Source organism: Schistocerca cancellata, chromosome 2, assembly GCF_023864275.1.
Source record: "Schistocerca cancellata isolate TAMUIC-IGC-003103 chromosome 2, iqSchCanc2.1, whole genome shotgun sequence".
Taxonomy (NCBI): Eukaryota; Metazoa; Arthropoda; class Insecta; order Orthoptera; family Acrididae; genus Schistocerca; species Schistocerca cancellata.
Genome location: NC_064627.1, coordinates 536,315,538 through 536,437,433, shown reverse-complemented (window position 1 = coordinate 536,437,433; position 121,896 = coordinate 536,315,538). Strand labels below are relative to the sequence as shown.

Here is a 121,896-nt window from a genome sequence, read left to right as displayed (position 1 = left end):
GGATCTTACTGTGTGTGATGGTGGCCTGCCATTTATTACCTGCAAGAAGTTCAGCTGACCTATCTTTCCCTTTCTTACTCATGTGTAGGCCTTGTGTAGTATATTCCCTTCTCCTAATGGTAGCAACTGGCACTGCACTCATGCGAGCTTTTGTTCTAGTCAGCGACAGCCTGTTCAACTCAATATTCACAGAGCTCACAGCAGTGTTAACCCAGGACTGATCATGGTGCTTCAGGACATCCACAAACCTCAATTTTTGTATGTAATTGCTACTTCTATTTCATCCAGGCCACCCCTAATGCTTTAATTACTGTTCTTAGCCAGTCTGTTCCCTGCTCTCCCAGTTGTAATAACCTGATCCTCTTTGCCAAAACCTTTGTACAAATTCCCTGCATCTTCCATCACCTAGCCAAGGCTAGCACTTTGCTTCACAATATTGTGACCTGTTACCCTGTCCTGTGCCATCTGGTTTACACCACTCCCAAGCAGCAAGACTCTTTTCTTCCTACTACATTGAGTTTCTTTGCTAGAAATCTTCTGCATCTTACTGTTACCTACAGCAGAATCAGGCTCTTTTCCCCCTACTTCAGGTAACAAGTCAAAATATTCAATACTGTTAGCTCAGATGTAGATGAAGTTGAAGAGCTGTTCTCCTTTCCCCCATTACTTGTTACCTTTACCCAGTTCCCAAGATATTTTTCCCCCTTCAAACTATCAAGTTCAAATTTCGCATGCTCTGATTCAGCCTGAAGGGCACAAATCTTTGCCTACTGCTCCGCGATTCTCTTGTCTTTTTTGCAAACCCAGCTCCGTGCAAGAGCCTCGTTGAGTTCCCCATTCAGTTCTCCACTACAGTCACCCAAAGACCCAGTGAATTTCGAGTGCACAATCTACTCATACCACTTCTTCTTGCTACCTTATGGCAACATCCGCACTTATCCCACATTGTAACACAGACTACACAGTTAAAAATAGAATTAAAGCAATTAACACACTTTACACACTCTTAGGTTACAATCAAGATTTGGCACTCTGTTGTGAAAGAAGTGAAAAATAACAGTAGAGCCCCATGCTTCATAATGCAGGGAAAAGTAAGGTTAGCTTATTTCATCATTATATTAGATGTAATAAAAAGAAGAAAAATAAATTGGATTGGGCATATATTAAGAAAGAATGACGGACTGATAAAAACAGTTTTAGAAGGTTATGTAGAAGGGAAAAGGAAGCGAGAAAGGAAGAGATTTCAGATACTGGATGACGTGATGGATGGTGCAACATACAGCAGCCTTAAGAAGGAAGTATCTGTTAGATTATCTTAATCTTTACTCTATGCAAACTGCATGTTTAATGTCAGTAAAATGTTTTCATTTAGTATAATTGGCCATGGCCAGTAATTTTACCTTATCATATAGAAAAAACTGTAATTATTTTATAGTTCTTCATTTATTTTTACTGCTTTTATGTCAAAATTAACAACCCTTACATCACTTTAAATCCAGTCACAATCTTCAAACCATTCTACATCCTAGTAGATTCATGCTCTTAAAAAACAAAATCACTCATATCCTATAATCATAAAGCCAATTTTATACGATTTGTATTATGAATTTGGATGTTTTACTGCCATGCTTTATAAAAAATAGCAGTAGAGTTTAGACAGTTTTACATTATACAGATGTCTTAGAGTACTTGTATGATAATGTCAACAAAAATGTGGTGGGATGATGTACCATTACTGCAGTGCTGTCATATTCACCTGATCTGACACCAACGGACTTCTTTCTTTGCAGTATAATTAAGAGATAAAAGGTGTGGAGCACAAAACCAAAACAGGTTGAACAACTGAAAGCAGGCATTGAGAAGACCTCTACTGACTTCAATATTATTCTTTGTCTGTGTATGTGTAACGGTTTCTAACAGACTAAACAGATGTATTAATGAAGAAGAACATATTATAAAAATGAGACGCATATTGTGTAAGAAAATAAAATGTTTTCCTAAAATGTCAAAGAGTGTATTTTCTGTTTTGTTACGTCTGTAGTGATTTTTGCACTACCTTAGATTCTTTTTCTCCTTATAATTTTCTGTTCCATATTTTGATACCAACTGCTTGTACTGTTTGTGGTAGCTTTACATCAAGCAACTGGCAACTGATTTTTTACCCTACGACTTTTCCCTTTGGGTAGCTTGAAAAGAACAGCCATCATGGGGCTGTATCGTATGAGTGCATTGGCAGGTAATGCTCAAGAAACATTTTACTCACAAATATCATTGAGTTTATAGAGGTAGCTGCAATAGTTTTGTCTTCTTGCAATCAATGTTAATAAGAAGCCATATATTTACAGTAAAAATATGAAGACGTAGAGCTAGTGATTTATATTCATGGAAATTCCAAAACTTCCTTCTTCAAAGAAATACTGCACACTTGCTGACGTCTCCACAATAAGCTCATCAGACTTGTAGATGTAACTGTGTCTCTCCCTGATCTCTGTATAAATACCCAAATGGTATGGGTGTGTTTTAGTTTTTATATTCTGTTGAGTGGTACTTAAGTAAATAAATTAGTGAAATCAAAGTGAAGTAGAAATTAGAATATAAATGAAAAACTTGGTTTAGTTTAGAGAGTTACATACTGGCATTCAGCGGACAGAACAGGAGAACAGAAGAGACAATGACCGTGAAGTCAGCAAGTTCACATAAGCGGGCGCTGTCGATTCAGCCGTCAGGGCATCGCCCGACCGGCTCACGTGTTTCTCAGTTGTCGCATGTGAGCAAAGGCCCTCGCCTACATCCCAAGAGCCAATGACCGACATTAAGAAGATTCTTCGAGAAGCTTTTCAACGTGACAGAAGAGGCAATGGCCGTGAAGTCGTTCACCTCCAGTAAACTGAAGTGAATAAATACGTGAGATGCAGTGGGCCCGAGAGATGAAGATGAAGACGAGAGGAAGACGAGACAGAGACGGAGACGAAGACGGAGACGAGCGATGAAGAAGACGAAGAAGTGAAGAAGCGTAGCAGTTGTTTTAAGTCAGTTTCGGTCATGCCAGAAGAGACTACATCATGCACAGACGCACCAAGTCCGCCGCTGTAATGGAATAGGAAGCAGCAGCCTCAGCGCCAGAAGACAGAAGTCAAAAGGTATTTGAAGTCTGATTTTTACATACCCGGGTGACTCGTGAGGACGGGAAGGAGACGGCCTCACATCAGCAGTCACCTGTGAGCTGGGATGAAGACCTGACAGCCGAAGACTGGCAAGCGGGAGTCCGTGGTTCGAGTCCGGGACACTGGCCTTCCCCCGCCGCGCTGCTCCGCTGGTCGACGCACAACACACGCGGCCGCTTAGAGAAGAGAAACACTGGGACGCCACATTCAAGGTATCACCATCCAATGCACGACGTCGCTCGCAATAATTAAACGGGCCACCTCGCGCTGCGCGTCTCCGGTCAGCTGGGCGAGACGGCGACACGAGATACACACCGCCACGCGAAATCAGACGCCGACGCCGACACCGCCGCTGCCGCAGCAGAAGGCTACGCAAACGACACGGCTGCCGCTCTCCGAACCAGAACGTCCCAGTAAGATACAGTTGTACGAAACTACCAATAAAAGTTATCTTATGTAAAAATGCTGTTTCATTCTACCTCATACCCGAGCCAAGGAAGAACCCACCCTGCCCACATGTTGTTAAGAGAGAAAAGTTTATTTATTTAATATTTTCACCCTGACAGAATGCTTGAGAATGCTCATCCTGACAATTGACAGCATCAAAAGAGAAAACCCAGTTACATTTAGTAGCAGAATTGTTACATTAAGTAACAGGAACTGTTACATCAGACTGCTGCCATCTTCAATGGAAGCTTAGTTTCTCAAAAAGCCCTTGGTTTACTTCATCACTTTTATTTCTATTTTATTAAGCATGAAAATTTAAATTCCTGATGTAAAATTGTCTTTATTGGTAGAAATGTTGAAGACTGTAGTACACTTCGTTTCATTTTGCCTGTATGTTCTCTGATGTCCCAGCAGTATCTTGAACATTTCTATTACACTTTCATATGGGCTACATCAGTCTGTTACAATCATATCAGTGTGTCTCTGAATTTCTATGACAACAAATACAAACACCCCTCGCCTCATGCTTTATCTAAAAAACAGAGTAGTGTCAATCACATCAATGCTTTCATAGCTCATGTATCAAAAGAAATGGAATTATGTTAAAAAATATGCTAATTCACACACCAACTATAGCATTCTAAGTTAGACTTTCTATTATTTTCATGTATGATCCCTAGTTGATTCATTTGCAGAGGAACACCAAGATCCTGTGCCCCTTCTGAGTCATAATATAAATCTGTGTTCTTACATATAGGTAAAATGATAGGTTTCATTACATAACATCAGAACTACCTCTATGATACTTTTACCTTTTCCAAATCCAAACTGATCGTTATCCAACAGATCCTTTCTTTTCGATTCTTCTGTATATTATTCGTGTCAGCAGCTTGGATGCATAAGCTAAACTGTGCAGTGCAGCTTATGGATACCAGACATGACTACATGCAGCGTGAAACTTGACCCTGCATAGCGTTATGCGCTCTTTCTTTCTTTTTTCTACGTATGTAACTAATGATGTTCCACAGCTTGTATAATGGTTTCCGACCTGCTAAGTAAAAATATATACATATTGCTATGTTTATTTAAGACTTTTATATTCGAAATTCATTCTCCGGTATATCCTGTGCTCCCCCAACCCGGAATACTCCTAGCTTAAATCTTCACTAATCTGTCACCACTGTCTTACTTTACCCGTTCTCTTCTCTCTTCTGCCCACACTACTCCTTCCCCATCCAGACTGTGCACTGCCTTCTGCCAACTCTCTTCCCCCCCCCCCACCACCACCTTTGGACACGCACGCACTATATCTCTCCCCCTCTCTCTCTCTCTCTCTCTCTCTCTCTCTCTCTCTCTCTCTCCTCCCCCCCCCCCAATCCCTCTCCCTCCCTTCTCTCTTCACCTGTACATCTCGCCCTCCTTTTCCACCCTCATCATTCCTCCCTTTCTCCCTCTTTATCACCACTTTCCTTTTCCTCCCTTCCCTTTCCCCCTCTCCCTCTTCCTGTATCTCCTTTTGCTTTACCCTCTGTACTCCTTTCATCTTGCAATTCTGCCATGGAGTCATCTGTCCAAAGAACTGCCTTTTTCTTGCTGCCGCCTCTTTGCATCCTTCCCTATCCCCTTCCCACTTTAATCAGCTCAGACAACTGCTTTCAATAATCAAGTAGCAACAATCTGTATGTGTGAATGTGTATACTTTTGCCGAAAAAAGAGCGAGAACTCCAAAGCTATGTTAATGATATTCCCTGCTACTTGTTTCTGTGCTCTATGCATTATTCCACTATAGGTGAGTGGTTGCCTTTCCCATATTTTACATATTTGAAACTTCCATTTATGTGGTATATTTACAGGTGCTTCCTGCAAGGAAAGAAACCTGTCCTAAAATGATAATTTGTCTGTGGGATAAATGTTGCTGTTCGGCTCGGTCTGACTAGAAAAGCTGGAAATATTGCAGGGAAATAGTTAGAGTCGCTAAATAAATTAGAATTCTGCAACCTTGTAGCAAAATTTCTTATGGCTTACATGAGAGTTTCAATTCATCTCACTTACATTCAACCTCAATGGGTAGTTTTTACTTCTTTTGGTCTCTTTGGCACCCAATTGTATGCCTAACCTTTCCTATCATTGTGCGGTTCATTGCCACTGGCCTCTCTGCCTTGAGAGCCACTGTTTTAGAGGGAAAAAACCACTGTTACATTAATGTGAGAATATCCAACACTTTGGAGTGGGGTTGGGGGTGGGTGGGAAAGGGGCTACAATTTTCAGTTAAAACTATTAGGACATTACTGATTTTTCACCGTATAATTCACAAAGTACAGTAGAAATAGTATGTTTGGTCACATGGGTACATAAAATATAATATTTATAAACAGTGGTTCTCTCTCCTCAATACACCATTGTAAAAAGTTAGAACAGAATCAACTTCATGGAAGAAATGTTTAGAAACAAAAGTGTAACTTATAAAGAAGTTTAATTCATATGGGCTAAGAAAATCAACTTCAAGGTTCTTATTCAATTTCTTCATACTTTCCAGCATTGTGTTTCATCAAAGTGCAACGAATTATTTAAAACACACTGTAAATGAGATAAAGGTCTTGCATTCAGTACAAGCCACCTTTGGTAGATTGTCAAAATAATAACAGCCTTATTTCACTGTCAAAAATGCTTTGTACCTTAGTCGTTAATTGTATGTTCTCAGGATTGAGATATGTCCAGAAATAAATTTGAATTTAAAGAATGTGCAGAGTTCCAGCTCAGCACTATTGCCCAGTTCTCATCTACATCTGCACTCTGCAAACCACCATGAGGTGCATTGCAGAGGGTACATCCCATTGTATCAATTATTAGGGTTTATTCCTGTTAAATTCACATATGGAGTGCAGGAAAGATTGTTTGAATGCCTCTGTGCATGCAGTAATTATTCTAATCTTATCATTTAAATCTGGTTCTTGAAACTCTGTTAATAGACCTTCTCAGGATAGTTTACATCTGTGTTCAAGAGTCTGCCATTTCAGTCCCTTCAGTATCTCTGTGACACATTCCCCTGGATTAAACAAACATGTGGCCATTTGTGCTGTCTTTGTATGTATTCAATATCCCCTCTGAGTCCTACCTGGTACAGGTCCCACGCACTTGAGCAATATTCTAGGATGGATCACACAAGTGATTTGTGAGCAATCTCTTTAGTGGAATGATTGCATTTCCCAGAATTCTAGCAATAAACCAAAGTCTAGCACTTGCTTTACCCATGACTGAATCTATGTGATAACTCCATTTCATAACTGTACAAAATGTTACATCCAGATACTTGTATGAGTTGGCTGAATTCCAAAAGTGACTCATTGATATTATAGTCACATAGGATATAATGTTTTTTAGTTTTGTGAAGTGTGCAATTTTACATTTCTGAACATTTAGGGCAAGTTGCCAATCTCTGCACCATGTTGAAATCTTATAGTACTTCATTATAGATAACTGCATCATCTGCAAAAAGCCTGATTTTACTATTAATATTATCTGCAAGGTCATTAATACACAACGTGAACAGCAAGGGTCGCAACAAACTTTACTGGGGCACACCCAAAGTTACTTCTACACCTGGCAAGGATTCTCCAGTTAAGATAACATGCTGTGTCCTCCCTACCAAAAAGTCCCCCATCCAGTCACAAATTTCACTTGATACCTCATATGACTGTACTTTTGACAATAAGCATAGGTGCAGTACTGAGTCAAACGCTTTTCAGAAATCAAGAAACACTGATCTACCTGGTTACCTTGATCCAAATATTTCAGTATGTCATGAGAGAAAAGTGCAAATTGGGTTTCACAAGATCGATGTTTTCCAAAATCATGCTGGTTGGAATTGAGGAGGTCATTGTGTTTAAGATATCTCATTATATTTGAGCTCAGAATATGTTCTAAGATTCTACAACAATTCGATGTCAAGGATACTGGATGGTAGTTTTGTGGATGACTTCTACTACCCTGCTTGTAGACAGGCGTCACTTGTGTCTTTTTCCAAGTACTGGGCACAGTTTCTTGGGATCAACAATATATTACAGTGAGACGAGGGGCTAACTCACGCACAGGGATTCCATCGGGCCCTGGAGCTTTGTTCAATTTTAATGATTTCAGCTGTTTCTCAACACCGCTAACACTAATACTTATTACATTACTCTTTTCATTGGTAGGTTTTCCTCTAGGTTTTCCATTGTAAATGAACATTTGAAAATAGAGTTAAGCTTTTCAGCTTTTGCTTTGCTACCCTCAATGTCAGTTCCTGTCCCATTCGCTATGGACTGGACACTAACTTTGATGCCAGTAACAGCCCTTACATACGATCAGAATTTCTTTGGATTTTATGACAGATCATTTGACAATATTCTGCTATGGTAGACAATGAAGGCATCACATACTGCTCTCTCCACAGCCAAATGCATTTCATTCAGCTTCTCTCTATCCATTGTGTTACACTTTATTTTACACCTATTACACAACAATCTCTATTTCTTCACAGTGAATGTACTCCATGGAGGTTCCCTCCCATAATGAACTGTTCTACCGGGTACATATCTACCCAGGGCGAGATCAACTATTCTTTTAAACTTGAGCCAGAGTTCCTCTACATGTTCCTGACCTGTGCTGATAGTTTCAAGTTCGTCATTGACATAAGACATTACTGAATTTTTATCTACAGGGTGGCGCACAAAATGTGTTACCATTTTGTTTTTGAATATAAACGTTATTGTCAATACAATCTGAAAGGAACATATACTACAATGAAGAGCCGTTTATGGAGATTTGTTCTAACTCAGCACATGCTCAATATGTCCAGCATTTTGTTTCCTAACTTCCTACAAATGAACACTGAAGTTAGTGATTACCCTACGGCACATGTCTTCCGTAATTTCACTGCAGGCTTGAAGAATAAGTCTACTGAGCTCCATTAAATCACGTGGACATTTCGGGAAAATTTTTCCTCTAGGTACCCCCAAAAGAAAAATGTCACATGGATTAAGGTCTGGGCTATTGGGGGGCCAATTTTGTCTGTCATTGAAGCGACCTGGAAACCTGAGTGAAATGATACGCATGTCAAAATGCTTGTGTAAAAACTCCAACACAGTGTTTGCAGTATGTGGCCTTGCTCCATCATGCATGAACCACTGCGTGTTGAAGGGCAAGGCAGTAGCAAGAAGCTGTGGAATGAAGCTATTGCGAAGCGTGTTCAAATAACGCTTGCTGTTCACAGTTACTTCAAAGAAAAGGGTCCAATAAGTCTGTGACCGGAAATTTCTGCCCACGCTGTAATCCTCGGAGCATAATGTTGTCGTTCATGAAGCACTTGTGGGTTTTCAGTGGCCCAAAAGAGTACATTTTGTTAGTTAACCACACCGTCTAAATGAAAATGCGCCTCGTCTGAAAACCAAACGTTGTTGAGAGCTTCTTTCTTATCCTCTGCCCACTGAACAAACAGTAGTCTCTGGTGCTTGTGTTATTCAGTGAGCTTCAGTGGACAGTTCATCTTGTATGGGTACATATGGAGGTCACTTTTAAAAATGCATTGAACGGAGCATCTGGATGTCCCAGTTGCACTGCTGCCTTTCTACACAATTTCCCAGGACTTCTCTGTACAGCAACTCGTACCGCTTCAATATTCTCCGGCGAACAAACAGGCTTAGACCGAAGTCGCTTCGCTTCCAATACTGTTCCTTCCTGTACACATTTATCGTACAACCTGTGGATGGTCTGCTTGCAAGGGACCCATTGTGTGTTAAACTGTTGTCGAAAACGCTTCTGAGTCACAACAAGGATTTTTGTTTCGTGAAAAAGTAACACAATTGCCTATCGTTGCTGTGTCGTCACTCTTCCGTTGTCAGCCATTGCTGCTTACTTGGCTCCTAGCGGCAGTACTGTGAATTACACGTCATTTCATAACTCATTTGTTTTTCCAAGCTCTGCTGGTACTGCTGTAGAGATCCCAGCAGGGTATCTAATGTGCGTCGTAAATTGTGAAAGAAACAATTGGTAACACATTTCGTGTGCCACCCTGTAGTTTACTGAACGTATATATCTTTCTGCTTGTTTTAGTTGTCCTTTGTACTTAGGTAATCATTTTTGCCACAACTGTGTCATGGTCACTGATACCAGTTTCGAATGGATGTCCTCAAAGAGATCAGGTCTATTTGTTGCCATTAGATTGAATATTTTTCCATCGTGAGTGGTGTTCTTAATATCTTTTGTAGGCATTTAGTGAAGTTTCACAGGATGTCTTATCATGGCCACTACTGACAAAATAGAATTTTCTCAGTTCATTGTTGGGTAATTGAAGTCTCGACCAACGATTACAGTACAATTGGGGATTTCACGTACAAGTGATCTGAGGTATTCTCTGAAGTATTCGGTTGCATCAAGAGAAGTCTGGTGGGCGATATAAGGATCCAATTATCATTTTATCCCCGTCCCTGATACTAAGTCTTGCAATCTCACATACAGCTTCAACTTCTATCTTGGTGGATTTGAGTTTTTGCCTACTGCAACAAATACACTACCTCCATTTCTCATTTGCTTATCCTTTTGATATAGACTTAAATTTTTCCACAAAATCTCACTGTTATCAATTTCAGGTTTCAATCAGCTTTCTGTACCTAGTATTATATGAGCTTCACTGCTTTTCCTGGGCGCTTCTAACTCTGGCACTTTGTTACAAATGCTTCAGCAGTTTACCATTAGGATTTTAATACTCTCTCCTGTGGGAGGCATATCTTTCGATCTTTCACTGATACTTCTGGGTTTCCTACAGCCATCGTTATCTGGACTGGATGAAGAGTCACCTCATTTAAAAAACTTTTGTGTACACCCCACACTCACAGTCAGCTACCTGAGTAGAAGCCTCTGATATGTAGTGCACACCTGACCTATTTAAGGGGCCCTACAGTTCTCAATCCTATGGCACAAGTCCAGGAAGTCGCAGCCTAGCTTGTCACAGAACATTCAAGTCTCTGGTTCAATACTTCCATTTTGACTCAGAATCAAAGGGCCACAGTCAGTTCTGGGGACAGTGCCACAAATTTCCAGCTTTGTTGAAACTCCATGCGCAAGGCTGGTCTTCTCAACCTTCTCTGCCAGTCGCTGGAATGATCCAAGAATGACTTTGGAGCCCAGACAACAGGCATCATTTGTTCCAAAGTGCGCCACAAACTGCAGTTGGTTGCACCCTGTTTCCTCAATAGCTGCTTGAATCCTTTTCTGTCTCTTGGTGTAATTCTACATCTACATCCATACTCTGCAAGCCACCTGACGGTGTGTGGCGGATGGTACCTTGAGTACCTCTATCGGTTCTCCCTTCTATTTCAGTCTCGTATTGTTCGTGGAAAGAAGGATTGTTGATATGCTTCTGTGTGGGCTCTAATCTCTCTGATTTTATCCTCATGGTCCCTTCACGAAATATACGTAGGAGGGAGCAATATACTGCTTGACTCCTCGGTGAAGGCATGTTCTCGAAACTTCAACAAAAGCCCATACCAAGCTACTGAGTGTCTCTCCTGCAGAGTCTTCCACTGGAGTTTATCTATCATCTCCGTAATGCTTTCGCGATTACTAAATGATCCTGTAACGGAGTGCACTGCTCTCCGTTGGATCTTCTCTATCTCTTCTATCAACCCTATCTGGTACGGATCCCACACTGCTGAGCAGTATTCAAGCAGTGGACGAACAAGTGTACTGTAACCTACTTCCTTTGTTTTCGGATTGCATTTCCTTAGGATTTTTCCAATGAATCTCAGTCTGGCATCTGGTTTACCAACGATCAACTTTATATGATCATTCCATTTTAAATCACTCCTAATGCGTACTCCCAGATAATTTATGGAATTAACTGCTTCCAGTTGCTGACCTGCTATATTGTAGCTAAATGATAAGGGATCTATCTTTCTATGTATTCGCAGCACATTACACTTGTCTACACTGAGATTCAATTGCCATTCCCTGCACCATGCGTCAATTCGTTGCAGATCCTCCTGCATTTCAGTACAATTTTCCATTGTTACAACCTCTCGATAAACTACAGCATCATCCGCAAAAAGCGTCAGTGAACTTCCGATGTTATCCACAAGGTCATTTATGTATATTGTGAATAGCAACGGTCCTACGACACTCCCCTGTGGCACACCTGAAATCACTCTTACTTCGGAAGACTTCTCTCCATTGAGAATGACATGCTGCATTCTGTTATCTAGGTACTCTTCGATCCAATCACACAATTGGTCTGATAGTCCATATGCTCTTACTTTGTTCATTAAACGACTGTGGGGAACTGTATCAAACGCCTTGCGGAAGTCAAGAAACACAGCATCTACCTGGGAAACCGTGTCTATGGCTCTCTGAGTCTCGTGGACGAACAGCGCTAGCTGGGTTTCACATGACCATCTTTTTCGAAACCCATGCTGATTCCTACAGAGTAGATTTTTAGTCTCCAGAAAAGTCATTATACTCAAACATAATACGTGTTCCAAAATTCTACAACTGATCGACGTCAGAGATATAGGTCTATAGTTCTGCACATCTGATCGACGTCCCTTCTTTAAAATGGGGATGACCTGTGCCCTTCTCCAATCCTTTGGAACGCTACGCTCTTCTAGAGACCTACGGTACACCGCTGCAAGAAGGGGGGCAAGTTCCTTCATGTACTCTGTGTAAAATCGAACTAGTATCCCATCAGGTCCAGTGGCCTTTCCTCTTTTGAGTGATTTTAATTGTTTTTCTATCCCTCTGTCATCTATTTCGATATCTACCATTTCATCATCTGTGCGACAATCTAGAGAAGGAACTACAGTGCAGTCTTCCTCTGTGAAACAGCTTTGGAAAAAGACATTTAGTATTTCGGTCTTTAGTCTGTCATCCTCTGTTTCAGTACCTGGACATTTTGTTTTGATCCACCTACCGCTTTGACATAAGACCAAAATTTCTTAGGATTTTCTGCCAAGTCAGTACATAGAACTTTACTTTCGAATTCATTGAACGCCTCTCGCATAGCCCTCCTCACACTACATTTCACTTCACGTAATTTTTGTTTGTCTGCAAGGCTTTAGCTATGTTTATGTTTGCTGTGAAGTTCCCTTTGCTTCCGCAGCAGTTTTCTAACTCGGTTGTTGTACCACGGTGGCTCTTTTCCATCTCTTATGATCTTGCTTGGCACATACTCATCTAACGCATATTGTATGATGGTTCTGAACTTTGTCCACTGATCCTCAACACTATCTGTACTTCAGACAAACCTTTTGCGTTGAGCCGTCAGGTACTCTGTAATCTGCTTTTTGTCACTTTCGTCAAACAGAAAAATCTTCCTACCTTTTTTAATACATCTATTTATGGCTGAAATCATCGATGCAGTAACCGCTTTATGATCGCTGATTCCCTGTTCTTTGTTAACTGTTTCAAATAGTTTGGGTCTGTTTGTCACCAGAAGGTCTAATATGTTATCGCCACGAGTCGGTTCTCTGTTTAACTGCTCAAGGTAGTTTTCAGATAAAGCATTTTAAAAAAATTTCACTGGATTCTTTGTCCCTGGCCACATGTTATGAACGTTTGAGTCTCCCAGTCTATATCCGGCAAATTAAAATCTCCCCCCAGAACTATAACATGGTGGGGAAATCTACTCAAAATATTTCCAAAATTATCCTTCAGGTGCTCAGCCACAACAGCTGCTGAGCCAGGGGGCCTATAGAGACATCCAATTACCATGTCTGAGCCTGTTTTAACCGTGACATTCACCCAAATTATTTCACATTTCGGATCTCCGTCAATTTCCTTCGATACCATTGCACTTCTTGTCACTATAAACACGCCTCCCCCTTCACTGTCCAGCCTGTCTCTGCGGTATACATTCCAATCTGAGTTTAGGATTTCATTACTGTTTACGTCTGGTTTCAGCCAACTTTCTATCCCTAGTACTATATGGGCATTCTGACCGTTTATTAATGAGAGCAGTTCTGAGACCTTTCTATAGACGCTCCTGCAGTTTACTATTAGCACATTAATATTGTTATTCCCTATTGCATTTTGCCTACTCCTACCTTGCCGCGTTTCAGGAGGCGTCTTGTCGGGCCTAGGGAGGGTATTCTCTAACCTAAAAAACCCACATGTGCAATCCACATGTACTCCGCTACCCTTGTAGCCACTTCCTGCATGTAGTGCACGCCTGACCTATTCAGGGGGACCCTACATTTCTCCACCTGATAGCGGAGGTCGAGAAATTTGTACCCCAGATCTCCGCAGAATTGTCTGAGTCTCTGGTTTAAGCCTTCTACTCAGCTCCAAACCAGAGGACCGCGATCGGCTCTGGGAACAATACTACAAATAGTTAGCTCAGATTCCACCCCGCGAGCGAGGCTTTCCGCCTTCACCGATTCTGCCAACCGTCTGTACGAACTGAGGATGACCTCTGCACCCAGACGGCAAGAGTCATTGGTGCCGACATGAGCAACAATTTGCAGTCGGGTGCACCCAGTGCTCTCTATCGCCGCCGGCAGGGCCGCCTCCACATCTCGGATGAGACCCCCCGGCAAGCAGATAGAGTGAACATTGGCCTTCTTCCCCGACCTTTCCGCTGTTTCCCTAAGGGGCTCCATCACCCGCCTAACGTTGGAGCTCCCAATAACTAATAAACCCCTCCCCCCGTGTGCCTGCTCGGACCTTGCTGAAGGAGCGGCCACATGTCCACTCACAGGCAGAGCGGGCGATGCCACACGGCCAGCTTCCACATTGACCCTTCACCTCGTGTGCCGCGAACGCCGCTAAACCCGCCACTCCCCTTGGGGAGAGGGTGGCCCAACCGTGCCTGGTACCTGCGAAGATGTCTCGACAGCAGGGACAGTGGGTGAAGCAGGTAATACCTGGGGTGTACCATGCGACACACCAGACTCCCCACTGCCGCGACACTCCAAGGCAGCAGTCTGAAGACGGGAAGTTCTGGGTGGAGATTTTAATTTGCCGGATATAGATCCATCCTAAGAAATCGATTTACAGTAGAGAGTTAATCAACTCAATTTCCCTAAGGAGTACCATCATTCACTGTATGTTTGAACTGCCAATGATTAATAGACACCTACCCTTTTGCATTTGCCTCCTCCTAAAACAAGACAAAACAGATTTTCCCAAAACAGGTGAAGTGAGTCCCACTGGCTCGTTTTCAATTTCAGTGAAAGACAGCACCTCAGACTTGTTGGTTAGGGGGATCGGTACAACACCCAGAGTCCTCCCTGGCTCCTGTACACTCTGTACAGGATGCCTAGATCTACCATTGACATGCCACTCACAGTCAAGTGGACGGGGAATGACACTGAGAACAGTAGCCAAGTAAATACACTATTAACCAAACCTGTGAGAGAGACAGTTGGGGAAGATTAAAAATGCTTATCAGAAGTTGAAGACGTAGCTTATACAGAAAATTATAACAGAACACAACTTATGAGGCTACTTGCACAGCTAACTGAAGGAAGTATCTGGTCTGAGCCCAGTCACTATCCATTTTATTTCATTGATTACCATTGTGTCCACTATACCTTTTATTTTTAGTGTAAATTCATCTGAAAGACAAAACTGCAGAATAATTGTAGATATAGTTGAAACAGCAACTATAGCCCAGTCAATGGAGACCAAATAAGGGCAATTAGAGGAGAAATTCGGAAAGCTGCAAATTTTTGTACAGCAGTAGGAGATTATGCCAAGAACAAATATTACAAATCCTGACCAGTATAGTCTGCACATAGAGGTGGGCAGAGAGAGAGAGAGAGAGAGAGAGTGTGTGTGTGTGTGTGTGTGTGTGTGTGTGTGTGTAGGTCACATTTTGTGTTTTTCATGAATAATGCAAAAACCACAACTTCTAGCAAAAATGTCCCCTGTATAAAACTAAATATATTGAATTTCCTACAAAAAAGTTTCTATTCATTTCTTTTTTTATCTAGGACTAACGGTTTCCAGATTGCAAGGAATGGAATAATAACAGGTTATTCAAAACCGTGTTTTAATGGTATTGATTCAATGTTTATTGTTAAATCAAGTTATTTAAGAACAAATATTAAATGTGTGCACTGCATGTAAGTGCAGAAGAGCTGTATTAAGGAGCAAGATGTGTTCTGTGGATGTAACAGGAGGGAAGTGTGAGGGAAGGTAGCACGGAAGACTCTGGTCATGCATTTCCTTCCTTCACAGGTCTGCAAACTGAATGGCGAGTGGGTGACTCCCTATTCTGTCTACTACACTATGTCACAAGAAAAAACTACAGTGTATTTCACACAGTTGTTGTGGGCCTTTCTCTGCTCCTCAGCTCATGAATCACTGGCGAAACAGTGTGCAGACATGTCTGAAGTGTTTTTAATTTCCACTGTGTTAACACTACGGGCAATACATATCTGAGTTACTTACAATACCAACCCAAGAAATGCATATGGGCAGGATCTATATAAATCTCTGCACTCTGTTGTACATAGCTGAATGAGAAATTGATTCACAGTTACCCTGTACGGCAGCTGCATTGTTCTTCTGGTAAAGATGACTTCCCCTGCAATGAGCGCTGCTTGCTATTCAGTTTTTAGACAGACTGTACCTCCCTACCATTCCCTATCAAGTCTCTTATGAAAGTAGAGAAAATAACTTTACTGAGCTCTTGTTTATATAGTGGAGTTACTTTCAGTTTACTGAGTACTTATTTCCAGTTGTCAAGCGAGGTTTTATGTAGAATATGTTCCCATAAACAATGATTGAGTAGTGCATAATTTAGAAGCGTGATGTTGTAAGTGATCTTTGTGGTGATGGGTGGGAAAGGGATTGGATTGGTAAATGTGGAACCTCGGTGTTGCGTGTCATTGACAGTATATTTTAAGGCCGTATAAGCATGCTGTAGTAACTTGCTGGTGAATTAATGAATCGTCAAAAAGTTGCTGCTCTTCTCTCACTGTTACTGTGACTGGTAGACCACATAAATCTCTTCCATTCAGGAATTCATTGAACTATTCCACTGGACTGCACCGAGTAGAGCCACTTAGCACAAATCTACATTACATCTTTCAATGTGGATGGAGGAGATTAGTGTTTAATGTCCCATTGACAACGAGGTCACTAGAGATGGAGAGCAGGCTCAGATTAGGGAAGGATGGAGAAGCAAAGCAGCCATGCCCTTTCAAAGAAACCTTTCTGGCATTTGCCTTAAGCGATTTATGAAAATCACGGAAAACTAAATCAGTATCGCCGGACGGCATTTGAACTGTCGTCCTCCCAAATGTGAGTCCAGTGTGCTAACCACTGTGCTACCCCGCTCAGTCTTTGAAGGCGGATGTGAATGTGTCTGATGGAATGGGACTGACCATGTTCGAATCTAGAACAGTAATCTGCTGTAATGCGCATTGCTTGACTGTGTTGAAATATCTGAAGTTCCATAACACCTAGGTGACCTACCTCTGTTGCAGAGGGAGCCAATTTAAGCCTCTGGGCCTGTTCTGGTGTTGGGAGACATGCGGCAAGGATAAAGCATTTTATAACCTCATCTTGTGAAAAGTATTCCAGCTATTGATAGTGGAGGCAATGAAATCAAAATTGTTGAATACATACTGGCAGCATGCTTCACTTGAGACAGGCACTTCAGTAGAGCAAACAGTTGACAGCCCCACTGTCAAGCATTTTTATGCAATAACTTATTTAACAACTGCAAATAAGAATTCATTTAAGAAACTGAAAATAACGAGCTATATAAACACAAGCTCAGTATAGTTATTTTCTCTATTCACATAAATGCTCATGAGTTATAGACTGTTTGTAAACTGAAAACAAGGCAGCATTTGTGTCGGGGGAGGTTGCCTTTCAGAGTGATGCCACAGCTTTCATACATGATGATGACTAAGAACCAATTTCACCTCAAGAAGCATAGAACAGTGTGCAGAGATTTACATAGATTCTGTCCATATGTGTTTCTTGAGTTAGTATTATAAGTAACTCATATCTGTATTCCTCATAGTGTTAACATGGTTAGAGGAAAACAAACTTGCTTCAGGCGGGTCTGTGCATTGTGTTGCTGGTGATTTATAAGCTTGAGTTACAATGTAAGGTCTGCTACAAGTTTTTCAAACACTTTGTAGTTGTATACTGTACTGTAGTGGGGTAGAAAGAATAGGGAATTACCTGCTTGCCCCTAGTCTGCAGACCTATGATGGAGGGAAATGCATGACCAGGGTCTAGCAACCATCCTTCCATCACCCTTGCAACCTCCACCTCCCTCCATTCTGTTACACAGCGTATCCCTTATAAAGCTCTAATGTACTTATGTGAGGTACACACATTTAATATTTGTTTTTAACCAACTGGATTTAACAATAAGCATTAAATTAATACCATTAAACCACTATTTTTAATAATCAGCTATTTTTCCATCCTCTGCAGTGTGGAAACTGTTAATCCTAAATAAAGTCACACAATGGAAAATCCAGGATGGAAACTAACAATATTATGAAAAGAATAGTTGCTACTCACCTGGGCATTTCGTAATGACAGATAAAAATGAATAGGAACTTTTTTGTAGGAAATTTTGTATGGGGAACATTTCCACTATAAGTTGTGGTTGTTGCATTATTCATGAAAAACACAAAACCTCACCTTTTATTGTCTCCCCTTCCCACCTCTTTGTTCATATCCTACTGGTCAAGATTTTTAATTTGTTGTTCCTGACACTTCATTTATCGCTCAACAAAAACTTATGACTACATTAATTTTTTTCCACAACTTTGGTAGATTTGGGGAAGGGGACCAAACAGCGAGGTCATCGGTCCCATTGGATTAGGAAAGGATGGGGAAGTAAGTCGGCCATGCCCATTCAAAGGAACCACCCTGGGCATTTGCCTGAAGCAATTCAGGGAAATCATGCAAGACCTAAATCAGGATGGCCGGACATGAGTTTTGAACTGTCATCCTCCCGAATGTGAGTCCAGTGTGCTAACCACTGCGCCATCTAGCTCAGTCCCCTAACTTTCCTTTGTTGTTTGGACTACTAGTACAGAATACGGGAGCTTGGACAAAGCCAAGGATCAGATAATGCATTTAATGTGTTCAATCAAACAGCACAAGCCTCACAAACAAACACAAACAATGTGAACGTCTCACATCCACCCAGGAAAATGAGGGGATTGATTGAATTTTCAGCAGATAGTCTATGTCGTGCATATCAGAAAATTTAACAGAATCACCTTCATCTATACAGTCTAACATAACGCTACACTGTTGACTTTCCATCAGATAGTTCTGACAGAGGGCCACCCTGAGTTGTTGATGTCCAGCATTAAACTATTCGCCACCGTATAATCACCAAAAGGATTGAAGGATGTAGTACAACAGCTACTGACAGCTTGTTTTTAGACGCAGCAACATGCAGTGATTTAGCAGTAGAGCTCTCAATGATTTATCTGACTATGATGGTCAAAAGTTAACAATAAAAATTACTTCTCAGTTGGTTATACATCATAGATGGGAAGTATCATATCACAAAATCATAAGCCATGACTTGATAACAGTGTCTGGAGAGAAATTATGCGAATACTGGGCAGAAATTTATGAATCAGTCAGTGTTGATGGAACAATTAACTTTCTCTTAAACTTATTCCTACAGCACTTCAAGTTTTCTTTTCTCATAAAACAAATCAGAGAAAGCAGGACATAAGCAAGAATAAGGGATGAGTAACTCCTGGGATTAATGTATCTTATGCTAGAAGAGATTGCTCTATGTAATTTGGGGAATGAGTGGTGATTAAGATTTGAAGGTACGTTACCACCACTGTTGTAAAATCCACCACTCTTTCATTAAAAAAGAAAACTCCTATGCCACGCTAAAAAATAAAACTCTCCAAAAACAAGGCAAAAAGGACTTGGAAATATTGTTAAAATTAAAACAAACATAGTTATCTAAGTGTGATTGAGCCCTTAGAAAATGACTCTGGCACAACTGATGAAACTTTCCAACCAAACTCCATGAAATATTCTTTGCTGTGCCTGCAACTACTGCAGCTGCTAATTAACAACAAAATGCAGATGCACCAGGTTTACTTGTGCAGACACTGCACATGCCACCAACATACATTAGTTTTTAAAATACTGCCCCTAAAGAGATTACAGAAGTCATCAGTCACTAAAAAGTTGTGAAAAGGCAATAATAATGCTAGTTATAATGTTGTTTCTAGTACAATATTAATATCTTATGCTGACTTGGTAGGATTACTACTAAGCTATCTTAGTCGGTCAACATTTGTGGTAGTATTTCCCAACAAATTTACATATGTTGACCTAACAACATGTCTGCAAAATTGAAGCTAAACAAACCAACTCTTATTACAAAACTATAGACCCTATCACTTCTTCCAGTCTTTTAAAAAGTGTTTGAAAAACTACTGTAAGGTAGAATACTGACTCATTTATAGTTGAGCAGAACTTGTTAATTGCCTCTCAGCTTCACTTTCATAAAGGATTCTTCACAGAAAATTATCAAGATGCTATGGTCTAAAAAAACACCTTTGATTGTCACAAAATTCACCTCAGTATGGGGGAATGCAACATATGGGGTGTCACAAGGATTGGTTCTTGGTCCAGTCTTATTTCTAACCAACATGTATGATGTTGCAATAACATTAAAGGGTAGTCAGAAAATGTAATGTTTGGTTATGACACAAGCAAAATAACTGAGGGTCTAAAATCAACCACAGAATAAACAGCAAAGATAGCTGTAGACATGTACAAGTGATTCACAGCTAGCAGTTTAAGCCATAAGCTCACAAAGGCTCACATCATGAAATTCCAAACAATGAGAAATGACCTGTTAGCAACAAAAGTAGACGTTAATCACCATATACTAAACAAAATACACTGCGTAAAATTTCTTAGCGAGTGCAACTGGTTACCATGTTAAAATGGATTCAACACACAGATAAGTCAATCAAGAAACTCAGTTCAATGTGTTATGACTCTAGAAGCATCTCTCATTGTGTGGTCTTGAAAACAAGTATGTTGGCTCATCTTCACTTCATTGTCCTATGTATTATCTTCAGGAAAGTGTATCTAAAATAGAGTTTATTCACCGGAAGTGATCAGTACAAATACTGTGTGAAGCATGTTTTGAATTCTTACACTTACTTCCCAATACAATTACTCCTCAATGGTTTTCACAGCATGAAGTAAAAACCAGTTCAAGTGAACTGTGAAGGCAGTCACAATGCAAGACAAAAATAATCATCTAAACCTGCCTCCTTTTCTAGAGCTTAGGATGGAGTTATGAACCTTGTTGGTCAGATATTCAATACTCTCCCACCTAACAACGTAAATAATGGGGAATACTTACCAATTCAATAGAAAACTAAATACATGCCTCATCTGCAACTCTTTCTACAGAATTATTTGAAAATCTGGATTCTGGCACTGAAAAGTTTGCTAGCTACAGAATGCAGCAGCTTTTTCAGAGCAGCAGGTTACCTACAAATTTACTCAATTAACTACAAATGGCAGAGATGTGAACAGCGTGATTGTTCATGCTGGATGCAGATTAAGTGTCAATGGCCCTGTCTCACGTTAATCCATACCTGGACTCATTCCACATCCCAGAAGGAAGCTTGAATGAATGCCTCTTTGTTGTTAGCTTTGAGAGACTCTATAAGGCTGGAGGGTATTCCGTGTACCTTGAAAGGATAGAGTGCGAGTGAGGGCTGGGGGAGGGGGTGGGGTGGGGTGGTGAAGAAAATTAAAATACGAGCATGTAATATCCGAATGGAATTGACATAATCATATGACACTGGATATCTGATGTTACATGTCTGCTACAGTTATGTAGTAAGGTGTCTCGACATTTAAATCTATAGTTTTGTGTGGTCACAGACACCTGAAATGAGTTTATTTTTTTTTCACAGTAGTTGCACTACGAAGTTACACGAATAACTATCAGTATACAAATGACATCCTAACTGTTGATTAACTGTGTTAGTTTCTTTGCTCCCTAATACTGGAACTAATATGGGACAGTTGCATATGACAAACTAAACTGATGTGACAGCGGCAAATCAACAGGTGACGACAAGAACGGAAGACATCGTAATTGCATGTATGGTATGCAGAGCTTTAGTACCGGAGTAAAACTAGTTTTTACAGTGACTGCTTTGTTGAAAAGGCGGAGGCATACAATTTGGTTGAGAACTGTGCTCATCAGTGGCACATAGACTTATAAAACTAAAAAAGGAATGATGGGACGTATTATAAGGGTTCGTCTTTACGTACTCGCACAAAGTTAGCAACCGATCCCTTTCAGAAGTAAATTGCATTTTTGAAATTAGTCATGTATTACAGAGGATAAAGATAACATCTTAACTATTATTTCCTTTATTATTCACTAATTCAGTATAGAATTAGCAGACATGGCGTAGGTGGTACAAATATAATAAACATCCACGACGCTTCGCGTATTAAAACAACAAGAGTACCACGAAGTTACATACTACAAGTACGTAACAAAAACAACAAGAGAACCCATGCACAACAGTAAACACAAAAAACGAGAACATGAGTAGCTGCACACACAAACAAACTGAGCAACAGGTTGTCTCAAACAAAAAGTAAACGTCTACTTCGGCAACTTCTGCAAGGAAATGTAACTGAACAGCACATTACAAACAAGGTTCGCGAAGACTGTGAACTTTGTGAGATTGAGAACTCGTGGAAAGCGTGCAAATGTACAGCATCAACAGTCTGTACTTCTAAGTTTCTTATTACGCCTACGTTTTGAAATCGTAAATGATAATTTGATATTCCCTCGTGAAGCTTCTTTGGTGTTTTTCTGCACGGTGTTGTGGTATGACATATCAGCACATGTCATAGGCGGGAAATTGTATTAAAGGAGACTCATATAAAAATTATACCAATACTTTAATGAAATTTATTAGCCTGTTTACGAAGTGTGCATAACGGTAATTTGTGTCCTGAACAGCAGTGTATATGCTGTGATTTGCGTTCGTTTCAGTAATGCGACTGCGAGACAGATGGCTCAGAAAATCCCTGCATTAGCATTTTAATCATCCGGTGTTATTGGCAGCGTCGCGTGAGTTACATAAGACAAATCCACTTCGATAAAAGTATTGTTGCAGCATTCTGGACGTCATACAGGGGTTATCAGCAGAACCCTTTGGCCTAGCAGATAGCTGTCAGGACTATCAGCGTGTCGAAAACATCCGCGGGGGGTGTAGTAGACGGCCGTAACTCTTGATTGGGGAGACTAGTTATTGCACGTAACGGGACGGCACAGGCGGAGCCACATTCAGTTGCCCGAGGTTAGTACTTGGTGCCTAATGGTTGTGTGGCAATGTAACACAGCACCCTGGCCAAAGCTTACTACTGATCGGTGTTTATTAATCTCTTAACTTGCAGAACTGGTAAGTCAGCAGTAGAGTGAAAGCCGCAGCAAACATGAGTGGCGACGCGTCGTTCATGAACCAGACCCTGGGGCAGGCAGACCCGGAGCTGTACGAGATCATTTGCAACGAGAAAGATCGGCAGCGGGCCGGCTTGGAGATGATCGCCTCCGAGAACTTCACTTCGGTGCCCGTGCTGCAGTGCCTCAGCTCGTGCCTGCACAACAAGTACTCGGAGGGCCTGCCCGGGCAGAGGTACCGTTTATGTGACGCCACACTTTATTCTGGCCTTGTGTTCTAAGAGTGGCATTTGGAAAAATACATAGCTCATCCAGTGTTCAGTTAGAGTTTGATATTGGAACTTCCTATACTTCTCACAAAATCTTTGTTGTAATGACAGACTGATCTGCAGTGTAGCCTGAGGTTTAGGTTACGTTGAAACATGACAGCTTGGCTGTATGTTGGTGAAGTCAATGAATAAAAAAAAAGGAAGATTGCCCAAATAGATTAACCTGTAGCGCAGCCTAATGTTTACATTAGCAACATGTTTAAATTTAGTATCTTCAATTTGCTATATTTTATGCACTTTTCACCATAAAAACTAATAAAATAGCAAGGCAAATGCAGAAAATGTATATTAGATAATGGGCAACACTGACGGGTATTTTGATACCAGTTATGTTCAACAGTATACAAAGTACTTAACTGTGAAAAATGCAGTGGGTATCCACTACATAACTCTTACCCTGTGTTATACTGTGAAAAATGCCATACCTCCTATTAATACACTACACAAATGTAAAAGCCATTAACAAGGTACAGAGTTCTTTCATTTTTTGATGTGCTTGTTGATGGAAAATATAAAATGGAAAACAACCCCGTAGTAGATCTTTGGGTACGGTTAGACTGAGTTACTTTTGCCATCAGAACCATTTGCAGATGTGGGACAAATAAATCATTCACCGATGACCTGCAGGATAATGTTCTGGGGTTACTTCTCACTTAGGTGTAAATTAATCATTGCACAGAAGAAAGGAATTAGAATTTGGTGTCGGGTTGATGTACACCCATACTTCTTACAGACATCTGTTAAGGCAATTGGAAATGGTAACCACAGTCTCAGAGTACATGTATTGACAGATGAAATTATTGTTGTCGGCAATAAGTTGCAGTTTGAGAGGAATAGAGATTCTTGTGAACACTACTAAGGGAGGAAACTGATCTGCACTTCTCACTAGTGAATAACTTTGGCACAGAAAGGAGTAAAATACATGATCTTTGATAATCTGCCCAAGGAAATAAAATGTCAGGTAGACAACAGAAGTGTTTTCAGCTTAGATTAAATCTCTCTTCTTACGAACTCATTCTGTATCATAGTGAAATTCTTGAATATATATACTGTAGGCTTAAGGAGGTGGAAGGTAGCCATTTAAAAATACAGTATATTTTTAAAAATTGCCTATGCAATCCTTTGTTAAATTGACACATTACATATAGTAATGTATATCATATGTGTGATGTACAGAACACGAAATCAATGAACTATGTAATAAATAAACTACTTAACTATATTTTAGGTGTACTTCCAGGTCACACTGATTTGTGAAGCATTTCCAATACTCCTTTTATTACAGTATGAGCACGGCATTAAGGTCCCATTTTCATATAGTAGCTCTCAGTTAATGACTTAGTAGCATCTGGTCTACTTTCTTGTGTAGATATATAAAACATTTATTTATTATTGCTTACAATTTCAATACCTGCTAACTGGAACCAAATGCAGGTTGTATTTTCACAAAGCCACAGAAAGTTGGATGTAACTATTATTAATATTCAATTCAATAACTCTGATTTAAGCATTTTTGATAATTAATGAAATTAAGCTTAAAGGAAATAGCAAATTTAGAAAATATTAAATGAATAGGAAAAACACACACAGCCCGTAAACCATAACGATTATTATTTGAACATCTGCACTACCATCACAGCAGATTACTTACTTTCAGTTCCTAATCTTAACCATTGGGAAACATCATGGTTAAGTAAGACATATTCTTTGGGATGCCCTTGTTGTGGAATTCTACATCTAAGACTCATGCGAATGAAGTCTCGAGTGTTAGGGACAGCATGCTAAATCTCTAGAAATGGAGTTCCAGGTGACCAGTACCATCCCAAACAACTGTGACCCCACCATGCATCAGCCTTGAGATGGCCTGAGAGTTGAGATGGTGTCATCGTCTGTAATCCCAGTAGAGCCAACTAATGGAGCCTAACATATTTACCACCCTGCAACCTGCTGTTGCTGGGAGGCCAAATTAAGCCACATATAATTTTCCATTCATTCCTTCAGTTCTGCCACAGCTGTCCCATTGTTGGTCAAATATTCACTGCTTTTGGTTGTCCTCTTGTGGAAATTAATTTCAGAGTCAGTGAATCCTCGATAATACTAATTCATTGACTCACTCGCAATACGCACTTCAACATTATCGTTTACATTTGGGTTTCTCCTACTCTAAATATTTTCTAAGTTCCCTCCCAGACATTTTATTTCCTGCCTCATTTATTAGATGCCATTCATCTTTGCCTCTAACACTGTTACTTAGTGTAGCAATGCCTGTCCACAAATCTCTTGTAGGTTAGTCACTCTAGTACAATATGGTCTGGTGTACCGATGTTGCCACACTCACACATATTTATTGGACATTTCTTTATCCCATATAAATATTCAAGGTGTGATTGGTGACCTGTCAGGCAGTGAAACAGGCCTCTAGACGCATTTACATAGCTCATAAAAATGCTCTTCTTGATGTCTAGAAGTACACCATATACCCTGCAACCTGTTGTGATAGCAACCGTGTCTCCTTGCCACTCACATGCTTCACATAATTTTAATTCTCGTTTGGTTATTATTTCCTGACCCATTATTTTTCACACCTTGGGAACATTCCCTTTGCAAAGCCAGTGGAGAGACCTTCCATATCTGACAGTAATATTCATTGTGTATGTGCCTAATATGACTAATAGTGCCTCCACCAGTGTTGTCCCATAGGCTCCAGTCAGCCTCAGCAGCACACTCCTGTGTGTGCACCTTAGGACTGACTTGTATGTTATATCACGGTTTGTGTCCAGATGCTGGCAGCAGATTGTATGGCAGTGGTGCAAATTGCACCATGATAGTATAAGCTGTTATAAAATGATCTTAGTCTTGTCAAATTATGCAAAACTTTGGTAGTTTTCTGACATACCCAAGATGTGTGTGTGAATATTACTCCTCTTGTGCATGTGTACACTCAGGTACTTATGTACCCCACTGCATAGTATAAGAGTTCCCCCAATAGTCAAAGTAGTATTTTGCGAGTCGGAGGAGCTGGCTTTTGAGCAGCAGGTAGGCAGTCTTATTAGCCACAATTTCTAATTTATTATGTGGGGACCACTTTTACATGTGAGCAAGCATTTCACACACTTTTCTTTCCAGCCAGGCTCTAGAGATCTCTGCCACGATAGCCAATATGTCATCAGCATAGGCTATTTCTTCTGACACCTAAGCATGGTCAGAATTGCTAGCAATGGCTTGGGAGTAAGGTCTCAGAAAACTGGTTCATGTATAGACCCCTGCGATCAATTCTTAATAATTCACTTCACTGATATTGCTTGAGGATGTGCCCCACTCCATGGTGCACCCTTCACAGTAATCTAGGAAGCTCTGGGACAAACATCTTGGGACATGTAATTGTCCTAGGTGGGCAAAAATTGTCGGCAGCCACAGGTTGTCAAATACATCCAAACTGTCAACCAGAATACCTACGATATACTTGCTGCTACAGTTGTCCATAACACTGATAGTGCAGTTAATTCCACCATCAACAGATCTGCCTATTCAGAAGCCAATTGATTCTGGTTGAGGCCACGCAGTTCCCTGTGGAACTAAAGTCCACTGCATAGTGAAAGCGTCTGTACTTTACTTAAGGTGCTCAGAAGACAGAGTGGTCTGTAGCTCTTGGGAACTATTAGATCTCTGTTCATACTCTTCTGGATTATTACTGCTTGTGCATACTTCTGAACAACAGGGTTCTTCATTGTCTTACTGATTGATTCAATAATTCTATAATGAAACAGTTTTTTTCTTTGTGACTTTTTGAAGATTGTCATCATTTTTGATGTTGTAAAGTTTTCAAGCCTTTGGTAACTTTGTGGATGATCCTGCCAATTGAATTGCAGTTGGTAGGTAAATGTACATGGTATAGTGAACAACAAGCATCATTATTGTAGTTTTTGATTTTCAGTATTGTATGTTTCATAGATGTAGTATTTGGTGCCTTTGTTTGTATGTTCTAGTTCTAGAGGTCATTCATCTCTTTCCTTAATTGTGTTTTGTTTAGGTCTTGTGGATGGTGACCTAGATCATCTTGTTTGTGGAAATGTCAATCCATTAACAAGGAAAGATGATTGCTTGGAACATGTTGTATACTGAAACCAAAGAATTTAGTTATCATCACACAGTATAAAGTCTAGATGGAGTAACAACAATGAGGACAGATTGTTACTCATCCCATAGTGGAGGCATTGGATCACATATGAACAATGAAAAAGGATGCTAAAATAGTAAGCTTTAGGACAAACCCCTTCTTTCGAAATAGAAAACACATTCACAACTCGCACACACGTGGCCACTGTTTCCATATGCTGGAGCCCAGTGGAGTGCTTGGAGACAGTAGCCATTTGTGTGTGTGTGTGTGTGTGTGTGTGTGTGTGTTTCTCTATTTCAGAAGGATTTTGTCTGAAAGCTTAATATTTTAGCATCTTCTTCATTGTGCTTATCTGCGACCAATGCCTCCACTATGGGATATTAAACCCAAATATTGGGTTTGCTGCTGTATCCAAAAATGAATATGACTATAATGTCCCAGTAGCATACCTGTCCTCTTTCAGATGACAACTGCAGAGCCTCACTGAACTTATTCATTGGTTGGTTCATTCCTGCATTCATTCGTTCATCCATCATGAATGTGTCATTAACACGAAAGTGCTCAAAAACTCAATGAATATTTCACTTCACTAGCTGAAGACCCCATCCTAGAAACTGTAAAGGATCAGTCCCAAGTTTCTCCAGCAAATTAGTGATCATAAATGCCTCTATGTATGTTAATGAAACAAATTCCAATGAAATTATAAGTAAAATGAAATCCTTAAGCAATAAAATGCCATGTGGCCTTGATGAAGTACCTGATTTCATATTAAAAGCATGTGCTCACCACATAGCAAAACCATTGGCAAAAATTTTCATCCTCTCTCTAGAAACTGGTGTCTTTCCAGATGTTCTCAAAATAGCAAAAGTTTCACCGCTGCTGGGAAAAAAAAAAGTTCTTATGATCAAATATCAAACTACCTAACTGTGTCACAGCAAAATTTCTTCTTCTTCTTTGTCTTCGCGGATGGATCACTTAGGACCACGCGTAATCAACATTTGTTGGCCTTCCTTTTCGCCCAGTATTCCTTCATAAACAACGAATGAGCTAGCTTTCGTTACGTAGACCATGTATGTCGGTTAGTTTTTCTCTCTTCTTCCTCAAAACCCCGTGTGTTTGTGATTTTTCTGATTTCATTTCTATCATGTAGATTTGGAGACCCTAATTCTCTCAGGTCTTTTTCCGTCTGTTTGTACCAGTTTGGTCTTGTAGTTTAGTTCTTTAAAAATGTATGGATTTTGTGCGTTAACCTGTTTGAGTCCATTCTTTCTAAGTGCCCCACGAATTGGATTCTTCTCATGCGCATTGTGTCTATTATTTTGGAGATATTTTTATATATTTCTGCATTGGGTTTTGGATAATGTACTCCATCTTTAGTTCTTGGTCCTAGGATTTTCCTCATTATCTTACGTTCTTTCACTTCTAATTCCTCTTTTAGTGTTCTGTGTTGAAGATTTAGCGTCTCAGATGCATAGAGAGCTTCGGGTCTAATTACTGTTGTGTAGTGTCGTATTTTGCAGTTCCACGAGAGACTCGTTTTGTTGTAAATGTTTTTTGTTAACTGAAATGCCGTCTCCATTTTCTGGACTCTTGATCTGACAGATTTCTTTTCATTACAATTTTCTGCAATCCATTCACCTAAATATTTAAATTCTTTTACTCGAGAGATGTAGTTATTACCAATTTTGAGATCAGAAGGTGCATCTTGGACGTCAGTCATAAATTTTGTTTTTTAAATGAAATTTGTAATCCTATTTTAGCTGCCTGTTCTTGTAATAATTCTAGCTGTTTCTGTGCATCGGTAATGTCTTGTGCGATCAGTGCCATGTCATCAGCAAATGCTAAACAGTGTAATTCTATGCCCTTATGTCTTGGTCCCAGTCTGTGTGCTGGTGCACCTGCTTTTTTCCATTCTCTAACAACTTTTTCAAGAGCACAATTGAAGAGCACTGGGGACAGTACATCCCCTTGTCGTACTCCTGTGTCTATTTCAAATTCTGTGCTCAATTCTCCCATAAATTTTACTTTGGGTTTGGTCTCCGTGAGTGTTTCTTTTATGATGTTTGTTGTCTTTTGATCTAGTCCAAATTCTGCTAATACTTCAAAAAGGGATTCTCGGTCTATACTGTCATATGCTTTTTTAAAGTTGACAAACGTGATGACATAACTTTTGTTTGAAGTACTATGTAAATATTTCATTGAGTTTTTCAAGTTAAGGATTTGTTCTACGCAAGATCGACCTTTTCTGAACCCACCTTGGTATTCGCCTAGTTTTGAATCCAGCTGAGGTTCTGCGCGGTTTGGTAGGGCTTTAGACAGAATTTTGTATGTTATGACAATAAAGAGATTCCACGATAGCTGTTAGGGTCTGTTTTACTTGCTTGTTTGTACAGAGGATGTATGATTGCAGTCTTCCAATCTGTGGGGATTTTTTCAGTTTTCCAGATTTCATGTATAATTTCTTTGAGTTTTGAAATAAGATTTTCTCCTGCATTTTTCCATAATTCTGCGTGGATTTGGTCTTCTCCTGATGCTTTATTTTTCAGTGACTGAATTATCTCTTTAATCTCTTGTAAACTTGGTGGCTTTGAATCTGGGTTTCGTTGTGTATGATGGAACTCAAATTTTTCTGCAGGCTTTTCACAATTCAGTAATTTAGAAAAGTATTTTGCAAGAATTTCACAGTTTTCGGCGTTGGTATGAGCAATTTCCCCATGGTCATTTTTGAACTGGAGTGATGGAGGAGAGTACTTTGTTAATTTTTGTTTGACTACTCTGTAGAAATTTCGGGAATTGTTTTTCTTGAAATCATTTTCTATGTCTTGCAATTTTTTGTCTTCGTGTTGTTTACGGACTGTTCGTATTGCTTTTGTGACTGTTTTCCTGGTATCTTTGAGATCTTCCAGGGTCTTTCGATTTTTGTTGCACAACCAATTTGGCCACGCCTGTTGTCTGAGATTTATCAGTTGGTCACACTCATCTGTCCTCCATGGGTGTTTACGTGTTCTTGTTTGCGGTGCTACAGTTTCAGCTGCAGTCCTGCTTGCAGTTGTTGCCAATTTTGTGGTTTTAAATTTTGCGTTTCTTTTGTAAATTGTTCATTGCCATTTATATTTTGTACATCATATTTATGGTGTGGAGATTTCTTAGCGAATTTTCTTTTTTCTGGAATGACATCTAGGGAGAATTTTGTTGGGTAATGGTCGGAGTCTAGGTCTAGTCCATTAAGGACTTTAAGTTTCATGATTTCTACTGTATTTACGCGGGAGATCATTACATGATCCAACTGATATTCACCTAGTAATGGATTAGGTGAGATCCAAGTTTTTGTTTTCGAGGCTCTTTTCTTGAAAAATGTTGATTTGAAAAATAGGTCATGGTTTTTGCAGATTTCAATGAGTCGCATGCCATTCCGGTTGGTCTGTGCATGCCCTGACCATTTACCTACCCAATATCGATATTTCTTTTCTTTACCGATTTGTGCATTGAAATCGCCCATAAGGATTTTGACATGGTTATTTGGGATTTTTTGGAGAATATTATCTAATTGGTTCCAGAATTCTTCTACTACTTCTATTTTGTTTTTGTTAGTGATGTTAGTTGGTGCATGTCCGTTGATTAGGGTGTATATCTTATTAGCTGATTTTATTGTCATCGTGGAGAGACGACCCGAGTAATATTTGAAAGCTGCAACTGAATCAAGTATTGATGTATCTACTATAAATCCAGTTCCAAATTGTGGACAGTTTGCCATGGCTCGTTTTCCAGGTTTTCCTTTGTATATCCTGTATCCTTCCGAATCAAAAGGATTTTCATCTGTATATCGTGATTCCTGAAATGCAATAATTTTGATTTTACGTTCTCTGGATTTGTCCAGGATGTTTTTTAGTTTTCCCATTTTTAAGAGAGAATTTACATTAAATGTCATTAGCCAAATTCTAGATTTTGGTTTGATTTTGTTATTACGGGGTTTTGAGGTACTCCGATTTACCTCCATTTCTTCTAAAAATTGTAGAAAAGACTTTTATGATAGGTTTTTAAGTTCCATAAATAAATATTCACCTCTTACTGTACAACAACATGGTTTTAGAAAGTCTAAATCTACACAGACAGCAATTTTTGAATTCTTAGACAGAGCTTCAAAATCCCTTGATCAACATAAATTAGGTGCAGGTATTTTTCTTGACCTGTCAAAAGCTTTCGATGTCCTACACCATAACATTCTGCTTGAAAAATTAGAAAGATGAGAAGCAAGAGGTGTAGCACATAGCTGGATTTGTTCGTACCTAAAAAACTGCAGGCAGATGCTATCACTTCAGTACAAATTTAACACTAAGAACAAAACAACTTCTTCCTTTCTAGTGAATTACCAATTAACAAAAAAAAAAAAATTGTGTACTGCAGGGTTCAGTCTTAGGTCCACTCTTCTTGATTTATGTGGATGACTTTGTTGGATAGATGAGTCCCCAAAAAACTATCCTATTTGCCAATGACTCCAGCATATTGCTTACTGAATCCAGTCCAGAAAGTTTGCAGTCAACAGCAGAAAGTTCTAACAAAATACTTTTTGAGTGGTTCACAAAGAACAGACTCATAGTTCATACTGAAGAAACTGTGTGTCATTTTTCATTCATTTCCTCCACCTAACCAAATGTTCGTCCAAACATGATTAAAATATTATCCCCTAGAAAATGCACATGTCACAAAATGTTTGGGTTTGTGGGGACACACACAAAAATAACTTGTCTAGGAAACACTCAGTTGCGTGCTATGGTGTAAGAATATTAAAGTCTACAACAAGCAAAACAACAGTACCACAGGCCTTTTATCCACAGTTCCACTCACTGCTTCAATATTGGATCATTTTCTGGGGACACTCAACACTCAGCATAAAGGTTTTTGGAATCCAAAAAGAGAGCTCTAAGAATAATTTGTGACCTTAAAAAGATGGAGTTCTGTAAGTGTCTTTTTACAGAGCTTGGTTTTCTGAATATTCCAAGCTTGTTCATTTATGAAACTAACTTGTTTAGTAGAGGTTACCTCTTGAAAACGGGCAAATGTACACAAGTATTGTGCCATAGGGATATGAAATATTCACAAAAATATCACAGAGCTATGCTGTAGCAGAGGAGCATAATTAACATTGATGTAATACTGAACAATAAGATACTGGAGGAAATAAAAATCGCTACATAATCAAAACTTAAAACTGAACTAAAGGCATTTCTAATAAAGCACTGTTTCTGTTCTGTAAAAGAATTTCTGAATATGTAACAAATAAAGTAACTTAAAAATTAAATTATAGGAATATGTACCTAATTTTAATTTGCTACTGTTTGCTAAGACTATGTATTACTTCAACTTTTCTTTGACCTGTTCAATATCAATAATTGTACAATTTGTGCTGTGCGATGTAACTGGACCAACAAAAAAATCAGTCATTCATTTATTGTGTTAGGTAGTTCTTGTCATGAAAGAGTACCGTCTGAGGTATGAAATAAGTCAGCGTATTCATTAGTAAAGTGAAGCAGCTGTAAAAGCTGGCATAAAAAGTAACTGTCCCCAAACTGCTGTAAACTAATTCTGCATACTAAAGCTTAGTTTAACATAGTAAAATTAATTTTGCTATCTTAATACCTGCATGATTTCTTATGAAACTGGGACATAGCTGGTATATTTTCATAAATGACATGGTATGTGTGCCAGTAAATTCTAGGTCATAAAATAAAGAACAGAAATCCTCAAAAGTATTGATGTAGTCTTGAAAATGAATTAGTAGTTTCAAAACTAATAGGATTTCAACTAGAAAATAAAATATTGTAACTGAAGACATTTTTCTGCTAGCAAAGAGAGCTTTAACTGTTCACTACCATTCCTGATCATAGTCATTGCCACAAAAATGAGTTTAGTGTGCTAGGAAAATAATTATTGTGAATAATATATTTATGAAGATAGTTGATTATATTGACATGTCTTTAAATATCCCCCATTCTGCAGATACTATGGTGGTAATGAGTTCATCGATAAGGTAGAGTTGCTCTGCCAGAAGCGTTCACTGGAGGCATATCGCCTGGACCCGGAGAAGTGGGGCATTAATGTCCAGCCGTACTCGGGCTCTCCTGCCAACTTCGCAGTATACACTGCAATAGTTGAGCCACATGGCAGAATAATGGGTGAGTTCCAGTAGGATTTTATTTAGGATATTTACACATCTAATTGTGCTTATTATTTTTTTAACAAGGTAAATAAATTTCTGTACATGCCTGTGATAATTATGGATGTTTGGTGTATAAGTTGTCTAGATTTCTAAGTAAATTTCTTTATTATGCCATTTTGGCTGCAAACCTAAAACTCGTAAATCAGTATAATAGTTCTATAGATATTTTGAACACACATTCTACCTTCTGGTACTTACAGATAAAATTATTGTATAATTCATTATTGTACACTATAACAACATTTACTTTCCACATATTGCTGTAAGTTTAGTTGACAAATTTTTTATGTTTTAACAGTTTTCACTTCCAGACTTTATTTATAAATAGTAATATAATATTTTTTCCTGTAGTTTTTCTGGGGTTAAGTATCATGTCAGTTGATCGAGCTCTGGCCTCATGCCAATGAGGAAAGGAATTATCCTCAGAAATGTGACTTATTTTTGTTCTTGGAATGGTCATTGCATTTAACTTTCTAAATAAAGGTTAATCATGTTTTTGTTGTGCTGCGGTTTGGATGACCTCCTCCTAGAGTCTAAAAGCTTAGATTAGTTTTTTAGTCTTCAAGAAAAGATTCTGGTAAGCCAGATGTGATTGACTGTTCTTGTCTTTCCACAGTTGCTGCTCCTTTGTGGGATGCACTGAATTAGGATGTCTGTGAGGATCTATTTCTCCCAGCTCTCACTAGGTCTTCCCTGGGACAGTCTGGTTAAAGTAATCCCAAAGGCTCCTTTGGGGAGCTATCCTTTTCATAGGGCCATACCATGGCACACACTTTAGTTCAAGGGTCTCCAACAAGCTTGATACTATCTTTGAAAGGTCACAGTCTATTTCCTTCCTCATGCTTACCCAATATGAGCTTGTGCTCTGTCTCTAATGACCTCATCAGCAGTAAGAATTTTAACCACAAACTTGCTTCTTTGCTTTCCAGCAGGCTTCTTTCTAATCCTAGCTGTTGTTGGATATCCTCATTCATTATTTTATCAATTTTGTTATGTAGGCAAGAACAGAGAAATTTTATTTCTTTTGTTTGGAGACTGTTTTTAATCATGGGAGTTTAGTAATGATAAGAAGTAAAGGATAGTCTGTAGTGGGGCTTTTGTGTACCTTGGACCATTAAGGTAGCTATGAAGGCTGTAAGAAACCCTAACTGATCACTAATTCGGTTCTGGGAAAGCCATGCAGGGTACTACTATGTGCTGAGGCATAAAATTGTGCATCCAGAACAAAAAGGAGCCTCAGATGAAAGAAAAGCACAATAATGTGGAGAAATTTGTCTTGCACCAGAAACAGTGCCATACTTGTCAAAGCATTAGTACATTATTTGATTGATGTGGGACCATAATGATAAGAAATGGTACAATATTTGTAAGAAGGTAGATTGAAATCTTTCATGTTCTTGCTTCCTCTTGCTATTTTCAAAATAGTTAATATAAATCTAACCACTTTGTTCAGAAGGCTATGGCCTGCACCATTCTTCAATAGTACTCTAATGACCCTATTGTTATGGAGGCATTGAATGCTAACCAAAGAGAATAAATGGTGTTTCTTTGTTTCCTTATTTGTATGTGAAGGTTGCAATTTTTAATGATGTAGTGTAACATAACTGCAAATGATTTTTTGTGACATGATAATTGGGTGGACATACTAATATGTGGAAAGAGAGGTACAAAGGTTTTAAGCTGTTAACAAACCTATGCACATGCTTCCTTCACAAAGACAGCAGTGAGGTGTCAAGCTAGTTAAAACAGTTGCAAATGATGATCTTGAAACCAACAACTGTAAGCATTATGTGTTTTCCAAGTAGCGGACAGAACTGGATAAGGCATTATTTGCATTACGTAACATCTCAGTTCTCTGTTTTAGAATGTGGAATGTTTCAGAACTCGAGATGTTTTGGGAATGGTTTTTATAATAGCTTTATGAAGCTTGTCTTAATATCAAGTGTATAATTTACTGCTTAATATGGAATTCTTCATTGTGTAGAACACGGGTGTGGTAGTCAAAGCAAAACATATTCATTTGTTGCAGGTTTGGATTTACCTGATGGTGGCCACCTCACACATGGCTACATGACAACTAACAAGAAGATATCCGGAACTTCGATATTTTTTGAATCCATGCCATACAAAGTAGATCCAGCAACAGGACTGATTGATTATGATAAGCTGGCAGAGACAGCAAGACTGTTCAAACCAAAACTGATCATTGCAGGTGAGTAACTAACAGTTTGTCTGTACCCAAGAAGGGAATAAAGATACATGGCACTTTCATGGTTGATTTATGTTAAGCCATGGCTAAATTTTATTGTGCTTGTCTGTTTAAAAACACCACAACACTAAACACACTTGCTATTGGAGTTTTTTTATAATGTGAGACTTTCTCATAATAAATTAACATATAAATATTTCTCATTTTAGTTATGATTTTGGGGTCACTATTCATAGCTCTTAAGTCTTTCTGGCTTTAAGACAAGCTCAAAACACAGGCAGTGTTGAGACGTAATTGTTTCTCGCGATCTTTTTTCTTATATCAGCTATTATGTATAAAGTCTTCAGTATTTTTATGATACAGTAGCACTGTAATAATAAATTGTTTGTCTGAACCTCATGCAGTCACTGTCTTTGATTTGCTCAGAGTAAATGTGCTAAAATGAAACATGGGGGCTGTAGATACAGTTAAATAATTCATTCTCATTAAAAGCATCAGGTTGGCAGACACAGTTTAGTAATTAATTACCGTTAACAGCATTAGGTTGGCAGAGTCACACTTGGTTATATTAGCACTTCTCATTCCCACCCACTGGGTGCTGACTACAGCAAGATGAGGCACATGACTTCTGTAAAGAAGCACTTCAGAACCCTGTTGCATCAGCCTGCAGCTGATGTGTGAAACTACATCCAAACTAGACTCACTGACATGTTGTACAACTATCAGGTGTGTTGGGCGGATAGCTCTCTCATCATTGCTGATGGACTAAGTTGTGATGTAAGTCTGAGGGAGAAGAGCGGGGTACACGTTCTCTAGTAGCTTAAGCAGTTCTCATATGAATACACTCTTATGTTTTGTGCACCAGTGTGTGTATTTGGATGAGCCAATCAAATTATTTGTTAACACAGTCATCATGACATGTATAGTCAGTTTTCCCACTCCATACTTGTTGATAAAGCATTTTACTCCAAAACCGTACAACGTGCTTGCCACATTGAATACCCTGGTTCCTGTCAGTAAGTTCGGAAGTAACACCCAGCGTTGTCCTTACTTGTTGTGTAACTGCCAGGCATGTCCCACGCTGTTGGCAGTTTTGCCTTAGCCTTTCCAGCAAAGGAGAAGAGGGTGGTGGCGTAAAGTTTCTGTTCAGCAGACTTTATGCCAGTGTCGTGGATTAAATTCCAAACCTATCTGCATTGTTTCATGGAGTGAGGGCGTGTGAAATGCTGATTCGTCCGCTGGATGAGGACATTAAGCATGGTGGCCCCCATTGTGCTATTGGAGAGGAGATTTCTCTCTCTCCCTTCTCTCATCTTCTCCAACACAAATGTGACTCTACCAAACATTCACACCCATTACAATCATCTGCATGAATCAGATACACTTAACATACAAGTCTCATGTTTCACAAAGGAAAGGTGCAATGTGCACGGAGGGTAGGCAAAACCCAGTTAGGTGGCTAGTGTTCCCTCCAGAGATAAAAAAAATTTTTAGGTGTTGGCCTTGAGTCATATGGGCATATGGCTCTGGCCCATTATGTTTATTTTATGTCACCACTAGCAACAAGAGGCCCAATTTGTCCCCTCAAGTGCAGGGACCTATTGAAACTGGCCCAGTCGTCATTGTCTGCCATTGAGGTCCACCTCCCCTATCTTCGTTTCTGGAACCCCCCCCCCCCCCCCCCCAGTTGTTTTAAAATTGTTAGGAGCACCAGCAATTATTTGCTTAAGAGGGAGTGTTTAGGCTTGTCACGTCAGAATCTGCCAGAGCTTTTTTTACCACTCATGGTTAATGCCACTTAAAAGCCACACGCCAAATTTCAGCTGCCAGTACACATTGAAAGTTACATTAAAATTGCAAAATATTTATTTTCTAGATTAATACTCGGGACTAAGATATGGATAGCCCTGAATTATTATTATTATTATTATTATTATTATTATTATTATTATACTTCCAGTTCACCATTGTGACAATATCCTTAAGTTATAATCACTATAGTCTGATTTAAATCAATTGGCATCTTACATTTAAGGTCCAAAGTCATGACAAATACAGCCATTGCAGCATTCCTCTCTGTGAGGTTTGGTACACATCTGTATAGTAACTCTAAAAATGCCAAAATTTGTGTTTTCTTTAATTAGAGTGGGAGATGTGTTATTTTTAGGTGAAATTTTCCCATCGATTCAATAGCTTCAACTCATATTATCATATTGTGAAAGCTATTGAAGTTGCTGATATAATTTTATTTTGTTGCTTACAATAATGGCTCACTTAGCAGTGACATGTTGTATTCTATTATGTTTATAGTGTGTAAGCTTCAGAAAAGGTGATATTTTATTGTTGAAATTTGTCACTATTTAACTTATAACAAATATGAATTTAAAATTCTGGAAGCCATGGTTGATAAAGATGTAGTGTTTTGACACTCCCATCCCCCACCCCTTCCAATACTTTTGTCATGCATTATAAGGCATAGGAAACTTACTGTATTTTATGGACTACAAGACACACATTAATTTTTAAGCAGTTTTCAAAAACGTAATGTTTTTACCATTTTTGTTATTAGACTGCAAAGCCGGACTAAAAGAAAAAATTCTTAGTTTATTAAACTGGAATGACCTAATTAAATCCCTGAAAATTGTCATCTGAACTTCCTCCTCCTCCTTCTTCTTCTTCTTATTTTTCCTCCCTCCTCCTCCTCCTCCTCCTCCTCCTCCTCCTCCTCCTCCCCCTCATCATCATCATCATCATTGTCCTCTTCACTGCCATCAAAAAAGTTACTTATGCAGCACTTCTTGAAAGATTTAACAATAATGTCTTTTCTCACTCTAGAGCATCCACTGACACACTTGTTTCATTGTAGGTCAATTTAAACCTCCCTTCAGCATGAATTCATGTTGAGTTACATCCATTTGTTCCATTCGTCTCTCATACACACTTTAAGTGGTTTATTTATTGAGACATCAAGAAGTTGTATTTGTGAAGTATGTCTTTCCCGGAATAACAGCAGGCTCTGTATTTCCCTGTTTCAAATTCTCTTCCACAGAATTTTTCAAATGACTATTAAAGTGATCTAGCTCAAGGATAGAACTCTTCTTCAATAAAGCATCTGTCCTCCTCTCCCGCACTGTTAATCCATAATTTCATATCAGCCTTGTCTATCCAACACTTGTCATGTACATGAATGCCACCACCCTGGCAGTATTTCAGAAGGTTTTGGCATTGTTTTGCACGTGACAATGATCATTAGATTATGTTCAGTACCATCAGCACAACATGAAATGATAACAGTGTAGGCATTTTTTCATAACCTCATGTCATTATCAAGTTGTAACACCTTTTGTGGCAGCAGCTCTATTACTCGCCACATCAAGTCTTGGACAGTTTTGTCCATATTCACTATTTGGCTTAGTTCCACACCGTTTTTTTTCCTTCTTTTTATTTTTTTTAGTGATGAATAATAAAGCAATGGAAAGATATTTTCTCTTCATACTCTTGTGGCATTTTGTGAGATATTTTGGTTTGCATGCTAAACCCATGATGCTTCATGAACCACCAACTCCATCCTTAAAGTATGTTACGTGCTAGCTTAGCGAGATGTATTTGAATCATTTTTGTATTAGTTCCAGTGCCATTTTGACAGTGTCTTTGAATCCATTTCAGTAAATCATCTTCTAGTTTTGGCCATTTTTGCATTCAGTCCTCTGTTTGCACATTTGGGCTTCCTCATTCTTATCAGCTTTTCTTTACGACCCCGCCAATCGCGAATGGTTTTTTTCTGTTGGTGAAGGGACAAATGATGCTCATCTGCTCCATTTCCATGTTCTGCATATGCTATTACTTTCAGTTTACAGCCCACGTCATAATGAATATCTTTCCTTTTTTTTACATTACAAAACTGGCTAATAACAAAAATATTATACTATAAGAAAATTATTTTATTTATTTTGTAGCTACCAGTTTCACCACTTCAATCCATCATCGGCAGGCCTGTGTGCATTAAACAGTAATGACAGCAGTATCAACTTATCAGTCATGCAAGACAGACACATTAAACAAAATGAGAATCAAGGACAAGACTTTACAAATAAACATTTGATAGTATGAACAGATACATCCATTGTCCCATACCTGAAGTATACCACAACGAATTTCCATTCTATGGATTGTACAACTGTATTATTTATTAATAACTTCTGTGAATAACTATTCCATGATTTTTATTTACCAGTCGGACATGCATTATCTGCACAGCCCTGAAATAACCTACTGAAAGACAAAATAACTGTAGATGATGATAAATGTATGAAGAAGGTAACACCTCAGAAACAAGTAAAGTGAAATAACTTGACCTACACATCTGTCAAATTATGAAATGCTGAGTTGTGAAATTTTGAAAGAGACTACAACCTCAGAAAGAAATAAAGTGATATGGATGTCGTATACATACAATTAACGTACAAGACGTGTCAGAGGAACAAAATAAGACCTACCTCAGATCACAACATATGTAGAACATATGAAAAAAACCCACAAGAAACTGTTCATGATGAAAACCATTCATGTGCGGATGCATTCATATATCGTGTACTGCTGTGGAGCAATCAAGCACAAGGACACTAAGTTACCTGTGAGGATGCAGTGCACTATAAAGGATGCCTCGGCAATGTTTATACATGAAATATCAGAAAAGCTCTCTGACTAGTTAACAACTCAAAAAGTACTCTTACATATTAAGCATAAGTTAACACAAAGAAATAAAATGGGATCTAAAAAAATATATAATTATTCATAAATATACTGTAATGTGTACATACCTAAGTTTTTTGATGACATTGAAACTAAAAGCCATTATGTTCATGCGATAAAATTTTCAAAGGAAAATAACGGCCATCAACTGTGAACATGTGACAGCAAACTATAAGTTGGCAATACATACACTATTACAACAAAAACACTGCCAATACCACAAGTCATCTGTAGCGAAATTTAAGTGAGGTTAATATAAATCTATGTGAAATTGAAGACCAGTGCAAAACCACTAAATGTGTCACATATGACTAAAATAATTGCATGCTAAAGAGGAGGAAACATTCAAAGATATCTAGTTACAATTCTAGGGCTAACATACACAGTTCTACCACCAAGCACCTAACTAGAGGCCAATGACAGCAATGTTCACGTCAGCTAGCTTCCTGACCAGCAACCCACTCAAAAAGTACTCATATGTATTAGACACAAGTCAACATGCAAAACATACAATGAAATTTGAATTGCATATACTTATGAGTAAATACACTGTAACCAGTACACATGTTGGTCTTTCAACCACATCAAAACTAAAAACCATTGTATCCATGCAATCCAGTTTCAAAAGAGCCATACTGGCCATACATATCGTCTTAATAGGCAAACCAAATTATCAGTTGACCAGTGAGGAGCCCACACATCAAGCCAATAATTAAATCATAAGTAAATCCTGTATGTGAGTTTGATGTAATACTATGGACATGTCACAGCAATCTGTAAATTGACAATACATCCACTATTACAACAATAACACTGGCAGTGCCACAGTCCTGTGCAGCAGAACCAGAGTGATGGTAAATGCATACTTCCGTAAATTTGGAAATAGGTGCATAACCACTAAATGTGTCATATACAACTAAAATAATTGCATGTGAAAGAAAGAGAGACCTTTAAAGATATATAGTTGTAATTGTAGTGCTAACACATGACAGCAATGTAAACATCAGCATACTTCAGTACCTGAAAAATCCTGTGAGATACGCTACAAAATATTATTCGCGTATGAACACGTGTCGTCAGATAACCCAAACTAAGTCCAGTAACAACATTATGAGAAGGAAAGTTGCTACTCATCATTTAGTGGAGATGCTGAGTTGCATATAGTCAAAACAGAAAGACTCTCACAATTAAAGCTTTCGGCCATGGGCCTCAGGCAACTGAAACCGCACTGCGAGTAGCAGCACCAGCGCATGATGGGAGTGGCAACTGGGTGGGGATAAGGAGGAGGCTGGGGTGGGGAGGGGGAGGGATAATATGGTGGGCGTGGTGGACGGTGAATTGTTGCAGGTTAGACGGAGGGCAGGGGAGAGGTAGGGAGGGGGAGTGCAGAAAAGGAGAGAAATAAAAACACTGTCTGCGGTGGTGGAATGACGGATGTGTAGTACTGGAATGGGAACAGAAGGGGCTGGATGGGTGAGGACAGTGACTAACAAAGGTAGAGGCCAGGGGGGTTACGGAAACATAGGATTTATTGCAGGGAAAGTTTCTTCCTGCGCAGTTCAGAAAAGCTAGTATTGGTGAAAAGGATCCATATGGCACAGGCCATGAAGCAGTCACTGAAATGAAGGATATCATGTTTGGCAGTGTTTCAGGAACAGGATGGTTCACTTCTTTCTTGGCCACATTTTGTCGGTGGTCATTCATGCGGACAGACAGCTTGTTGTTTGTCATGCCTACATAGAATGCAGCACAGTGGTTGCAACTTAGCTTGTGACCCACATGACTGGTTTCAGAGGTAGCCCTGCCTTTGATGGGATAGGTGATGTTAATGACTGGGCTGGAATGGATGGTAGTGGGAGGATGTATGGGACAGGTCTTGAATCTATGTCTATTACAAATGTATGAGCCATGAGGTAGGGATTGGGAGCAGGGGTTGTGTAAATATGGATGAGTATACTGTGTAGATTCCACAGATGGCGGAATACCACTGTGGCAGGGGTGGGAAGGATAGTGGGCAGGACATTTCTCATTTCAAGGCACGATGAGAGGTAATCGAAAACCTGACGGAGGATGTAATTCAGTTGCTCCAGTCCTGAGTGGTACTGAGTTACAAGGGGAATGCTCTTCTGTGGCCAGGTGGTGGGACTTTGGGAGGTGGTGGGAGACTGGAAAGGCAAGGCGCAGGAGATTTGGGAGGATAATTACAGACAGTGAAGGCCTCAGTGAGACTCTCGGTATATTTTGAGAGGGACTGCTCGTCACTGAAGATGCGACAACCACGGGGGGCTAGGCTGTACGGAAGGAACTTCTTGATATGGAATGGGTGGCAGCTGCCGAAGTGGAGGAGGTATTGCTGGTGGTTAGTAGGTTTGATATGGACAGAGGTACTGATGTAGCCATCTTTGAGGTGGAGGTCAACATCTAAAAAGTGCAGGACCAGGTGAAGGAAATGGGGGAGAAGTTATTGAGGTTCTGGAGGAATGTGGATAGGGTGTCCTCAGCTTCGATCCAGATAGCAAAGATGTCCTCTATATGGACTATGAATAGGTTGGCAGGATGGTGCCATGCAGGAGCCCATAGCTGTACCCCGGATTTGTTTACTTTCCTTCTCATAATATTTTTACATTTCATAGTGGATTTTCCACTGTTTAAATAAGTCCAGTAACAATTGTGTCATGAAACAATCAACTACGAATGAGAGACAGATTCTAATAGACATCCAACAATCCACAATTACAAATGATGTAGCACTAATAAGATAACAAGCAGAGGCAAAACAATTAAGACGCTTGTCAAGAAAGCATATGTCAGTACCAAAAAGCCCTCCCCCACTTGTATGCCAAATACACACAAAAACACAGAAAACTCTGATGGACTCACTGCAGTTAATGCTGAAGGGGTTGACACAATCCCTGTATATACCGCATCAGTGGCCAGCATAACTGGTGATGCAGACTACCTACAGAAAGTATAAAAAAGTGTATACCAGAGGGTATGGCTGAAATAATTACCATTAAATGAATGCCAGAAGTACCTGTAAACTTTGATGTCAGCACTCCAACAGTCAACTGCCATCTGACAAGAAAAACATTCAAAATACATCATCCAAAGATATGTGTCAGCAAATACTCAAAGTCAGTCAACATTAAAACTGGCAGTGTGAGAGTATCTCACAATAACAGTAATCAATACAAAGCCATGTACAGGGAATTTCGTAACTGAAATATTTAGATAAAAGGATGAAACCCAACAACAGGGTGTATTCAAACTACATGGAAATTCATAATGGTTCACATGAAAACCATGTTGGTCAATTATTTTAGCTGTATTTGACACATTTAGTGGTTATGCACCCATTTTCAAGTTTACATAAGTATGAATTTACCATCACTCTGGTTCCGCTGGACAAAACTGTGACATTGCCAGTGTTGTTGTAATAGTGGCTGTATTGTCAACTCGTAGATTGCTGTGACATGTTCATAGTATTAAATCAAACTCAAATACAGAATTTACTTAAGATTTAATTATTGGCTTCATGTGTGGGCTTCTCATTGGTCAATTAATAATGTGGCTTGTCTTTTACACAATATATATGGCTGTTATTTTCTTTTGAAATTTTAATTGCATGAATGTAATTGCTTTTGGTTTTAATGTCATCAAAATACTTCAGGTGTGTACTGGTTACCGTACATTCATGAATAACTATATGTTTTTTTAGATCTCATTTTATTTCTTTGTGTTAACTTATGCTTAATATGTAAGAGAACTTTTTGAGTTGTTTGCTAGTCAGAAAGCATTTCTGATATTTCATGTATATACATTGCTGAGTCATCCTTTATAGTGCACTGCACCCTCACAAGCTACTTAGTGTCCCTATGATTGTTTCATGGCAGTACATGATGCATTTGCACATGAATGATTGTAATAATGAACAGTTTTTTTTTTTTTTTTTTTTTTTTGTATGTTCTACATATGTTGTGATCTGAGGTAGGTCTTATTTTGGTCCTCTGACATGTCTAGGACATAAATTGTATGTATACGACATACATATGTCCCTCAACTGTGTATACTGTGTATAACTTCACATCTTGTACTTTTACATGACATATGGATCTAATTTCTTCATTTTATTTGTTTCTGAGGTTGTAGTCTCTTTCAAAATTTCAGAACTCAGCATTTCATACTTTGACAGATGTATAGGTCATGTTCCTTCGCTTTACTTGTTTCTGAGGTGTTACCTCCTTCATACATTTATCATCTTCTACGGTTATTTTCTCTTCCAGTAGGTTATTTCAGGGCTGTGCAGATAATGTATGCCGGACTGGCCAGTAAAAATCGTGGAATAGTTATTCACGGAAGTTATTAATAAATAATACAATGCGTAAGTAGAAATTCGTTGTGGTATTCTTCAAGTATGTGACAATGGGTGTATCTGTTCAGTCTATCAAATGCTTACTGCAAATTCATTTGTAGAGTCTCATCCCTGATTCTCATTTTGTTTAATCTGTTTTTGTGTTGTACAATTGATATGTTGATAATGCTGTCATTTATTCATACAGGTCTGAAGACGGCATGCAGAAGTGCCTAAACTGGTAGTTAAAAAAAAAATAGTTCACGAGGATGGCAGTAGGCATTTTATTTGCTTAAAGTAGTAAATGGTTGTGATCCTCAAGACCTCCAGTCAAAAGGATGGACTTACAAAAAATATTGTACTGTTCCCCATAACATAAATCACTTTAAAGTTCACTGGCACTGTAGATGGCACTGACACATCATATGCTACACAGTGCTCTGTGTTTATGATGACGAAGCGAGAGGGAGACAGTGTTAGCTAGCGTGTGAATTCCTGGAACTCATGTTGGTTGCATTGGTGCACTGTTGCTGCAAATGAATCCATTGTTGCCAGATAGGGACAGGTTACCCTGGGAATCGAATATACGGCCATTCTTAAGACTTGTGGAAATTTTAAGTCATACACTGGACTTTTAATATTAAATTTTGAGTATAAGATACACCTCTATTATGAAGGCAATTTTTCAAAGAAAAAAAGTGCATCCTATTGTCCATACAATATGGTAATGTTACATGAGTCTTCTGCTGCAACAGTTCTCTGAGAACCAGCAGGCACACTGCTTTGTGCAGTGGGAGTGACAAGACTGTGGGAGCCAACTACACCAGTATAGCTCTCATTTGTGTATTGGTGGTGGGAGTAGTCCAGCCCACTGGGTATGAAATGCTGACTAGTTTAAATCCAGTTATGGTATGCTGTCAGGTTTCAAAATCTGATTAAATGTGTGTGGAACCGCACTCCTTCCTAACTCTAATTCGATTTTCTATGAAAACATGGAAGTTTGTCTGTGATGGGGCTATAAGATATTGGTCCTGATATACATAAATAGCACACAGAATTGTACCTGTAAATCATATTTCTGCAACATTTGCAAGAAACAAAGTTAATTTTGAGGTGATGGTGCTCTTGTATTTATTTTCATGTACTCTTTACTAATTGGGAAAGAACACTTTGGATAAAATGTAAGTTGTGCTTGCTAATAGCAGTGGAGTGTTTACCATGCAAACTATTGGGAGCAGTGATAAAACAATGTCACACACAGTGCGAGAATTCAGGGCAGTACACAAGGCAGCTCTGTCACACTTCATAATTATTATTGCGTATTTTCCATTTCACGTCGGGACTTGAAATTTTGCATACACTGAGGTGACAAAAGTCATGGGATGCCTCCTAATATCATGTCGGACCTCCATTTGCCATGCATAGTGCAGCAACTCGATGTAGCTTGGACTCAAGAAGTCGTTGGAGGCCCCCTGCAGAAATATTGAGCCAAGCTGCCTCTATAGCCGTCCATAATTGCAAAAGTGCTGCGGGTGCAGAATTTTGTGCACAAACTGCCCTCTCACTTATGTCCCACAAATATTTGATGGGATTCAGGTAGGGCAATTTGGATGGCCAAATAATTCTCTCGAATTGTCCAGAATCTGCTTCAGACCAATTGTGGCACAGTGACGTGGTGATTGTCATCCTTATACATTCCATTATCGTTTGGGAACATGAAGTCTATGAATGGCTGCAAATGGCCTCCAAGTAGTGGAACGACCATAGCTTCTTGGCATCTGTGTCACACTCGAACCCTACCATCAGCTCTTACCAACTAAAATTGGGACTCGCCTGACCAGGACACGGTTTAACAATTGTCTAGGTTCCAAATGATATAGTGAAGGTGCTGCAGATGATGTCAAGCTGTTAGTGTTGTGTCTAGACAAGACAGTGTAGACACAATGAGAGGAAGCCGAAAGGCACGCGCTTAAACTCACGCAGGCTGGCGTGAGGTCTGAAACAGGATACGTAATGAATGCTATAAAGAAAAGTATGTAGCTTCTGGAATACTTAACTTTAATCCACATTTGTAGAACATCGCTCTTGATGGTACATTAATAGAATCTCAATATCTATACTGGTAATGGCGCCTTGCTAGGTCGTAGCAAATGTAGCTGAAGGCTATGCTAACTATCGTCTCGGCAAATGAGAGCGTAATTCTCAGTGAACCATGGCTAGCAACGTCGGCTGTACAACTGGGGCGAGTGCTAGTACGTCTCTCTAGACCTGCCGTGTGGTGGCGCTCGGTCTGCAATTACTGACAGTGGCGACACGCGGGTCCGTCGTATACTAGCGGACCACGGCCGATTTAAAAGCTACCACCTAGCAAGTGTGGTGTCTGGCGGTGACACCACAGTTAGCAAAGATGCTCATATTGTCATCTGCTGCCATAGCCCATTAATGTCACATTTCACCACACTGTCCTAAGGAATATCTTCCTCGTACATTCCACATTGATTTTTGTAGTCAATTCATTTAGTGTGCTAGCACTGAAAACTCTAAGCAAACGCCACTGCTCTCAGTAGTTTAGTGAAGGCTGTTGGCCACTGCATTGACCTCTGTGAGATGTAATGCTTGAAATTTGGTATTCTCTACACACTGTTGGCACAGTAGACCTCAGAATATAGAATGCCCCAAAGATTTCAGAACTTGAATGTTCCATGCGTCTAGCTCCAACTACCATCTGGCGTTCAAAGCCTGATAATTACCGTCATGCGGCCATAATCATGTTGCAAATCCATTCACATGAATCAGCCTACTATAAATGGTAGCACTGCTGATGCTCTGCCTTTTTATACCTTGTGCACATGATGCTACCGCAGAAGAGCTTTCCATGTGATGTGTCTGAGCATTCTCTTGTTAGAAACAAACTGCCACAGAAGAGTTGTATCTACTTGCTTTTTCTATGCGAAATAAAGCCTTTTAATGTAACCTAGTTTACACTATATGAACTTATTACATCAAGAATCATGTAAAAATTTCAGGTATTAGTTGTTATTCGCGCTGTCTGGATTACAAGCGTTTCCGACAAATTGCTGATGAAAATGGAGCATACCTTATGGCTGATATGGCTCATGTGTCGGGGTTGGTTGCTGCTGGACTTATACCGAGTCCATTTGAGTTCAGTGATATTGTCACAACCACCACTCACAAGACACTGAGGGGTCCTAGAGCTGGCATAATCTTCTTCAGGAAAGGTAAGATGCTAAATTTTCTAATGTTAAGGGGAAAAGAAGAAATTTGTACATACCGTATTTAAAAATTCTAAATTTTCGAATATTAAGGGAAAAAGAAGAAACTTGTACATTTACTCGAATCTAAGCTGCACTATTTTTCTGGTTTTTGTCATCCAAATAACTGCCTGCGGCTTAGAATAGAGTGCAAAGTAAACGGAAGTTCTGAAAAATGTTGGTAAGTGCCGCCAGAACTAACTTCTGCCATCGAATATATGTAGCACTACACAGGCATGATTTGCAGGCACAAAGATAAATACTGGCACCAAAACCTCTGTGTCAGTAAATAAATTAAAAAAAAAAAGGTAGAAGAAGAGCTTTTTTTCTCTGCCCCGAGTTTCGACCACTGCATTTTCATACAATATCCAACGAAGTAAATAGAAGTTCCATATTATTAATCTTCGAAAGTAGCAGCCTTTCAAATATTCGTAGCAACACAATTAAATATCTTTACACAAAAATACCAACAATGCACAAGGCTTTAGGATTGTTGCACAAGTTGATGTGCTGGGGCCCATTAAGATTTCACGTAACGGCACCTATTGCTTCGTGGAATTTTGTGAAGTGCTTGTTGATGTTAGTGAACCATAATGAAGTGCTTTCATTATAGTGCCAAATTCAAGATGGGAGTTATTTGTTTTGCAGAACGAAGTTCTAATAGTGCTGCAGGTCTGCGATACGGGATTGATGAGAGCAGTGTCAGGCGATGGCAACTGCAGGGAGACACATTATTTGTATGTTCAAGTAGCAGGAAAACATTTAGTGGGCCAAAGTGTGGCCGATATCATGCACTAGAAGTGATTTTAAATGAATTTGTCAAGGAACAGCGTCAGAAATTCCTGCCTGTGAACGCTGAAAAAATTATAAAAATTAAGGCATATGAAATTGCTAGAGAGCAAAAAATTGAAAATTTTAAGGCTAGTTGCAGGTGGATTGTTCTGTTTATGAAGCGCTGGGGTTTTTCACTTTGGAGCCGAACTTCAGTTGCATAGAAGCTGCCAAAAAATTATGAAGAAAAACTTGTGGAATTTCAGCGTTTCATAATTAGGTGGCACACAGAAAAGCAATACCTTCTTGGTCAGATAGGAAATAATGACCAAACTCCCATATATTTTTACATGCTGTCAACGGTTGACGCCAAAGGAAAGAAAGACATAAGTGTTCTTACATCAGGGGATGACAAACAGCGGATGTCCGTCGTGCTTACTTGCACAGCAGATGGACATAAATTACCCCCATTCATAGTTTTCAAGCGAAATACCTTACCAAAATTGGAAGTGTTTCCAAAAAGTGTAACTGTACGAGCAAACGAAAGTGGGTGGTTTTCAGAGGACGTGGTGCTGGAATGGATTAGGCTTTTGTGGAACAGTCGTCATGGGCGCAATGCTTGATGTACGCAGTCTGTTGATATTAGATGAGTACGCACACCATACAACACCTCCAGTAAAACGAAAATTAGAGGAAAGCGAAACGGATTTGGCAGTTATTCCAGACGGGATGACTTCAATTCTGCAACCACTTGATGTCTGTTTGAATAAAGCATTTAAGGACAGGCTTAAACGCATGTACACAGACTGGTTTTCGAAAAGCGACAGACAACTGACACCAACAGGGCATGTAGAACACGCATGTTTGTCGCAAGTGTACTAATGGATTTATGATGCACGGAAGTGTGTTCCAAATCAGACTCTGCAACAAGCATTTAAAAAATGCTCGATATCCAGTGCACTACATGGTACGGAGGACGATGCTCTGTGTGAAGAAATGAGTAACAAAGAATCGAGTGATAGCGATTCAGAATCATAACTGATATTTTAAACAATTCGTATAAGACGTATTACAAACATAATAAATTTTGTTTTAAATTTCAATGTTTAATTTCTAAGTTATTTTCATTCTTATTTTATAAGTGTTGCTACTCTGCATTGCACAGGATAGAAAAGCATGGAAAGCTGCATCAAACCAGTCTATTGACTGAAGACAACAACAACAACACCATCACACGCTGCATTTGAAGTCATCACTAAAAATCTACTATGAAAATCCGACTGGCAAGGCGTTTGAGATGTATGTCAATCTGGCCAACTTTTATGGATAGTGAATCACATGCAGTATTCTCGTCACCATAAGAATAATATGAAAGTAAACATTATGCTGTGTATTCTTTACTGTTTGCTGCTATCTCAATTAAATCCTGTCTGCCTAATAAACTACGAAACTAGACTGAGACAACAACAAAGGCAGAAGAATATACGTATAACATCATCTTTATGTTCGTATTATTCTTATGGTGAATAGTGATGCAGTAAGAAATGAAGCACGGCAACCAACTAGATTTTTAGATCTAAGATGACGCTAATTTCTATGCAGAATGTAATGTACTAAAGAAGCATCTGGAAAGATTTTCAAACGGAGAAAAATTTTCACTAAACTCTCGTTCAGAACATCTTCTATCATATGCAGTCTATTATTTGGTTCTTGTTGATCATTATCAAAGAAACCAGCAGTGTAAGTAACAACAAATAGCAGTTTCTTGCCATTGTTTCGCTCATGAGACAATTGCTCTTTTTTTTTTATTATTTATTGTAAGTGGCAGTAGCACACACAAAAGCAAGCCATGCCGCAAGTGGCGACAGGTCTTAAACACTCATTATCAGAATGTGACAGGCAATGCATGACACAGTACAATAATGCATTTTCAGCTTAGTGACATAAACACCTATAACAAAGAGAACGGCACTTATCAGATCAAAGCAAAATAAGCAATCAATTCAAACCAGACGAAGCACGTATAAATATGGACGGAGTGCCTGAAGCGTAGCAATGGCTACCTGTTAAAGCTTAACTTCTAAGCTTACGACTCGAACCAAACTACTGTAGCTGTATCTTCATCCATTCAACCTAAATTGTGTCTCATGTTGCAATGGACCATTTTTGTTTCGATTTGGAGGTGTGGTCTAAAACGTTTCTCTCCCCTTGAATTTCAAGTCTCATTTTTCAGGTGCAGTTTAGATTCGAGTGTGGCTTGGATTCAAGTAAATACGGTATCTTATTTTTAAGTTTGTTGCAAGGAAACCAACTTTCTGTAGAACTCCTGTATCTACTGTTTCATTGTATTCATAACTCTGTCATCCACAAGGTGTTCGTTTGTTCTTGTAGATAACAGCCCTTCACACTTCTTCCTGATAGGACGTCAAACGGTAATACAGAGTTTCCCACTCTGAGCATTGCTGTATTTCTGTGGGATAGGAGCAAACTAGTCTCAATGATCTGTTATAAACAGTTGGAGTACTTAAAGCCAATCCAGTTAAAATATTTGGTACATAGCTAAAAGGAAGATCTGCACGTTAGTATCAAAACAGTGCTTATTATTGCAGGAATATCTTTTGAATGTTGCAATTTTCAGTTTGGTAGTAGTTCCCTGCACATCCTCTTCTGGATTATATTGCAACAATCTTTGCTCCTTTACGTCACTAGTGAGTCACAGACTATACGAAACACAGATGCAGCTACAAGTACATTGTCTCAGTGCTGTGGCTCGACTGGAGTGAGTTGTGCCATTGGGTGATCAACTCTGCTCTTGGCCACAGTTTAGCTTCGGCCATTCATTCAGATGGACAGTTCATTTATAGTCATGTCTACATAAAAGGCAGTGTCAAAGTTCCAGCATAGCTGGTAAACAAACTGCTGTCACAGGTGGCCCTGCCTCTGACAGGGTAGAATATGCTTATTTAGTTTTTTGTTTCATTACTAATTGATTACTGTAGTACTACTTCATGATCCAGTTGCATTAATGTGACCACTGCATCTGTTAGACACCAATGTGCAATAACCACTCGCAGACAGCAGATGGCAGCACAAGCAATGGAGGTTATATAAACTGTGTTGGAGCAGGGCGAGGACAACAGTGCTGTCTTTGTCATAATGCAGAAACAGTGCAATTTATCTGATGTCAAAAATGGTATGGTCATTGGCTTTCGGGCCAAAGGTGGAATAATTTCCAAAATGGCTAAGTTTTTAAACTGTTCATGTTATGCTGTGGTTGAAGTATGCCGTGGATGGCAGAATGGCGCTATCGAAAACCAGCACCAAGGCAACTGTGGTGCATGACGGGCCATAGATGGCTGGGTGAACAACGGCTATGGTGATGTGTATGGGACAATAGATATGTAACTGTTCAACAGATGACTGCCCATATGAACCAAAGGGCCACTAACAACATCTGCTTAATGATCATTCATTGAATGTTGCTGCATATGGACCACATCAGCAGGTACCTGTTCGTGGCATACGTGCTGACTGCTGTTCATCAGCAACAAAGGCTAGAATTTGCATGCCAATACTGCAACTGGATGTCCACTGGTCTTTTTAGATGAACTCTGTTTTGTGCTCCATCGGACAGGTGGCTGTTGGCATGTGCAGTGTGAAATGCCTGAAAGCAAACACCCTGCACCTAGAGGTGGGAGGTTCCATGCTGGAGGGCATTCCCTGGGTGATTGTGTTATTCTGGAAGACACAGTGGATCAACACAAGTATGCAGCTATCCTTGGGGGCCACATCCACCCCTACATGCAGTTTGTTTTTTTCTCAGCATGATGGCATCTACGAGCAGGATAATGCAATGTATCACACAGCTCACAGTGTATATACAAAGCTTGAAGAGAACCACATTGAGTTTATTGTACTCTCCTGGTCACCAAACTCCCATGATTTGAATCCAGTTGAGAATCTATGGTACCACTTCAACTGTGCTGTTCACACCATGGGCCCTCTACCGAGAAACCAAGCACAGCTGTCCACTGCACTGGAATTAGCATGGCTCCACAAGCCTGTCGGTACATTTCAGAACCTCACTGACAAGCTTTCTGCATCTCTCACAGCGGTCTGCATTGCAAAATGGGGTTATTCAGGCTTTCGACAGATGGTTACATTAATGTCACTGGACAGTGTATCAGCACACACTGGATTAATTTTATTTTTCTAAATCAATGCTTCTTTGTTTGCTTTTCTTCTGAAAAGGTATTCGCAGTGTGGGCAAGAATGGTGAAAACATTATGTACGACTTGGAATCGAAAATTAACCAGGCTGTGTTCCCCGGACTCCAAGGCGGGCCACATAATCATGCTATTGCAGGTATTGCAACTGCAATGAAGCAGGCTACCACACCAGAATTCAAGAAGTATCAAGAACAGGTAATGTAGTGGATAATGTTATCGAAAAGTTTTTAACTATCATTAATTGTGTTAGTAGGTCATTCTTCAGGTTTGTAAATGTATTCTGCTGCCACATACTCAGTTATTTCCCCTGGTACTCCATGAAAGTATTATACTGTTTATAGTTTGCTGTTTTGTGTTGCCTATTCTATTTTTATTTAATTCTGGCTACACAAGACTGAAGATGATGATACACACTGTCTCTACTCATGAACAGGACAGAGCAACTTGTGCACACTGTACAATCTGTCCGCATATCTCAAAGGGCCATTGTAATCTTACACTGTGGATCCCATGGTTTCAGGATGGAAGTAGGTCAGTCTTGGTGTGAGCTGATATTGTGTGCAGGTATCAGATGTGTCTCGTTGCTCTAGAAAGTAATTTGAGAGCAAAGGTAACAGCTAACCTTACCGTCAACATTTAAGTGAAGAGAGTAACCCATGAGCACACTATGCCTATCTCCTGAACACCTTCCTCCAAAGGCTGGAATCTATATAACAAAATGGCATGTGGTTTCTACTGACATGAACCAACTGGTTAAAATTTAAAGTGTGTCATAAGAGGCAGCCTGCTTGTTCACTGGATGACCCAGGAGGGCCGTCATTGAAGAGTGGGGTAGGCTCGGGAGGCAGTGTCTCTACCACCTTGTGGACAGCGTGCCATTGAGGATACAAGGATGTTACAATGCACAGGTTCGGAACATGTTCGTATTCTTGGCAGGCTGTTTTCAGGGAGGTTGAAGCATTGCTTTCCAAGCCTGCCTGTTGTGTGGGTGTGCATGTGTGTGCACGTTTTGGATAAGAAAGACTATACATTCTCCATGAATCGCAGAACTGAAATTGTACAAAAAATATATATTTGTGCGAAATGATCATACTTAGTTCCAGTATGCATTATTAGTTATTGTAATTCCACATAATATTAAATGTCTGTTGTAACTGCATATGAGTTAATTACTGAAGTAAATCAAATTCCAAAAAATTGTATTATTACTGCCATTTTTGTCGGGGGAAGGTTACAAAATAGGGGCAGATCACTTTTGCCTCAGCATAGAAGGGACTCGCCTAGTCATTAGAATATATATATTACCTATCTCTTTTAAAAATTTTGTAAAAAATGGTCCTTACTTTCCATTCGGAAATGACAGCAAAAAAACTCTGATCCTAAAATTTTCTACTTACCATGCTTTCTCAAACTAGAACATGACACAATTATTTGGTTATGGTTGTTTCTGAACGGTAGCATATTTTATATGGCTGCCATTTTGCTATAATTCTTTATGTGCAAAACTTGAATTTAATGGAAGCTGTCATCATGGTAGACAGTACTTTTGAAATTCAAGGCAGGATATCTGTTCCAGGTTATAAAAAATGCAAGACGACTAAGTGATCGCTTAAAGTCAGCTGGCTACAAGATAACAACTGATGGAACTGACGTTCACTTGGTCTTGGTAGATCTTCGTTCAGCTGGGCTGACAGGAAGCAAGGCAGAACACATTCTTGAGGAAATATCTATTGCATGCAATAAAAATACAGGTGAGTGGGTTACCTCTTGTTCTTGTCAGAATTTGCCCTTTCTTAGCAAACAGTCTGGTTTCCTGGTAAAAGAAAAAAAAAATCTTCAAATTTAGAATGTTAATAGGCTATATTTACACTAGCCCCCTGTTGAGAACACCTTTATTATTGATTCTATTTTCCCTCAAACCAGACAGCATTGATAAATACTGCAGCAGTCATTCTCCATGTGAACTGATGACAATACGAATTTCCATTTCTTTCCCAGTCAGCTGCTGGCTTGTGCTGAAATACCGGAAATGTTCGATGTTGCTGATCGGTGCGGTAAACGATTTTGCCTACAGTAAAACAGCGAAAATAATCAAAAAAGCAGTGTATTGGGTTTATAAAAAAATCTACCCACCAAGCATTGCCAGGAGAGAACATACGTAAAGGTTAAGTAAATGTGCAGTTGTCTTTGATTCTAGACAAAGTACAATTTTTTATGCTGAGACAGACAGGTAGCCTGCAGTGACAGCCCTCAACACTTGCGACTGGCCTTTGGTTTGGAATTTCCATTGCTAAACTGTAGGCTGGGCATCTTAGAGTAAAGCTCCCAAATGTTTTTGGTATTGGGTTCAGCAGCCCAGTCAGGCATGAAGACTCAAGCAGTCTGTATGTCTGTCTGGTGCTATTAGAGTCTGTGATTTTTTTTTCAAGAGAGTAGAATGGATAACAAGTGCTTGTCAGATGTCAAAAATGGAAACTTAGGTGGGATATTGTGAAAGAGCAGTTGTGCCAAAATGGTTCATTAAATAAATTTGTAAATCGAACTGAAAGTGTTTCTGTGACTGTACAGTGTGATGTGAAAGAATTTAATGTTACTGCAGCTTCATCATTCGATAATACTGAAGAATCATATGCTTCGTGCAAACTAGAACCAGTGGGTGATGAAACAGTTCCACTAACAGAAATAGTGTCACTACGGAAGAAACTGGAGCAAGCCGACATCACCAAGAACTGAGTTAATGGTTCCGTATAGCTGTGCCCGCATTGCCTCCAGCTGATAATATGGGACACCCTCCTTGTATCAATTTGACTGATGCATCTAGTGGGTTTCAATTTATCTGTGATGTGAAGGATGGAGAGAGGCTTCAGGATGGCATAAAATAATTTATATCACCTGAGGATGCACCTAAATTGGTGTGAAACAGATTGTGGATTTAATAAAAAAAGCTTTCTATAGCCGGAATGATGTTTTCTGCCTACTTATAAGAAAAAGAAGAAAAGAAAAAAATGCTGTGTATTGCTTTGGTTGCAAGTCTCCAACCATGAACTGCCCCACAACCATATTACTGAAATGTGCAAGTGGAAAGAGCTTCCACAGAGAGTTAAAAATTCAAAATTAATGGATCAAGCAATTAAAGACCAAACTGAATAGGAAGAAAAGAGGTGGAGATCAGTTTTGTTAATGTTGTTTTCCACAGTAGATTTCCTTGCCAAAAGAAATCTTCCATTAAAAGGCAATTATGAAATTTTTAGACATCTATGTAATAGAAACTTTCTAGGGTGAAGAGAATTAATGGCGAAGTTCGATCCCATATTAAATTATCATATTAATTGTGTGACTAAACCTGCAAGACCAGTTTGTTACTTAAGTAAGGGCAAACAAAATGAAATCGTTACAGAGATTGTATCTATCATGAAGAATACCATAATAAAAAATATATGGTTTTCAATAATATTGGACTATACATGAGATTAGTGTGGTTTTGAGAGTGGTAGGTGTGTAACTTTCTTTTTTATGTGCATGAGAGACATTACCAGAACATGTCTTACACAGTTGTGGCTTAAAATACTACATTACTTTGGTATACCACTTGCTGATTGTCGGGGACAATCTTAAGACAATGGAAGCAACACGGAGGGCAGAAAGAATGGCACTCAAGCTCGTATCATCGAAGCAAGTTCCTTACACCCACCTTGAGTATAAGTGCCAAGAGATGGTGGAACTTCAATATCAGTGATTAAAATTGGAGTAAAATAATATAGAAAAATTTGCAAATTCTTTTGGTATATATCTGCAGAAGAAGATAGTTCCTCAAAATCGGAACAGTTATTTTACTTCAAAAGAAAATACAGAGGCAAGACACAAAAGATTATAGGTTTCATCATTCTCTCAACAATGTAAAATACACAACTAAAAGTATCACAAACCATGTTGAAAGAACACCTGATTTTCATCAGGTAAAGTAATAAGCTGGCTTTAAAAGTGGATATAACACAGTTGACTATTTGCAAATCATGAACAGAATTGTAGAATGCGACAGAGAATTACCATCTAAAATATATCTGCATTATGGAGCTGACTGAGAGCAGTGTCAAAACTTTGTGGTAGATTGTAATTCAAGAATCATTCCTGAATACCTCAGTCAGTAGAGCAGTTCTCTGTGAAAGGAGAAGATCCCAGGTATGAATCTTCATCCTGCACACTGTGCCTGTTTTCCAAGTAGTTTCACTCACCTAATCTGGTAGGCATACTTTCAACATCATTTATACAAAAATAGCCCTCGACAACCAATCACAATTCAACTTACATTAATGTATTGAAAAGCTTCTCAATGAATACTTAGCTTCCATTATAGTTCATTGGTGCATAAGTATAGTAAATAGTTCAGAATTGGAATTATCCAGGTAAGGGTATCACCAGGTCTATTCTCAGCACCTCTACGACTGTATGTTAGTGGAAGATACTGAACCAATCTGTGTTTTGCAGATGCAGACTACAATGTGTGATTCTCCTTTAGTACAGATAGAGTTCAAGAGTGTGACTTCTGAAGTTTTCCCGGCGTATTTCTTCTTCTAATAATTTCCGGGTATGCAGCCGGATCCCGTCGACATTCTGCCACGATATTTCGGCCCAGAGACGTCCGGCCATCATCAGGTGAGTACACAACTACTGAAGAGCCCAGGTGCAGTCGCGGTATTTATGCCGAATCTCGCACATGTGAAATGTACTGGCATCCTACAGCGCATGCGTCAGATGTTGACATGCGCAGCATAGCCCAGTTGTACGTGCTGCCCTCGGTGGTGGAAATAAAGTTTCATCTAGTCATTGAGCATCGAATGACACTGTCGATTCCGCTGTGATTATATAATTTTAATAACAGGATTCCAATTTTTATCCAGCTGAAAGCCGTTGTCACGATTTATAAGATTATTGGCAAGACGTATTTCCACTGATTCCTTGATTACGGAATCCCAAAAACCGGAAACCGGGGATAAAATTTTTGTTACATTGTATTCCATTGAATGTCCCAAAGAAATACAGTGCTCTGCTACTGCCGATTTTGACGGTTGCCGCAGACGGGTGTATCTTTCATGTTCTATACATCGTTCATGGACAGTTCTTGTCGTCTGGCCAATATATGCAGCGCCACATTCACAGGGAATTTTGTAGACGCCTGCCTTCTTCAGTTGTAAATCGTCTTTAACGGATCCAACCAGGGCCCGGTTCTTTGCTGGTGGACGAAAGATAACCTTGATTTTATTTTTCTTCAGTAATCGGCCTATTTTCGACGACACATTCCCGGCGTATGGAAGGAACGCAGTTGATTTAAAGTCATCATCTGCGTCCTCAGTGCGTTGCTTCTTGTTATGATAGTTGCGCATGGCCTTCCTTATTTGGCGAGAAGTGTAGCCATTCTCTTTGAAAACCTTCTCCAAGTGTTCTAATTCTGCGTGGAGGCTTTCATCATCCGATATTATATGCGCTCGATGTATTAAGGTACTGAGAACACCGGCTGTTTGTGCTGGGTGATGGCAGCTTGACGCCTGGAGATACAGACTCACACAGATCTGTATCTCCAGGCGTCAAGCTGCCATCACCCAGCACAAACAGCCGGTGTTCTCAGTACCTTAATACATCGAGCGCATATAATATCGGATGATGAAAGCCTCCACGCAGAATTAGAACACTTGGAGAAGGTTTTCAAAGAGAATGGCTACACTTCTCGCCAAATAAGGAAGGCCATGCGCAACTATCATAACAAGAAGCAACGCACTGAGGACGCAGATGATGACTTTAAATCAACTGCGTTCCTTCCATACGCCGGGAATGTGTCGTCGAAAATAGGCCGATTACTGAAGAAAAATAAAATCAAGGTTATCTTTCGTCCACCAGCAAAGAACCGGGCCCTGGTTGGATCCGTTAAAGACGATTTACAACTGAAGAAGGCAGGCGTCTACAAAATTCCCTGTGAATGTGGCGCTGCATATATTGGCCAGACGACAAGAACTGTCCATGAACGATGTATAGAACATGAAAGATACACCCGTCTGCGGCAACCGTCAAAATCGGCAGTAGCAGAGCACTGTATTTCTTTGGGACATTCAATGGAATACAATGTAACAAAAATTTTATCCCCGGTTTCCGGTTTTTGGGATTCCGTAATCAAGGAATCAGTGGAAATACGTCTTGCCAATAATCTTATAAATCATGACAACGGCTTTCAGCTGGATAAAAATTGGAATCCTGTTATTAAAATTATACAATCACAGCGGAATCGACAGTGTCATTCGATGCTCAATGACTAGATGAAACTTTATTTCCACCACCGAGGGCAGCACGTACAACTGGGCTATGCTGCGCATGTCAACATCTGACGCATGCGCTGTAGGATGCCAGTACATTTCACATGCGCGAGATTCGGCATAAATACCGCGACTGCACCTGGGCTCTTCAGTAGTTGTGTACTCACCTGATGATGGCCGGACGTCTCTGGGCCGAAATATCGTGGCAGAATGTCGACGGGATCCGGCTGCATACCCGGAAATTATTAGAAAAAGAGTTCAAGAGCATAATTACCCAAGTTTGACAGTAGGTCTCACAATATATGAAAATAATTCTAAAATAATGTATAAACAACACATCAAGAAGATAGTAGTACATATTAAAGATGGGGTCATAGCACTGACTGAACAGATTTTGTATTTTCGGCTGTTGAAGGGCAGGAAGAGAGATACTTAGAGGAATAAATCCGGTGTGGCATATTTTTGACTTAACAAGTAATGTTCAAGGCATAGCTTTTGATGTCTCTCAAAAGGAAAACAGCAACACTGTAAGAAAAATGCAGTGGAGGTGGATGGGTGGGTTATGTTGGTTGATGGTAGAAGACTGTTCTTTGCTGAAAGCCAGTAGATAAGGAAAGGCAGAGGTGACAACTAGAAAGGATGTAGGGGCAAGAGGGATGCGTATACATGAAGACTGTAACACACGGAGAAGTTGAGGCAACCATCATCTGGCAATGGATGTAGGGTGCTTCATGTTGATGTATCTTACGAATGAAGGCAGAGTTTTGAAGTATAAAATGTTGCTGTAGTATGCAAGTCCTGTGACCACGAGCAAGCTGTCACAGTTTTAAAGACACTGGACTCTTATTCAGAAAGACTGGGTTCCATTTCACTTTCAGGCTTACTAAGTTAAGAGTTTTGTAGTCAGTTAAATTGTTTTAAAATAACTGTTGGGGTAGTTCCCATGAAAAGTAGAAAGCTGATTTCCTGCCCAATTCCTCCCGTGCCTTGTGCTCTGCTGATAATTACATTCTCATAAATGGGGTATAAAACCCCAATCTTGCTTCTTATCCTTCTAATTTAGGTCTGTGTTAAATTTCATTTAAGTTATTAAGGTGAAGATCCCTTATTCTATCTAAATCTCTGCAGCTGTAAATCTGTTTTGCCACAGTTCCAGGTGACAAAAGTGCCTTCAACCCAAGTGGCATTCGTCTTGGCACTCCTGCTCTTACCACCAGAGGCCTAGTGGAGAGTGATATTGACAAAGTGGTGGAGTTTATAGACAGAGGTATGTTTCCATTGCAAGCTGACATTTTTTGTGAGAAATGTCAAACTATTTTATAAACTTACACAAATATTTGCAGTTTATGGTAAGTGTTAACTCTGATCAGAAGTTGTCTGAAGTTAGCCACAGAGTTCAGAAGTATGTGCAAATGTATAACCTGAAATGTTCTAGTTGGTAGAATAAGTCCTCCTAGCTACATGACACACTTTTACACATGGAGTGTATGCAATGAGTCAAAACATTACTACCAGCTGTGTATTTGTCCACCCTTGGAAGACAACGCACAGTGATTCTGCACATCATGGATTTGACTTGTCCTTGATGTGTTTTCAGAGGTATGTGGCACACCATGTCTACAAGCAAGTCACATAACTGCTATAAATTATGGGCCGGTTGTTTTTGAGTGTGAAGCTGGTGCCCAGTAACATCCCAGATGTATTACATCAAGCCCAGATCAAGTGAATTTGGTGGCCAAGATGTCAATGTGAGTTCATTGTCGTGCTCCTCAAACCACCAAAACACAATTCTGGCCTTCTAACATGGGCAGTTATCCTGCTGGAAGATGTCCACCATAAGGGAAGACATCAAGATGAACAGCTGTCATGGTTTCTTCAGTTACTAGCATAGGTCCCTTGCAAGTCCAGGTAAATATTCTGAGAGTGTCTGGTCCCTAACTCTGGTGCCACTGAGCAGAATTCCTTTGAGTTTCAGTTCTAGCTAAGTTCATTTTCTATATTTATTTGGGAGGAATGTGCTGGGAACAAATATGTTGTTCCTATTGGCAAATTCTGCCATTTCTGGTATCATACACAAAGTTTTTACCTGAATTATTATCTTGTAGTCGGATGTGATTTCGTTTGTGACTTTCTACAGCTCTTTGTAGATATTTTGTGCATCCTTATCAAAATAAGAGCTCGTAGGTGCACAGACTGTATATCTTTTGAAAATAAGGTCTTGCTATTTATTCTGTCTGAGATTCCTTCAGTATCGGTAGTATTATTTTCAATTTCTTGTCTACAATAATGCCTACACATTAATTTCCTCCCTGTTCTGTTCATTCGTAGTAAACCCCCTGATTGTAACTCTTTCTGGTCTTTATTTTTTCTCCACACTTCAGTTTACTCTGTTCTACTCCATTTAATCTTACCTGTCCCTCCATGTCCACCAAAGTATCTTGCATACCGAAAATTTGTGCACTTTATTATCCGTAAGTAAAAAGTAATACCTGAGTAGTTGAGTTTTTAATGTTTGTGTTACTGTGTGTAATCGTCACTTTTTTAAAGTGTCATTGTAATTTTCTAAAACAGGACTGAAGCTTGCAAAAGACATAACCACCATATCTGGACCAAAGATGGTAGACTTCAAGCGAGTTTTGGCGACAGATACCAACATTGTGCCTAAGGTGAAGGCACTACGAGAAGAAGTGGAAACCTTCGCCAGAAAATTTTCTCTGCCTGGTTACCCAGATTATTGAGCTAGTCTAAAACTTATTCATGTAAGAATGATGCCATAATGTATTCTGAAAAATGTGGAATTTACTAAAAACAAATTGCATGTGCCATTTATTTGTAATTAGTTATCGACTGTCTGTTGCAGTTAAGATAAAGTACGTTTATTAAGTATTTATTACAATTACTTCTTCAAAATTTGTTAAAATAGAAGCCAATTTTTTTTTTAAAAAAAAGTAACATTTAGTTATGAGACTTGCAAACCTGGTCAGTTACTATGCTCTCTAGCATTCAGAAACAAAACACTAAATTACTGGCATAATACGGATTTTCTCTGAGAAATTACAATCAGTAGAAGTATCTGCTCCCTCATGCCTTGTTTGACATATATGTTGTGTCTATTTATTAACCCGTGATATGCCATGTCAGAGTCAAGAATTCTAAATTCAGTAATTTCAACATTCTTCATCAAATTTTAAAGCATAGCAGCAGATATAATAAATGATTTAGTGGTAATTTTTACAGTTGCCATTAATCATGTAAGCATTGAACACAGTGAATTTCCCACTTGCTTATGGTACTGATGCTACAGCGGTATGAACCAACTGTAGCCAAAAACTGTTTCAGTTTAGACTATGCAGAGAGGATGTAACTAACAGGCTCTACAACAAAATGCAAAGGCTTTAGTTTATGCCATCCAAAGCCTTGCCACCTTCAGAGAGCTCAAAGTAGATTGCTCAGGAATGACACATATGCAACCGAAATGACTGAATTGCTCATTAATTGATAAAATGTGGCCCTAAAGGAAGTCTCTTATTAGTTAAAGGCTGGACAAAAAAAGTAAGATCTTTTTCCACCTGTGTAACAGTTTTGGTATGCTTTTATGTTTGTGATACTGACTCTAGAAATGATACTACTTAATAAATTGTAATAGTGTTGTAATATTTTGTGATTATAATTACACTTTTTATTAAAGATAACATTTTTGCATAGACTGCAAAAAATTATTTCTGTCCTCTTCAGCTCCAGAAGTAAAAACGAAACAAAAACTAATGGAAAAAGGGTCCATTGTATACATAACTTCCCTTATTCTTTATTGGTAGGACATAAAGTGGCAACTACTCAAAAGATGATAAACTTTTTGTATCTGTTTTGCTTTGCTAAGAAAACGACAATGAATAGTATTGAGGCAGGAATTAAATAGGGACAACATATCAGATAAAATGCCAGGGATTAGACAACAAGGAATGATAAGAGATAACTGCAAATGTATTACTTATTCTCTCTTGCCCTCAACCTCGGGGGCAGCCATTTGAGATGTCTGCCCTCACAAGTATCAAAGAACTACAACAAAGCCAAATGGGCAGACTGTACAGTCTTCTACCATATATTTGTCTGTGGACTAAAAAATTTTATGTAAATTGCAAACATGATGTAAAGATAAGGTGTAAGCAATTTGCAAAATGTGATAACGGAAATATTGGCAACACAAGCACCACAGGTATTTGCTGGAAATTGGAGTGGGTATGTCTGGCCAATTTCAGCGACACTGCTGGTGCAGTGGTTGAATTTTCTACTGTTGACTTGGCTAAAAATTATCCCTTTCAGAGGGTCTGACCCTTTATAGGCTATTTTTTCTGGCCCAGTTCCTGAGGTGGTGAATGGAGGTATGAGCAAGTTCCTTAAGTATTGATTACTCAGGTTTTTGAGGGAATTCTGAATGACTACCAAGTGTTAAACCCCCCCGCCAACCAAAAGATATCTTTAGGGTGGGGGGACTATGCCAAGAATGACAGCACTGAAGAGATTAACTAACGTATCATGTACAGTATCGCAGAATGTTTTGTTCATATTGAAATGTCACAAGAGGTGCTCATTGTCTTGCTATTCCATATTGAAAGTGCTTTGCGGTGTACAGAAGGAAACCTTTGGTTGAGAAGAGTTTTAAAGTGGGCCTATGTTTCTGCAAACTACAGAACAACTTGATTTTTTTCATCATTACAGGTCATTGACAGAAGTAAAAGAATTAAAAAGTGACAGGAAAAATTCCTAGGATGGATTGATGACTGGACCTTGAGGATTTGTTGTCTGACACCCGATGAACCATAGTGTAAAAATGTTTGTGGGTCAATTGCAAGTTTGAGACGGCTACATTTACACTTGTGTAAACACACTGTTGTTACCAGAATATGTTGGTTGGTTGAGTCATTCATTAACACATCATGAATGAGAGCTTTCAGTGATATGGAACAAGTCAAGTTACACATTAACATGCAGAAGCAGCTACTGCAGACTAGGGTGTATACGACCTGGGACAACCGGGAGATCCAGAAAAAACCTGGGAATTTTTTCATCCGGGAGAAAACTGGGAAAAACCCAGGATTTTTTTAGAATTCCGGGAATTTCTCATTGTCTTAGTTTTCAGTTAACTTTTTGTGATTTTGACTGGTAAGAACTAACACTCTGAGAAGGATATTACTGTATCCCGCTTCTGCAGAATAATACTGCAACAACAAAACATGAATGAGAGAAAAAAACCAAAATAAAACTTAAGTCGCAAAAGAAATATACCATATACAACAATAAAACACCGTGCTCATACAAGCGTCCGCCAACAGCAAAGTGTGTCAAAGGCTTTAGGAAGACTATGCAATGCTTCCTAACAATAAATTGTCTCTGATGAGCGTGACGTGACAGCAGCTTACATTAGATTCGTTTGAGCAGTTGCGGGCAGACTCTTGTGAATGTGCAATTGAGTCGCATATGAGTAGAACCTGTATTGTCGCCTTTTTACGTGCATGCCACTTTAGTGCTAATCTGTTCACAGTGATAATTATTGGAACCACTTGATTACCTTATACATGTATATGTACATTAGAAGAAAAACAGCTCTTTTGAGGGGGGAGGGAGGGGAGAACTACTCCTCCCCCTTGTATTATTCCACTGCTATTTTTATCAAAAACTTGAAATTAATCATTATTTAGAACAAGTTCCAGTCCTAGCCAGTGCACTGAGGCTGCATTTCACCAGTTCACATCAGGTAGTGATTACTCGTGGTGTGAGAAACATACAAAATACATTCTGAATACCAGGCACTTGCAACCATATCATTGTTGCCCACTTGTGGTGTGACTTTCTATGAAATTATCTACAAGTGTAGAGAACATTTGAGATTCATTCAGATGGCTGTGCTGGTGAATATTAATGTTTTGTTCAAAGACTGGAAATCAGTCACCACCTTAACCTCCTAAGAGGGCTAGAATTGTTTTCAAATTGACTAACCATAGAAAAGAAAATACTCTAAATGCTATTTTTGTATTTTAGTGTACCATTATTTTATGTTATGCAACTACTTTAATTTTATGTACCAAGATGGGTCAAAACTCCCTCAGCTGCTCAGTAGTTTTCCTCGATCATGTCTTCAGGGTTCACATACCACTTAATATACTAATAATATATCACACACATTCTGGTAATGAAAACTGACAACAACCAGGAGAGCGGTATGGTGACAATATGACCCTTCACATCTGCATCCAGTGAAACCTACTGGCTGAGGACTATATATGTTGGTTTGTCGTTCAGTATTGTTTGACATTCCAAGGCCTGATTGGAAGGAGGAAGGAAGGATTCTGCACACATCTGAGCATGATTCTAAAGGCTATGGAACAGATCAGGGAAGACTACGACAAGAAGTTACTCATCAACCCTGATACCCCAGTAGAGAAATTGATTCATAATATACAGGAGACCCCTATGTTTCAACAGCAAAAGAAGGAGGTTGCAACATGCTGGGTAACGAGGATAAAGGAAAACGAGCATACTGATATAACAGACAAGGAACTGCGTAGAGTTGCAGTGTCGAACAGTGTTCCATTTCTTACACGCTGTAATCTTACTTTCGAGTCGGGTCAGGTCAGTTGTCAGTTGGAGGGAGCATGATTGGGGTTGGGAGACAAGCTGCTGAATGTGAAATCAATCATCTGACCTTGGTGTTTCTTGTTAAAGTCTTGCAGCCAGATTGATCTCATTCATAAATCTGTGTATAGGGCAGAGCCCCATTTTACATGAAGATATGCGCTCCCCCCCCCCCCCCCCCTCCCTCCCTCCCTCCATGAACCATGGACCTTGCCGTTGGCTGGGAGGCTTGCATGCTCAGCAATACAGATGGCTGTACCGTAGGTGCAACCACAACTAGGGGAATCTGTTGAGAGGCCAGACAAACGTGTGGTTCCTGAAGAGGGGCAGCAGACTTTCCAGTAGTTGCAGGGGCAACAGTCTGGATATTTGACTGATCTGCCCTTGTAACACTAACCAAAACGGCCTTGCTGTGCTGGTACTGCGAACGCTGAAAGCAAGGGGAAACTACAGACGTAATTTTTCTTGAGGGCATGCAGCTTTACTGTATGGTTAAATGATGATGGCGTCCTCTTGGGTAAAATATTCCGGAGGTAAAATAGTCCCCCATTCGGATCTCTGGGCGGGGACTACTCGAGGATGTTGTTATCAGGAGAAAGAAAACTGGCGTTCTACGGATCGGAGCGTGGAATGTCAGATCCCTTAATCGGACAGGTAGGTTAGAAAATTTAAAAAGGGAAATGGATAGGTTAAAGTTACATGTAGTGGGAATTAGTGAAGTTCGGTGGCAGGAGGAACAAGACTTTTGGTCAGGTGAATACAGGGCTATAAATACAAAATCAAATAGGGGTAATGCAGGAGTAGGTTTAATAATGAATAAAAAAAATAGGAGTGCGGGTAAGCTACTACAAACAGCATAGTGAACGCATTATTGTGACCAAGATAGACACGAAGCCCACGCCTACTACAGTAGTACAAGTTTATATGCCAACTAGCTCTGCAGATGACGAAGAAATTGATGAAATGTATGATGAGATAAAAGAAATTATTCAGGTAGTGAAGGGAGACGAAAATTTAATAGTCATGGGTGACTGGAATTCGAGAGTAGAAAAAGGGAGAGAAGGAAACATAGTAGGTGAATATGGATTGTGGGTAAGAAATGAAAGAGGAAACCGTCTGGTAGAATTTTGCACAGAGCATAACTTAATCATAGCTAACACTTGGTTCAAGAATCATAAAAGAAGGTTGTATACATGGAGGAATCCTGGAGATACTAAAAGGTATCAGATAGATTATATAATGGTAAGACAGAGATTTAGGAACCAGGTTTTAAATTATAAGACATTTCCAGGAGCAGATGTGGACTCTGACCACAATCTATTGGTTATGAACTGTAGGTTAAAACTGAAGAAACTGCAAAAAGGTGGGAATTTAAGGAGATGGGATCTGGATAAACTGACTAAACCAGAGGTTGTACAGAGTTTCAGGGAGAGCATAAGGGAACAATTGACAGGAATGGGGGAAAGAAATACAGTAGAAGAAGAATGGTTAGCTCTGAGGGATGAAGTAGTGATGGCAGCAGACGATGAAGTAGGTAAAAAGATGAGGGCTAGTAGAAATCCTTGGGTAACAGAAGAAATATTGAATTTAATTGATGAAAGGAGAAAATGTAAAAATGCAGTAAATGAAGCAGGCAAAAAGAATTACAAACGTCTCAAAAATGAGACCCACAGGAAGTGCAAAATGGCTAAACAGAGATGGCAAGAGGACAAGTGTAAGGATGTAGAGGCTTATCTCACTAGGGGTAAGATAGGTACTGCCTACAGTAAAATTAAATAGACCTTTGGAGGAAAGAGAACCACTTGTATGAATATCAAGAGCTCAGATGGAAACCCAGTTCTAAGCAAAGAAGGGAAAGCAGAAAGGTGGAAGGAGTATATAGAGGGTCTATGCAAGGGCGATGTACTTGACGACAATATTATGGAAATGGAAGAGGATGTAGATGAAGGTGAAATGGGAGATATGATACTGCGTGAAGAGTTTGACAAAGCACTGAAAGACCTTAGTCGAAATAAGGCCCCGGGAGTAGACAACATTCCATTAGAACTACTGATAGCCTTAGCAGAGCCAGTCATCACAAATCTCTTCCATCTGGTGAGCAAGATGAATGAGACAGGCGAAATACCCTCGGACTTCAAGAAGAATATAATAATTCCAATCCCAAAGAAAGCTGGTGTTGACAGATGTGAAAATTACCAAACTACCAGTTTAATAAGTTACGGCAGCAAAATACAAACACGAATTATTTACAGATGAATGGAAAAACTGGTAGAAGCTGACCTCGAGGAAGATCAGTTTGGATTCCATAGAAATATTGAAACGTGTGAGGCAATACTGACCATACAACTTATCTTAGAAGATAGATTGAGGAATGGCAAACCTATGATTCTAGCATTTGTAGACTTAGAGAAAGCTTTTGACAATGTTGCCTGGAATACTCTCTTTCAAATTCTAAAGGTGGCAGGGGTAAAATACAGGGAGCGAAATGCTATTTACAATTTGTACAGAAACCAGATGGCAGTTATAAGAGTCGAGGGGCATGAAAGGGAAGCAGTGGTTGGGAAGGGAGTGAGACGGGGTTGTAGCCTCTCCCCAATGTTATTCAATCTGTACACTGAGCAAGCAGTAAAGGAAACGAAAAAAAATTCGGAGGAATTAAAATCCATTGAGGTTTGCCTATGACATTGTAATTCTGTCAGATACAGCAAAGGACTTGGAAGAGCAGTTGAACGGAATGGATAGTGTCTTGAAAGGAGGATGTATCATGAACATCAACAAAAGCAAAACAAGGATAATGGAATGTAGTCGAATTAAGTCGGGTGATGCTGAGGGAATTAGATTAGGAAATGAGACACTTAAAGTAGTAAAGGAGTTTTGCTATTTGGGGAGCAAAATAACTGATGATGGTCGAAGCAGAGAGGATATAAAATGTAGACTGGCAATGGCAAGGAAAGCGTTTCTGAAGAAGAGAAATTTGTTAACATCGAGTATAGATTTAAGTGTCAGGAAGTCGTTTCTGAAAGTATTTGTATGGAGTGTAGCCATGTATGGAAGTGAAACATGGACGATAAATAGTTTGGACAAGAAGAGAATAGAAGCTTTTGAAATGTGGTGCTACAGAAGACTGCTGAAGATTAGATGGGTAGATCACATAACTAATGAGGAGGTATTGAACAGAATTAGGGAGAAGAGGAGTTTGTGGCACAACAAAAAGAAGGACCGATTGGTAGTACATGTTCTGAGGCCTCAAGGGATCACAAATTTAGCATTGGATGGCAGCGTGGAGGGTAAAAATCATAGGTGGAGACCAAGAGATGAATACACTAAGCAGATTTAGAAGGATGTAGGTTGCAGTAAGCACTGGGAGATGAAGAGGCTTGCACATGATAGAGTAGCATGGAGAGCTGCATCAAACCAGTCTCAGGACTGAAGACCACAACAACAACTACAATAGTGTACATAGTTGGTATGCCATATTTCAGTAGAGTTACGTAACTTTTTACCTGACCAGAGGATCCCTACAAATTGAAGTGAGTGGCGGCTCTCTGCGCTTTAGCTGAAACAAGTGTGATAAATCTTTAAAAAGTTTCTGTTCTGTATGGACTCCAGCCAAAGTATTTGACTGAAGAATTTAATGTGTTGTAGAGTAATTGGTTCATTCTTTTTTAGGTCAGTGCTAAACCAGCCACACGTGTGTATTTTTTGACAACTTACAGCATTTAAAATAATGGCACATGAAAAAGTTCATAAATACCATTATGCAATACTTCACGAAATACAGAAATATCAGTTGAGGTATGTAGTGCTCACTTTTTAAGTACAGGCTGCACCTAGCCTGAAATGCCATGTATCAATGTCATTAATAGGACTGGCAATCAGCCAGATTTCCTTATCTAATTAAAACTTCTTAATCCTGCTAATATTAGTTTAACTGAAACACCATCCAAGAAAAAAAAATATATCTCTTTACATCAATATGTGCTATGTGCTAATGAGGTGGATGGCTTTTCACAGGTCATGTGGGATATACTTAACAGCAACTGTATTTCTTAACTGCATTTATAGCTAGAGATACATCATACCACTTCTGCATACTCTTGGCATTTATTGTTACTATAGTCTGCTGCACCAGCTGTAGTTTCTGTTTGTTGTGAAATACAGCTTTTAGCGTTGTGGGAATTATACTTCCCACCGAATAACATTGTTCGGAAGGCTCTTGGGCAGTGTGATTACCACCAAGGTAGTTTCTCAAATAATGTAGACCAACTTAGTAGTTTTACATAGTTTTTGGGAATATGTTGTACCACCTTTGGATGTGGCTGACATCTTGTGGTAGCATACTGTTGCCAGGAGTATGAAAACTTACACAACAATCAGTTTTTGTTTGTCACGATATCACAACTTTGGTCACTTGCGAATTTGGAAAAAATTGCTTTGTTCCTGCAGTGAGAAATACACATGCCACCAAAATAAGAGCCACAAAGGTGGTGTGGTGATATACATACCACCATAGTTTTTACTCCTGAGCCACAATTTTAAAAAATTATAAAAAAAGAAATATAGTCATTTGATTACAATATTGTAATACAGTACCAAAAAAATTAACTTCACTGAGTCACAACAAAAAATGCACACACTAAAGGGGGTAAAGAAACTCCCCAGGCTTCTTGTAGATATTGATATAAAATATTTTGAACTCTGGAAATCACAGTGCCAGAAAGCTGTAGAGAAATCAAGAATGACCTGCAAAGGACTGACACCTTGGTGCAGGGATTGGCAATCGACCTTCTACATGCTCAAATGTAACATATGTGCATTAATAGGTGAGAAAAGCTGTTATTATATGATTATCAAACAATCACTGGATGCACTCACATCTATTCAGTATCTGGGAGTACATGTAGAAAGTGGTTTAAAGTGCAACCACAAGAAACTAATTGGAGAGAAGCCAGATGCCAGACAGATTTAATGGAAGAATTCTCAGAAAGTCTAGTTCGCTCACGAAAGAGGTAGTTTACAAAATCCTTGTTGATTGATTCTTGAGTACTACTGTGCAACCCTTACCAGATTGAATTGATGGAAGATATAGAAGGGATCCAAAGAAGAGTTGTGCATTTTGTCTTAGGTTTGTTTAGTAAGTAAGTGCAAAAGGGCATGGAGATAGTGGCACACACTGGGAAGTGGCTTGTGGAGCAGAGATGTAGATACATCGTTCTACTATGGTACTGGAAACATTTGCCTCGAGTCAGGACAGTTATCTCAGAATTAATAGTGTCCGTGAATAAGCAGTAAAATGAACGTGCATAAGTCTCTCATTTGTAACTAACAGGAGTACTGGTATGAAATGAGCATTTTTTTGTGAAAATGAAACACTAATTTTGAATTGAAAAGTAAAAACATTTTATTCAAAGTACTGACCATTGCTTTCTATACATTTTGACCACCTTTCTGGCAATTTGTGGACATCACGCCAATAGAAATGTTCATCTTTTGAAGCAAACCAATCAGACACCCAATTTTCAACTTCTTCGTAGGAATCGAAGTGTTCCTCAGCCAATGCGTGTCCCATTGATGAAACCAAATGGTAGCCAGAAGGGGCCAAGTCCGGTGAGTACAGCGGGTGGGGTAGCAGCTCCCAGCCAAGTGTTTCGATTGTATCCTCAACCAGTTTTGCTTTGTGTGCAGGTGCATTGTCGTGTAAAAAAAATTACTTTGCCATGTCTTCTGGCCCATTCTGGTCTTTTTTCGATCAGTGCATAATTCCAACTGATCATTTGTTGTCTGTAGTGATTAATATTCACAGTTTCATTGTGTTTTAGAAGCTCATGATACACCACAGCTTTCTGATCCCACCAAACGCAGAGCATTGTCTTCTTGCCGAATCGATCTGGTTTTGCAGTCGATATTGGTGGTTGTCCCGGATTAACCCATGATTTTTCCTGTTTAGGATTCTTAAAATAAATCCATTTTTCATTGCCAGTAACAATTCGTTGCAAAATTGATTTTCTTTCATGCCTTTGAAGCAAAATATGACAAATGGTTTTTCGGTTTTCCATCTGTCTCTCATTCAATTCATGTGGTACCCATTTTGCACACTTTTGGATCTTTCCCATAGCTTTCAAACGGTCAGAAATTGTTTGTTGTGCAACATTTAGCATTGCTGCCATTTGCTTCTGACTCAAAGTATCATCTTCATCCAATATTGCTTGCAATTCGGCGTCTTAGAACTTTTTTTGGTGGTCTTCCACATTCTTCATTTCTTATGTCAAAATCATTATTTCTGAACTGTTGAAACCATCTTTTGCATGTTGCTTCTGATAGAGCATGATCACCATATGCCTCGACAAGCATTCGATGCGACTCTGCAGCACTTTTTTTTCAAATAAAAACAAAAAATTAATACTTTCCGCAAATCATCACTTTCTGGCACAAAACACAACATTATTAACATGATGAAAATATATGATGTTCTTTGTTCCATGACTTGATGTATACTAAATATCTTTGGCAGATGTTGTACCAACCACATAAAAAAAAAATTAACGCTCGTTCACAACAAATGTTCCCTATCGACACATTTGTATCTTAATGCTCATTTCGTCATTTCTTACTGGTACACCTGGTAAAGTGTTGCATCTTATATTGATGTTATGGAATAGAACACTTCATAACACCTGAAAGAAAGTGGTGAGGGTGGATTCATAGAAGTGAAAAATATAAAGGGCAAATTAGAAAAGTGTAGTGACTTTACCATGACTAGATATCCTGTTCAAGCTGAATATATCAAGGTAGGTTTTAGTGTTTCCATCTCTACACCTGCAGTCATACATCCCAAACCCAAACACATACTGCAGGGGTCAGAACTTTGATCACTTAACTTCAAAATATAAGGCAATGAAACTTGTGGATAGTCCAATATGGCTGCTTGTGAGCCTGGTACCACAAGTACATCCTCTGGTATGTCTGAACTATTCATATAATCATCTGCATTGGAGCAGACAATGCTCATTGGTGGGTAGAGAAAAATCTACTACTATGCAGACATAGTCATGAGATGGAATATGTTCCCTAGCACTTGTGCCTTTTGTAAAAGGAGACCAACAATTGAATCTGCTGTCACATCCAAGGTATTGGTCACTGGCTGAGCAGAACACTGTATCTGACATGAACTGTGCAATCAGTGACATCCAGTGTACCATCTCCTCTTAAGGATATAGGATGCAATTGTAATGAACTTAATGGAGAAATGTACTGAGGCCTACATTACAACAGTGGCAACTGATCTTGGTACTTCAATACCTGATGAAGTCGTAATGAGTTGACCACCAAGTCCTGCTAAATCAACCATCTCGATTGTTTTTCTATTGATATGGGAAGATATGACTATATGAGAGGCAACAAACAAAAATATCGATGTTAAATGGCTTCAGTTGTACAGCTGAATAAAAATGGCTTTAAGACTTGTGAAGAAATACCCATTTTTATGCATTCGAAAGAAACTTACTTTATTCAGTCCTAAACACTTGCGTTCCAGGGCTATAGGCATCACAGAAAAAACAATGCCCTAAGATTTGGAAGCCTCTTGCTTGTAGGAGAAATACGCCTTCTTATTAAAGGGAGACTAATGCATTTTGACACATCATCAGAGTAATTTTTTGCTGCTAACTTCATCTCCTGCTCTCCAGCACATGCAGATGGTGTTTAGTAACCCTTTACCAAACTGAATGCACCTTCCTGGAGAGAAGTAGGTGGAAGCAGATGGCAAAATTGGATTATTGTTAAGTTTTGCTATATTTGAGTGGCAAGACAAGTTTTCAGAACAGTACGAAACGTAAATCCAACGCAGTTTTGTACAGCCATGAAGATACCTAAACTATGGTCTTCAGAGCACCTTAGAAGAAAGCTTGTCCCATGGCAGAATGAGTAGAGTTACGCTGCAATAAGGAGGCCATCTCTCATGCACGCAGTGCTGTGGAGGTCAAGAAAGTTCATGAATGGAAAATCACAACATATTGAATACTGAGAGATAACCGCCAGGAGATAATTTAAAAGAGCAGAACAAAGTCATGTATTAGTTTCTGAATTCCAGCAACCATTCCAACTTATAGTAGTCAGTAAGGAGGGCTTCCTGTAAAGATAGATCATTCCACTACACAGTAGTATTGAACAAAGGTATTTTCACAAAGGCATCGCAAGAGGAAGTTAAAATAAAGGCACAATTTTTCGGCATTATTAAGTTTTCTGAGAGTCAGATTTGGTTTTTTCGCACAAACTGCCAAGCCAAAGAGAAGAACAAACTAGAATTCCAAAAATGACTAAATAGACAAACTACACTTTTACATATCACAACTCCACACTGCACTGACTTCCTCTCAACACATCACTGCAGGAACATATATGATTCATTAAGTCACAAAAAAATGTTGTGTATGCCATCCAAGGTAATACTATTTGGCTTTATTTTAGCAAATTTTTGTCTGGAAGTCAATACTGTAACTGTATAGAGAAAATATCTGGGCCACTCTCTCAAGACCAGGAAAGAATACAAGCAGTTATCGTAACACAGTTCTCGCAAACTGCCTGGCTCCTAGGGCACAATGTAAAATGTCATTTTGGATCCTGGAAACAAGAAACACCTTCAGCTATCCCAAGGACACAGAAAGAATTGATCCACTCCAGATTGTCTAGCACTACTGGAGGTAGCAATACACATTTCATTCCTTTGGTAATTCCGTTTGAAAAGAGTATATCCTCAAATTGCTGGGTTTGATCAGGGACATGGAGCTGCTCATGTGGTTCCACTTATGTGGACAAATTTCCAGCTGCCTGCACTGTCCTTGTGGACATACTCCACTGCGGGCAGGGCTTCCTTTGTCCGCAGTCTACATCGTGGTCATGCTCGCCCTGGCCGCCTACTCCCGAGGCTACTGCAGTCAGTGGCCTTGCGGTGTCACTGATGCAGATGCCACCTGCCTGTGACTATGAGCCACATGTTGTTCAGCACTTTAGTTAATGGGCATGTATGACCAACACCCTGCGGGCACTGGCTGTGTAGAATGTCACAACTACTGATGTACACTGAATACTAAGATGTGGTTCGTTAACACTGTTTCACTGACACCTAATTTGGCGTCTAGCAAGTACCTGTTCAGCAAAGGCCCGCATCTTGTGGTCGTGTGGTAGCGTTCTCGCTTCCCACGCCCGGGTTCCCGGGTTCGATTCCCGGCGGGGTCAGGGATTTTCTCTGCCTCGTGATGGCTGGGTGTTGTGTGCTGTCCTTAGGTTAGTTAGGTTTAAGTAGTTCTAAGTTCTAGGGGACTGATGACCATAGATGTTAAGTCCCATAGTGCTCAGAGCCATTTGAACCATTTTTTTTTTTTTTGTTCAGCAAAGTTCCTCCTCAAAGAAAGAACTAACAATTCCTTAAGTTTTTTTTTTTATATTTTGAGATGTGTCTAAGCACAGTACTTACGAGTTTCGCCTCCTGAAGGTGTGTGTTGACTTCTTGTTAATTTACAGTTTTCTCAAGTGAATTTTCCTTTTCATGTAATCAGACAGCATATTAGATGTTTCAGTCACCAATGGTAAAACATTGTCGTGTGCAAGGTAAAGGTCCAAATGTCTAGGCCTTAATCATGTGGCAAGGTATTTAGTAAAGGACGATGTAATCACAGACACTGGGAGTGAAATGCATATTTCAGGAAAAAGTGCATATGCTTTATTGTGTATGCTTGAAACCAAAAACATGAGAAATGGAAGTGGGAGTCAGATCAAATCAATACACACAAGACCCTCTTGAAAAACAAACTTTAAGAATGGGTTGCAGACAGTGCTTCTTTTCTAAAAAAAAGTTTGAGGGTACTCCGACACAGGATGTAATGCAGCAAAAATTAGTTATAACTGAAGCATGGGATACCACCCGTCTGTTTTTAGCCATGACATCATAAACATGTCAAACTTAACAAAAAAAAAAAAGATATTGGACTCTTCAGTTGACTTTACAGCTCAAATGAAGCAGGTTATACCGAGAAACACACAAGCATACAAGAGAAAGTGGCATCGAACACTTCAGTTTACATCACCTCAAATGAAGCATGCGATTTGAGTGTACACACATCCGTTTAGCAGTACCATCGCCCACTATTAGCGGGCAAAGGCACTACATGCTTGTCAAACTGGCTGCCAGCAATTCAGTTGTCGAGAACGGTTGCTTTGAAATGCTTGAAACAGTCAATGACATCGATTTTCCCACCAAAAACTGCACTGGTATCGTTCGTATTGCAATTACCAACACGAAAAAATGAAATAAAAAATTTACGTCTGTGAAATAAATCTTTGGCACTCTTCCAAGTTTCTCAACATAGTAAAAAAATTACTTTGTCGATGAAAAAGTTCAGGGGTACGCATCCCCCTGTGTTACCCCAGAAAAACAGCACTGGTTACAGATATCTTCACACTTGGACTCAAAGAGAAATCTAAAGATATACTAACGTGCTATTCAAGCAGAGGTAAAGAAACACCATAACAGAGAATGGGTGCTGATAAACCACTGAATGATGTGATTCTTGAAGTTTCTCCCAGTGTAATGAATATTCGATGAGGTTCTGGGGTTGCAGCCAGATAATATCGACATCTCACCACAGTAATTTGACTGACAACTATTCAGCCATCCTCAGATGATTGGTTTACACTGGAGATTGCTGGTGCACATTGCTAAGTTTGCACTAAAAACTGGCACAGATGTGCATGCGCATAGGTGACCACTGCTTGAGCACCATCTGTCAAAGTTTAGCACTCTCTTCAAATATTGTTTCATCTATAACACACTAGTGTGTGCATAATGGTGATATTACATTCATGCTTTCTGTCAAAGTGTGGGCCACAGAGTTAAAATTCAGGTGTCAGCAAATAAGATTGTCACTAGACATGCAATTAGGAGTACAATATCTTGTTCCTGAAAATATTAAAGGACTCACAAGGTCCCATGGCTTATCCAGTTGAAAGCTACCACCACGATTAATAAGATCTTCCATCAAATGTATTTCCACAGATTCTTTAATAACTGAAGCCCAGAAAGATAGAATCAGAGCCAAGATTTCCATGGAAGAATAATCCATAGAATGTCCTGTGAAGAAACTAGGTTTGGTTATGCCTGACACCTTTCATGTACTGTGCATTTGGTCTGACCAATGTTGGTTTGCACATTGGCAAGATATTCTGTAAACTGCAGTCTTCTGCAAACCCAGATCATCCTTTACTGAAACATGAAGAGCTCAAGTCTTTGTAGGTGGTTGGAAGATCAATATAATGTTTGCTTAGGATTCTGCCTAATTTCAATGAAATATTGTCAACATATGGAAGGAATGTCCTGGACCTGAACGGTGGATTCTCCTCTAGATCTTTTGAGTGGTCACATTCTTTCCTCCTTAAAGCTGCACTAACCTGACGTGGTGGATATCCACTACCTTTGAAAGTAAATTTTAGGTGTTCCTGCTCCTTTGTGGGGCTCTCTCCATCAGACACAATAAGTGCCTGGTGTAAAAATGGTCGAAACACGCACGTAGTTTTTGAAGGGATGTGGCTGCTAGCCTTTGCAAATACGGGTCCATAAAGGCTTACAGTAATGGAAGGCCCCAGAGACCTATCCACTATCTGACTGACTCAGACGTCTAGAAAGGGTAGACAGTGGACTATTTCCACACCCACCATAAATTAGATATTCTCGTGGACTGAATTCAGATACTGTAAAAATTGTGGCAGTTCTCTGCCACGGTGTCACACTACAAAAGTATGATCTACATATTGCCATAAGACTTTTAGTTTAAGTTCCACCAAACTGAGTGCCCTCTCCTCAAAGTCTTCAACAAAAAAAGTTTGTTACCAGAGGGGAGAGAAGGCTACCATGGTAACTTTGTCAATTTATTCAAAATATTCACTTTTGAATAATAAGTACACTGAGAAAAGGGCATTACAGAACAGTGTTATTTCAATGATTTTATTAAGATTACAGAACAGTGTTATTTCATTGATTTTATTAAGGAGTCAATGGAAATATTTTAGGTGGAAGGTCTTACTAATCGTGATGGTGGCATTCAACTAGATGCCTCAGGTGACCCAGTAATTTCTTCAGATTTTTTTTTTCATCTAATGATGATTAATTTTATTTGTTTGCATCTGATTTTACTCTGTGGCCCCACAATTTCATAGAGGGCATACATGCAATCTTGCATGTGCCTGCATGACAGATGGAGCAATATTCAAAGAGGGCGATAAACTCGACAGGGTAATCTAAGTGCATGTGCCTTGGCATCAAGTTTATACCAAAACTTAGCAACATGCACTAACACTCTTCAGTGTAAAACACTCACCTTCTGATGGCTCAGTGGTTGTCAGGCAACATATTGTGGTGCAAAGTCGACGTCATTCAGCTGCAATCCTGAAACCTCATGAAGACCAAGGAATACCAGTAAAACACGAACAATGCCATAGTTATAGGTCTGCGCAGGTAGGAAAAGTGCAATCCGCATCCGCAAGTTTCTTATCCACATCCGCATATATTTAAGTTTTGAATGAATAATTAATAGTAATAGACAGTAGTACTTAGAATTATGGTATATAATGACATAGTTATTGTTAGGGCGCCATTTCTGTGAGAACTTAACTACTCTTGACTTCCTAAATCACAGGAAATGCTCTATACCAACTCTAAAGCAGACCATTCCAAACAGGAAAGCATTGGCGCTCCGGAGCACACACAGTACCGGCTCGGATCTCGTGAGATTGGAAACGCTATTTAAAAAATTAAAATTCAATGTAATAGTATTAAATGATGAAAATACGTGTATAGAAACAATTATATTTCGCTGCTCTTGTGCCAAGGTAGCTGAAAATGACGATGGTTTTAAACTGTTACTGGCACATTGCATCATTTACCGACAATTTTTTTGTACTCACTGCAACGAGTTCAGTAAGAGAGCATTTTACTAGACATGGACTGCACAGAAACAACCTAGGCAAGAAAGTGCTGGCCAAAGAAATTCTTCAGGTGATAAAGACAGCAGGAGTGGATGCCTGTGTAAAAATAGCACTACCTGCAACAGGTTTTCTGCCAATGACAACAGAAAAGAAAAGTGCACCATCAGCATATGAGGAAGAAACATCTGCAGGTACACCCTACGATGAAAAAATTACAACTGTGCAAACATGTAAAGCGTCACAGTCACTAGCGGCATTATCAGTAGCAGCAGCGGAAAAGGAAGTAACAGTAGCATCAACAGCAGAAGTTTCACCAGCAACAGTAACTATAGTGCCTCTAAAAGGAGAAATGAGAATTGCAGCAGGAGAAGCACCATCAAGTGTTACGGGTAGACGGAAAACAGCACCTCCTGTCCGTCTAAATGATTTTTTAGTGGAAGGCAGCAAGATGAAGAAGCTCACGAGATAAGTAGTGTAACAAATTTCATAACACCTCACCAAAACGTTCAGTCTAAAATAAACAACAATTATGATCTTAAAATTTGCTATCTGAATGTTCAAGGACTAATAGATAAAGAATTTATTGTAAACAGTTTTGGACTAGATAACAAATTTGATATTTTCTGTCTGAGTGAACATTGGGTTACTGAGAGTGTACTTCCAGTTGTCAAACTTGATAACTATAATGTAGCAAATAGTTACTGTAGAAAACTGCATATAAGAGGTGGTGTGGCAATATATATTAATCAGTCATTCAGCTGCTCCATTGTTAAGTTGGACCTAGATTATTTATGTGAGGAACAGAACTTTGAAGCCACTGGTATAGTTATGGACAGTCTTAAGTTAGTAATAGTATCCCTTTACAGGTCACCTAAGGGTATCATCAATGTATTTCTAGAAAAATTGGACATGCTGTTAGATGTACTAAGAGGGACCAGATGGTTGCATTATGACATAGTAATTGGTGGAGATCTGAATGCAGATTTTGATATAACAACACATAAACGTACTGTGACTGAGTTGAAAAACCTTCTAAGACAGTGCAATTTGCACTCAATCAATAACAGGCCCACAAGAGATAAAGCATGCCTTGACAATATTTTTGTCAACTTTAAAACTACAGAAGAAACATGTGCTGTTACAGCGTTTCCATTTTCAGATCATGACTCTGTATCTTTAAACTATACAAGTAGGTTCTGTATTGATAATAGTAATTTTCCTAAGCCTGTCCCAAAAGTTATAATCACCAGGCCTGTCACAGATGACAAAATTGTTCAGCTCTGTAAGTCCCTTGCTGAGAGAGACTGGTTCAACCAATGTCATGGTGACACAAGTTATAGTCTTAGTGCTAATTTGTCAGGGAAACTATTATTTGAGAGATTTTTTAAAACATTTCTGGCACAATTTAATGACAACATCCCCATAAAGAAATGCAAATTAACTGACAAAGGCTTTACAAACAGGGCTACAAACAGACAAAATTCATGGTTCACTAAACAATTATCAAATATGAAAAACCAAGTTATGGTGTTGCACAATATATGTAGCAATCAGAAAACAGAACATGCCAGATTAGCTATATAAAATGCAGGAATGAGTATAAAAAAGCCATCGTGGAAGCCAAAAAAGCACATAATTTCCATACCATTGATAATTCCACAAATAAGTGCAAAGCTGCATGGAAATTAATAAATGGTGTAGCTAAAGATGTGAGAAGCAAAAAAATTAATATAAGTCCCCAAAAATTCAATGATTTCTTTATTAAATCTGTTGAAAATGTAGGAAATACTATAATCAAACCTGATATCAGTTCATCAGAGTTACTTTCTAAAAATGTTTGCAGAACACCAACAGACACAGGTACGTTTATGTTCACCGAGGTCTCACCTAGTCATGTCCTAAGCATTGTAAAACGGATGAAATCTTCAGACAGTGTAGATATATATGACATATCCTGTAATTTACTAAAGAAAGTAATAGACTATATTGTGTACCCCTTAACATTCTGTATAAATAAATGCATATCTGAGGGATATTTTCCCGAAGAACTCAAAGTGGCTAGCGTAATTCCAATACATAAAAAGGGAGATATGGACTCACCTTCCAGTTACAGACCAATCTCCATAGTCCCAGCTTTTTCTAAAATACTGGAATGTGTAATTTACCAACAGCTATCTGTCTATTTTGAAAAATTAGGAATAATTAGTGAATCTCAGTATGGTTTTAGGAAAAAGTTGTCTACTGTGGATGCTATAGACTTTGTAGTCAAATACTTACATCAAGTGTTTGAGGATAAGGGCTATGCTCAACTCACATTTTGTGATCTAAGCAAAGCTTTTGACTGTGTAAAGCATAAGCCACTCCTAGAAAAACTGGGATTCTATGGCATTAGACATAACAGCCTTAAATTAATAAAATCATATCTTCAGAATCGTAAGCAAGTTGTTTGTGTAGGGAGAGAAATGTTGAGTATAGAGCAAGTCAAGGTAGGTGTTCCGCAGGGATCTGTGCTGGGCCCCTTTTTGTTCCTGATAATGATAAATGATCTGCCGTCATTTATCAAGTCCACCACTGTGTTGTATGCAGATGATACAACATTTCTTCATGCTAGTGAGGATTTCAATAGCCTTAAAACTTGTGCAGAAAAGACAATTGACCAAGCATCCTATTGGTTCAAGGCAAATGGATTCCTCCTGAATGAAAACAAAACACAGCAGATGGTCTGTAGTCTTAGAGACAAGCTTCTGTCAGATGATCCAAGTTATGTCAAATTTTTGGGGGTATACATTGATGATAAATTATCTTGGGGTCAACATGTACAATATATTAGTGGTAAATTGTCAAGAGTTATTTACCTGTTAAGGCGACTTATGGATTGTGTTCCTGAAAAATATGTTAGAACATCCTACTTTTCCTTCTTTCAAAGTATAATAACATATGGAATTATTTTGTGGGGGAACTCTAGCTGTGTACATGACATATTAATACTGCAAAAAAAAGCTATTAGGATAATTACTGGTTCTGCATATAAGGCACACTGCAAACCATTGTTCTGTGAACAGAAAATCATGACTGTTATAAACTTGTACATATACTATGTTCTAATTTATACGAAGAAGAAATTACCAGAAACAAAAACCAGAGAAAATGTACACAGCCACAATACAAGAAGGAATAGGTGCCTCTATATTCCCTACCACAGATTGTCAAAGTCACTCAACAGCTACGAAATCATGGGGTACAAATTATTTAATAATCTTCCTCAATCTGTTCAAGAATTACCTGAACAATTATTCAAACAAACAATTCATGACTGGCTAGTCCTCCACCCATTCTATGACATAAGAGAATTTATCAACTGTAATATAATACTATAATGTTAACAAGAAACCTGTTGTTTCTTTCAAACTATTAATTGTATTTTAGTATGTATATGACGTTGTCTATTGCTGTAATGGCCGAATGACAATAAAATTATTATTATTATTATTATTATGGATGTGTCAAATTTTGAAGCCATTCATGTCAGCTGATGATTGTATTATAGCTTACGCGTTCTGTCCTCGTCATTTCCAGGTGAAAATATTTACAGTATTAGGCCTACACTACAAAACGCTGACGCACCTGTGAAAAAGTTAAACTGCCAACAATAATTGACGTTGTCTGGAAGAAATAACTCGTCTTCCGAAGAGTGACAACAAAATCAGTGGTTATAGAAATTAGTCCATTTAGCTTTAGCTAAAAATACGATTGAAATCTCGAATCTCACCTTTTGGCTGATTTATCGAATTACGACCTAACAACAAATGAAATGTCTGTTTCATTCTCAACCAAACAAAGTTTTTCACACTTTAAAACATCCTCAACATTGGTCTAAATTACTAAGACAAAATTTTCAGTAGATTTCGCAGTTAATACTTTCAATGTTAAAAAATAAGTTTTTTGCAGAGTTTAATGGAACTGCAAACGATTTCAAGATGTCTATATAAAAAACACTGTCCCATAACTTCAAGTGTTAGGCACTGTTCCCTGTTAAGCAATACCGAGTAACAGTTAAAATGTTCAATTTTGTTACGAATTTCAGCCCTTATCTCTACTAATTGGCTGGTAAATTAAAAGACACATTATTATTTTGGATGATCTGAATAATTTGTAAATTTTCAATGTGATCAGAATAATCTTTCACGGGCTATCGCAGTCACAGCTTGTTGGTGGTCGTGAAGCGTAGTTTGAAGTCCCACTTGTAATTAATTACAAGGCCCGCCGTGCCACAGCTCCGGCCGGGTTGTTTCACTGTTCACAAAGAGTGACAATGCTCGGCGGCTGCAAATGTTACTGTAGTGCACGCTAAAAATTAGGTAGGCACTTATGAGATCATCATTACCTAGTTTAATAATATTCACGTGTTAGCTGTTGAATGTTCTTGTTGCGAAGAGTAAAAACTTAAAATTGAGCTCTTTAATATGAAAATTACAACAGAACAAATTGCTTGTTAAATATTTCCTTCTTTTACCTAATGCTACTTAAATTTTCTTGTTGGGAATAGTAAAAGTACTAACAATATGCCGAGGAAATTCTTTACTATTAATATTACAATAAAAACTCACAGGTTTCAGATTAAATATTTTCATCTTCTGCTTGCTTCTGATTCAAATTCTGTAAAAGAAAGAATCAGATAAAAAAAATTGTAACTAATTCAGATAAGCCCAAAAAAAATACAGTGAAGTAAGAGAAGCTGTACAAGTAACTTTTTACTTTGGAAGATTACTATGCAGGAACATGATGTCATCAATCGTCTGTGGCTTCAAAGACGTGCGTCGGTCCTGCATTATTTGGCCCGCAGTAGAGAAGCTTCTCTCAGATGGCGCGCTGGACGCTGGAATGCAGTGCACGAAGTATGCGAGTTTGGAAAGACGCGGATAGACGTTTTCACGTCCATGCCATCAAGCTATCAGGTCGATGCCTTCCGAAAATTGGACTTCATCATTCGTATATCTGAGAATTTCATCTGACGCAAAGTCAAGATCTCTCGTCGATTCATCTTCTGAGGAATCTTCAAATTCACTAAAAAGTACGTCAGACTTCTGTTTTTTATTTTTTTTTTTTTTTTGCAGGAATTCCAGATGTTGTTTCCTCTTTATCTTTTAACTGTGGACAATTTCTCGCAACATAATTTTTCGCTTCCTTTACAACTTCATGTTTTTCGGCACTGCTAAGAAATTTTAGGTTTTTATATTTTGGATTCAAAAACGTTGCAAGTTTATGGGTTACTGTTATGTCCCATTTGCTGATTAAAATAGATTTGGCTGTACTCTTTAAATCTATCAGAAATGGCTGTCGCCCTCGTTGTTTTCAAGGAAGGAGAGAAGTTTTAACTTCCACAACACACATAAATAAAGCGTAGGGGTTTTGGAGGCTTCGAGATCACAAGAAGCTATTTTAAATGGTGTCAGAAAGGTTATTATATCTTCCAACATCCTCTTGTCTATAGAATCAATCAAATTATCTTGATTTTTCTCTGACAAAATTGACAGAACTTCAAACCATTGTGAATTAATAGACTCAAACATATCCAATTTACTGTTCCATCGTGTGTCTATATCTCCTTTCAATGACTTCTGAAGGCGATTCTGAAGACCAGATCTTTTAAAGAAAGTTGTGATAGCTCGACAGCAATTTATTAGTCACTGCACGTCACTCTTCTCATCATTCGCGTCTCCTCGAGTCGTGTGCTCCAGCACAGAATTAAGAGTGTGTGCTGAGCACGAGAGCCTCTTGTATTGGCGAAGCGCTGCCACAATATTTGGACCTCTATCCGTAACGAACACGATGTTATTCACAGCACTGAAATAATCGAAAGACCGTATTATCTTAATTAATTCAATTTTAATGTTTTCTCCTGTTTTTTTAATCTCACTCTCAAAATTTCTGGTGCACAACACTCGATCCTCAAGTTTCACTTCTTCATAATTAACATAATGTGCAGTCACTCCCATATAGTTTATTTTACGGTACAAATCAGTCCATAAATCGACAGTTAGTGCTCCACCTATATCTCTGAATATATGCTTCACTTCTGCGGAGATAGTTTCACGCAGACGATCGGCCGTTTCCTTCAAATTTCTGGATATGGTGGTTGGATGAGGTAGCAGTTCCTCAGCACTCACAGCACCGTACTTGGCCCACACATCAATAAGAAACTGTGCCGTCTCGAGAAACCCAGATCCACACGCAACTTCTATCGCGGCTGTCTTCTAATTTGGCGGAACTTCAGGAACTTTCACGCCTCTCTTGGTATTTAAATAAGTAATTATGCTACTTTGTCCAGCCTCACACGAATGTTTTAGCAAATTCGAAGTTCCACTTTTGTCTCCAGTGTAGGAATATACTTTTTTACATACAAAACAAGCCACTATATCTTTTATGTTTTCGTTGCCATCAAATACGTATCCGAATTTTTTCCAAATTGGCGATTTCAATTTGTTTTCCTTCACTATTGTAAAATCACCGGTTTTTCACCTTACACGAAATTATATCCATCGATATGGTGTTCATTTGAAGAAAAAACTCTCACTGATATTTGCTACGATGCACGTTGTCACTCGGTCACTACAAAGCGCTAACTGAAGTCAGTGGAAAATTGCAACAGGCACCTGTCTGGTAGACAGTGGGCAGGTTTGCCACCCAGAGAGCACTTCACACCTGCGTCTCGCGACCCGCTGGTCGCGATGCTGATTGGCTGACAGTAAAATTCATGACGTCATATACAGTAGCGAATCAGAAGCGCAGCATTGCGACCAGCGGGTCGCAAGACTCTAGTCGAGACGCAAGTAAATAACAGCAGTATTGAAGCCTGCGATTTTGCGTATTACGAAAGTAATGATCCACCATATTAAAGATCTCTCCAAAAAGTGCCATTTTTAATTCTGTCTTTCATTTGTGTATGAGGATGCTAGTATTATTGAGTGATTACTGATAGATAAATTGTAGTTGCACATTCTACAAATGATTAAAGTAATGCAGTGCTGGCGTTAGATTCATATTCTCGTACTGGCACCTTCAGTGATTTAAACAAAACACTTGCCAAGTGGTTTTCCGAAAGGAAGTACCAAGGTTTCTAGTAAGAATATAATTCCAGTCTGACTGTATCACTTAATAAAAGAGATCGAATATATTACAATGTCTGATAGTGTATTTGTACGTAACATAACTCCAATATCTGTAATTGAGTAACTTTAACATTAAAGATCTCGCACAACTTCACATTTTGATATACCAGGCCGTATTACGTTGGTTGTATTGATAGAGAACGGTATTATTGTTTTACGTGACGGTTTGTCATATAATTTCCGAACACAGATTGTATATGCGAGATTACTGCGTTATTAATAGATGTAACACAAACATATATGATGTTTGATAAACCAACAAGAATAACGTTTACGTTTATAGGTCCTTAGATCATCTTACATGCTTGAAACAAGCAAGAAAACAAGAGTTTTACGTTACAGGACTGATAAGAATCGTACATATTTTTGGATACACATTATCAACATAATTTTCCCAGATTTATCACCACACCCAAATACTAAATACAGCTACTTGTCTGTTGTAGGTCTGTGTTCCCATACTTTAGGCTGATATTTTCAGTATGGATATTCCTGCTGGCTTGGAACTGCATTTACATTGTGTGTGTACCAATTATGAACAAACTGTTGCTACTGAAATACTGGTTTGCATTTTCTATGTCCAGAGTAAGTTTTTTCTCCAGGTCATTGTAAGTGCTGTCACTAGCTACAAAATATGCATTATCTGGATTACAGAAGTGTCCGATTCCACTCGTCTGCTTTGACTCTCACTAATATGGTGGAAACGGCTTCTCAATATCTCCAATATAGCGCCTATAACGTCATTACATGAACACAAAAATAGATATAAAACCAACAAACACATCTTCCTCCAAAAATATAATCAAAATAACGAGACCAGTGCGAGAAATTGGGGTTTATGGGTGGGGACAAATTAAATATAAACACATACAGGCACACACCACGATCCCAAACCACACAAAACGACTACATAAAAACACCACAATATCACAAATTCCGCTACACTCACAATAACGACAGGCATCGGTCACTTCCCTTCACCTGCATAGATCAACAGCAATTGTCGATACCACAAAATAAAAACCAACTACTCCAAAAATTATAATCACACCACAACTATTAATACCACAAAACCAACACGTGAAACAACGGGAATCGCACACTTTCCTTGACCTATATAGGTCAACAGCAGTTTACGATACCAAAACAGCTATGACGACATATTGGTTTCGGACACTTCCCTTGACCTATATAAGCCAACAGCAGCTCACGATACCAAAACTCACATAGCTACGATGACAAATTGGAATCAGACACTTCCCATGACCTATATGGCTCAAATACAACTGACGATACCAAAAAAATTGGAATTGAGTTCTTCCCCTAAGAAACATAAATCAACCACAAGTGCCGATACCAAAATATCAGCTACCAACACATGCAGTAAATAACACCAACCGAACAACATATGAAAACTCCACCAAACATCATAACACATGAACAATAGACCCAAAACAATGACTATTTACCCCAAAAAAGTTCTGGCACTAAACACTAGGTCAGCCACCCCAATCTCTCTCTCTCTCTCTCTCTCTCTCTCTATCTATCTCTCTCTCTCTCTTTCACACACACACACACACACACACACACACACACACACACACACACACACACACAAAAACCAACTCCGAACCCACCTACAACCAACCAACGCCCCTCACCCAACCTTCACCCTCCCCCCAAAGACAAAAACCCACCAACAGTCCCTGGTCCGAGATGCCAGAACTCTGGATAATCACATATTCAGCGTGCATACACCACATTTCACTATCTCCACCACAAGCCCAAAAAGTTGCAGAATCTTAATAAAGGACAATATGTCGTCCCCCATTTTAGGCCGCAGACGCACACTATTAAACCTAGAAGTCATATCCATACATAATAATAGAAGCCACAAATAATCATAACACAACAGAAACTTAATTCTTAACTCACTGAAATCAATTTTCGTTCTGCTATAGAAGTCACGACTGATAAAAGCACACTTCTAGCACCGAGTCCCAAATGAACCCAGTGTACACCACATAACATGCGGACCATACACAAACCACCAACCGCAGCAAGACAGCATCTACAAACAAAACACACTCATAAACTAAACTCTGCACCATAATACGTCACACACCACAACACCTTTACATCATGGGCCAAAGCTGACGGGTGGGATTGGCCACCTCCATTGACCCATGTCATCAGAATATATAATGACATTTGGACCCTTTAGTGTACTCATATCGTTTATATAGAGAATGAAAAGCAGTTGACCCAATACTGTGTTGGTTTTGAGGCTCAGGGATTCTTCCCTACACTTGTTTATTAGAAACGTCAGTGGCTCCACTGGAAACTCTGAACAGTAATTAACTACTCTTGTACATATGTCATCGGGCCCTATGGCATTTTTTCTTTATTTTCGTTTTGCAGATTATTTTTTATATTTACAGATCATTTGTGAGAAACAGAAATAAACACTCTGTTACATTTAAAATGCTTAAAGAAATATATCATTCTTTTTGTTTTGTGTTGTGGGATTTTGTCATATGAGATTGTCTACCATAGTTACAATTGTGTTCATAGAAAATGGAATCGATGAAATGTGGGTCCAAAAATTCACTTCCTTCTTTTTTTTAGGTATTATGTTTTCATTATTGTTGGCACGAATTTCTTTTCTGTCTGTGCTAATCAAAGTCCAGACAGTCTTTGCCATATTAGGTGGGTAATTGATTTCTTGAAGTACATTGTCTTTCTTTCTTTCGGCAATCTGCGGTAATATCTCTCTCTCTCTCTCTCTCTCTCTCTCTCTCTCTCTCTCTGTTTGTGCAGTCTTCATTACTGGTTTGATTTTTAATATTTTTTGTGACTCTCATATGGATGTTTCAGGTCCCTTCCTCCCCATGGAATGACTGGTGTGATCCATTTCTTTCACATTATATTTTTGCTTTTCTTACAGCATGCAATATTTTTGCAGTAGCTTGGAGATGAATAGAAAGTTTCTCAATGTTTATTCATGGATTTTCTATAACCATGTTACTGTTATGCTATTTTCTGCACTGTACTAAACTGGTAAATCAGAAGTGTATAAAGAATTGTATTGTAGAGCTAAGTGTAAGTATGAGCAGGCAATCAATGAAGCAAAGAAACTACATGATATAACAAACATTGAAAAGTACAAAAAATTAATAAATAAATAAAATAATAACAGAAAAAAATGCAAAGAAGTCGGAAGTGAAATTAACTCTATTGTCTACCCTAACCAAAAAGATGATATTGCCATAGCCCCAGACAAATGTAAGAAATTTTGTATCCAATCCATTGAAGAAATTGTTGTTGTGGTCTTCAGTCCAGAGACTGGTTTGATGCAGCTCTTCCTGCTATTCTATCCTGTGCAAACTACTTCATCTCTGAGTAGCTACAGCAACCTACATCCTTCTGAATCTGCTCAGTGTATTCATGCCATGGTCTCTCTCTATGATTTTTACCCTCCATGCTGCCCTCCAATACGAAATTGGTGATCCCTTGATGCCTCAGAACATGTCCTACAAATCAATCCATTCCTCCAGTCAAGTTGTGCCACAAATTCCTCTTCTCCCCAATTCTATTTAGTACCTCCTGATTAGTTACATGATCTATGCAACTAATCTTCAGGGTTCTTCTGTAGCACCACTTTTTGAAACTTTGTATTCTCATCTTGTCTAAACTACTTATCATCCATGTTTTACATCCATACATGACTGCACTCCATACAAATACTTTCAGGAAAGACTTCATGACACTTAAACCTATACTCAATGTTAACAAATTTCCCTTCTTCAGAAAAGTTTTCCTTGCTATAGCCAGTCTACATTTTATATTCTATCTACTTTAACCATCATCATGTATTTTGCTCCCCAAATAGCAAAACTCATCTACTACTTTAAGTGTCTATTTCCTAATCTAATTCCCTCAGCATCACCTGATTTAATTCGACTACATTCCATTATCCTCATTTTGCTATTCTAGATGTTCATCTTATATCCACCATTCAAGACACTGTGCATTCTGTTCAATAGCGCTTCCAAGTCCTTTGCTGTCTCTGATAGAATTATAATGTCATCGGCAAATTTCAAAGTTTTTATTTCTTCTCCATTGATTTTAATACCTACTTCGAATTTTTCTTTTGTTTCCTTTACTGCTTGCTCAATGTACTGATTGAATAACATTAGGGAAAGGCTACAACCCTGTCTCACTCCCTTCCCAACCACTGCTTCCCTTTCATGTCCCTTGACTCTTATAACTGCCATCTGGTTTCTGTACAAATTGTAAATAGCCTTTCGCTCCCTGTATTTTACCCCTGCCACCATCATAATTTGAAAGAGAGTATTCCAGTCAACATTGTCAAGTGCTTTCTCTAAGTCTACAAATGCTAGAAACGTAGGTTTGCCTTTCCTTAATCTAGCTTCTAAGATAAGTCATACGGTCAGTAGTGCCTCACGTGTTCCAATATTTCTACGGAATCCAAACTGATCTTCGCCGAGGTTGGCTTCTACCAGTTTTTCCATTCGTCCGTAAAGAATTTGCGTTAGTATTTTGCATCCGTGACTTATTAAACTGATTGTTCGGTAATTTTCACATCTGTCAACACCTGCTTTCTTTGGTATTGGAATTATTATATTCTTCCTGAAGTCTGAGGATATTACACCTGTCTCATACATCTTGCTCACCAAATGGTCGAGTTTTGTCAGGACTGGCTCTCCCAAGGCCGTCAGTAGTTCTAATGGAATGTTGTCTACTCCGGGGGCCTTGTTTCGACTCAGGTCTTTCAGTGCTCTGTCAAACTCTTCACGCAGTATCGTATCTCCCATTTCATCTTCATCTACATCCTCTTCCATTTCCATAATATTGTCCTCAAGTACATTGCCCTTGTATAGACGTCTATATACTCCTTCCACCTTTCTGCTTTCCCTTCTTTACTTAGAACCGGGTTTCCATCTGAGCTCTTGATATTCATACAAGTGGTTCTCTTTTCTCCAAAGGTCTCTTTAATTTTCCTGTAGGCAGTATCTATCTTACCCCTAGTGAGATAAGCCTCTACATCCTTACATTTGTCCTCTAGCCATGCCTGGTTAGCCATTTTGCACTTCCTGTCACTCTCATTTTTGAGACGTTTGTATTCCTTTTTGCCTGTTTCATTTACTGAATTTTTATATTTTCTCCTTTCGTCAATTAAATTCAATATGTCTTCTGTTACCCAAGGATTTCTACTAGCCCTCGTCTTTTTACCTACTTGATCCTCAGCTGCCTTCACTACTTCATCTCTCAAAGCTACCCATTCTTCTTCTACTGTTTTTCTTTTCCCCATTCCTGTCAATTGTTCCCTTATGCTCTCCCTGAAACTCTGTTCAACCTCTAGTTTAGTCAGTTTATCCAGGTTCCATCTCCTTAAATTCCCACCTTTTTGCAGTTTCTTCAGTTTTAATTTACAGTTCATAACCAATAGATTGTGGTCACAGTCTACATCTGCCCTGGAAATGTCTTACAATTTAAAACCGGATTCCTAAATCTCTGTCTTACCATTATATATTCTATCTGAAACCTGTCAGTATCTCCAGGCTTCTTCCATGTATACAACCTCCTATCATGATTCTTAAACCAAGTGTTAGCTATGATTAAGTTGTGCTCTGTGCAAAATCCTCCAGGCGGCTTCCTCTTTCATTTCTTAGCCCCAATCCATATTCACCTACTATGTTTCCTTCTCTCCCTTTTCCTCCTACTGAATTCCAGTCACCCATGACTATTAAATTTTCGTCTCCCTTCACTACCTGAATAATTTCTTTTATCTCATCATACATTTCATCAATTTCTTCATCATCTGCAGAGCTAGTTGGCATATAAACTTGTACTACTGTGCTAGGCATGGGTTTCATGTCTATCTTGGCCACAATAATGTGTTCACTGTGCTGTTTGTAGTAGCTTACCCGCACTCCTATTTTTTATTCATTATTAAACCGACTCCTGCATTATCCCTATGTGATTTTTGTATTTATAACACTGTATTTGCCTGACCAAAAGTCTTGTTCCTCCTGCCACCGAACTTCACTAATTCCCACTATATCTAACTTTAACCTATCCATCATCATCATCATCATTTAAGACTGATTATGCCTTTCAGCGTTCAGTCTGGAGCATAGCCCCCTTATAAAATTCCTCCATGATCCCCTATTCAGTGCTAACATTGGTGCCTCTTCTGATGTTAAACCTATTACTTCAAAATCATTCGTAACTGAATCCAGGTACCTTCTCCTTGGTCTGCCCCGACTCCTCCTACCCTCTACTGCTGAACCCATGAGTCTCTTGGGTAACCTTGCTTCTCCCATGCGTGTAACATGACCCCACCATCTAAGCCTGTTCACCCTGACTGCTACATCTATAGAGTTCATTCCCAGTTTTTCTTTGATTTCCTCATTGTGGACACCCTCCTGCCATTGTTCCCATCTACTAGTACCTGCAATCATCCTTGCTACTTTCATATCCGTAACCTCAACCTTGTTGATAAGGTAACCTGAATCCACCCAGCTTTCGCTCCCATACAACAAAGTCGGTCGAAAGATTAACCGGTGCACAGATAGCTTAGTCTTGGTACTGACTTCCTTCTTGCAGAAGAGAGTAGATCATAGCTGAGCGCTCACTGTATTAGCTTTGCTACACCTTGCTTCCAGTTCTTTCACTATGTTGCCATCCTGTGAGAATATGCATCCTAAGTACTTGAAACCGTCCACCTGTTCTAACTTTGTTCCTCCTATTTGGCACTCAATCCGTTTATATTTCTTTCCCACTGGCATTACTTTCGTTTTGGAGATGCTAATCTCCATACCATAGTCCTTACATTTCTGATCTAGATCTGAAATATTACTTTGCAAACTTTCAATCGAATCTGCCATCACAACTAAGTCATCCGCATATGCAAGACTGCTTATTTTGTGTTCACATATCTTAATCTCACCCAGCCAGTCTATTGTTTTCAACATATGATCCATAAATAATATGAACAACAGTGGAGACAGATTGCAGCCTTGTCTTACCCCTGAAACTACTCTGAACCATGAACTCAATTTACCATCAACTCTAACTGCTGCCTGACTATCCATGTAAATACCTTTAATTGCTTGCAAAAGTTTGCCTCCTATTCCATAATCTCATAGAACAGACAATAACTTCCTCCTAGGAACCTGGTCATATGCCTTTTCTAGATCTATGAAGCATAGATACAATTCCCTGCTCCACTCATAACACTTCTCCATTATTTGCCGCAAGCTAAAGATCTGGTCCTGACAACCTCTAAGAGGCCTAAACCCACACTGATTTTCATCCAATTGGTCCTCAACTAATACTCACACTTTCCTTTCAACAATACCTGAGAAGATTTTACCCACAACGCTGATTAAAGAGATACCTCTGTAGTTGTTACAATCTTTTCTGTTTGTATGTTTAAAGATTGGTGTGATTATTGCTTTTGTCCAGTCTGATGGAACCTGTCCCGACTCCCAGGCCGTTTCAATTATCCTGTGCAGCCATTTAAGACCTGACATTCCACTGTATTTGATGAGTTCAGACTTAATTTCATCCACCCCAGCTGCTTTATTGCACTGCAATCTATTGACCATTTTCTCCACTTCCTCAAACGTGATCCTATTTCCATCATAATTCCTATCCCATTCTACCTCGAAATCTGAAACATTACTGATCATATTTTCACCTACATTGAGCAACTCTTCAAAATATTCCCTTCATCTGCCCAAGGCATCCACAGGATTCACCAGCAGTTTTCGTGACCTGTCCAAAATACTTGTTATATCCTTCTTACCTCCCTTTCGAAGACTGCTAATTACACTCCAGAATGGTTTTCCAGCAGCTTGACCCATGGTCTCCAACCTGTTTCCAAAGTCTTCCCAAGATTTCTTCTTGGATGCTGAAATTATCTGTTTGGCTTTGTTTCTTTCTTCAACATAACTTTCTCTGTCTACCTGAGTTCTAGTATGTAGCCATTTTTGATACGCCTTCTTTTTCCTTTTACAGGCTGCCTTGACTGTGTCATTCCACCAAGCTGTTTGCTTCATCCTGCTTTTACACACTACTGTTCCAAGACATTCTTTAGCCACTTCTAGTACTGTGCCCCTGTACCTTGTCCATTCCTTTTCCAATGACTGTAATTGACTACATTCAACTAACTGGTACCTTTCTGAGATCGCTGTTATGTACTTGTGCTGATTTCCTTATCCTGAAGTTTCTCCACTCTTATTCTCCTACATATGGACCTGACCTCCTGCACTTGCGGCCTCACAATCCCAATTTCACTGCAGATTAAATAATGATCAGTGTCATCAAAGAATCCCCTGAATACACGTGTGTCGCTCACAGCCTTCCTGAATTCCTGATCTGTTATTATCTAGTCAATGACAGATCTGGTTCCCCTGCCTTCCCAAGTATACCGGTGAATGTTCTTATGTTTAAAAAAGGAGTTTGTGATTACTAAGCCCATACTGGCACAGAAATCCAGGAGTTGTTTCCCGTTCCTGTTGGCCTCCATATCCTCTCCAAATTTACCCACAACCTTTTCATACCCTTCTCTTCGATTTCCAATCCTGGCATTAAAATCACCCATGAGCAGAATACTGTCCTTGTCCTTTACTCTAACAACTACATCACTGAGTGCCTCATAAAAACTATCCATCTTATCTTGATCTGTCCCTTCACAATGCGAATATACTGACACAATCCTAATTTTCTTGCTAGACACTGTCAAATCTATCCACATCAGCCGTTCATTTACATACCTTATTGCAACTACGCTGAGTTCCATTTCTTTCCTGATGTAAAGCCCTACACCCCATTGTGCTATTCCTGCTTTGACTCCTGACAGGTAGGTCTTGTGTTCTCCCACTTCCTCTTCTTTCTCACCCCTTACCTGAATGTCACTAACAGCTAAAACGTCCGGCCCCATCTTACTTGCAGCCTCTGCCAGCTCTACCTTCTTCCCAGAGTAGCCCCCATTGATATTAATAGCTCCCTATCTCATTAGCATTTGTTTGCCACATCGTATCTTAGGAGTCCCTGGTTTGTCAGTTAGAGGTGGGACTCCGTCACCTCCAGAGGTCCGAGGCATTTTGCTCTGATTGTTGCCAGCATCATATTTAAAGTACCAGCGAAGCAGGTTGCTAGCCTTACTTGTCCAAAGTCCCATTGAGTTTCACCCCTAACGGTTGAAGGACTTACCGGTGGATTTGGTAGTCTTTGCCGTATGAGCACAAAGGTGACCACGACTCAGAATATGTCTGAGATGCCCAGCCTTATTCCAAAGTAACTGGTATCCCGACTGTCGGGACCACTTACTTGGCCACTCATACGTTGCCCGTGGTTCATGAACTAGGACATCACTACAGGAACCCACACCATGAACCATCCATTTCCCTTTTTAAATTTTCTAACCTACCTACTCAATTAAGGGATCTGACATTCCACGCTCCGATCCGTAGAACGCCAGTTTTCATTCTCCTGATAACGACGTCCTTCTGAGTAGTCCCCGCCCGGAGATCCGAATGGGGGACTATTTTACCTCCAGAATATTTTACCCAAGAGAACGCCATCATCATTTAACCATACAATAAAGCTGCATGCCCTCGGGGAAAAATTACGGCCGTAGTTTACCCTTGCTTTCAGCCGTTCGCAGTACCAGCACAGCAAGGCTGTTTTGCTTAGTGTTACAAGGCCAGATCAATCATCCAGACTGTTGCCCCTGCAACTACTGAAAAGGCTGCTGCCCCTCTTCAGGCACCACACGTTTGTCTGGCTTCTCAACAGATACCCCCCCGTTGTGGTTGCACCTACCGTACGGCTATCTGTATCGCTGAGGCACGCAAGCCTCCCCACCAACAGCAAGGTCCAGAACTCCTACCTAGTCCTTGGACTAAGGACATTTTACAGACTAAGCAAAGATTTTAAAGAAGTACCTGTAAATGTTTTTAAAGCCAAATTTCATAAGTTACTAGTAATTGATCCTTTTTACACTGTTGTTGAGTTTTTTAAGAGGAAAGTACTGCTTGGTAACATGTGGTTTCTACTTTTATCCATTTCATGCAAACTAAAATACATTGGGAAATGTATTTTTCTTGACTTAGTCTATTGCTTTAACAAGCTGAATGACAATAAAATTTTATTATTATTATTACTCCATTTTTCTGAGCTAAATGGAACATATTTATTTATTTTTACTGTGTCTTACATCCATAAATGTAAATGCATTGTGTTTTGATTTGTCAATTATTTCTATCAACTACTTGCAATGGTCTGAAATTAATATTTAATACATGAACTTTTTATATAGACTGATGACATGATTTACCATGTCATACAGTAGTAGTCCCTCCCCCCCCCCCCCCCCATCAATTTAGGTTGTGAAGATCTTATTAGATCATATAAGTCTCTTGAATGAGAACTGCCTTCTAGTGTTTTCACACTATCACCTACTACTATTATTTAAGGGAATTCTCTGGTATCCTTTTCTAGTAGTACATGCAGTTAGTTGAAAAAATGTCTTACCTGACAACTTGGAGATTAGTACTGCCCTAGTATTAAGCTCTTCTTCCTTTCTCTGTATAGCCACTGCTTCAAGACAATTTCTGTATGTTTGTCTGTCCACAAAGTGGTATCCTTTACCTTTCTGTTTAAATATATAGCAACTCTACCTCCCTTATGTCCCTGTCCACTGAAACATTGCAAGTCTCTTGTATCCAAAAATGTGGCTGGAATATTTACATTGTTTTGTGTATTATAAAAGCTATGTCTTGGTTTGTCTCAATCTTTGACATCAATGCCATCTGGTGCAAGTTAAAAACAATACAATCCTCAAGTCTGCTGCCTTCAGTTCGACATGAAGCTCCCAGATAATATCTTCTGTTCCAAATGTTGCGTACCGGCAATTGCGTACGAGACGGTGTGTTTTTCTTGTATTGCTAACTCATATGAACCTGCCTAAGCATATTGTAGGTACTTGTACCCAGTACGTATTTTCATTCCTGATGTTGCTTTTGCCTCATAATTATTATGAATTAGCTTTCATAATTTGTCTTTAGTGTAAATTTGACACAATTATCTGATGACTCAAAACCCATAAAGTTTTTAGCAATTAAGGCATTTCCATGGAATTACTACATCGAAAGTCTGAATGGTCACATACCTTACAAATAGAAGAACGTTGTACATCTTGATTACATTTTCTTCTGGTCCACTTTCACACAATCTCTGGTGTCTCTGAATCAATTATTACTTGTATTGCTCTCAATTTCCTAGCAGCATAGTGTCCATTTTGAAGTAAAATTCTTACATTTGAAGCATATCATGTTGAGAAATATGTGTAGCTAAAGAAAGAATAAGTTACAGCATCTTCTGTACCAATAAAAATTGGGTGAATGACTCCAAAATAGTTAAAAGGTTTCCTCTTTGCTATCTACTGGTTGGTAAATTCTGCCAACCAAGCATTGCACAGTATCAATCTACATAAAAACTATTCTGAAAGATGAATCTCAAAAGGTACTGAAGACAAGTAAAGGTATATAAATCTAAAAACATAATTGCTAGATGTAAAGCACATGAGACTGCAAACTAAAAATAATTCTAAAGCAGCTTGGAATGATACTGAAAAGGAAATGATTAATTGTAGTAAAGAAAATAGTGTCCCACTTGTCTTTACAATTCTCAGTATTCTGTAAATCAAACTAACCACACCACACTGCTCAGTAACTGCACGTTGTTTCCTCAGACTGAGCACTGTGTGAAATTCTTTACCACAAATTTCCTTGGTCAATAATTACTGTAGGAATGCACATATAAAATTTTTCAGGAAGTTGCTACATTCAGAGCCTTTAAATATAAGGGAGCATCAGATACTTAGCTTAAGTGCACTGAATTTTATTCTGTTGAACTCTTAGTAATGAACCAAATTGAAATGCGATTCAGAAGTGAAAAATACGTTTTTAATTTTTATGCAAGCAATTTTATTTTGCAATGTATTGTTACAACAGACTTCAGTACATCATATGATAAGGGGCTTCAAATTTATGCCACACAAGCTCTGCAGATGTCAATTTTCTCCACTAGTTACACAGCAATTCATTTTAATGTAATCAAGTAGTATTTCAAATAAAGGTTTTAATTGCACATACAAATAAAAGGATAAAGGTATCAATTGAAAGACAACACTGCAAAAAGATTTTATTTTCTTTATTAATATCACTTGGGTTTCCACATCACCAACAGGGGTACCAAGCACAATGCGTTACTCTTTGTTTTACATGGCGAGTTTCCCCAGTAGGCCTACAAACCATGGAATGTACAGAAGCACATACACATCTAAAACTTAGTACCGACAGTAATTATGGTCAGAATTTACGTGAACATTTAATATTTCACTTTCAGGCTGCCTCAGTGCCGAAACAATATTTGCTTTTTCAGCAAGAGTTGGTTTCTTCAAACTGCCCTTTGGCTGTTTGTTACATTTACCAGGTCTTCGTTGCACTTTTACCTTCTCGTTGCTGGGGCGTCGTGGAGCTTCCCTGCAGTCTGATTGAAAAAGTGACAGCGAATGAGCTGCGTCCTTCTGTAGTGACTTCAGGATTTCTGTGGACACTTTACCCGAACTGACACGGTTAATCAAAATTTGGTATGTGGACACTAATTCTCGGGCCAGAGACGTGTTCTCGTGATCATCAGTATTCGTTTGCAGTGAACATAAAATGGCAGAAGCCTCTTCTGTCACCGTTGCTTCACTTGGTGTAAATGTGGCACTTGAATGTAATGCATACGTCATTGACACTGCATGAATGTGCTTGCATATGTTGAAATGAATTAAACTGTCCGCACAAGAACAACTGAAAGCATGTATACATATATTACATTTGGAGCACTTCAATTTGCACTCCAATTTACATTCAATGTTATTTAAAATTACAGTATGTGTTACACCACAATGTGTTTGGGATTTCACATGAAACTTTGTACCATCAGTATTGACTGTAATGTCATTCTCCTTAATACTACATGAAGCTTTATGACGAGCCTCAATAAGATTGATTCTATATGAATGGCCACCCTTATACAGTTTAACCATTCGAGCACACAGTTTGTCACGCACCAATTTCATCAACACAACAAGTAGTCTGTCAAGTCTATTGTTTGTTTTTCCCTCTAGATAACAATATTTTAAAACTCTATGCATTGCTTCAAGGTGCATATTTGTATTTATACCCAGATTGCGACGGTGACAGTATGCCCACTGCTGAGGCCGGAATAAGTAATTTGACGAGAAATATACACCAAAGTCTCTTGTACCCTCATCTGCTTGAAGCTGCTCGACAAACGATTCCAGCAGCTCATTAAAATTGTCTATGTCTGCTTCTTCAAGCAATGTACGAAGAGCTTTGTACACAAGTGCTTTCTTCTCTTCATTGCCATGGACTTTCTTCAAATTATTCCGCCAGCTGCGGTCTATGTGCCAAGCACACAGTAGATTATTTTCTGCAGGTCCCATGACTCGTGACCATGCACTACGGAAAGTATTAGTGTCGTCGGACATGAATACAGATGTTTTTATGATGCCAGCTCTCTCTTTCACAGCACTAAAGAAATGTGTCATTATGGAAGTAGTCTCCCGATTTGAAACACAGAACGCTACAGGCATACCTGAACCAAAATCGTCTACCACTAACAATGTGGTCACCAACAGTTTGTCCGCCCCAGTAGCTGCGTGGTCAGCGTGACGGATTGCCGTCCTCCGGGCCCGGGTTCGATTCCCGGCTGGGTCGGAGATTTTCTCCGCTCAGGGACTGGGTGTTGTGTTGTGTTCATCATCATTTCATCCCCATCCGGCGTGCGGGTCGCCCAATGTGGCGCCGAATGTAATAAGACCTGCGCCGAGGCGGCCGGACCTGCCCCGCGAGGGGCCTCCCGGCCAATGACGCCAAACGCTCATTTCCATTTCCATACCAACAGTTTGTAAACATTTGTACAATGTGTGGAGTCTACACATACAATATTTTGTCCAAATCTCTGTAATAACTGCTTCTGGTAGTTAGTCATTAACACTATCACCGAGTCAGTCCTATCAAAATCTTCCCTGGCCTCACCTTCTTTCTTATAGAAGAGAACACAGTCTTTCATTTTCTCCAACCACATACTAACACTGACTTCATCAATTTTATGCTGCTGATCATCACCAATGGCGAAGTCTCTCTTAATGTTATGAAGGTCATGTCGAGTCAGGAGATGCAGCCTCTCCACTCTGCTGGAGTGAACTGAGTCCCGCACATCATCCAGAATTCTCTGGAAAGTGACCCCCTCAGCAATTTTACCTGCAACATTTTAAAATTACTCCAACTACAAAGAGGCCAATTCCGAGTATGTACATGAAAACACTATTCAGAAAGGACACTGTAGTTAACCACCCCCAATAAAATAAATTCATGCAATATAACAATTGCTCAGTACTTATAAACTAGATAGTTTAACAAATGGCTTAACAGTATATTCAGTATACCCTTCCAACAGTACTGAAGATGCTATTAACACGCTGGGGATGGGAGAATAAACAGGCCTGATTAAAGCACCTGTTGCAATGTGATATTTCCCAGTTTCAGCTACCAAGGCTATTTTCAAATGGTTACGAGGTACATGTACATGAGTACATGTGAAGAGAATTGTTACTGGTGTTTTGTATAGTCACAAATCAATTTTTGTAGTTGCAAATGCCCTGATCCACTATGTTTAACACGCTGGACAAGAAACAATAAATGTACTGTCTTTAGTCTACCCAGATACATTAATGATCTATTCTTAAATAGATTACTATGACGCAAGCAATAACACAGGGCAACACATAAGTATTTCAGAACTTATTTCCACACTTGCATTACTGTAATGCATTACACCTGCTCTCACACACACCTAAGTACGTGGCATTACAGTCACCAATATTGTGGTCAATATGGATCACAACTGGTCTTTTACAACTGCTTTCATGCTACCTTCAAAAATTGTATTCATATGAACTGCCAATCGATATATTCACACCTTTTACTCCAGATCACATATCCATAACAATATTAATTTCTCAGCAGTAAAAAACAATGCTCCTTCACTGCAAAATAATAAAAGTCAACTAGATATAACTAAAAGCAAGTCTGAAAATGGAATCAAACTTTCACGCCATATTTACTTGGGGATCACTGAAAGGCCAGCAAAATTCTACAAGGTAGGATACTCACCAGCGATGGCTTCTCTATCAGAACCACTGAGATGCAGAAAAGCAATGTTCTGGTCGTGGCCGAAATGTGTTCTGTAGTAAATGACACTACAGATTCCACTTTCTTCTTCGTGAAGCTCTATGGCAGCAACGCAATGGTTTCCCATCTTGCAAGTGCCCTGGGACTTACACAACCTTTTGCCACCTGACTTCGAAGAAAATGTGCCACTTCTGTGGCATACAAAGGTGGTTTTTGCAGTGCCATCCTTTAAACGCTTAGTGCCATAACTAGAGACAAAACTACTTTTTGTTCTCCTCTCCTCTTCAGACTTCCACTTCATAAAGTCTAAAACAAAAGCATCGATGAAAGACAATTGCATTCAGATTCAACAAGTGCCAAGCACATAGCAGGAGTAAAAAAACCTGCACTGTTAGATACACTCACGAGTTACTGGTGTGATTTTAATCGTTTAAATTTGCAACAATTTAACCTATACTTAATGTAGCAGACAGTAAGCTTACAGTTAACGTGAAATGCGTCTTTTTCAGGGTTTCAAATAAGCACATGTTCTATTGACCAACAAAAACAAGATCTAATGGCCACTGGTCAGGCAAGTATGTAATAATAATGGACGATATTAATTTAAGTAGGCAGTGTACACTTAACTTACCTTCCTTTGTTTGAAATTCACTAATTTCTTTTACCATCTCAACCATGTGCTCCTGCTCCACGTGTAGGCGCAACTTAGCCAAAAAATTGCATTTAAAGCTGCAGTCACTTTTTGAGCACTTTATCGTACCTTCTTCACCTGGCTGAATTTTATGCACATTTCTCAAATGAGAATTCAAATGCTTCCTTGCAGAATATTCTCTATCACATACATAACACGCTACAGAACCAGCCATTCCAACGAAATAACTCACTCTCACAAGGTGCAATGATATTCACTCACATCAACTGTGCATACGAGAATGTGTGTAGCAAAGTTGTTGCATTCGCTCAGATGTCACCTATGCTTCTGATTGGCTACTGTATATGACGTCATGAATTTTACTGTCAGCCAATCAGTATCGCGACCAGCGGGTCGCGAGACGCAAGTGCACTTCACAGGCCACACAAAAGACACGGTCGCGGAAACGGATTAGGCGCGGGTCTCTTGGGTACAGCTACGTCGGTCGCAGCCAGGGGCTGAGGACAACAGACATCCGCTGTACCCGGGCCCTGCAAGATTCCAAGAATGTCGAACAGACTTGAAGTTTTCAACTAGCATTGCCACATACGTACTGAGAGATGCCTAGCTCATTATCCGCAGATGACCCGCAGATATCCGCGCCGGTCGCGATTTTATCCGCCAAGTAACAAACACCGCGGACATCCACATCCGCGCAGACCTCTAGCCATAGTGGAGACTCGAACATTGTACAAACGAGAAAGAAACAAGTTTTCAGCAAAAATTCAAACCATGCTATACATTTATTTATTCACATTTTCTTTGCGTGGAGCCATCGTAATGATGGCTTTTGCAAACGTCAGACATAATACTGTGGTTATATTTAAACTTATAAAATACACTATATTATGTAGCTGTTGCTCCTTATGTCTATTTTTTACATTTATCACATTACAACTGATATGCTAATGCCTAATGTTACAATCAATATCTTAAAATTCATTGAAAGAATATAAACATTTTTCTATTAGAAAAGATTTTAATTTTATTTTAAAAACATTTCCCATGTACGTTCTGAGAGAGTTTGGTAGCTTGTTATACCAAATCAAACCACTGATATATGGACTTCTATCAGTAATTTTTAACGTTGTTCTGTTACGGAAATAATTACACTTTGTTCTAGTGTTGTGATCGTTTTTTTTTTTTTTTAATTTAATTTACATGTCAAGTTCCGTAGGACCAAATCTCCAAGGTCATGGAACGTGTCAGTAAAATGAACTTACAACATAAAAGTAATAACAGATAAAAATAAATGCTCATGAACCTGAAAAAAGTCAGTCCATAAGTTTAAGCAAACGCTATCAGCAATACAATGAGAATCAGCTTAATTTTTCAAGGAACTCCACTATAGAATAGAAGGAGTGACCCATGAGGAAACACTTCAGTTTCTATTTGAAAGCGCGTGGATTACTGCTAAGATTTTTGAATTCGTGTGGCAGCTTATTGAAAATGGATGCAGCAGTATAGTGCATACCTTTTTGCACAAGATAGCCCTTGATAGCTTCTGTTGGTTTACTTATAAAAAATACAACTACTTTGAAAATGTATAGAGAATATATTGTCAGATATTCGTACTGCACAAACACTTCATGACATGAATCTCTATGTCCCATTCCATGTATAAGTCTTATTGCTCTTTTCTGTAGTAGTAGTATTCTTTTTAAATGTACATCAGCCGCACAGCCCCTTGGGTAGGAACTATCTTTGCGAGCTGGCTGAGGAGATACATGGCACTACTGACTTTTCCGCATACAAAATTAATGTGGTATGTCCACTGCAAATTTTCATCAACATATACACCCAGGAATTTACAGTTACCATTTTCTGTTGCAGAAATATTACACACGCACTATTCATATTGTTGTGATGAGAACTGCCTGTTTTAAATGTCAGTAGTTGAGATTTGGTGACATTCACCTTGAGTCCCTGATCATTGAAGTATTTTGTTACTTCTGTTACACTAGTAGTAGCAAGAGATTCTAACTCTTTAGATTCACTCCCAGAGAATAAGATTGACGTGTCATCTGCATAGCTTACAATATGGGAGTTAATGGGTTGTGCAATGCCGTTAATATATATAAGGAAGAGAAAGGGTCCAAGGATTGAGCCCTGTGGTACACCTTCTAATACAGGTTCACTGGTGGACTGGGAGTCCATGATTTTATTATCTAGTTTGTATGACAATTTAGTACTTTGCTTACGATTCAACAGGTACGTGGTTACAAGATTCATGTCTTGATCCCCAATACTACAAGATTTTAGCTTTTTAAGAATTACCCTATGGTTTACCGTATCAAATGCTCTTGCCAGGTCCAAAAATATACCTGCAGTCTGCATGTTCTGGTCCAACAGTAAGTAAACTTCATGGATGAACTGTGTAACAGCTGTGGTTGTACTTAGCTCTTTTCTGAAGCCATGTTGCGAATCTACAAGCAGTTTATGTTTTGTGAAAAAGACACTTAGCTGAGACAGGATAATGCTTTCGAATATCTTACTAAAAGTGGGAATTCATGATATTGGTCTATAGTTGGAGACTTCTTCCTTACTTCCCTTTTTATACACTGGTTTCACTACACTCATTTTTAGAACCGTTGGATACATGTTTTCTCCAATGCTGCAATTAATCAGGTGAGTAAGAGGTTTAGAAATTTCTTTTAAGCATGCTTTAGTAATAGCACTGGATATGCCATCCCATCCAGATGAAAATTTTTTCTTTAGCATGTATATTGCCCTGCGAACCTCCTGCTCATTCACTTCCACAAATTCAAATTCGGTACACTGGGTGAGATAGCATTAGATCTCTATCTGTAATATGCATTGATTGTTCACCAGAAATGTAGTAGTTATTAAAAATATTACATATAGTATCTGGGTTTTTTTTATAATGTTACCATCATGTCTTATGCTGAGTGGTTCCATGTTCATCTTGTTGGGACCTTTTCGGTATTTGTCAATCAGCTTCCAAGATGCTTTGCTTATGTTGTCAGACTGTTCTATTGTTTTGCTGTTAATCTGCTTCCTTAGATTGACAATTTCAGTTTTAAAAGTTTGCTTGGCCCTATTGTATTTTTCCTTGAAAACCTGCATAGTAGTAGCTTTATAAAGCTGGTTTATATGATGTACTTTCTGCCTGAGCCTAATCAGATTTGTTGGGAGTTTTAGTCTAGGATTACTTCCATTTTGACACTGTTTAACTACCTTCTCTGACTGGACAACTATATTCATAATGATGCAATAGGGTTGAGTAGAATTCATTCCATTTCTCATCCGACCCTTTTACCTGGTACACAGAATCCCATTTCTCATTTACTAGTTTGTCTTTAAGAGCATTAATCTTTGAGGTATTCAGCATTCGTTTCTGTAGCACAATTTTTGTTATTTTAGGCACAATTGAATTTTTGTATTCTATCACCTGAGAGAAGTGGTCAGAATAAAGAAAATCTTACTGTAATTTACCTTATCTGTAACATCTTTGTTGATTATAGCATAATCTATTCTAGCGGAACATGTGTCCGTCACTCTGGTGTCATAGTTCACTATATTTACAAGGTTGTATGAGGTCAGTACATCACTGAGTTTCAAGTTTACTATACTATTTGAGTTTGCATCTATATTAAAGTCACCTATTATAGTAAGGTCATTAGAACCAGCCTGACCAGCAACACTACTAAGTTTATCCATAAACAGCATTTGGTGGCCTATACACTCCAATCCCTTTATGATTTGTTAACTTAAGATCATTACTGTGGAGTACAATACCTGTCATTTCAATTGATCCTTCTTTGGTGTGGTGTTCAAGAAAGGAAATTTTTTAGCTTCTACATCCTTATTAACATAAATTGCCACACCACCACCTTTATGGTTTTGCCTACAATAACTACTTGCTAGTAAGTAACCTTCTAATCTATAGTATATTATTTCACTGCATTTTAGCCCATGTTCCGTTATTACTAGTATATGTGGAAAATGTTCCTCTATGAGTATTTGTAGTATGTCTAGTTTGTTTCTGAGATATTGCACATTTAAGTGCATTAACTTTAAGGGTGTTATCCCTTCTTGTTTATTTACCATTTTGCACGAATCAAAATCGTTTAAGTTACAATTTTTACGACATTTTGCATACACTGGTTTTTTGGAACTGACCTGCAATGACCGAGCACTTACTTCACAGCCTGGCTTTTCTTTGCGCGCACGGGACTCAGTCATATCCGAAATACAACCCTGAAAAGTATTATTATGGTCCTTTATTCTAAAAAAGTCTCGCTGTTGTAGTCCAGAGCAATTGGAGCTTTCTCCACACTGTCTTTCTCGCACAGTTTGCTTATGTGGGAAACTAGCTTGGCCTTCCCTTTCCTGTTTAAGTGGAATCCATGTTTTGTATGTTCATCACGACTCATCTTACTGAAGTCTATCAAATGCACAAGGCTAAATTTATCACACAGTTTCTTTAGCTCGGAATTGTAGTGTCGAATCTCTTTGTTTACACACGACCACAATGGTAAATCATGTCGCACTGGCACGTTTGTGATGACAATGTTCGTTTGAAATAATTTTGGTAATATGTTACGGAAGCCTCGCAGGCCTCTCTTGCTTTCGTTTTTGTATACGTCGTCGCCGCCGCCAAAAATCACAACGTGAGCGACTTTGTCCAATTGACTTGTTTATGTTGTAATATTCTCCACCACTGCATTTAACATTGCACCAGGCTTAATTTTCGCGAAAACTGAATGCTTTGAAGGTATACTTTCGCGAAAACGTTTGGATAGATCTTTTCCATGACTGTCAGCATATAGAAGAAGCCCTTGGTGCATCTTTAAGGTTGGCAAGTTCTTTTTTGGTTCTTTAGCGGAAGTTTTGTGATTACTTCTGGTTTGTTTATGTCTATTGTGTTACCACAATCCGCTACAAGTGCTGAGACAAGTACAGCCCCAGTGGTATCACTGGGGCTGTACTTTCATGTAGTTCTTGCTTGTTTGTTTTTTTTCGGCACACGCCACATTTTCTGCGCGGAATGACTATTACAAACGGCGTTGTCTTGAGTTAGTCCGCCGCTTGTGGTCTCGCGGTAGCGTTCTCGCTTCCCGAGCACGGGGTCCCGGGTTCGATTCCCGGCGGGGTCAGGGATTTTCACCTGCCTCGAGATGACTGGGTGTTTGTGTTGTCCTCATCATTTCATCATCATCCAGGAAATTGGACTGAGCAAGGGTTGGGAAATTGTACGGGCGCTGATAACCGCGCTGTTGAGCGCCCCACAAACCCAACATCATCATCATCATCATTGTCTTGAGTTAGGCGATAATTCCGATCCAATGCTTAATATTTAGTTTCCAGCTCTTGATATTTTCTCAGAAGTTCTTGATATTTGTATTGATTGATACTATATCATCTGTTAACACGCTTATTATTTTTTCTTTTGTCTTTAGCATGTTCGTTATTTCGTTTTCCGCACAACTTACGAAGCACTGTCGGCATGTCCAGTCATGATCGTCTTATATATATTTCAAATTTACTTTGACACATTTATCGTAGTACCAATACTTGCAGTCGGCACACAGGATACCTGTTTTGACCTTCTTCACGCAAATTTTACAAATCTCACTATCACTTTTTAAAGAAACTGGGACATCACTACACGAAAAATGTTCACTCGACGCCATCTAATGTGGAACGTGCCAGTGTGCAGCTTGAAGAAGACACCTGTCATTAGCTTTCACTGCAGGAAAATTAGTGAGAAAAGGAGTATGAGGCTGAGAGCAGTCAGCTAACAAGACAAAATAAAGACCTCCCATCAGAGAAATATGATTGTAACACAACTTCAAATCAATTCTTTAATGGTTTGTGAAGAGGTATTGTGACTCATTAGGTTACTAGACTTTGTAACTCTTACTGTAATTGTAGAGTATACAGACATACCAAAAATGGAATAGATGCTTTTTCCCTTGTACTACTTCTGACATATTGCAACTCAAAAGAATGAGTCTGCCCATAGATAAGCTGGGAATACTTTGAAATAGTTTTCTTAAAAGAAGAAATGACCTTTATAGCTTAGAAACATCAGCTTACTGACAGGTATAGGCAGACTATTTGGTACACACAAAGTATCAATAGAAAAAGAGAGGGACAAAAGAAAAACAGAGGGTCATAAATTGATGTGCATTCCAAGAGTCATATGCCAAGGGAGGATAGAAATCGTGGCCTATAGAACAAACTAACTCATCATAAAAGTTCACTTGAAAGGTCCCTTTGTAGCAAGGCAGATGTAAAAGTTAAGGAAGCGACAGAGACCGATCCAACAGTGAAGTAGGCACAAACACCTATGATGAATTGATTTTCTGCAAGAACACCTTACATTTGACTAATGAAAATCGAATAACTCAGCAGAAATTATAATAAGGAACAGAACATCTAAGAGGGATTTCACATAAATAATCCAGCTAAAAGATAATGAATGACTTGAAAACCAGCAACCCATCTCCCACCCACATTCTCCCTACTCATATAATTATTGCTGGCCCCTCAAACTGACACTGAGAAGAGGCACATCCACAAAATACACAATAAATGTGACCTCACTGAACTTGGCACTGTGGCTGACAGCAGTTGAAAGCTTCCCACAGTGTCATATGGAAAGAAACAGTGAGGAGGAAACAAGTACATCCTCTTTCTTGCAACCTGCCATGTCATTACCACACTCAAGTCCAAATACAAAAGCAGATTCTTCAATGAAACACACATTTAACACTAGCAACAAGTTTATTAGGAACACCAACGTACAGCCAGAACAGAATTCTGGAATGCAGAGTGATGCTATTTTTACAAACATAGAATACTCCACGATACTGGTATTTATACAAATGTAAGACATTTTAAGAACCTATAAATGATAGGTACTAAATAACAAATAATTGCTGGTATTTGCATTTTAACTGGGGACCCACAGCATGCCATCTGGCGATGCTAACCACTACACCACACCACAACTCGTGGTAATTTATCAAAAGATGAATTATGAAAGTGGAAATGACATATGAAAATAATTAGTGATTAAATGTTTTGTATAATCAAAATTAAAACTAAAACTGCCTTCAAAGATGATACTTATTGTTACAAGTTATGCTTAGAGAATGAAACAAGGGATTCAACAGTGGATACTGCAGTGTTACTGCAGACAGTTTTGTTTGCTAGCTGAGTTCAGTAGTGGCAAGAAATGTTTCAGTGTTGGGCCAACATCACCTAAACCTACAAATTCCTTTATTTGTAGCAATCCTTACTGAATGTACTAGTTACAGTACATACAATGTAGGGAAGTATATAGGTTAATCTTACAGGGTGTTTAGGGAATTTCTTATGCCTGTCTTTTAGGACCTTGCACTACAGAGGGTACACAACAAAAATGTAAATGGATTAGTTGCATGTGCAGATGACTTACAGAAAATCTTGTATGGTTTGTGCTCCACAGCTTGCAAGTACTTGTTGTAAACATCTTGCAGTACACCATGAGTTGCATGTAAAAATATTTCATTACCAAACAAGTATTCAAGCATATAGCTCCCCATTTGTAGCATATATTCCATACATTTATATCAACTGACATGTGTGCCAGGTACGAAATATTCATAATGTTAAAACTGACGTGGATCTCTGTGGTCCAAGGTTGTCATTATTGTGTGTTACAGCTGCCAAATGCTAAATGGGGACTTTTTTTCTAAGTCAAAATTGCTTACAAAGAGGTAATAGTGGTTCTGTTCAGACTAAAAACTGTGCGAAATCATTGTAAATAGTGGCCTAAGAAAATTATTTTAATTTTATACAATTATGTTACTCATGGTGTTTTTGCTGAACATACCCATTACATATATATGAAGGTTTACTTGTACCTTCAAAAGTAATCAGATAATGTCAATAATTAGTAATACAAATTGTATGTGCAAGGACTAAACTAATAAGTCACTTTCATTACTCTGAAGAGAACAATGGTTGCAATAGATGACAGGTGTTTTCTTGACACTGATTAATTGTTTTGGGACTATATCTACTCGACCAGGAGTTTTGGATGTGAAGCACTGTGCACTGGCCAAGAAAATGCAGTGAAGGCAAGGATATCAGATACATACAGTTGAGTTCACTATAAACAAAGAAATATAAATGTTGAGTATTCAACCCATCATAAAATAAAAGTGAATCTTCTGATATAAACAGAAAGCACAACTTGCCTGACAGAACACAGTGCATTATATAATGTATCACTTGAAATCAAAAGGCACAAAACAGTATTTACAACTCTGACATTAAGTAAACTTCAGAGAAGTGCAGCTGAACCTGAGGTTGTTAGGTCCAAGAGCAGCAAGTCAAACTACCACATTTCAGGTGACACTGCCCCTGCCGTATTCACTAATGCCACCAAAAATATTGCAACATATTGTGCTCCACAAAAGTATTTAATGTTCACTACCAGTAACGATGCTGGTGATGTACAGATAAGAAGCATGAAACTATCATTGCAGTTCATCTTTATGCAACACATACACCCAACCTCTTACCCCAAACACAAGACCTGTCTGATTCTCCCACCCAGAACATCCTACACCAGTCCTGTCACAGACCTATCCCATCTTATTAGAGACACTTTGAAAGCAGCCATATCATACACCAGCCTGCTTTAACTTGTGCACAGAATTTTATATGGGCATGACCAATAACCAGTTGTTCACCCAAATTATGGCCACCACCAGACAGTGGCCAAGAGTAATATTGACTACCCAGTGACAGAACATACTGCTGAGCATAACATGCTTGATTACAAGGGCCGCTTCATGGTCTGTATCATCTGGATTCTTCCTCCAATACCAGCTTCTTTGACTTACATATGTAGGAATTGTCCTTACAACAAATCCTTTGATCTCATTATCATTCTACCCTCAATCTCTGCTAGCCCATCCCTGCCCTACAACAATGCCAGAATTCACTCACTCTGCCCTCATACCCTACTCTTCAATGTCTCCGGTTTCCCAATCCCCTCCTTCAAGGCACTGTGTATTACGTACAACTTCCCTGTCTGTGGCTGGAACGAGCTCACTGGTGCCACTTTAAAATCCCATGTGCTGACTGCCTCTCCCTCCCTGGGGAGCCCTCCTTGCCTTCTTTTTACCCTCACCCATTTCACCCAACACAACCCTTGATTCCAGTTCAGCTTCAGTTCTGGCACAAAGTAGTTAGTGGGAAAAAAATAGCTCTGCAGATGTATATGTGTATTCCATTAACTGTGAGAAAGTATTTGTCCAAAAGCTAGCAATTTTTTCTGTTTGGTTTATATGCCTTTCAATGGTGCAAATATACGAAGTGTAATTTATATCAGACTGATTATAATGATATAAATATTCTGCATAGTGTCACATCCAGTGAGCAGGTTAGACACTTAATGACACACAGAATCGTTTCCCTGACATGGAGATAGCTAGCTGAATATTTTGAAGGAATTGTGGAACTTGGTTGGGAAATAAATGAACAGAAGGCAAGACTTGAACAACAGCAATTCAAAATGCTTGTCTGAGCAGAAATTGAATGAATTACTCCATGAAATTGCACTGTTTTGGCCTATCAAGTTCCCCAGTAGGGAAATACATGGCTAAATATGAACGCGAGCACAGCCAGAGAAAATATTGCCAAGTCTATGTCCCGGGCCTGGCCTACATTGAAGCCCCTCTCAGAATGTCTGTCTGAACTGAACTCTGTCAGGCACTGCCACCTCCATCTTTATACTGTGTGGCAGACTGCACCATGCCTTCCATGCTGGTTTCCTCCCATGACTCTACGAGGCAGCATATGCAGTTGTGTATGGTCACCGCCTGCCACACCAAACTGCACTCTGCTAACAAGCTTATTTATTCTGACTCCTGTTCTTGGCGTTCCTGATGTTTCATTTATAAATACATGACACCTGCCACTGTTGGGGAAAAATCTCCAGGCACTGCCCTCAGCGACTAAAAATTTTTGCCCTAGCTTTATTCAGTTAGTTGGAAAAATACAAAATTGCTTTATAATGATACTCAAAACACATACATAAATGATTTACAATAGTCAATTAAAGAAATACATATAAACAAATCTTTTCATGGAAGAGAAACACATTTACGTTCTTACATTTCCTATCATCGTTGCAATTCTGACACCTAAAATTTAGACACATTTTATTTTATGTTATGAGACATTTCATATCACCATTACAATTCTGTTTTCTGGTAGTATGAATGTACAATTTATTTTACAATGGACTTTACAATGATGTACACTTCATTCAATGAATAACATGATTGCAATTTTTAATACCTGAAACAGAAAACATTTTACTGGTTCCCCGTGGAATCAACATGATAAACCTTTACAACAGTTTTTATATTTCCTATCTATGCTACAAATCTAATGTTCAGTATCTGTCCATTTTTGCTTTGAGAAACATCTCCTCTAACACCACTTTGCACATGTCTAGCAGGCACTAGAAACCTACCAAAACTTATTTTGTCACTGTCTCTAGATGTCCTTCTAGTAGAACGAGATCTGACTACACTCATGTCGGCGAACTGACTTACAACAGTATCATTAACAAATACTTTCCCACAGCAGTCATTACACATTGCTTTGAACAGAAATTTAAAGCACCCTCTACAACATTTATTGTATTTACATAGACAATATACAACTACTGCAATCATTACACCAGAGCCCTTGTAACTCCTGAAAGAGAAATTACTTACTGAGAAGCTGCTAAAGGCACTTCTCTCCCAATATTCAGTCTCAGTTTGCAGTTCATCCAGCTTACATCCTGCAGCTGGTAAGTCACCCAACTCCCTAACTGCAGGCTGTATTGGCAAATCCAGCTTGAATTCATTTGTATTTTTCCTCTCGGTCTTTACTACGCAGCAGTCTATTTCCATGTTCAAGTTCGGCACAATGTCGCTACTGGGAACATTTGTTCATATTATATACTCAGATTGTATCATCATTTGAGCAGTATATCCACAGCTTTTATCTAAAAATTTTAGCTTCCTTTTAGCTTCATAATAAGATAGCCATTATTTGCCCTTCATGAGAGATGACGGTAATGCCCTTGTCCACAGGGACAACAACCAGCCATTCATTATTACTTTCAGGTGTCCATAGACTTTCATTCAACATTATCAGCTTCTGCATGCTGTCCTTTGGAACTTCTCAGACTGATAGTAGCATGTTAGCTACACACCTCTCATCATCATATGTGAACAAAACTATAAATGCTTACTTGCTTATTTTGAGACTCTGATCTACTGTTTTACACTGTAGCTGCTCACTACTTAACTTCGCATACTGCCGTTTCGCAGCATCAATTAGCAGTAGCCTTGTTCTGTCAGCTTCTGATGGCAAGATAATTATTATATACAGGTTGTACAAATAGTCTTCTACTAGTGGGATATTTAACACTTAACTTAAGATGTTTACAGGAATGAAAACATCCAGATCAATAATTGTGATCGATTGGTAACCAATATCTGCCATAATCGTGACAGGGAACCACTTGTACTTGATGTTGTCTTTTATCAGTTCTAAATACTTTACAGTCTGTACTGGATTGATCAAATGTGGCTCTAGAATACCTTTAAGAGAATTGGTAGTTGCTGATATTAGCATATCATATTCCCACTCTAATTCATTGAAAATACCCATGAGCTGTATTAGCTGTTCATTAACAGTGATCAAAATTATTGCCCTCTGCAACTGTCTGCATATGCTGTTCTCATATTTTACTATGTGCCAGCTCAGTTGTTTCATTCGCTGGGTGATAATCTTCATTTTTTGCAATGTATCTTAGCATTTGATTAAAACTAGTTAATGTTGCTTTAAATATGGTCACTTGCTGCTTCAAAAGGCTGAGTAGCTGTTAGTGCTCTCCTTCTAAGACATCTGTCTTCACCCTGAAATATGTTGCATCACCTTCATTTAATGTTCCAAACAATATTTTACTGATCTTGCCCACAAAATTTAAGATTCCTTGCTGCTTCATATGAGATTCATGTCATGCTAATTGTATGTTGTGCTTTTTCAATTTTTCCTACTGCCAATGCAACCTAAGTTCTGAACTTTATACTGTGCTGCACTAATAGTCAATAATGCGAACCTATCTTAACAACATACAATCACTCACCTCAAGAGAACCTCAGTGTACTAAAACTTTTCTTTCAGTTCCATCAAACTGAAATAATTCACAGTTCTCCAAGTTACACTGTAAGTTATCATAATACAATCCTGGTGATGGCTGGAATTTTACACACATCAAAAAAAGTTTCGCATCACCTCAGTTCTGAGAGTTCTGGAACCTGTACATAAAATTGGAATAGAGATCAACATAAACATTATTTCCGCCCTTTTTATTGCTCATGAAAACCACGCATTACATGTTGTACCACCATACAGCGAGACCTTCATGGGTGGTGGTCCAGATTGCTGTACACACCAGTATCTCTAATACCCAGTAGCACATCCTTTTGCATTGATGCATGCTTATGTTCATCGTGGCATACTATCCATAAGTTCATCAAGGTACTGCTAGTCCAGATTGTCCACTCCTCAACGGCGATTCGGCGTAGATCCTTCAGAGTGGTTGGTGGGTCACTTCGCCCATAAACAGCCCTTTTAAGTCTATCCCAGACATGTTTGATAGGGTTCATGTCTGGAGAACATGCTGGTCACTCTAGTTGAGCAATGTCATTATCCTGAAGGAAGTCATTCACAAGGTGTGCATGATGGGGCTGCGATTTGTCATCCATGAAGACGAACGCCTCGCCAATATGCTGCCGATATGGTTGCACTATCGGTCGGAGGATGGCATTCACATATTGTACAGCCATTATGGCACCTTCCATGACCGCCAGCGGCATATGTCAGCCCCACATAATGCCACCCCAAAACAGCAGGGAACCTCCACCTTGCTGCACTCGCTGACTGGGTTGCCTCCAAACAAGTCTCCAATGATTCTCTGGTTGAAGGCATATGCGACACTCATCAGTGATAAGAATGTGATGCCAATCCTGAGTGGTCCATTTGGCATGTTGTTGGGCCCATCTGTACCATGATGCATGGTGTTGTGGTTGCAAAGATTGACCTCGCCATGGACGTCGGGAGTGAAGTTGCACATCATGCAGCCTATTGTGCACAGTTTGAGTCATAACATGACGTACTGTGGCTGCACGAAGAGCATTATTCAACATGGTGGCGTTGCTGTCAGGGTTCCTCCAAGCCATAGTCCCTAGCAGTCATCCACTGCAGTAGTAGCCCTTGGGCGGCCTGAGCGAAGCATGTCATTGAGTTCCTGTCTCTCTGTATCTCCTCCTTGTCCTAACAACATTGCTTTGGTTCACTCCGAGATGCCTGGACACTTCCCTTTTTGGGAGCCCCTCCTGGCACAAAGTAACAATGCAGACACAGTCAAACCATGGTATTGACTGTCTAGGCATGATTGGACTATAGACAACAGAGACGTGTACCTCCTCCCTGGTGGAATGACTGGAACTGATCGGCTGTTGGACCCCCTCCATCAAATAGGAGCTGCTCATGCATGATTGTTTACATCTTTGGGCAGGTTTAGTGACATTTCTGAACACTCAAAGGGACAGTCAACATCTATCTTCAGGAGTCCTCAGAACCAGGATGATGCAAAACTTTTTTTGATGTGTGTATTATCTGAGTGTTTGTACTTCATCTGTGTGCTCAGCTCCAATAAACAAATAATAGTGTTGATGATGTAGTATGACACCAATGTCTAGAATTAGATAAATTCCTTCAGTCTGTTGGAATGAGATGTAAGATACTTGTTTCTTTTTAGACAGATTACAACACTAGGTCCTTTGCTGTACTACTCTGTACAGACTTCACCACTATGTATTTTAGTTACACGATCTGTTCTCATCATGCAACAAAAGCTTATCGCCACATTGGAATTGCTCCGGATTGTGTGTTCTATCATAGGATTCCATATCCCCTGTTCTACAGTGCGAATTCTGCTTTCTCCCACATTGGTGCATTCCTTGCATGCACTCTTTTCGCTCTAGCACATAATTGTCAAAATTATACCTCAGATCAGCCACATCTTTCTGTTACGTCTATGGGATGTTACATGCTCTTCCAAGGAATAATTAATGGGGTGCATATCATGTCGCACTGTGCAGTGTCATATTATACACTCCTGGAAATTGAAATAAGAACACCGTGAATTCATTGTCCCAGGAAGGGGAAACTTTATTGACACATTCCTGGGGTCAGATACATCACATGATCACACTGACAGAACCACAGGCACATAGACACAGGCAACAGAGCATGCACAATGTCGGCACTAGTACAGTGTATATCCACCTTTCGCAGCAATGCAGGCTGCTATTCTCACATGGAGACGATCGTAGAGATGCTGGATGTAGTCCTGTGGAATGGCTTGCTATGCCATTTCCACCTGGCGCCTCAGTTGGACCAGCGTCATGCTGGACGTGCAGACCACGTGAGACGACGCTTCATCCAGTCCCAAACATGCTCAATGGGGGACAGATCCGGAGATCTTGCTGGCCAGGGTAGTTGACTTACACCTTCTAGAGCACGTTGGGTGGCACGGGATACATGCAGACGTGCATTGTCCTGTTGGAACAGCAAGTTCCCTTGCCGGTCTAGGAATGGTAGAACGATGGGTTCGATGACGGTTTGGATGTACCGTGCACTATTCAGTGTCCCCTCGACGCTCACCAGTGGTGTACGGCCAGTGTAGGAGATCGCTCCCCACACCATGATGCCGGGTGTTGCCCCTGTGTGCCTCGGTCGTATGCAGTCCTGATTGTGGCGCTCACCTGCACGGCGCCAAACACGCATACGACCATCATTGGCACCAAGGCAGAAGCGACTCTCATCGCTGAAGACGACACGTCTCCATTCGCCCCTCCATTCACGCCTGTCGCGACACCACTGGAGGTGGGCTGCACGATGTTGGGGCGTGAGCGGAAGACGGCCTAACGGTGTGCGGGACCGTAGCCCAGCTTCATGGAGACGGTTGCGAATGGTCCTCGCCGATACCCCAGGAGCAACAGTGTCCCTAATTTGCTGGGAAGTGGCGGTGCGGTCCCCTACGGCACTGCGTAGGATCCTACGGTCTTGGCGTGCATCCGTGCGTCGCTGCGGTCCGGTCCCAGGTCGACGGGCACATGCACCTTCCGCCGACCACTGGCGACAACATCGATGTACTGTGGAGACCTCACGCCCCACGTGTTGAGCAATTTGGCGGTACGACCACCCGGCCTCCCGCATGCCCACTATACGCCCTCGCTCAAAGTCCGTCAACTGCACATACGGTTCACGTCCACGCTGTCGCGGCATGCTACCAGTGTTAAAGACTGCGATGGAGCTCCGTATGCCACGGCAAACTGGCTGACACTGACAGCGGCGGTGCACAAATGCTGCGCAGCTAGCGCCATTCGACGGCCAACACCGCGGTTCCTGGTGTGTCCGCTGTGCCGTGCGTGTGATCATTGCTTGTACAGCCCTCTCGCAGTGTCCGGAGCAAGTATGGTGGGTCTGACACACCGGTGTCAATATGTTCTTTTTTCCATTTCCAGGAGTGTACATAAAAACTGTATATGGAACCCAACAGTCCCAGTAAGTCTGTCCTCTGTTTAAATAATGTTGCGAAATCTCTGTTAATGTTTGATGTGACCTCTGTAATGCTCCATTCGTTTGAGAGTGGTAGCTGTTAGTCTATATTTTCTCAATATACAGCAGTTTACATACTCTTTTGTTGGTTTTGTTCAGGAAATTATTTTCCATATCACATAGCAACACTGACTGTGTTACGTGCCTCAGTATAATTTTCTTAGCTAGCACCTGCACCACTGTGTCGGAATCTTGCTGTTCAATGGATTCAGCTACCATAAACTCAGTCAGTGCATCCTGAAATGTAAGGGTGCACTTGTTCCCTCAGTCCACATGGTTTAATGGACCTGGTATGTTAATATCACGCCTTCTGAAAACATGTTCAGGTGTCTTTGTAATCTCTGAAAGCATTTTTGTGTGTTTCCTAATGAGTATATTTTTTTGACAGTTTTTGGATTTCCGAGAATGGTGAAGTAACAAGTTAAAATGAAAAAGCTGCAATATTAAAAGTTGCATGATTCTACTGGAGGACACCAGATCACAGAAAGAATTTACAAATGAATAAAGAATGGAATGGTATGGAGAAAGATTTAGGAGAACATGTTTCTTTTTTTTTACAGAGACGTAGGTTTCTTAACGCTTGCCCTGGTTTGACATGAGTTTTTGCTGTCATGTGGGAGGGGAGATTTAGCACCTCTAGAGCCCTGTGATTGGCTCAAGATTCTGTGAAGCCAGTGTCGTTCATGCACTTTGTGGGAAAACAGAATTTTTTTCTGGATAGGTGGGAAGCTCTCGGGTGCGGGGACCTTTGGGCTGGTAATCTCTTCTGGCTGAAGCTCAGGCATGTAAGGTTGGTATTTGGGACTTCTCCTGAGACTGACTTCACTTGCAAGTAGTGTCTGTGTCCTTGGTGGTTGTGGTTGCCACTGGCTTGCGTATGTCACCACACCTGCTGTCCCCTCCCACCTGTGGGTCCCTGACCCATACTATGGCTTCCTCTCCTCCTGTGTCCTGACCTAGACTACTGTTGCCTTCTGGTAGTGCACTAGCTGCCCTGACCTCTCTCACACGCAAAAGTGCATCAATTGCTGGATTCATTTGCCGCTTCTATGCTGCTATTATATTCCTCCAGCTTTAACCTAAACTTCATCAATCTGGATGACGGATCTGATATGCAACCTGCCCAAGTTAGGGATATATGGTCAGTACCTGTGAGGAACTTTCTATCAAGTACATATGGTCTAAAGTCTTTTACTGTCCAGTAAATGAATAACATGCCCCTCTAAAATGTGCTGTAACTACCCCCTTTCGATCTTAGTCAGTGTCTGTGAAGTGTAGCTGACAGTGACAGTTATGGTAACACAACCTGAATTGATCTGACACTGAGCAGACTTTGACTGATCAAATCTACTTAAGTTTCTCTACACAGGTGCAGCTGAGAGCAAGTGGTGATTGAGACCCATATGCCCTGACAATGCCGGAGTGGCAGTACGTTACCCTGTTTACTTCGTGCAGCAACGTGACTTGTAGCTGGTGAGATGTGTGCGGCGGAGGACGTCAGATGTGGAGGCGGCACCTGTGAATCAGTTGTGGGCATGCAAGAAATGCAAAGATCTCATAGTCTAGTGACCAGGCAGATGGGTTGCAATTTACTCTCTACCAGATCTCTGAAATCATGGTAGATTTCAGTGTGTGACACACCCATTTGCTGGTCATACCAAGGACCAATTTGGCTCATTTATACAACAGAGTGCACATGGATACCAAACGTCAAGACTGTTAAACCAAAATCGAGTAAGTGTGCCCTCGGCTAACAAGTAGTCCGAGATGCTTGAAGTCACTGTCGATACAGTAAGAACTTCACCACAGGCTCCCCAATCTACACTACTTGCAAGTGAAGTCAGTCTCAGGAGAAGTCCCAAGTACCAACCACACATGCCAGAGCTTCAACCAGAAGAGATTACCAGCCCAAAGGTCCCCCCACCCGAGAGCTTCCCACCTATCCAGAAAAAAATTCTGTTTTCCCACAAAGTGCATGAACGACAGTGGCTTCACAGAATCTTGAGCCAATCACAAGGCTCTAGAGGTGCTAAATCTCCCCTCCCACATGACAGCACAAACTCATGTCAAACCAGGGCAAGCGTAAAGAAACCTACGTCTCTGTAAAAAAAAAAGAAACCGCCAGTTACTGTTTTTTGCAAGTTTTCATATAGGGGGAAATGGTCTCTTCCCATGGCAACAAGCAAACAGATACAATCTCAAATGTCTTTATCGAAATCACCTGTGCCTTGGAGCTTGTTAGTCCTAGCTATGAGGTGGAATAAAGATTCCATCTTTACGTTTCTCAGATGCCGGAGTTTTCTTATACAACAGGGGCAGCCGAGGGAAGTGGCTCACTGGCCTTCTTGAAATATTGGCAAACATGAATTTTTATTATGCATGGCTCTGCACCCAATGCCCGGTTTACAACTCCCCCATGTAGATGCATTCCTTTAGACCATTGCCCTGCCCAGGCTTCTGCTGGCACAGTGCAGGTATCGCGGCATGGTTCTGCTGGAGGTCTGTCCCACCGAGGGGCTGCCCTGTCTGCTCTGTATGGCTGTGGACCTGTCCGGCAAAATTTACTAAGGGATGGGCTCGCCACCAATTGCTTTCAACTCCCAGCAATATGTTTCTGTGAGCTAAGAATCATGAAAATACCTCATGCTTTTAGCACCTTACCAGGCTCCATCAACACCTGCTCAGGCCGTTAACTTTCTGGAGTCTCACTCAAGGTGTGTCAGGTTGTAATAAAATCTGTAATAATTTTTTTATGCAAAAAATAGGTGAGAGAATAACTTGTCCTCTCTCATTGCACCCTACCTGTCATTGATTTCTGCATGGATAGTGTCTCACTTCAGCATTGTTTTGTGTGACATGAACTTGAGGAAATCACTGAAAATAGTAGGAGGATCTCATCCTGATAACCAATATATATGTGAAAAAGGTAACTTTGCCAATCAGGATTGCCCATGGCTAAAACACATCCTAGCTTGACCTCGTTCATTCCAGGGGTCATTCAGTTTTATGAAGCTTCAAGCCAGCAAGAGTACATGTAAACATTGCTGTGAGTAGTACGAATTATGTTAGATCCAGGAGTCATTGCTACATCACAGACTTCCGTTAAACATTTGATATATGGTTAAAAGGCCTTGCAGCAAAGAAATATACCCATTCACACCATACCCTGAGGTCAGATATGTCTAATGTCCCTAATCAACTACAGTGTCCTGGAATATGAACTGCCCTCTGCTCATTGGTTTACCACTGCTCTATCACTCATTTGGTCTCAACGTCAAACACATACATTCTCAAATCCTCAATGAATAAGGAAATAACATGTGTAATCCATTTGTCTTATTACGTAAGTTGTGTAAAACTGTGCATTATTTTCTATGACATGAAAACAAATACAGACACATAATCACTGTCAAGAGCATTAATAAATGTACAGAAAAACATAGATCTCACAATCAAAACAGTTCAATTGATACATACAAAAACACAAAAAGATATTACATACTGATATTACAGAAAGGTATCCTATCGCTCCCTTTGCAATGGTCCCTGGGGAGACAAATTTTACAATTGAAAATGTCACACGAACTGAGAACATGGCACTTAAGCATACACACAAACCGTGACTGGTAGGACTGAAGAGCAGCAATTTGCACCAGAGTGGAATGGCCTCTCACTCAGCACATGACGTGGCAGAAGTGGTGGCAGATGTCTCTGGCATTCCCTCTTGTCTCTGGCAGCATCTGGCATCTTGGCAGCTTCTGGACCGCAGCTGGACCCTTGGCCTCATCCTGCTCAGGCTGCAGTCAGT

General features: G+C 39.5%; 1 protein-coding gene across 1 annotated transcript; it reads left to right on the top strand.

Annotated features, from left to right (window-relative positions):
• The first annotated feature begins 22,561 nt into the window (after window positions 1-22,561).
• LOC126162084 (serine hydroxymethyltransferase) lies at window positions 22,562-63,307 on the top strand. The gene is made up of 9 exons (XM_049918358.1): window positions 22,562-22,951; window positions 23,049-23,287; window positions 33,496-33,671; window positions 35,745-35,927; window positions 48,054-48,266; window positions 53,322-53,494; window positions 54,876-55,050; window positions 60,752-60,868; window positions 62,173-63,307. The coding sequence occupies exons 2-9, from the start codon at window positions 23,088-23,090 to the stop codon at window positions 62,337-62,339; spliced, it is 1,404 nt and encodes a 467-aa protein (XP_049774315.1). The 5' UTR covers window positions 22,562-22,951; window positions 23,049-23,087; the 3' UTR covers window positions 62,340-63,307.
• Window positions 63,308-121,896: the final 58,589 nt, after the last annotated feature.

Bases quoted from the DNA above. Each gene is read 5' to 3' on its own strand.
- LOC126162084 (XM_049918358.1), top strand. From the start codon at position 23,088: ATGAGTGGCGACGCGTCGTTCATGAACCAGACCCTGGGGCAGGCAGAC. The intron at 23,288-33,495 runs GTACCGTTTATG...CCCATTCTGCAG, and splicing joins GAGGGCCTGCCCGGGCAGAG to ATACTATGGTGGTAATGAGT. The intron at 48,267-53,321 runs GTAAGATGCTAA...TCTTCTGAAAAG, and splicing joins CATAATCTTCTTCAGGAAAG to GTATTCGCAGTGTGGGCAAG.